General features: G+C 35.7%; 3 protein-coding genes and 2 long non-coding RNA genes across 8 annotated transcripts in view; 2 read left to right on the forward strand and 3 right to left on the reverse strand.

Moving 5' to 3' along the window:
- Positions 1 to 8,043: 8,043 nt before the first annotated feature.
- On the reverse strand, positions 8,044 to 9,577 carry LOC108359700 (uncharacterized). Its single transcript, XR_001846975.1, has 2 exons — positions 9,507 to 9,577; positions 8,044 to 9,473 (listed from the first exon to the last, which is right to left on the reverse strand). It is a non-coding gene; the product is annotated as an uncharacterized LOC108359700 (long non-coding RNA).
- On the forward strand, positions 9,576 to 42,789 carry LOC108359697 (uncharacterized). 2 transcript variants are annotated; one of them, XR_001846973.1, is made up of 2 exons: positions 9,576 to 9,777; positions 42,382 to 42,789. XR_001846973.1 is itself a non-coding variant. In XM_017611673.1 (2 exons), the coding sequence occupies exons 1-2, from the start codon at positions 30,267 to 30,269 to the stop codon at positions 42,708 to 42,710; spliced, it is 390 nt and encodes a 129-aa protein (XP_017467162.1). In that variant the 5' UTR covers positions 30,253 to 30,266; the 3' UTR covers positions 42,711 to 42,789. The 2 variants fall into 2 exon arrangements, 1 of the variants encoding a protein (XP_017467162.1); XM_017611673.1 differs by lacking the exon at positions 9,576 to 9,777 and adding an exon at positions 30,253 to 30,327.
- On the reverse strand, positions 30,472 to 42,864 carry LOC108359698 (uncharacterized). The gene is made up of 3 exons (XR_001846974.1): positions 42,781 to 42,864; positions 34,078 to 34,080; positions 30,472 to 30,483 (listed from the first exon to the last, which is right to left on the reverse strand). It is a non-coding gene; the product is annotated as an uncharacterized LOC108359698 (long non-coding RNA).
- A 5,523-nt stretch (positions 42,865 to 48,387) lies between these two features.
- Rab5 (RAS oncogene family member Rab5) lies at positions 48,388 to 61,010 on the forward strand. 3 transcript variants are annotated; one of them, XM_017611669.1, is made up of 6 exons: positions 48,388 to 48,576; positions 56,406 to 57,024; positions 57,098 to 57,218; positions 59,542 to 59,710; positions 60,254 to 60,373; positions 60,460 to 61,010. In XM_017611669.1, exons 2-5 carry the CDS (start codon positions 56,756 to 56,758, stop codon positions 60,358 to 60,360), a joined length of 666 nt encoding a protein of 221 aa, XP_017467158.1. In that variant the 5' UTR covers positions 48,388 to 48,576; positions 56,406 to 56,755; the 3' UTR covers positions 60,361 to 60,373; positions 60,460 to 61,010. The 3 variants fall into 3 exon arrangements, with proteins under 3 accessions (XP_017467158.1, XP_017467160.1, XP_017467161.1); XM_017611671.1 differs by lacking the exon at positions 48,388 to 48,576 and adding an exon at positions 48,944 to 49,077; XM_017611672.1 differs by lacking the exon at positions 48,388 to 48,576 and adding an exon at positions 50,258 to 50,275.
- A 29,137-nt stretch (positions 61,011 to 90,147) lies between these two features.
- eys (eyes shut) overlaps positions 90,148 to 103,042 on the reverse strand; it is a 159,331-nt gene continuing 146,436 nt past the window's right edge. The window contains exon 6 of the mRNA XM_017611674.1: positions 90,148 to 90,242. Coding sequence (XP_017467163.1) covers positions 90,225 to 90,242 — 18 coding nt within the window. The 3' untranslated portion in view covers positions 90,148 to 90,224. The remainder of the gene's footprint in view (positions 90,243 to 103,042) is intronic.

Raw genomic sequence — 103,042 nt, forward strand, 5'->3', positions numbered from 1 at the left:
ACTGTAACTGCATACCCAGCGCAATGACTATACCCCATTGCACTCCCAAGGTCTTTCTTAAAACTGGATAATATCAGAATTATCTGCCTCCTGGTTGCTTGGTAGAAGCGTCGCCTGAGCACATGCCCAGGACCCAATTAGTGCTGATAGGACTATTTTATTACGTTTTCGTTGGGATCCTTGATTTTTTTCTGCTTTCATTATTCGTAGGTTTCGTCAAACCATTTGGATTTTTCGATGAATTTCTTTAGGCTAGTATTTAATGGTGCAATTTGAAAAACTCTCGAGTGTGTCATGCCCTATGCGTGGCAATCCAGGACACTCGCAAAGATAGCGCAGGATCGTTTCCTTACTTCACTCAAGATTACAACTACGGCACTGAGGGTTGTACGGAAGTCCCATTCCAACTGCATGTTCGTCAATGAGGCAATGTCCCGTTGTTATGGCAGTTAATCTAACTATATATTTTCTCAACCTCTTTAGAAGTTCCTCTGCCTTTAGTTTGCCATACTGAGGCCATATATTTCTCGCAGTTTTGCATGTTTTAAGGATTTTCCAACGTATATTAGCTATACGTGAGAATTGCAAATGCAGATCCCTGTTGATAAGTCCGAGTGGGCGATTTATTTTCTCTGCATCGGATTCATCACGAGATGCTCCGACCTAAGCCAACTCGTCAGCCCTGTCATTTTCATTTAAGTACCTATGTATGCCCGGTGTCCAGATGATGGAGATGTCTACTGACTCGGCCGTAGAGCTTAATGCGCATTTTTTTAATCTCTTACTGTCCTAGACTTTGTTACCGATGAGGCAAGTGCAAGAAGTGCCGTTTGGCTATCGGAGAAATAGCCCAGAATAGGGAGTTGCAGATTTTTGAGCCAAAATAGACCGGCTCTGTAGACAATGTTCAGCTCATCCGCCTGGTAGTTTTCTGCGATATCAATATGGCTTGGCACCCATATGTATATATCTTAGAAATGCTCGGACAGAAAAGAAGTCAGGCTTTCAGCGGCCATTGCTCCTTAATTGCAGCTACTAACATACATAAGTATCTCCTCTCTGGCTGCCCCGCCTTGCCCTCTGTTCTAAGAGAATGAAAAGACATAAACCCAATAGGGTTTTCTGGCGGTTCTGGACTCCAGTGAGTGGGTCTGAGTTAGTAAAATGTTCCCTAAATTCATTCCTTTATGTATTTTCATTACCTATTTTCAGGTTTAACTGTGTGTTGTATTTTTAAAACGGCTATATACTGAAGATTACAAAATATTCTCTACACTCTAAAAATATTTTTAAATTTTTTTGATAAATTTACACGATGAATATGTATTGTTCTCGTTTACACATTATCGTGTGTAAAAATCCTTTTTGTTAGCGGTTTTACACAATTCTACGGGTGAAATCAAACAGCAGATGTGTATTTTGTAGCTTGTACACCTTTTCGTAGTAAATTTACGCACANTAACTGTGTGTTGTATTTTTAAAACGGCTATATACTGAAGATTACAAAATATTCTCTACACTCTAAAAATATTTTTAAATTTTTTTGATAAATTTACACGATGAATATGTATTGTTCTCGTTTACACATTATCGTGTGTAAAAATCCTTTTTGTTAGCGGTTTTACACAATTCTACGGGTGAAATCAAACAGCAGATGTGTATTTTGTAGCTTGTACACCTTTTCGTAGTAAATTTACGCACACCCACAGCAGCTATATTACACTCTAAAAAGTCCGAAATTTAAACAAACTATTCGTTGAATAATCGAGCATGTAATTTCGCGAATAATATAAGGTAGGAAATCGGTAACCTACCTTTTAGCTAGGAAATCTACACAATTTTTTTTAGAGTGTACTACGATAGTTTGAAGAAATTTGAACACACCATTTTTTACTCAAACTAGGGCAACTCTGAATTTTTTTTGATCCTTTCATACATATACATACATACATACGTATATGGCGTATGTTACGCCAAGGTACTTTTGCTATGAAGTAAAAATCTCAATCAAGACACAAAAGTTGCATAAAATGGAAGCAAAGAAAAATAGCAGAAGAAGCACCCAAACGATTTCCAAATGCATTTTAATAAATGCAAATGGTCAAGTCATACACAGGGCCGCTGTGGTCAGATGCATGGACAATGTATGTATGTACATTGTATGTGCATAGAGCTGCATTTATGTAGGTACAGCAAATTGTGTGCTGTTCGAAGAATTGTCGCTACTTTCATGAGTAAATGTGTTAGAGTAATTGTAAAAATTTATTTATACACAAAAAGTGCTTACCAAAATTTTTATAGTTTCATTAAGATTGTCATAAAATGCATGCAGTTCCAGTGCCGCACAAACATACATATGTACTATATGAATATATTGAGGCACTGGCGCCATAGTTTTGTTTTAAGAGAAATGCAAATGAAAAAAATTTCTGCTTTCATCGATTAAATTTTGTATTCCACTAAAAAAAAGTCTAGTTTTGAAAATTTATTTGTAGCGTGCATTTAAATATTTTTGGAAGTAAAAAATTTTAAATTGACCAATTTCGGCACTGTTCATAATTTGCAGTTAGTAAAATGGTCAGCAATGGCCGTGTAACATGGTGGAAAGTGTCATAATTCAAACGCTAAATTTGCCACTTTTGTGGTAAGTGTTGCAGTGTTGAACATGTTCAAAATGTTAGTGTTAATTTTACAACAATTATTATGCTTTAAATGCTGTCGATGTTGTTATTGTTTTGCTTTTTGGTTGCATTAGAAACTAATGAAGCGTACGAAGTGAAAGGTAAAGGGTGTTACTTTGTGGAATTGTTGTGCAGTTAAGCTTGTCGTGTACACTCGCAACTTATCAAGTTATAGAAGTAAAAGAGGTCAGGCATTGAACTTAGTAAAAAAAAAAAATTGGAGAAAAAATTTTAATACACAAATCGGTAATTCTTTCGTTGTTGTATCGAATTTAACAAATGAATATTACTACCGAAATATTTGTCGATATGTTTTGATCGATATGTGCATATCGATAAATTTATCTGCTTCTTATCTATGTTGTGATATCAGTAACAATATCGTTGCTTTTTTGATAACGATACAGAAAAATCGATAACTATACCGAACAACTTTAAAAGATAATTTTTTGATACTAAGCACTTTATGAAAACTTCGATATAATTTTAATATCATTGATATCCTTGTTATTTGTAGTCTGATTTTTATTGATATATGTAAAAAATATTTATCATTATAGTTATATTATACAATAACGATACTTCAAAAATTAATAAAAGGGTTTTCGTTTCTGAGCGATAACCATTATAGAAATAATTTGGCTATGTTTTTCGATATATTTATCGAGATTGTTTAATTTATATAACTGGTGAATTTTAATGTGTACTGACATTATTACAATTCGTTACGGTTTTTTGTTGTTAGGAGATGTGTTTTTAATATTTTGTATGTATAGTTATTTACCGAACAAGCATAAGTTTATTTGTCAATGTATTGGTTGACACTTTTTGCGATATAAATATTTAATCGCGGAATCTTGTATACATATTTGTCGACCAAGTGGTTATCGATTTTAATATCGATGTTGTTTGCATTCGGTTTTTAAAAAATATTAATATAGAATATTTATCGATATAAATTTATCAATATGTAAACGGAAATTTTTATACATATTTATCTGCACTCTGAAAAAATATATTATAACAGCATTTTTACGATAAATATTTAATTTATCATATTGGAGACAATATACATATCAACGTAGTGATATCGATAAAAGTTTCGATACTTGTATAACAAAGATAACGAAACAACGGCTACAAAAATTGTACAGGTTACCAGATTATGGTTACAATATAGGTGTAGTCTATACTTGTTTTTGAGAAAAGTCGAAGTAGTTATATCGATAAGGATTTCGATAATTTTTTGTTAAAGATTATGAAAATTTATTAAGCGTTATTTAATCATAGAAAAATTTATAAATATGCTTACCAATAATTTGTCGATGAAAATAAATATCGATGATATCGATATGTTTTTTCTATCTATTTATCGAAATTTTCGCTACAATTAATTACTGTGTTACTTGTATCCTGATTCTAAATCGTATCCGGTGTGAACTTGCTTTCTTCCTAAATAAACATTTGTGTAAGAAATTTCTTGCTTTTTACATTTTATGTTCTCCTAATCCTTTCAGGCCACCCTTTTTTCCTTCCAACGAAATTACGTTTGTGTGTATTTATGTTTCACAAATCGCCAGTCAACACAAAGACCACGTGTGCCCACAAACTAAACAAACAAAAAAGTCAAACAAGTAAACAAGCGTGTAGCACGTGCTTCCTTCAACACATCCTGTAAACATGCGCGCTTCAACGCTAAATGCTCTCGCCAATTACCCGCACTCACACACATCCTTTGTGCATCCACTTGCTCCCACAATCATTTTACTACTCACTAGGAACATACATATGCATGTAGAAACTCATACATTCACCTAACCTCCCGCCAGCATGCGGTATTTTTGCTCCTCTGCATTTTCATTCCGACAAAATTCAATTTTTATTTATTACCTACCCAACCGACCGGGCCAAAGGACGACCGAACGACCGACTGCTGGCTGAGCAGGACTGGTGCAGCAGGTTGAGCGCCCGAATCAGTTGTAGTGCGGTGTTGTTGGCTAGCAATGACAGCGTCCAAGTCCACTTGGCGAAAAAATGTGTAGCACTCGACTAGGAGGACAATGTGATTAGAGTCGTTGGAGTAAAATTTCAATTGGATCGAGTGAGTATAAATAAGAAACAAGTGTATGTAAGATGCGGCATTTGCTAGCCGGCGAAAGATAAACACCAAGTTGCGAAACATCCGCAAGATGCCAAGAATAATAAGAAATGTAACATAACGGTGGGGTAATGCATAATACTTAGTAAGGAGTCCATTGATGAAAGTATGAGCGCTGACTGATGTCTGAGTATGGCAAAAAGTTGGGGAGACTTTGTCAATGCGTAGGCATCAGCGATATGAGTAAATAGTAAATACAGCAATACATACATACATACATACATACAGACGTATATTTGTTGTCATTGTTGTTCATTGTTTTATAAAATAAATGCATTAGATAAGGCAGCTTTGGCAAGCGGATCACGTAGATCTGTTTAGGTGAGTTGTGGGCAGGTAGGCCGATAGTGTGGTTCAAAAAAAGGTATTAGAAAATAAAAAAACTAAAAAATCGTATTAATTTAATAGTGGCCATTGGGAAGACAAATGAAGAAGCAGGGAATAGGGATATGTCTATTTCTTTTTATTCATCGCTGTAACGACAATAATACTTAAGTATGTTTGTATTATTAGGGCGGTTCAATTTGTTGTAAGATTTTTCCCACTATGCGCGTAAGGTATAGGACATTCTAAGAGAATTTTCAGAAGAAACCACGGATTTAAAATTAATTTCGAGCTTGCCAAATTGCGAAAGTAAGTTTTTTCCCTTAGTAACGTTTTATTTTATCGGGTTTCTTCGGAAAATTTGTTTAGAATTTTACGTAAAATACTCCTATCCACATAATCAAACTAAATTTGCCCACCCTAATGTACACACCTACGTAAGTACGTAGCCCAAAATTATAAACTTATCGCCGCTGGCGTTATTGATTTTAAATCTAAAATATATCGCTCAAATAATTCTGTCAGTGTGGGATTTGCTTTTTACAACTCAATTTGTAATACTGAAGCGAATACACTGTAAAAAATGTATGCATGTATGTTGGTTTTTGTACTTATGACTATAAATTCTTGGAAGCATTTAAGCTACTTTTCAATGGCAAATTGTTATAAAAATTTTATTTTACATAACCAGAAAAATTACATGAATTAATGCGGAAACCAGATTACAAAAGATTAAGATGCCTCGATTTACTATTTCAAATAACTAAGTTAATTTTGACTTTTAAAACAGATAGCAACCATCTTCCAAAGTATTTTGTAGAAAAGTCATTCCTTAACATCTTTCAATTAACCTTCACTAAATTAAACTGGAACTTTGAAACTGGTGGCAACCTTGTTCTAAAACGGTTTTATAAACAATGTTTACTTAAATCTCTCTCTTCGAAAGTACTTTAAAAAATTATTTTTAAACCTCCAGCAATTGATATCCATGTTTAAATATTTGACTTAACTTGTTAATTACACTTATTAACAATTTTGAAACAAGTGGCAACTCTCTTCAAAATTATTTAAAAAAAAAATAATCTTAAACCTCTAGCATTTTATATCCATATTAAAATATTTAATTTAAATTGTTAAATAAGGGGCATCCTGCCTCAAAAATATTTTCGAAATAAAACTTTTTAAACCTCTATCGTTTGATACCCTCATTTAAATATGTAAATTGAAATTATCAATGAAATTGATTTTAAATTCGTGAAGAGGTGGCAACTCATTCAAAGTATTTTCTAAATAAAACCGTTTAAACTTTTATCGTATATACATAACCATATAAAAACATTTCACTTAACCTGTTAACTAAAATTATCCAAAATTTCTAAACAGGTGGCATCCTTTTTTGAAAATATTTTCTAATCTAAGCTTTTTAAAACTCTAGCGTTTGATACCCATATTAAAATATTAAACTTAACTTGTTAAATGAAATGATTCAAAAGCTCTTTACTGGTGTCATCCCTGTTCAAAAATACTTTCGAAATAAAGCTTTTTATACCCCCTATCGTTCTGATACCTATACTAAAATATTTCACTAATTATGTAAATTGATGATAAGTTTGTAAACAGGTGACAACTCTCTGAAAATTTTCAAAATAAAACTTTTTTGATTTAAATTTTCTCGACAAAAAATAACGGTTAATTTTGGATTTTTATTTCTCTATAATTTTTACCGTTATTTTTTATCTCTATTTTTTCGATCATATTATCTATAACTGTTATTTGCAGATTAAATATTTAGATCATAGCCAATTTAAAGCAGTCAAAGAAATTTTGTTATCAGTTTTCTTGATTGGGAATATGAAAATAAAAAAATACCGATTTTATATTTCATATTGTATAAATCTGGGTATTAAATGGTTATTTTTGTTACCTAAATTTAACTCTTTAATTTAATTGATTTTGAATTACGAGACTGGTGGCAACCCTTTTGAAAAATATTTTCGAAATAAAGATTTCTTAAACTTCTCTCGAATGTAACTTTATACCACTCTCATATTCGGATGTTCGTGGTTCCGACAGGATAGGAGTGTGATGTAATGTGGAACGATTTGCCGTCATCCCTTGTCAAATTTGGTTTGGAGACAAACCGGTTTCGGCGTTGTGCCATCTTCAGTGTCATTTTTCGTTCTCTTGAATAGCAAACAATTTTCGCAAGTGATTTTACCGTGTACTTATTTCAAATATTCTTGTCGGGGAAACTTGAAGTGAGTGTCGCCCACAAAAAGAGAGAGAGAGCCACTAAATTGCATGCACAATATGAAAATTTCGCGGAGAATGAGACGTGAGAAAGAGATGCGTTGGGTTAACTACAAACCAATTTGCGTCTATTTTTTGGCCACATCCGACGATGCACCAACCGAACAACAAACACAACTAGTATAACAACAACCACAGTGTTGGCGCTGGTACGATGGCGCTGCGCGATGATGACGCGCCAACAACGACTATGGCAACGATTTGAACGACTTGGCCGACTACGAAAGGCTATTGCGACTGCGACATAGAGACAGCGACCGCTTTGCTGTTTGTCGTTTGGCAGGCCAAACCGAAACAAACCGAGCCATGGCACGGCAGTCGTCAGTCAGTTGGCCAACAAAGTAGCAGCAGCCAACAACGTGTGGTGTGCTAGCTGGCACCAAAAGTGGCGGTGTGCCCTTCGGGCGATTTTCTTGGATCGCAATGCATCCAAGAAAATCGCCAACACGGCAGCCAGAAAAATACGGGCAGCAAAATCAGCAGCAGCCAAAACGACAGCAGCAAATCAACACAGGAAAAAGCCAAGAAAAAAATACATAAATATATTTCGTCTTCATTGTTGGCGATCCGTTTTTTTGTTTTTTTTCCAACACACAAACGCTGGCCAAGAGCAACTAAAGTGATGTGATGTTTGTAGTAAATGGGTAGTCCAAGAATTAAGACAAACACACAAAACAAAGATTGGCTGGATGAAGTGCGGAAGGTGTGCGTGTGTTTGTGTTATTGGCGCTGACGATTGCCAACAACTCAAAAAGTCATCAACAATTGTCATGAAATGGTAAAGAATATGATGCCAATAGCCAACATACAGGCACGCCCCTGAAACGTGCAGACGATTAGCCAACGCGAGTGATGGCCAAGTGAACAATGGCCAAGAAAGAACATCAACTGACAGACTGGAGTTGAACACAGCAACAAGAATAACAGCGGGCTGTGAAGCGGGATTTGCAAAGTGCCAACCGGAAATAACCGGAAATCAGATTGACCGGCATTGATAGTTGCCCAATCAGCGGTGGCTGAGCTGGTGCCTACGTACAACCAACTACCAACAACAACTGGGTAAAGCAGTAATTAAGCAAAAAATAAAAAATACGTCCGTCTCAATCATGCAGCTGCCAACAGCGAGCGTCGCGCACCAACAGACGCACGCGTTGGTCGAACGCACGCACCAGACGAAATCACCGAAGATGTGGTCGATTGTCAACAATGCAACGCTTCAAACTAACTACAAATAGTGCGGGAGTTAACTCCAAGCTTCAGAGCACTTGTAGCCAAAGTCAACAAGAATCAGCTGCAAGCCTGACCCACCAAAAAAAAAAGTGGAAATAACACCGTTAGGCAGGAGGAGCAGCATGGCAAGCTGGCTGTTGCCCAAGAAAGCCATTGTTTTAAATCTTTTTGGCAACAGGCAACGCCAAAAATGATGAAGTCGCCCGGCCGTGCTTACAACAAACAAATGTCAACACCGTGTCAAGCAAGCCAAAACGTGTGTGCGGCTCCAACATACTTCAGCCAAGCATGGCCAATTGGCCAGAAAGTGAAGCAAGCTGGCTGGGCCGTTGGTAGCGCACGCATAACGCAGATGAACGCGCTAAAGGATGCACACGCGCGGCCGAGTAGTGAAACTAAAGTGCGACTAAACGCAAAAAAAAAAATACTTAATCGCAGTTATATATAAAAATACATACATACTATATTCATAATAAATATTAAATAATAAACCTAAAATATAAGACAGTTTCACGCGTAAACCATCGTTGAGCTAAAGCTTAAAAAAAAAAATGCAATAGCATCCAGCAAGGTGCTCAATCATCCGCGTGCTTAATTCATAACCAACAACAAATATAAGCAAAAGTAATAATGAATCAACTTAAAAAGACAAGTAATCGGTTTGTGTAGTGACACTAGAGCAAACACATACATATTTATTCATAAATATGCAAATATGTAACCGTAAACAAACTAAGCTAAATTCGTGCAATAATAGTTTCAAGTAGAAACTACATTCTAACTAAATATATAAATATGGCAACCTACTATTGCGGAAGTTCATTCAGCAAACCACATGAAAATCCATAAATACGTAAAGGAACATAATCAGTAGTAAGATACGTACTTATATATAAATATACTTACTTAATCGCAACGAACATAATGCAAAATCGGTGAATTACCACACGAAATCAGTTGTCAACGATTTTATTCGGGTTATCGGAATAAAGCTGTCGATTTACATCTGTTCCAAATTCACCTACAAGGAAGAGGATGAAATTTTCTTGAAGTGATTTAAATATTGAAAATCTGGTGAGTTCATAAATATATCGAACTTTTAATAATATAGAGCATTCATTCGAAATTTACGTTTTTGGAGATTTCATCAGCTGACACCTAAGGCAATATATGTATATTAGAGGGCTGCATGAATTCATTCAAAACGGCTTATGAATTATTCAATATACAAAACGAATGAATGAATTTGGCTTCAAATTTTTTTGAATTTCAGTGAATACCTCTTCTGATATATGTATGTGTCGACATTACAATATTCAAACAAAGTGAAAATAAATTGAATTGAAATAAATGAAAATTTTTTGCATGATACAAAAAAAAACTTAGTTTCAATAAGCAACTTTTGACGGATAATAAAATTTTTTGAAGTTTCATAAATTGTGAGTATTATCAACAGCCTTGCCACTTTGATAATATAAAGACAATAAATCGGAGAATTTTCTTTCGCATATTTATACCAATGTAATAATATTTCAAATCAAAAACCATTATCAGTGCTTGGTATTTTTTTACCTACATACGTAGCTCGCACTATTTTTGTTAAAGCTATATAAAATATAAACTATTAAAGAAGACTTCATTGTAATTGTTTTTTTTTTTATTTTATAATAAAAACCACGCGCGCATTATTTTGTTATTTTTTCGTTTTCTTATTTTGAATGCAATCTTGCGATTTAAAAATCGAGTTCTAAAGAATGTTCTTCCCAAATAAAACCTTTTTATATTTTGGCTCAAATTTAATTTTAAGTTTCTCATCAGATTTTGAAAAAATTAGGCTTTGTGGTTACCGTATCGCCATTGACTTTCACAAATTTTTAAATTAAAATGCAAAACCGCGTATGTGAAGTTGCATAAATTATTTTCTAGAGAGTAGAAACGCTCGTATTTAAAAATGGTTATTTTTTTACAAAGAAATCGCATTCCAGGACGAATGAATAAGGCTTGAGCCAAAAGCTTGTGTGCGCAAATCCAATTTTTGGCAAAAAATGTCAGTTACGCGGTTTTGCACAACGACGATACGCGGTTTTGTACTTTAAACGACAATACGTAAGGAATTTTATTAAAAGTCAAATGGTTAACAACAACAACGAATGTCATCAAATGAAACTAGCTTCTTTTTTGTATCATGATTTTTTGTATGAATATCCAAAAATATTTTTTCTTTGTACATATGTACAAATGTGTATGTATGTATGTATTGCTGCGCCCCGCAAACATATTCTGAGCGTTCAGAATATGTGAGTCCGAAAGGAATCCTAGGAAGTTAAGAAATATGACTTTCAAAAACAAAAAATTTTTTACTCTTATATGAATCTTTTAGGATTCATATGTGATCCAAGTGGCCCAAAATAAGTAAAGTCGGAATTTTAATAATTAATCGGAATTGTTCTATACCGAAAAAATGTACCCCTGCTTTTTATTTTGAAATCAAAAAATATTTAGAGGTCGCTCAAAGCGCTCAAAGTTTTCAAAGCATTTTATATGGGAAAAATCAATTTTTCGTATAAATGGTATAGAATTCTTGAAAATCAATATTTTTCGATCTCTTCAGGAGACTTTAATTTTTGAATATTAACTATTTTTATGGGTCCCCTAATGGCCCATAAAAAATAGCTAGTATTAAAAAATGGTAAAACAAACAATTGGGTAGATATTAGTTCTTGAAGTTTCCTAAAGAGAAACAGAGTTTTCCGATCGAAAAATATTTATTTTTAAGACTTCTATACCATTTCGAAAAGTTGTTTTTTTCCCATATAAAATACGTGCAAAACTTTGAGCGCTTTGAGCGACATCTAAATATTTTTAGATTTCGAAATAAAAAACAGGGGTATATTTATTCAATTTAGAACAATCCTAGGGGGTGAGTATTAAAATTCCGAAGGGTATCTGGCAAGATGTGAAATTGTTTTCTAATGCTGGCAGCACACGTGGCTGTCCGTTAAAGCAACCAAGTTATGTTGCATTGACTGTTTCTTCGTGTGTAGTCTAGTTTCTCAANTTTTAAAAAAAAAAAAAAAAAAAAAAAAAATCGTGTTGCCGCAACCGTCGCTTGATATCTTTTGTTGGTTGCCAAAGCGTTTGCCTCATGAGTAGTCAGGACAATGTTCAGATTGAGTCAAATTTCTTTCAATCGTTCAAACTAATTAGATTTCGAATACTAATTTTGTTTAAAAATCTGAAATCTCTGAAAATATTTCGTTACTTATCTCTTACAGCCGCGTTCAGAAACATTCATTAAATCAGCTCTAATGAGCACTTTATTAATGATCGTTAAATCTTTTAATTAAAGCTAAAAGGTTTTTTGTGGCACCAGTCACTTTTTTTTATTTTAAATTGGAAACATATATTAACATACGTATGTATATAATTCTATGCGCGCTGCCTCAATAAACGCAATGCTGAGTGAGAAGAGTACTGACGTTCCATTCGAGAGAGGCAGCGGTTTCAATTAAATTATTTATCTAGTTTTTTCTTTTTCCAATTTAAATGTCTTTTAATGTGTAAAAATAAAACATTTTTATAATTTCATTTAATTTTTAGAAACTTATCTAATTTTTTCTTTTTTAATTAAAGTTTCTATTTTCTATTTTTTTTTTTAATTTAATTTAATTTTTAGAAACTTATTGCTAAAAGACACTAAACGTCGCTAACTCACCACAGTCTTTCGAAAGATAAAAGTCATTTATGGCAACTATCTTAAAAACTCTTTTCTGTCTTTTGAAAGACTAAATAAAAGATCTGCTAACGAGGTGGTCTTTTAGCAATAAGTTCTCACAAATTTAACGAAATTAAAACAAGTAAAAAAGTCTAAGTTCGGGCGGAGCCGAACATTAAATATCCGGCGCAAGCATTCAAAATAGTTTTTTCACCTTTCTTTACGTGGTAAGTAGGGGTGGTTTTACGTCTATTTCAAACATATTCGATAGAAGGTTCAGTTAGATATAATGAGGTAAACTTATATGGATATATGAGGGCGGCAACACGCCCATTTTCCGAAATTCCATAATAATGTTACTTCCTTTCAAGGGATTGCTGTTAGTATCAATTTTGGTTAAAATTAGCGTCATTAAATTTCGAAATATCGAAGTTTCAAACATCTCTGAAATTTACCGTTATAGAGAAGTTGGCGTAATTTTAGTCAGTTTTCAATAATTTTCAACATTTTGCCTTTATGTGGCAAATACAGTAATCATACCGAGTTTGGTACAAAATAAATCGAACGGTTGCCGAAATACACATGACACACATGTGGTCATAAGTGGGCGGGGTCACGCCCATTTTCCAAAATTTTATTATAAGCGTATTTTTTTGTTAAAGAATTAATGCAAGCATAAATTTTTTTCATTCTGATCTCAAATCGTTTTGCCTATTAAAAACGACCGTTATGTGAACAAAGGTACACAAGTGCGCTCGAGTATAAAAAATTATTCAAATTAATTTCATTGGAAAACTCTAATATCGAAATTGATCAGCGTTGTGCGATTAAACGCTTGATTAAAATGGCTATGGATGATTTGCCTTCTGACGACCACAAAACCATAATCGGAGCAGATACATAAATGTGCCAATGGAAGTCGTTAAATGAAAAGTTGGTGAAAATGTTGTAGCAAAATGTTCCAAAATAAAAACTAATTTTTGGCGAGACTGAGGTCGCCTTGTACGCTAGTCATCTTCTTTATTAAAAACCAAATGTTACTTATGGTTGTTTATCCATATACAAATATTTATAGTTGCACGTACTGAGTTTACCTACATACTATACGTACATACATATATACATACACTTGTTTGGATATGTATGTATATAAATATTTGTGTATGCATGCACATCTAAGCCTAAAAGAGCGACAATTCGGCGCCATATAAATATTTACTTCGCCATATGACGCCTTGGCAATACGCAATGCATTTGCAACTGTAATAAATTTATTTGATGCCATAAAGAGGAGAAAGGAAATTTTCAACTTAAGATTTGAAATTTTAAGCGAACAACAATGTCTGTTATTAAAGAGAAATTTAAAGTCTAGATGACGAAAATTAAAAAAAAAAAAATGAGGAGCATTGCGGGTTTAACGGACAAAAATGGAACATATTTGGTATGGAAGTGGTGATTTGTTTTTTTTTTTTTGTTTTTGATTTCGGCAAACAGTTAGCTATATGCCTATTTGGTTTCCCAACAACTGTTGCTGTGCTCAACTCGCATGAAAACAAAAAAATTTCACAAAATAAATTAAAACAACTTACTCTTATGTACATACATATGCCTACACTTTCTCGGCGTAAATCCAAATTATGCGGAGGAGTGCATGTGTGTGCTCGTATTTTTACTACTATATGTACATATTTATGTAAGCACCAGCAAGAGAAAGCGAAAAAGTGACATTAAATGAAAATTTATTATTACAACTTATATTGTGTTGTTTTACCACTAAAATATTTTATGTGCGCATTAAACGGGGCGTATGAGTGATATGAAATGAGAAATGTTACTCATACGCCAACGTAGCCTTTGCAGTGAGTCTTTGGATGTGTCTGTATGTAGGCAATAATCGTTCGTCACGCTTAAATATACTTACATAAATATGCAAGAAGACAAAATTTATTTAACTAACGAGATGTTTATATGGCTTAGAGAGTTTTATTTGAGACTAGCAAATACCCGGCGTGTTTCACTGCGTCTTGAAAGTATTTTTGTGCTGCTTGATACCCGTATTGTAATATTTCAATTATTTTACCAAATTAATTTAATAAAAAATCCTCAAAAATATTTTCGGCAGTAATCATTCATTAACCTCTTCAGTTTGATATCCATATTGCAATATTAATTTTTTCTTATCAGTTCAATTAAACTCAAATTTTCAAACAGGTGGCCACTCTCAACAAAAATATTTTCGGCTGTAAGCTTTCTTAGATTTCTTTCTTTTGACAGCCATATTGCAATATTTACTTTTTCTTATAAATTTACTTAAACTGCAATTTTTAAACAGATGAAACAGAGAAATTAAAAATTTTTAAACTCATTTCTGTTGACACCCATATTTTAATGATTAATTTCACTTATTAAATAATTTTAATATAACGTTTCCAACAAATGGCAACTCTGTTTTCGAACACCTTAAAACATCTCTAGATTTTCAAACAGAATATTTGTTAATACTCTTTCGTTTGTCAACCATATTTAACTTATGAATAAGGTAATAAATTGGACTTTTGAAATGGGTGGCAACCCCTGTAAAAAATATTTTCAAGCTAAAATCTTCTTAAACCACTTTCGTCTCCTTATTGTGATACATATTTCAATTAAGTGATGAATTAAGTTGAACTAATGTTTTTTTGAATGCGTGGCAACCCTCCTAATATACCTAGGACCTCACAGGGAAACATTTTGATTGTGTAGAGGAACGTAGGGGTTTTCTAAAGCTGCGATAGAGGATTTTGTATACATGTTGTGCCAGCGGTTGTTTTATTTTGTTGCATTTTTTTAATTATTTTATATTTACATATTTAATTGTATATTGCATTTTGTTGAATTTTTCTCTTTCAATTTATTATATTTTTTTTATTATTATTTTTTCACTTTTATTTTTTTGTTGCACATTTTCTATTTTTGGCTTTCATAAGCTCCTTGTTTTTACTGGTATTGCATTCAAATCAAATTTATAATTACTTCAGTCACCTATTTGTTATTTAATGCAGCGTAACTGGCATTTTACATGTAAAATTTTGTTGGCAACGAAAATTTATATGCCATTAAAACAATTAACATTTCAAAGAAATTCCCAACAGCACAGTGAGCAGAACCACTTCAATTACAGTACTCGCGTAGCTCTGTCACCCTAACTATGCAAAAAAAAAAAAAAATGCATGCCATTTACTATTTGCCCTCCCCTCAACTTACAGAACTTAACGGGAAAATATTGCTCAAGTTAATTAGCATCCTTCATCCAGCATCGAGCGCCTCCTGCCTGTGCACCAGCACAACGAGCGGCGAAGACAAATTCACATTTAAGTAAATTAAGTGAATTCATTGGCGTAGCAAGTTTAATTGCTGAGGAATTTGAGAAATGCAGCGCGAGAAATAATTTTTTATTTTTTTGCTTCCTTTTTTGGCAAATGTTTTACGTAGTCTATGCAAAGGATGTGTCGATGTACGTATGCATTTGTGTGTGTGTGTGTGAATACATGAATTATTGGTGACATCGAAGAAAGAGCAAAAACAAAAAAAATAAAAAATAACGAAAACGGCTAGGCAGGCGGCTTGAAGAATTCCTTGAAATAAAAAATAATAATTGATTGTGTGGAAAAAAGGACATTGGTTGTGTGCCGCTGATAGCCAGCGAAGCCATAACAAAGAAAACGCCAATGCTTTAGTTTTCGTGCTTTTTTTTTTAGTTTTTGGTGAGGACAAACAAATTCTTAGTTGTAAAATATATTTTTTTTTTTAGCATTCCATGCTTTGTTGGCAGATTTTTCATGCCAAAATTTTGCATTTTACGCGCACTGGTGACACAAACAATGTGTCGGACATCCTGGCAATATAATTCTTTAGCAGCTTTACACATTTTTCTACAATTGTTGTTTCCCCTCCACCTCTATTTTTCTGAATCGTTTTTAATTCCTTGCATTTTTTTATTTGCTATTTTTTTACATTTTTATTTTATTTAATTTTTTTATTTTTTTTCTCCGCTTGCCTGTTTCCGGAAATTGGCAACTTTGTCTTGTTTTCCTGTTCACTGCCCATTCTTGTCCTGTTACATATGTTTGACTTCAGCAAGCGTTCGTTTTTTCTCACTTCCTCACATTGCATTGAAACGCCGGAAAATGCTGGTCAGCTCAGCGTAGAGCTGAGCAAATGTCGTCGCCACCAAGTAGTACAGTTGCACATTTTTTCTTTATCATTTCCGCCTCATTTTGTACGACGCATTTCGACAGTCTAGCGTGCAGTTGAATAGATCTGCGGGCCATTCTCAGATTTATTGCCTGCAATTGGTGTCAGTTTTATTGATAGACCAAATGTTTTTATATCGCTTACAGTTGAATGAGTTGCAACGCGGATTTTATTTTTTATTTAGCAGATGCTGATTTTCAAAGGAATTTGTTTGTTGTTTGCAGTGCTTGAAATTTCTTGTGAAAAATGAAAATAAGAAACTTTGTACTCCAGATCCCTGGAAAGTTAGGCGCAGGAGTTATTCAGCTTAGGATAAACAGGAGCACACAGCAGAATGATGTTCTTCCACCCCTCCTTTGAACTTCGGTCGAAAGCGACCTGCTAGTGGAGTTGGTGAGTAGAGGCTGTCGGCTGATTGTCTATGCGGCCGGTTTTTGGGATACCCTCTATGATTTGAACCAAGGATAGTTGTGCCTGGGGGCTAAGAGGCCTGCATACGAACATACAGAACTTGTTTTACTCGATGTGTCCGGTCACTCGAGAGTACCGGCTAATGAGACAGCTGACCATAGGGAAATGGCTAAGGGCTCAGATCAGGCATTTATTGGTTCGCAAGGATGTAGGATCATCAGGAACTGGGTGAAAATTTCGCAACTTCTGCTAAAGCTGGGTGGCCACTTCTCATGGCATAAAACTGACTGTGATCGGTATACATGACAGCCGCTGACCCTTGTTGCCTTAAAGACGATGAGACGGCGGAACAAACTTTTTTCAAGGATTAGATATGAGGCTTTTAGCAGCAATGTATTGAAAGACTGACGAACACCTGAGCTATTTAACATTCAGCAATTTGCTTCGATTTACTCGTGTTGATTAACCATCATAAGATACCCCATCGGACTCTGCACTCAATAGGGGGTATTTCTTAACTTTTTCTAAGAGACTCAAGTACTTGGGCTTGTTATCTGTTAACACGGATCACTATTAGGTCTCAGTGTGAGTATTTCCTTGTCAAACATACGACAGACTATGGAGATATTGCAGACACCTGCAGGATAGTCACCCAGGAGTCAGTCTCATAAAGGAAACAAGGACTGGAAGAACCTTATTCTACATATAGATTACTCTTCAACATATAAGCTTAATGTCAGCGATTACTTCGCGAGATTCATGTCATGTGAGACTTAGTATCAAAATAGATTCTCATGGTTTAGTGGTTTGGGGGCAACCACCTTAACCCTAACCTAATCAATTTCTTATTCGTATTAATTTCCGTTCTTTTATTTATTTCTTTTTATAATTTATTAGTCTACAGAAAAAGATTTTCTTACGGGCAAATTTCGTTTCAATAGATTTTACTTCATTCCGTTTTATTTCATTTCAATTAATTTCGTTTCATCATTTCAGTCAGTTTTCTCTTTTTTTTCATTAAATTTGATTTCGATACTTCAATTAATTTTGATGCATTTCATCTCACGATTTTATATTCCATTTCATTTCCACTCAATTAATTTTTCATTTCGTTTAGTTACATTTAATTTCATTTATTGATTGAATTTTTATATTTTTTTTTCATTATGTCCCATTTCATTTTATTAAATTTCACCTCATTTCAATTATTTTAATTTTATTTCTTTTCATTCCATTTCAAAACAGTTCACTTGATTCCGTTTTCCTTAATTTCAATTCATTTCATTTCGTATTTTAATTATTTAGCGTTTCATTTAATTCCTCCTCACTTAATTTCGTTTCATTTCTATTCACTTCATTTCCCTTTGTTCCACATCTTTTCATTTAATTTTTCCTCAATCCATTCCAGTTTGTTCCATTTCATTTAAATTTCTTTTGTCTTATTTAATTTAATTTGATTTAATTTAATTTTATTTTATTAACTTCTATTAATATTTTTTTTGTTTACAGAATTTTCTCAATATTATTTTATTTTTTCCATAATTGCATTACGTCTTCTCCTAATTTCCTTTTGTTTTCTAGACACACCATAACGAGAGCAAAGCAAGCAATTGTCATTAAAATGAAAAATTTTCTCAAATTACAAATCAAATTCATGCTTTGATTTTCACTGCAGTTGTGTCTGTCCTCACATCTGTTTGTGTCGCAATTTATTACCATCGCAAAGCCATTGCGCTCTGCTACAAAGCGCAATTGCAGACAAATTTCCCACACTCAAGGCCCTCAGCAAAGACCCATATTTATGTAATGCCAAATTTTTGTGTAGGCGAAGAGGCTGAGTTATTATTTTTGATAATTTCATTGCTTTGTGGACACTGCTTGGCGCTCGACTTAATCGTCCTTCGGCCATCGACTGACGCCTAAAAAGTTTGCACTCACCCTGCACTGCACTCACTTCGCCCACTAATTTGCTCAGCCATCCTCCACCTTTGGCCTTTAAGTGATTTGCATATTTTTGCACTTTTGCATAACTCTTCGCCACAGCAGCAGCGGCAGCGGCAGCACTAAAACATAAAATTCACAAACGATTTTTCATTTTCTTAAAAATTATTAGTGAATGCAAATGGCTTAACTGCAGTGTGGTTGGCGGTTGGTGGTTGCCTGTGTTGCTGTTGTTTGTGTGTATTAAAAAAAAATGAAGAAGGAAGGAAATGAAAATTATGCCTTTGTTTGTGATTCTACATTCGATAAACACTTGGTTTTTTAGAACGCCAACATTTTTTTTTTTGTTGTTGTGGTGTGGGGTATAGTTTGACCACACAAACAGTGTTCAAAAATAATTTTTTTCAAATAGTAGTATAATAACCAAAATGTTTTGAAATGTAAAATGAAAAAAAAAAAAAACTTCGATAAGTGAGATTTTAGCTTGAAAATATTTTGAAGAAGGCTAAGAAAAAAACTGAAAATCGCTTATCCTTCTAGCCGAGTCAAAGTATGTTGAGCTTTATTGAAATAAATCAAACTTTGCTTAAAACTCAGCGAAAGATACACAAAGTTTAGGTATATGGTTCATATGTACTAGTTTTCATGGTTTTTCCATACCGGTTTTAACCGTTTTTTAAATTTTTTTTGGGTTTTTTTTGAAATTCCGATTATTTGAATTCCGAAAACGTTGCCTCCGGAGAAAATATCGTATATGTGTACATATTTCATATTTCGTTCATATTTACTATTTTCATATTTTACGGGGCGTATGAGTAGCTTTCTCAATTTTTATTGATTTTATGTAGTTACATATACATATGTATATGTGCTGCCTGCTAAGGACTTAAAAGATATATTTGGAATTTATCTGGAATAAAAAATATGCGCATATGTGCCTATACGAGTGTTCGATATATGTGTTCAAACGTAGTACTCGTATGTATGTAGTATTATAATTACGGTGACCATCCGTACTTTTTTTTTCAAAGGACAAACCTTTTTCTCAAGGTGTTGTCCTTTGACTTTATTCTTGTAAATATCTATTCTGCCCTTCATTTCAGAACTTGATCGAGGTTTTATTACAAGAGAGTTCCTGGAGTAGCATTCAGGCTTCTTTATATCTATTAAGAAGACACCAGGCAAATGCGTATACATAAGTACATATGTATGGAGTTATTCTGAATGAATGTTGCTGCCGATTTTATGATTTAGTTTAGCGCGCTCGCTGAAGATAAAAATTGAACAAGAGAATGAAGCTTGTTGCACTTTACTAGTTATTCGCTCCTAACGGGTATTCTTGTCAAAAACTTATTACCAAAACAGAGCCGAGGATTAATATAATCTGGCTAGATATGGTATATAGTATTTTTGTGTCAAAGTTTCAAATTCGTTCGCCACCCGATTACCCTTCGAAGTACGTAATTAGCCATATAAAATTTTGAGAGCGAATTGCCCCATTTTCAGGTAATTCAGATCGAATTACCATACGAATGACGAACGAATTGGCGCCTTCCCTAATATTTATCGGAAGTATATCGAAATTTGGCAGCCAAAATCAAATAATTAAAAACAAAAGCGAATTATTACCGTGGAAAGACGCGAATTATTAATGATTAAAATGGAAGCAAAAACAGAAATTGTGCAAAAAGTTATCATGACGAGGAGGCATCTTTTGAAAGAACACTTAGTTGTTGGGAAAAAGCATTTTCTCTCCCCATAGCACTTTCATCGGCCTGATACTACTTGCTGGCACTTTTTCTTAATTGCTGGAAAAGTATTTAATTAATAAAATGTGGTTTATAAATTAAAATCTTTGTTAATAGGGAGATACATAAAAGATCGTTAGTACAAAGAAATGGTTAAATAAACAATTGGGTATTGTTATTGGAAGTCTCCTAAAGAGAATCAGAGTTTTCCGATCGAAAAATATTGATTTTCAAGAATTATATACCTTTTCCCGTATAAAATACATAGAAAACTTTGAGCGTTTGAGCGACCTTTAAATATTTTTTGATTTCAAAATAAAAAAGTAATTTATTTTTACTTATTTTGGACCACTACCCTAGCCTCCACACTGTGAGCCCAATGAAAGCAATGCGCCTTACGCCAGCTATTTAGAACTGAAGCGTTATAAGGCCCCTTTTCTTAATATTGCGGTTTATTTAAAGCTTCCTTGTACTGTAAGAAGATATGGCCACCTTAAGTAAAATGGATAATCACTGCAGTGATGCGTCGTTGAAAGTCTGCAATTTGCAGCGCCTACTAGTCTACTGCAGCATTTTTCTTGGCTGACAAGTCACAACAACAACAACAATAACAACAACACCATCAAGCAAGCAGCAAGCAAACAACGCACAAGTGTGCCGCAGCTACCAACAACAAAATTCCACGACATTCTTCATAACTGCCATTACAAAGCAAAGCTGCCAAGAAAGCCTGCGGTATTGGCGGGCGAATGACTGCGCTTTCACGACGAAATGCGACNAAAAAAAAAAAAAAAAAAAAAAAAAAAAAAAAAAAAAAAAAAAAAAAAAAAAAAAAAAAAAAAAAAAAAAAAAAAAAAAAAATCGGCATGATTTGCAGGCCGTAAATAAAAACCAAAGAACTTTAGAGAGCCTTAGCAACTAAAACAAAAGTCTTGGCGAACAAAAATTTCGCAATTTCTGCTTTTCTTTTACGCTCCTTTTCCCCCCCCCCTTTTGGTTTTTGGCCAGTAAAATGTAAACATTCTACGCCAAGAAATGTCAGAGTGCATCTTCAAGATTTATGTGCACACGCTTGCTCAGCGGCTGTGAAAAATACTCATGCGTTGCTTTTTGGCAACTGGAGGCAGTCGCTGGCAGCAGCAAGCAACCAGCAGTCAGCAGTCAGCAGTCAGCAGTTGGCGCTGGGAAAACAATAAAACCACTACTGGCAAAAGGAAATGTGCAAGAAGATGTGTAGTCTCTGTCGTTCGGGAATGGTGAACAACGCACGCAAGCTCAAGCGCGGCGGCAGGGCGGGGCGGGGGTAATATTTACGTTTGCGCTGCTTAATCACAAATACAAAAAATTCTTGGCTCCTTCCACCATTGACTTGGGGCCAAATGGCGCTCCCCCAATCCACACACAGCTCACTGCCAACAGGCTACAGCTACTACTACACCATTTCTTCTCGCCTCATCTTTTTTGGCAAGCGATAAGTGCTCGAGCTGCTGCAGAACTGCGTATGCCGCTCATAATAAGCATTCATTCATTCAACGCCTGTGGCAGGCATTTAGCCAATGATGACAGCATCTTCAGCCAGCTTGCCGCTGGTTGCTTGCTGGTTGTTTGCTGCTTGCCTGGTTACTGTTGGCTACGGTTCGTTGGCTTGTTTCAAACATTTTTCTTGGCAAGTCCTGTTGGCAGCCGATAGACGCGCGCGGTAGTAATGCCGCGCCGCCTTCATAATCCGCTACTGCGCCGGCGTTTCGTGGAATCCGGCGTGTACGCGTGCCACCACCACCACTACCGTTAATGGGAATGGCGGTGGCGAGATTTTTAGTGCTTTTTGATTTGCACTTCAAGTCATTTTTAATTGTTGACGCACATTTTTGACGACTTGCCCAGTTGTGCACGCGCCTCATACATTGATGCTGCGGCGGCTGGCGGCTGGCTGATTGTTTATTGGCAACACTCAGTTTTTGTTGGCCAGCATCATCGACATAGTAGAGGGTATTTCCCACTTGGCCAACGACTAATTTTCCCACAGTTTTGGCCACATGTGCAGCGAAAGTCGCTGCTCAAGGCGCAGACTTATTCCTGGCATTTGTTCGTTGCTCGGTGTTGGTGCTGGTGCTGGTGTTAGTGGCAAACAGGTGGCACAAAATCATTAATATTGTTATTGCACTATTTGAGATGTTTGATTGGTGCATTTAGCCTCAATTCAGGCGCGTCACAGTCATAGAGATGCGAAGGGTGGGTGGGGGGTCGCGCAGGCACAAGGCCGTAGCAGTTCATTCACTCTTCTACCTATTTATGCTTGTTGGCAGCTTTATCTACTCGTAGTTGGCCACCAGTTGACCAATAGAATAATAATAGTTTTGGCCGACCGCATTCAAGTGGGCTTGCGAATTTATTGGCTATCATACAAATATTTCTTCGGTTTTGATTTGCGCCATGAATTGTGGTATTGTTTTTTTTTATTTTGTTGCTCTGGCTGTTGATTTTATTTCATTTGATTTGATTTTCATTTGGCAGCCATATGACCAATAAAGTGATGACGCCGTCTTGGCAGCCAGTTAATATTTAATGTTTGCCAATTTTCGTTGTTGTTGGATTTATTGGTGAAATCACTTGTTTGATTGGCACACAATTGCGTTGCGTTGCGTTGGCGTTTGGCATTAAGGCCGCTGATAAACGTAGTGAAAGTTTTCTCAAATGGTTGTTACGAATTGTTTTGATCTATCAAAGCAAATGTGGGATTTTGGGGAAGGAGTTGAAAATTAATAAATACACTTAAGTGCCTAATACCGTTATCTATACTAAATGATGCTCATTGGGTTGTCCAAAGTGAAAATCATCCTTTAATTAGGTCGAATTTAGAATCACTGTATGACTTTTTGACATTTCTTTTGGCATTCTACAATTTTATTGAGCTTAGAAACATTTATGGAAAAACAAAAATTGTAGCAGTTACAGCTCTTATTTCGGAAATCACCAGTTCTCCTCATTAAATTTCTTCATCGAGTTCACTGAGATTCGGACCAGCTCTTATTGACACCTTAATCGCTCTTCAAAATACAAACTCAAAAAAATTTGCATTTTGTATTTAAATAGGTTTTTACAAGAGTATTTTCTATTTGGATTTTAAAATATTTTTTTCGAGCAGTATTTGTATTTTGTATTTTAAAATACTTTTTCTTTTCTCCATTAGTCGTCAAATGGAGCCTAAAGCTCTACACAGAATTACAGCGTACGACGGTAAAGCAGTCGGCGGTAAGTGAAAAGCTGTATAGTTGCCGCAGTGAAATCCGTCAGAACAAACACAATTTCGGCGCACGACGGCTCCCCCCGTCAGTTGTAATTTTTTACAAATTTTAATTTTCGGTACAGAAATGTATTTTTATTGAACTTGGCCCCGTTTTATATGAAAAATTATTGTGGAAAAAAACAAAAGTACTTTTATAAATGATAAAAGTTGTAGCTGCTATTTCGGAGATCAGCATATCTCCTCAGCAGACTTCTTCTCCGCGGTCACTGGGATATGAACCAGCGAATCTAGCTTACAAAGCCAGCGGTCAACCTACTGCGCTAAGTTCGCCCTATAAATTGTTGTCGCTTTTTCCACTTTTTCATGCCTATGTCAACCCAATTAAAATCAAGGACAGCTATTCTGCTGCTATATAGACTTGATCGTGTGGTTATTGTGGTTGTTGTTTTTGTTTTATTTTTCTTATAAAACGACCTCAAGCTCAGTAAAAATTGTATTTTTAAAAATTTTGAAAAGCGGTTAGAAAAGTTAATAATTCGAAAAAGTTAATACCCTTGGGACATTTTTCGAGATTCTACAGTACTTACAAACATCGGACCAAAGTTACAATACCATTTCATGCTAATGAAAGGTGCAATTTATTATAACAAAATTTGTTTACTTTTGAATACGATTTCAGCGAGTGCGCTATAACGACACAGGTATGTAGTAAAATGGGTTTTTTATTAATGCGATTCTTGCGTACGTATAAACAATGTATGTATACGTTTATCTTATCTTTTCATGTAAGTTTCTTTTACAACATTATATGTACATTATTCTATAGGAGGGTGGTATGGTAGTGGGCGGTTCTGTCAATTTTTTTGCATAAGTTTGCCTTTGTTTTTGAAGTTATTATTTTTGTCGTCCCACATTCAGAAATCATACACTGTTCAACGTGGAAATTCCCTGGGAGGTTCCCTGACATGTCTATCGATATTGTATCTACCACAGAGCGGGTATTCTCTCAAGAACGCGTCTGAATCTGGTTTTCAACATTTTATCAAAATAAAAACACCTTGTAAATAGGAATTGAAAAAATTAAAAATATCTGGCTACGACCATAATGCAAATCCTTCGTGATTACTAAATTACATGCCTATGATTTCTTATTATTCTCGAAACGCTTGGCTACATTCTACTTTTTTTTTTACGAATTCACAGAAAAACATGAGAGAGTTTATTTATTATGGAAAATTTATTTCATTTTACTTGCCCCATTTTCTGCCTGTCAAAAAGAGTGAACGTGAATGACGAACTGTCATCAGTCAGTAACTTGATGATGATGTCTAAATTGTTTTCTTGCAGTGGAAAAAAATGTGCTGGCGGGCAGAGAATACACTGTACAAAAAACAAAAAGGTTAATAAGGTTTCGACAACCTATTCAATCTGACATCTGCAAATGACTCCAGATTAATTTCCCATATCTCTAGAGGCGGAATTAAAACCGTTTTTCTATTTTTCGTCCGATTGATAAATTGCTCTACCAGGAAAATGTACTACAAGTCATAATAATGTTGCTGCTTGGTAAAAAACTATTTTTTTTTTTTGGAAACCCATGATTAATAGTCTGATTTATTTACAAAAATGTGTGATTTTTCTAACTGGTGCCGTAATATTTATAATAATATTTAACCAAAATCGTACAGTAATATATTTTTTTCATATTTTGAAATTATTTTGTTTTATTTAGGTTTTTATTAATTTTTAATAAAAATAAAGTTCACACTACAACAAAAACCGTAGAACTGAAAGTTACTAACTTTGTAAAAATAAAAAAAATAGAATGCGCAACACCCTCGACAAAAAAAAATTCTCAAAAATCAACGAAACGATATTTTGTAGCGACTTTAAACTTGCTCTTTACTAAAACTGAATGGGATATAAAACTACATACCCAAAAAAAAAATTATAAAAATTTTGAATAAAAAATGTGAAATTTGCATGAAAATTTGACGTTTTTTTATTTGTTACAATGTTAAAAACCTTAAGTTTTTTGGATTTAGTTGTTGTGTGAACTATGTTTTTATTCAAAATTAATAAAATTTAATTAAAATAAAGTACTTTCAAAATATGGAAAATTTTACTGTACGATTTTGACTGACACTCACTGTATGCATTTAGTTCTTATGGACCAACGTCAGCTCTGAAGCAAGAGCATTCTATATTTTTTAGGGCCAAGGAAGTATTCAAATGCTAAAATTTAAATTTAGATTACGAGTACATGGTAGCCTACATATTGGCTACGTAAGGGGTTTTGATGAAATTTAAATAGTTTCTTATTTTGGTAAAACTGATAGAAACAAATAGAGAAATTCTCTTCGTATATTCATCAACGACGGTAGAGATTTATTGGCTGATAAAAACTACTATGCAGAAACAATTTTTTTTCTTTTTGTGCCTATTTGTATCATAGTTCGCCCTTGTGATAGAACGCGCTGAATTAAGTATTCTTCAATCAAATTTAAAATTATGTAATCTGTTCTATTGGCGGTTAATGAATTTTCTAAAAAAAGAAGCATTAGCCTAATTACTCAATTATAAGTCATCTGTTTGTTTTTGTAAATTTTTGATTTTTTGAAGAGGCATATGGTTTTAGGAAACGTACGTATATTTTATTTGGATACAAATGCGTGCTTTGTACACGAACAACAAACCTCCATACATATGTATATACATTAGGGTGTCCGTTATTTCCCGTGTTGTTTTTTTTTGCTGCCGCTCACTGCATTTTTCGATTTTGTCCTAAAACTCAATATCCAAACCGAAAAAGCTCTTGATTTTCAAATTGATCCGAGCCGAATATGGGATTTTTTGATTTTTTGCATTGAATTTTATTTCTCGGAAATAAATAAACAACAACCAATGTATATCCTTATCCTTATTAATATTATAAATCCAAAAGCGAGTTTGTTTACATATTTGTTGCGCTTTCACGCTTTAACTATTCAATCGATCATCATAAAATTTCGACACTGGTTTCATTTAGCCCAACTTAAAATATAGGCGTGGCACCTCCCATACAAATGGAATTTTTCGTACTGAATATCTCAGGAAATATTTGTGATAGAGTACTGGAACTTGGTATAGAGATATATGTATATACATATTAGGCTGTGTCATTTTTGAGCAACTTTTTTTTTCAACTAAAAAACAGGCTAAAAACTTTCAAAAAGGTGAAAAAAAGAGCCTCTAAAAATTTGAGCTCTTAATATTATCATTAAGTGGTTCCTGTTCCTAACTTTCCATTTCACATATAAATAACATGGGAAAAAAATGTTTCGTTTTTCTTATTTTTGTAGCTTGACATATAAGCATTGTAAAAATGAACTGAAAAATTATTTTGGTAGGAAATTGAACGCTCTACAAAAAAGTTCTAATTAATTTTTTTTACAGAGTGAGGCGTTCTGAAGATATTCAAACTTAAAGTTGCAAATGTATGAAATTATGATTTTTATTTTATCAAACTGATACTGATGACTTTTTTATGTCTTAAAAACTATTTTTAATCAGAAAACTGGTTTTTGTGCTCTTTATTTATTTTATAATTTGATTAACTCTTAAGCAAAAGTAATTATGAACTAGGTTCAGTAAAATTATTATTTTATAGATTACAAAAAAAAACTTTTCAACAACTAGAATACATAAACAATAGATCAATAAGACTTAAAAAAAGTCATCAGTATTAATTTGATAAAATAAAAATCATAATTTCATACATTTGCACCTTAAATTTGAATATCTTCAGAACGGCTCACTCTGTAAAAAAAATTAATTAGAACTTTTTTGTAGAGCGTTCAATTTCCTACCAAAATAATTTTTCAGTTCATTTTTACAATGCTTATATGTCAAGCAACAAAAATAAGAAAAACGAAACATTTTTTTCCCATGTTATTTATATGTGAAATGGAAAGTTAGGAACAGGAACCACTTAATGATAATATTAAGAGCTCAAATTTTTAGATGCTCTTTTTTTCACCTTTTTGAAAGTGAAAGGGCCTGTTTAAAAAATCAAACTGAACATGAATTAAAGAATAATTTTTTTTTGAAAATTATATCAACAGATAGATGTCAAGAGGCTTAAAAAAGTTGTAGCTTGAAAATATTTGTAAAATTGTTGCCATTCCTTTGGAAAGTCAATCAATTATTCGCACGCTATCTAAAAAATTAAAATAATGGTGAAAAACGAGAAATGTTAAGAAGCTTCAGATTGAACATTTAAAATATTATTGATGTGTTTTACAAGGGTTGCCACCAGTTTTAAAATTTAATTCAATTAATTTAAATGAATTACTACAATAGGGGGTTTTGAAAAGGATTTTAGTTCGAGACAACATTTAGGAGGGTTGCCACTTGTTCGAAAAATCAAATGCTTCTTGAATTAAAGGATTGAAGTAACTGTAATATGTATCACAATACGGGGGTCAGACGAAAGGGGTTTAATAAAGTTTTAGTTGGAAAATATTTTGAATAGGGTTGCCACCTGTTTTAAAAGTCGAATTTAAATTAATTATACTCAAGGTAAAGTGTCACACGTAAGAGTGTTTAGAAATGTTTAGCTTAAACATATATAATTTCCTGAGGGATTCGGAGAGGGTTGCCACCTGTTTTGAAGCACATACGGTTCACCCGCGTAAGGGCTACTCCTTCTGAACGTTATCGATTCTGTCGTGCTTCCTGATTCGATGTGTGTTTTTAGCATTGATAAAATTCCCAGATAGGTTCAAATTGATAAAATTTATAATGCAATTTTTAGCAAATTTTTAATAATTTTTTCTAACGATTTTTATTAATCGTATTTTGAGCACAGTTCGGGTAGTTGAATTGAGTTCCGCAGTTGATCAAACTTTATCATTTCATTGGGAAAATTTTCCTTTATATTTTCCTCAGTCTATGTAATGATAGATAGAAATTTTGTTAAAAACATAAGGGAGTTCACAAGGTGTTGTATACTGTCGTATAGTTGAATGTTGTAAGCTTTTAACGGCTAAAAATATATTTATAAAGGGGATTCAGAAGTTACCATAAAATTCGTATTATGACTTTTCACAGATATTTTTTGTTGTTTAAAGTCCTCTAAACATGTATTTAAACTTTTAAAATTTACGACGTACGACGGTATAAAAAAAACATATTACCACAAATTTTAGCTACTCATTTTTGTACAACCTATTTTTACTCCAAATTGCCTTAAGTGGGCGGAGAAAATTGAATTATTTAGTTATAGACTAAATTTTATGAGTAAATGCGCGTGCACTGCAACAACAATAGCAACAATAACAAAAAGCAGCGATCTCTAGCGAAAGCGCAACACATCGCTGCGCCAACCAACCAACCCACCATCCATTGAACGCCGGGCGAGCGAATGTCTGCTACCTTTGCCAAACTTGCATTAATGCGATGATATCTGTCTGGTTGTTTCAATAGATGCTAGTATAGTTAGTTTTTCTAGCCATTCGTATTCGGTTTTTTTTTTGATTTTCTAATTTAATTTTGCTGCTGCACTCGTTTTTGTTTTCATTAGACTGTCGCAGCGTGCAATCAACACAAACAAATGCAAGATCAACCAAATTAAAGCGTGGAAACTACGAGAAAAATGCGCGCTAATGTATAGAAGGAAAACGCCAACAAGGAGGTGGAGAGGTAGGGGAGGGTAGAGTGGAGAGGGTGGCGACGGCGCTGCGGCGCATGTTTGAGGTCTTTAATGGGTTCTGTCAGTTTGCTTTTTTCGCTCATTATATTTTGTGCTTTTCTTGGTGATTTTTATTTTTGTGTAGCTTTTTTCTTGTTTTGCTCGGTCGCGGCGTTCAGTGTCGCACACACACACACCCATACGGAACAAAGTAAGCATTTTCTTTTGCAATGGTATGTGTGTGTGTGTGTGTGTGTGTGGCTCGTGTGCTTGCATTGATCACCTCTAGCAAAGCTGATTTTATTTATTGTATCTGCCTGCTACACACAGTAGTACTAAATATATTTGTTTTATTTTCATGGCTATTTTTGTACGTCTGCCCATTTTCTCTGGGTGATCCGCGCAGATTTCGAAAAAAACGTCAAAGCGAAAATGCGCAGAAATGTCACTTTCAAATGCTGAAATAGTGAAATGCCGAAAGAGCTAGAACGCGATGGTTGGGACGAATGGTGGCGCGGTTGAATGGGAAGAGCAAACGGTCGGACAAACTTATCGACAGACGTTGGGTTGAGCTGTTGAAAAGTATCTATAGACGAGATGTGCTACTCGACGTTCGCACCTAAGGATTTAAAGCAAAGGAGATTATGTAGTCGCATATGTGCATATAAAAATACATATATTTAAAAGTATTTATTTTCGCACACATATGTACATCAATATAGTAGATATATACATAAAGTACACTAGTTTAAGTAAAGCGATTTTCAAAATGTATCGTTTCTTACATTCTCTGTCATTGTCTGAGTCGATGACGCTCGCAGCTGAAAAGTGAAGAGTGAGATGTGAAAGAAAGGCCTTGAGGGTGACCAAAACAGGTAGCTGAAAAAGAATTACGACATCGAGCGGCTTAAGTACACAGATTATACATATTACTGTATTTCTTTGTTTTTTTTCAAATTTTGAAATGAAATCAGCAAATTATATAAAACTATAGAAATGTACTACAGATTTTCGGCATCATATAGGAGGAAGTTTAGAGGTCCTTCTCTGTACTTTTTCGGAGTATTTTGAGCGTAATCGGTAACTAAGTGGCTTTTCAGGATTTTTATGAGATATCACCTGAAATTTTGGGAACTTTTTGAAGTCTATTGACACTTTTCGGAATTATTCGTTACTTCTAGGAATTTTATAATGCCAATTGAAAATTTTCGGTTTTTTTTTCAGATTAAAAAATTTGCGGATTTTTCGAAAATTTTTAAAATTCCATAAATTGTTTTGGTTTCTTGTCGAATCTTTTAGAATTACATTTAAAAAGCTCAATAGAAATAAAAAAAATATTAAAAATAAAATAAAATAAAATAAAAAAAAGTAAAATAAGCCACAATAACATTGACAGAATTCGTAAAATTTAATTTATTTATATTATGAAAGTTTTATAAGTCTTTCGAAACTTTTAGGAATACATACATACATGTATATGTGTGCGTCTACCACTCCGTGGGGCCTGGATTCGATCCTTGGTCGGGCAATATCTAAATTAGAAAAAAAATGGTAGGGGTCTGGAATTCGATTTGTAAAAGTTTTTAAGCTTGTCTAAAAAAGTTCGTAAGGAATATTTTCGTAATAAGACTTTTTTAAACCTCTCAGGTTTGACACCCATATTAGAATAAATATTTCGCTTAACTTGCTAATTAAACTGATTTTGAATTTACAAACATATGGAAACCCTTTCAGAACGATTTGGGAAACGAAGCTTTTTAATCTTCTATCGTTTGATTTATATCTATATTAAAATATTTAAAATAATTTTATAATTGCAATAATTCTGAATTTCTATATAGATGGCAACCCTCTTAAAAATATTTTCGAAGTAAAACTTTTTAAACCTCTCTCGTTTAATACCCATACTAAAATATTCAGCTTGTAAGTTAAAATGATTATGAATTTATAAACAGGTGGCAACCCTCTTAAAATATATATTTCTTTAAAACGTCTTTGGTTTAGACGTTTTAGCGTAAAAGAGCAAGAAACATACTTACTATTTTGTTTAAACCTGATTTTTAACCCTTTGATACCATTTTCGAAACTGGCCATCCGAAAAAAGCAAAAATCCATTTTTCACGATAATTTTTCTATATAACAGAAAGTTAGATAAAATTGTCTGAATGTGGTCTACGGCTATAATACTCGTATTACATAGTACGATAAACACACATACATATATGCATGTATGCACACGAATCTACCTCATTTATGTATGAGCTTTTTTCCCCATGTACAATTACATACATATGTACATATGCACACATATCTTCCTCCTCATTTGCCTCATTTAGTATTTACCTATTCGCCGTCACTGCTGATTTGTCACCTTCGCATTGGTCAATTTGCTGAAAACAATCACAAATATTTTTAGCTAATTATTTTTCTATTTTTGTTTATTTTACATTTCTAAAAATCTTTCTTTTCACATTTGCCACCAACCATGCGCTCATGCCCATCAAAATCTGCACGAAAAGCAAATCATTTAAAGTCAGTTTCGCTATTTTCCATTTATTTCACAAGCATTGGTATTTTTAAAATTTTAATTGAAACACATGAGATAGTTAAACCTTCATTGTTACAAGCAATTAAATGAAAAAAAAAAAAAATAGGAAACATCTAAAAATAAATTTAAATATTCTGAGAAGCAACCCACTAGGATGGGCGTAAGATATTAGTATTATATGCATATATTACATTGTTTTTGAGAATAATCATTAAGCTTTTATTAAGCGGAGCTACACACCATTAGTAACTCTGAAGATTATATCTTACCTAATTAAAAACCGTAATGAGAGCAGGGCATTCTACTCCTTAGCGACCATCAGGCGGCACTCAGTGCTCTCGTATTCTTTGAGCTTAAAGCTTCCTTAGCCTCCGATGGCATTAAGAAACTAAACTTCTTTGCTGAACACAATGACATCCGACTACTTTGAGTACCAGGTCTCATGATAATAGAGGGGAAAGAGATAGCAGACGGCTTATCCAGAGTAGCAACGGTTTAAGGCTAAGACTCTAAGAAACACGACCAGAAAAGACCTCAGGAAGGAGATAACATGGATGAGAGAACGAACTGACGAAGTAGAGATTGAGGCTTTTATTGAAGCTTTGGATTCAAAAATCAACTGCATAAGTTCGAAATCTAGTAAAATAATCTCTGTTACTTTTGCAACCGAGCCAAATTTAAGCCACTGCATCTTTTCCTTGATTTTGAGGGCATTTCAAGAAGACGAGAGAAGAGTCTGCTATCAAAGTAGCTAAAGGGTGAGTATTGGGGCTCGGGTGGCTACGATATGCGGGATAAATTCTTCTATTCGAAAAATGGTAAAGGCTTGCGTTCTGGGTTGGTGGCACATAATACATTTAATTGGCATCAGGTATATTGATTAATCAGGCCAAAATTAGGATATTTGAAAATGTCATCTCAAAAGAAAAACTTGAATAAAAATTTTTCTCACAGGGCAATTTGTAAAAAAATTTACAGAATAAATGCTAATTTCTACTTTTAATAAGAAATTAATTAAGTTTATCAAAAAGTTATTATTCCTTCTGCCATCACTAAGCACCTATAGAGAATAACTTAACCTAACCTAGGCTAGTAAGAACAACAAGGACGACCTAGTGACCGCCTATGATCGATCGTTGATGAAAGCATGCCCAACGACTAGAACTTAAGCGTTCACTGCCAAATCCACAATTGCACATCTATGTAATTTTTGATAGGGCGAGACTTTTGAAAATGGGTAATTTTAATGTTACGCGGGTATTGTTAAATTGATGTGGTTGATAAGTGATAACCAGTATCTTAGCCTAATGGAATAGTGCTCTGCTAGTAGTTCTGAACTAGTTTGGTTTTGCGGAAGGGTAAGCAAAACACACGCTATTCGGTCACTTTGAACTACCTAAATATCTTCCTTGACTTGTGTATTTGTTTAATGTTGTTTTGTCTTAGCTATTATCGCGCTTGTGTCTAATTGAACGTACTGAACGTCGATTTTACATATATATTTATATACATATGTATGCATCTAAATCAGTGAATCAGTGTTACCGCATAAACAAATCTACCAAAATTCTATCAAAAGCTAAAGACCACTCCAACCGTTTCGAACAAAGCCGATTTTCAAAGAAAAATCACCACATTTTGTTTCTTATCTGTCAGAATGAGCCATTCATGAAGGGTTCCCTAAATCGCAATGAAAATTGGAATCGATTCGCCCGAAAAGCTCTAGTCCAAGAAAGAGGAAGCTTTATAATCCAATTAAAATCATTTGAATCTGTTTTTATCCCAGAAGTCAGCGAAGTTTTCGGAGGGAGGCATTATGATTGAATGCTACAAATTTTTCTTAATGCGAATTTTTTAAACGCTCTCTTTATCTGAATTCTACTCACTGGTGGTCCCAATAGTCCAAATGAAAGTTCAAATTTCAGTTTTGCCCTAACTTATACCTCTTTACTTATTTTTATATCGCTTTGAAATTGTAAAAAAAATCTCCAAAAGTAATATTTTTTTTATGAGTTAAAAAAAATTACAAATAAAGGATGCCATTTTATGGCGTATTAATTTTAGTACAATAATGTGGAAATTATTTTCAACACCAAAAAGAATCAGAACTGCTATTCCACTCCACTTTTCTAGCTCTTCTATCACCGCGATTATTTTTTAGAAAAAAATATTTTTAAAAACATCTTTTGTGATTTCTACTGCGCTTCAAAGTATGCTGTTACGACAAATATGCCGCTAAAAAAAAATTTTAATTTGTGTACATTTCCATAGCACTTAAAATCTAATTTTTGTGGCATATTTTCGACCGCAGTAGGAATCACAATAGTGAGGCGCTGAATTTTGTGACTTTGTAAGAACAGGGAGGTAAATATAATTTCGAAATATTTTGGCGGAAGTCTTAAAATATATTAAATTGTATATATCCGATGGAAAAAATAGTATCGATTATTATTTATTTTTTGTAAGGAGAGTGATTAGCCCTAATGCACATATGTATGTGGAAGATAATGCTTAGCACATCAACGAAATAAATTAAATGTCAACGTGAATTCTTTTCCACTTGAAGTTTGCACTTTATTTTACTAAAATTTAATGGGGTATACAACGGCACAAATTTATCTAGAAATTACTAAAAAATATTTTTAATTTTGCAGCACTTTTTTTGGATCTACAATTTTAAATTTATAAAAAAATTACCAGTCTGTTGGTACTTTTTCATCATTTGACCACCTTAAACGAATGCGGTTGGTCCGATTCCAATCACCGCCCACTTCTTGAAATTTGTTGCACTGTGTTATTTGTATGACAACATAAATCTGTTTGCATAAGTATTCATTTAAAATTTGTTAGTCTTGAATAAATAAAATAAAATTTGACTTATACTGGTCGCATTTGCCAAAATTAAAACTTAGAAAAATATACTACCAAATTTAATATAATTCAACCAAAATGGCAACACTGATCTAAATATGCTTTGCTTTTAATTAAGGTTAAAATACCAAAACAGCCGTGACGACTTGCGGAAAATAGTGCGCATATGTATGTATGTAGATATGTATTTACGTTAATACATTGTATATACCCTGCAGGAAAAGCTACTAGTTGTGAACTAGAATTCTGCCGGTTTTGCCCAACTAGTTAACGTTTTTTCCTTTTTCAATGTTTGCGACTGGTATTTTTAACATTGCGATTTCCTACGAGATATCAATTGTCAGGCTATACATATATAGAAATATACATATAGAAATACTAGTACCAGTTGATGAGATAGCCTGGCAATCCATCCACCGACAGAGCAAAGTACTCGCGTGGTATGCCTAAGGTTCCAGGTTCAAGTTCTGGCGGAGGGATAATTATGAAATTAAATTTTATTTATTTATTTTTTTAATAATTTTTTTTTTATTTAGGGTTTTTATTGTAATTTTTAAATTAAAAAAGATATATTTTTAGTTACTTTATTTTATGGCACAAACATTTCTTCCCATATTTATGTTTTTTTCTGCTATGTAATTAGATTTTCAAATTTGTTATTTACATTTAAATTGAAATAATTATATTAACTTACATTGATTTAACTTTAAAGATCGTAACCACCTCCAAGCGGCCTCGAACCTGCGATCTCAGAACCAGAACTAGTAGTCTTCATGTGACGCGACAGCCAACATTTGTAAGAAAAGCAATTATTTGCGTTTTATTTTTGGTTTTGGCAATTTAAAGGCAGATATCGCTGCACGCTTAAGTTCTTCGAAATTGTCGAACTGGTAAGCATATACTAGTTAATGAACTAGTATTTTTTCTATTTGCTTTGGCTTTTCACTGCAGGGTACGTGTGTATAAAAATAGTGCATTTGTATGTATGTATGTAGGTATATGTGAGTGAAAAAACGCAAGCATTTGTTTGCGTACAAAATTTAAGTGAATTAGCATCTTTAGATATTTATAAGAACAAATTTTAATTGCATAACAGCAAGGAAATATTCTGCGAAAAAGCGGCGTTGAAAGATACATACCGTTACCTCAATATAGAAAGGGCCTATCTCATATCATCGCTGAAATATAAAAATCGTAACTAATTAAAAATCCAAAATCCACTTATAAGTCTCCACTTTGTTCTATGCAATAAAAAACTTTAGTTAGTTACGACATTTTTGCATTTCACCGACGATGGGAGATATGGCCTTTCTAAATTAAGGTAGCAATACATATTTCTGCAAAAGAAAAACCTAAAAATCTGAAAAGTTATAACGAAAAATTTCACACAAAATGACGTTCAAGAAGTGGAAAAGAAATTTTATTGAGTCAAGGCGGATTCATCGTTTTAGTTCACTTTACTTTTCTTCCATGTGGTTGTTGTTGCGTTTCTCTCACAGAGATAGAAATATATAACAACAATCACACGGAAGAAAATGTTCCGAACTAGAACGATGAAGCCGCCTTCAGTTTACACCTCGCAACAAAATTTACAACAAAAGTAAAGCACTTTTGCAAGCAAAATATTTGTGAATTAAAATATTTTAAATTAAAGTAAAAACTGCAAAATTATGTCAACTTACTAATTTACGTCTAATTAATTTTGATCTACTGTTCCGCTTAGTTAATGTCAAAAATTTTCTGAAAAACTATAAGATGCCCATTTTCATTTTGCACAAATTGTCGTGCGTTTGAATGGTATTCCCCGTTACCTGGCCTCCGCATAAACGCACTCATTCATACAAACACACAGGTGATGCGTTTGCATCATAAATTTAAATCCATGGAGTTTTGCCAATAATTTTTCTGGACATCTTCCCATTTAGGCACACGCCCCAGCCTGTCTGCCAGTGGTTGCTAGAGAAGCGCCAGCACTATTGCCGCTTGCCAAGAACTTAGCCGACTTTGGCTTGTAGCCGAAACCCCATAATCAGTCGCTATCCGCCCCCTTTGCACCCCTTTCCACTACGCTATTCTCAACAATTCATTTCATTTGCATTTATTACGAATTTTACGCATACGGAATTTTTTCATAGATAGATTGGCGTTTGCAAGAAGCAAATTTAGGTTATGTTTTGTGGGTGTATATTGTCGTAGGTCGTGTGGTTGGCTCCCCCTGTGTTTGTGTTATGAAATTAAGCTGCTTTCTTCTTTTGCTTCGATTATGTAATCGAGCTACACGGTGTGCCATAAGTCATCTACTAACTGCTTGTAAATTTACTACAAAAGCTTTCGGCAAGGACTTGAGTTGAGCAGTAAAATGCAGAACGGTTAAATGCACTTGTACGCTACGAGGCGTTTAGGTTGCATGTTGCGGTTAAATTTATTGCAAACGGATGTGAATAATTGTTTATTAGGTTATGGATAGGCGATGTTCTTTGGCATCGCTTTATGTGTGCGAAATGTCTTCGGTAATGAGTAGTACGATTAAGGCTTGCTCTATTCTTCCATACCCTGCGTGAAATTAATTCGTTCACATTAGGCTAGATTGTAAGTGGTAAGTAAGCCCCTTCCCGTGACAATGTCGAGGCGCAGAGAATACGACCTATTTTTATACAATTCCGAATTAAACCTTACTGCGGCAATTATAGAAAACGACTCACAATAAGCTTCCGGGTGCTCTTAGAATGGAACGTTGGCTCATCGCGTTGATCGCGATCTTTAGCCTATGTCCACAATGTGACATCAATTTTTCGTTTTTAAAAGAAAAATAAATAAATTTGGATAACACAGTTAAATCTATAAAAAAAAGGAGCGGAAAATCTAAACAACTGCATCAGAAACAAAGAATCGAAACACTGATTTTACATACATATATTTATTTGCCTCCTAGGCTGCTGGGCAGTGATGGACAAAATTGTATTTATTTAAACTACGTATTAAAGTATTGCGGTTGTTATCTTCTAGTAAATACCAAAGTAGTATTTACTTAAGTATGCATATTGGATGTTACTAAATACCGAGTATGATGATAGTTTGTAGTTCTACCAAAGTTGCCAGATTTTCAGGACTATTTTGGGATTTGAGAAATTAATGCAGGATTTTCAGGACTCTCGGGGCTATTTCGGAATTTTCGGGACTATATCGGGAGTTTTGGGACTACCTTGGAATTTCCAAAACAATTTGGGGTCCTTGGGACCACTTATCGATTTTCGCGATTGTATTGGAATTTTCTGGACTATTTCGGGAGTTTCAGGAATGAAATTTATCTGTGATTTGGTTGGCTGAGCTAAGGCTGTGCGATTCGCCAAACTCATTTAAGTCGAAATTAACTTTAATTTAAATTTTTATTTAATTCTCAATTTAATTTTCTTTAGTGTCAATAAGCTCCTTATTTAAGTGAGTGAAAATATGGCAGCACCGTGCTAAATGTGGTGGTAAAACCAGAGATGGTATATATAAAAGTAAACAGCTGATACAGAATATTGTGGTGTGTGTAGATTGATCAGCTGATTAAACTTGCAAGAGATCTGAGTGTGGTTATTCTGATTTAATTTTTATTTCAGTGAACAGCGTGGGTGACTTAAATCAAAATTAAAAACAAATTAATATTGATTGGTGAAACTAAAAATTTAAAAATTAAAGCAATTTTCACTTAAATGAATCTGGTGAAACGCAGCCTAAGATAAGGTTAGGTTAGGTGAGCTGATGTGAGGTGGGTTAAAGTGAGTTGAGTTAGGGTGAGTTAAGGTAAGATGAGAAGAGTAAAGGTGAATTGAGATGAGCTGGGGTGAGATGAACTGTGTTGAAGTAAAGTAATTTGAGGTGAGTGTAAGGTAAGGTGTTAATTGCTTTAGTTTTTTCCTAAATCATAAGGTATTTAGTTTTTAAGTATGTATGTATTAGCAAATATACTAACTACAGAAAAGTACATCAATAAAAAAAAAATAAAAAAATAAACTGAAATCACGCTTTTCAAGCACGTGCACACGCATCTCTATATCTCACGCATGCACTCATGTCTACACTCGTACGTTCATTCATTCACTCCGGCATTTTTTATTTATATTTCACTTGCCAATTTCCAATTGTTTACGCACTTCACAAATTCAATGCCAAAATTAATTCTATTCGAGCGTTGGCCAACTGCTGCGCCCGCACCAATCCAACACTCACTCGCTTCATGAAAAAATTGGCAAGCGTCACTTTTTTGGGGAAGCACCCCAAGGGAAACATTGCCAAGGAATTTATTCGAACGCATACATAGCTCCAAAGTCAGCACACAACAACAAGCAATGAAAAATGTTGTGCCACATTTTGTTCCCCTTTCTGGTGAATTGTTTCAAACCGATGAACCCCTCTAGAATCGTTTACATGATTTTGTGCGACGGTTTTGGCAAGCGTTGAATTGTGTCAAATGCGTGAACCATTTATTTATTGAATCCTTTATTTGAGTAAATAGTGTGTACTACATTAATACATTACAAACTTTGCTGATGGATTATTGTTTACGTGTAGATAGTAGAGTGCGTAATGAACTTGCGTGTGAACATAACACGGTACAAAATAAAAAAAAATTTGCATGAACTTGTTAGGTGTCGTAGCACAGGTCGAACAGCTGAGCTAAACAATTTTTAGCTCGGTTATTTTTTAACCGATTTTAAGATTTTATAGGGACTTAAAAAGAAGAATATTTGTCCGTTTTAAAGAAATAATAAGTTGTTTAAGCGCATTGTAAATATGTGGAAAATTTTTGGAATAAATCTGAAATTTACTGCAATTTTTATTATTTTTCCCACTTTTACAAAATTTTTGCCAAATATTTAAGAAAAAATAGTCTCTTTTAGTCATTACTTCTAATAGAATGTTTAATTCCGAGTAAAATTAGGTAAATTTTTTAAAGAAACATTTTCAAATTTTCCTGTACGTGCTTGTGAAACTTTAAAACGAATCCAATCTAACCGATTAAATTTTTCTGTGGAACTACATTGAAGTGATTTTGGAAAAAACCTAGAAAAATTCATAATTTCCGAAATTGCCTATTTTAATTTTTATAAATTGTACCTAGTTTTACTCGGAATTGAATATTCTTTCTGATGTAATGACCGAAAGAGACTATTTTGTTTTGAAATTTTGGAAAAGAATGTTGTCGGAGTGGAGAAAATAATAAAAACTGTTGTAAATTTCAGATTGATTGTAAAAATTTTTCCGCTCATATACACACATAGCGCAATTCAAGTCAAATGTCGCAAGCGCGCTGAGCGGTGCAAAATAAGTGATTTTTCGACTAGATGCAAAGCAGACAGCAAATTTCAAAAAATAATTCGAAAACTATGATTTCTATAGATTTTTGTACGGAATATCCGATGGTGCTATGCATTTTCCAAAATTTTCTCATTTCCATGGTGAAAATTCTAAACGAAAATCCACTTGTAATTTTTCTCAATTATGATCATTTTTAATCTTGTTTTTAGTAGTTTCAAATAAAGAATAAGTTATTAAAATTAGGAAAACCTTCGACTTCGCAATTTCGTTTGTCTGCAATATATTTACCATTTTTAGTTACTTTAACTATGCATGTAATCGTTAAAATAGTACAAATAGTCAAAAAATAAAACTTTTATATACATGTACGTATGTATAGTCGCATACATAATTTATAGAGCGGTCCGCACAAATGGACGTCGAAACATAAAACGAAAACAATTTCTCTTTTCAAATTGAAAAAGCTTGAATGAGTCAGACGGCGTCACTTTGTAACTTTTTAATTAAAATTAAGGTCTTAGAATAACCTGAAATTAATACAAAAAAAAAATAAATAAATAATTAAAATAAATAAAATAGAATAAAATAACGTCAAGAGAGCAACAAGGACATTGTTGACAAAGTATGGCATGCATCACCCAAAATCGGCAGTAGAACGTCTCTACTTGCCACGTCGACAGGGAGGTCGAGGGATGGTAGACATTAAGCAATTACACACTCCAGACGCTGTAATTGAAGACAGAATGAGCAAGCTATATTGGGACCGATCACTTTTGATGGACCATCCAATGCAGATACACAACAGACCGGATATAAGAGTGGTCGAAAAAGAAGTGAATCAAGCGTTCCTCATAGATATAGGCGTACTAAATAATCACAACCTTCAAAATTGTTATATGGAGAAATACAAAAAATACCACAGCTTAGCATACGAGATCAAGGATTTGTGGAAATTAGAAGAAGTAGAGGTGATTCCAGTTATAATTTCGACAACAGGAGTTATTCCGAAATCATTGAACACCAGCCTGGAAAAACTCAACATGGTAGAAAAGCGAAGGGCCATACAAAAATCTGTGATATCTGTGATACAACGTCGATAGTTCGTAAATTTCTGAATATAAATTAGCATTAAGAAACAGAAAAACTTGCAACTGTGTAGTATTGCCAATATCCGTTTGTAACCAATCTGTAGACTATATTTCTCTTATACTTTATAATCAATAGTGTTAAGTATTTTGTTGTATACCAACAAATACTTGATGTGAACCCGTAAAGGAGAAACAATAAAAAAAAAAAAATAAAAAAAAAAAAATAAAATAAAATAAAAACAAAAATAAAATTAAATAAATTAAGATATAATATGATAAAAAACACATGATATAATAAAAGAAAATATAATAAAGTTATATAAAATTTAATAAAATTTATAATAAAACTGGGTTTTAAGAATCGCTCGGATCGGGGCTCGAACATGGGTGCTACTGAGTTGTAGTACACAGTTAAACCATTTTCCTCGAAGATTTTTGAAGTCGTTAATTACGAATCTGAAGTCAGGTTAGAAAAATTCTAAATAGCGTACCCAATCGAGCGAGAGTTCTTAAGGTCGCGGATTACGAATCGGAAATCAGATTTCAAAAATTCAAAATGGCGGATCTATATCGAACGTACTCGCACATGGCGTATGAGTAACATTTGTCATCTCGCCTGCGTGGCTCAGTTGCAGATATTTCACTCCGACTATCTTTAAATGAAATTTGTCAAATGAAAATTCGTTTTTATTCGAAGCGAAAAATTATTTTCTGTGAAATCATTTATAGTTTTTTCTGCACAATTTGATAGCATTAGGTTACCACGAGGGTGGTGCCGCGGGAAAAGGCTAGTAGTATTATATTTACAGATACAAAAATGCATATTTAAGCTATACAAAACTTATACATATAATCGTATAAACTTATATAACTTTCATTTTCTTTTATTATCTCATTGCAGTCGCAGCAACGCCTCCTCAGTTAAACAACAACAAAACTGGGCAACCTGTAGATGAAAGCCTCACTCAAAACACCACAACTCAACCTACATCCAACAATAAAATCTCACCAATTGGCAATTACCATGCTGCTGCCAAAAGCAAACATTCGTCAACGTCACTGGCCAGTGACCTACCAATGGCGTGCGACAGTGTCGCTTGGTGCCGCACCCAACACACACTCTCATCCTCCCGAATCGCACACCACCGGAAATGCATTTCACTCGGCAAAAGATACGAAATACTTAAAAAGTTCCTTGGCTATGCCTTGCACTCACGTGACTTGTGTTGATGAGTGGCGTAGAAGAGTAGATGAGAGAAGAAGAGAAAGAGTGTAAGTAAGTAGCGTAATATTTAGTAACTATATATGTAAGTAAGCCATGTCACTCATACGCCTGGGTGTCGGGCATAGCTGTGGCGCTATTGCCTTTTGAAATGTGTATTCCTTGCGCGTGCTGTGTGAATTGGCGACGGCAGGAGAGTAGTGTTGGCTGTGTGTGATAGCCACTCGCTGAGATTAGCCCGTGTTTACGAGAGTGTGAGTGCGCCAGAGAGCGTACCGAAGGGTGTGAGAGCGTAGGCTCTTAACAACGAAACGACAATTGGCACTTCGCTCATTGGCTGCAAGCAACACAAAGGATGCGGAAGTGACGTCAAAATCGTCGGCGACTAAGCTGGCCAATCAGAAAGGCTACGAGTATGCTAGCGAGCTGTTCATTCGTTCAGTATCCTTAGCTGCTTGCGGTGAACAAAAAGGCGAATAGCCAACTAGATACTTAATACACTAAGAAAAACAAAAAGAAATTAAGCGTAAAAAAGGAGGTGCATTCTTTGTAAATCCTTGGCGTGCAGATGGCAAAGGCCAATTGCCAAAAAAAACAAACAATAGTTTTTGGCGCTGACTCTGTTGTCTGCTGCAAATGCTTAGGCAAAAAAGGAATTAAATATAAAATCTTATAAAAAGCTGCAGAACGATATTTAAATTAAAGTGTATTATATTTGTTGCGATTCGCTTCAAATTAAAATTAAAAAATTTATAATCACACGCGTAGTCTTGTAAATAGCTTTAGTGACAGTCTAATTGTAATCGAAATTAATAATAAATTACACCAATTAGGTTAGTAACGGTTCTCTCACCCTTAAAGGGTCACTTGTCTTCTATCTGTAGTCATCTGGCAGCGGCAACGGTGTGGCATGGCAAACAACAACTCGTCCAGTGCATCGTCCGCATTTTAATTTTAGTTTTAATTTTAGTTTCAATATCGTATAAAATCATACGAAATTCATGCTTATAATTAAAAATAATAATTAATCGCATATTTAAGTAAATTATTACACTCGTACATAATTACTTAAATATTTATTCATAAATTGTAGAAAATAGTTGTAGTTTTTTGAAATTAGAAACATCAGAATGTTCAGAAATATGTGAAAAATTATGAATTTAAATAAAGTTTGAAAAACCGTGAAGCTCTCAACAGCGGAACACAAAAAAAAAACAAGATGGCGTGTTTTTCTTGTTTAAATTCCTTTAAGTTAGTCAGTGGTAAGTGATCGGATGGTTTTTATTCAAGCGGCTGGTGAGTTTCAGAGCTGCGTTAATTTGCATTAATTTCTGGTAATGGTAATAGCAGTGGTAATGAGAACGGTAATAACAATGGTAACGGTAATACTGAAAGTAATAATATTTGCAACGGTAATGGTAATGGTAATCGTAATGGTTAACGGCAATAGTAATGGTTAGTGGCAATAACAATGGTAATGGTAAGAGCAATGGCAATGGTAATGGTATCGGTAATAGTATTGGTTATGGTAATGCGAATGGTAAAAGTATTAGTTAAGGTAATGACAAAGACAATGTTAATGGTAATAGTAATGGTAATTGTGATCGTAATTTCGATAGTATGGACTGGCTAGGTACGTAGATAGATACATAGATAGTTGAATAAAGCATTGCGACCAGTAGGTCTGTGTATTGCGCCCCCGGAATGGCTATGTATGATGGTGACAGGAATATTCTTCTGAGCCGCTTAAAGCAAACCGATCGTCCTATACTGGCGGTCAAAACAGGATGAGTGTTGTTTTTTATTTTAATATTTGCAATGTTTTCAAGCTAATTTTTTATTTTATTCTCTTATAAAAATATCCATGCCTCGACCAAAACTAAATATTAAAAAAAATATCGCACTTTTGGTTAATGCATGAACGATATTGTAATAAAACAAATAATTAAAAAAAAATTTAGTTTGTGGTTGTTTATACCTGTTGAGTGTAGAGATATTCATGTAACGTGATAAACTGCCGATAAACGTGATAAAATTATTTACTCTATACACATTTATAATTTGATCACGTTTATCGGCAGTTTGCGACCTCAGATGAACACCCGTAGTATATAATAATAACTTTAAAGCAGATACACTTGTAATAATTAAAAAAAAAAATACCATTCATCCAGTTTTAACCGTATTAACTTATTAATCATTATAACGTTTTGTTTTCTATATCTTAATGCTTTGGAGTGATTGAAAAATATATTTCTACTGAAGACTCATTGGTCGGTTTCACACTGGAAAATTTCTGTTAGCCGAACAACTCTGTTTGTAGGCAAGATAGGCAGTGCGGTGAGGTAAAGTTTCTCAAAAAAGTTGTTCCAGCTTCTACCCCGCATTAAAGTGGCCCTTCTGCTGCATTACAAGTAAAAAAGAATTAGATGATTCTATGTGCTACAGGGTTACACTTAATATGTATGAAAAATATGAAAAAAATTTTAAGCAGACTCTGACAAAATCAGCATGAAAAGTTCTATTAACAGGTCTATTCTGCGCTGGTAGCATAAATTTTTTAATCGGTAATTAAAGTGTATGTCAATTTTTAAACCTTTTTTGCATTCTGTACTCTCTTGTAACCGGTAAATTTGGTTACCATCTCATAAGCTAGTATCAAAATATTGCCCCGTGAAATATGCAATACAGGAATTTCCACAAATCTTTATAGCCGAATTGCTGAATATTTTCACTGCATTACCAATGTACCTAGAATCGCGGTGACAAGAAGTGGTAACATTTTTTGGTAATAAAATTTTCCGGTCACAAAATCTTCGGTAATTCATTTAATTCAATGCATATTTTGTCAATTTTTAAGTTTTTTTTTTAATATCTTTAGTCTTTTTCTATATCACTTTAAACACCCTGTCAAACATTTTGACAGGATGTTTCTATATATTTTCCAGGCGGTTTCCAGGCAGAAGGAGAAAATTTGTCACTTTTGAGGCATCGATGCGGGATGCATTCCATTCGTTGCTGGGTACGCAAATTCCATGCGAAAAAGTTACAAACACATTCAAACGTCCTATACGTATACACATTTTGTTCTGCTTTAAAACGCCCAAATTTGAATTTCACGAACTTATAAAATATTCCAGATGTTAGACAGAGCTATAAGAGATCCGTGTGCCATATTTTATCAAAATCGTGAAACCGTTTCTCAGTGAAGAGCAGTCTGGCACAGTGCATGCTTTTGTTTTCATCGAATTTCAAATCACTATTCCGATGAAAAAAGTTCTTAATTAAAAAAATAAAACTTTATTATATTGAACATTCAAACAGGCGGCAGCCCTCTCCAAAAATTTGTTCAGCTTAATCGTTGTTAACCCTCCTTCGCCGGACACTGCGGTACATATTTTAATTCACTGATGAATTAAGTGAAATTTTAATTTTCAAATACGTGGCAACCCCGCTAAATACAGTTCAGAAAAAAAATTTCAAACTCCCTTCTATTGTATCCATATTTTAATAATTCATTTAACTAATAAAATAAGTTGAATTTAACTTTTTTAAATAGGTAGCAACCCTCTTCCAATACCTCATAAATATTCTTAGCGCTCAAACTAAAGAATTTTTAACACTCTTTTGCTTAACATCCATATTTTGATATTTCGTATAACTTGTGTATAAGTAAACTAAATTCAACATTTCAAGCAGGTGGCAACCCTCTTCAAAATATTTCCAAAATACTACTTTCTGAAACCCCTTTAGTTTGGCACCCATATGCTGATACATATTTCTCTTACCTAATATGAGTTTTTAAACAGGTGGCAACCCTCCCATAGTTCAGCTAGGAAACAAAGTTTTTCAAAACCATTTCGATTGATGCCATATTTGTAATAATTGATTTATTTTTTTAAATAATTTAAATATAATTTTTTAAAAGGTGGCAACTCTTTTCAAAAAAGTAAAACCTTATTGCACATCTACAGTCCAAGGCTTTTATATTATATAATTTGAACTTAATTTTTCAACAGGTTGCACCTCTTTTCGAAAAACTAAAAGCAGTTTGCACATCTACAAACCAAGCGCTTTAATTTGAAACAGTAACAGTAACAGAAATGCACAAATTAGCGTTTTAAGGACGTCGTTTTGTCAGTATCGTTTGAACGACAATCGTTTCAAAGTTACGTGATTCATGCCCTGAACAAAAAATCCCCTCGCGTATTATATATATAGATATATATAGATTCTGACTGTGGTTGGGTGTATATACTAACATCTTCTGCTCTGCATTTTCCATTGATATGAGTATTGCACTAATCAGTAAAGCCTCTTCCCATCCCCATCCCCCTCCTATACCCAGAGGCAAAAACCATAGAAGCGCTTCTCCTGCCTAGCCTTACTAAGCATCTCACATTAGCCAAACGCCAGCGTGGATTTCCGTAAACGCACAGCAATGAAGGTCAAAACCATCCATCACTGGCTATCTCTTTGATCTTTTAGACTTCTTCACTGCCAGAAACCTTGACATCTCTGCCGCAAAATCAACCGCCACACTTTTCACCACGTGGAACAAGGTTATTAAGTTGGAATTCGACATTGGTGGAGCAAATCTACCTAGAAATCGCGTTCGATCCCCTATTTTCTCAGCACATCCTTCCCCGCTTGTAATAAATTACGTGTGAGGAACAAAGTCGTCGAGCCGACAAAGAACCTCTAATTACAGAAACATACTGCCACCATGCCATCCGATCTTGCACCTCCATGACGAAAGCCAGAAGCTGTCGGGGGGAAAAAGACAACATCCGACACCTCATCACATGCGGCATACACCCTTACATAGGAAGCTCTATGGACGATGCCTGCATCCATGTCCTTAGGTTTGCCAAGGCAGAGAATAAAGAGCGCACCATCTGACAAATCCATTTGGGGATTGAGTTCTGCTGCTACAACAACAACAACTTTCTACCGACCATGATAAAAATATTATTTTTATTAGAAGTCCTCATCTAAATTGATGAAGGGGTAAATTGCTTAAATTTATCAGTTTATCCCGCAAATAATTGTTTATTACTTAACTTATATGGCTAGTTATGTTTCATTCTTACCTCTTACATTGTGCGCCTGTCAAGGTGGAATTTAGTTGAAATTTATGCATTTATCCACCAAAATCGTTTGATAAAGTCATAAACTTTGGTTAAATTGATTTCCATGCAATGTTCGACAGTTCATTTAACAAGTTTATCAGCAGTTTATCACTTTTTATGAGGACCACTATTATTTATTATGCTAACAGCCCGCCTTTTACACTTCCGGGTGAATTTTAGCAATGCTGCCAAATTAAATGTCAAGAGTTTTTTAAGTAGCGTCACCAACCACGATTTCCTGTCGGTATTTGCGCCAAACCTGTAGCAAAAGTTCGAGTTCGACCATTGTGCGTGTAGGTGTCGCTGTTGCGAAATTTACCGCTCTTTATAACCGCCAGACGTCGCAAGCGCGCTAGTGATAATAGAAAAATAATCGCAGTTAATAATGAATGGTACAGCAAGTTTACGCCACTTAAGAAATAGAATTCATAATTTTGCATCAAATAGTTTAAACGTTTGTCGTGTGTTCAATAGTTGCCAATTGCAATTTAGCATATTCAACCGCTACCAAACCCACTACTTGATAAGTGAGTTTCTGACAGTAATCGTTATCGCTCGATGAACTGCCAATTGCCATCACAATATAACACGTATTGTGCGATTTTTAATTTGTGCGAGAAAGTGCCGTTTTCATAAAAAATATCACTAAATAAAAGTGCGGTCCGAGCGAAAATTACTGAAAAGAACTTGGCTTTGAAAGCCCATTGTTGAACAATATAAGTTTAGGATTATTTTTGTAAAGGTGAATGCAATTTCAATAAAGTGTTTAGAGCCAAACAATTAGCAAAGAAAAAGATTAGCTCTTGGAGAAGCGTAAATTTTGGATTTTTCCATAAAGTCTCGGGGTGAACGTTGTACGAGTCATCACAATGATGGTGGTGTTTATGGATGTTAGAAGAGGAAAAGGCATTAGCGGGGTAATCAGTACATTTAGCACCGTGAAAAATTTGCTACACTGACAGCACACGCACACTAATGCAAGTGTGGGAGTGAGTAAAATATTGTTTTGCATATGACGAAAACAATGTGGGTGCAAGCGGCGCTGGCATGTGTTAGAGCAAGATGGCTGGTCGTATTGGGTGGGTGACATTTGTTTTGCGCTGCTCAAACAGTGCTGCCAAGTGTCAGTGTGTATTAAGAAAGTGCATTTTCTCAAATTGATGTTCGCAAAATCTGTAAAAAACGTAAAATCGCAGTTAATGCTAAATAATTGTAGTTTTTCCTGAAATTTTTGGACGAAAAAGTGAGTGTAAATCGAAGTGAATGTGCACGCGATCGAATAAGTGGATAAATTTGTGCTTTACTGTCGATTTTGGCCTATTTTAAGCGCTTGTGCCGAGGTCGAGATTAACGCGACGTCGTCAGTGCGACTGCTGTGTTTGCTTGGCTTTTGTTTAATTAAATTTACGACTTTGTAGTACTGGAACTGGTACTAACGTCGCAATTTGTTGCAATTTAAATTGCAAGTGCTTTGCGAACAAAGAGAATATCAATTCAACGAATTATATAGGTTTGAAGTTGCATTCATCTTGCGTCAGGATTAGAGGAGATCTTATGGCCTGTTTTTGCTTATGTTATCCTTCGCCACAGTTGCGTGTGTAACTTTTTGTGTTACTGATTTTCTTTTTTGCCAGTGAATGTTAGATATTTACGTACCTATGTATGTAAATGTGCTTGAATTAGGGCTATGTTAATCCGCCCCACAGCTAAATGAACGCTGATGTGGTCACTGATAGGCGGGGCGAGGGGGCACTCAGCAACAGAGTGCGAAAAACACTGGAAGATTTAACAAATATGTAAACGTTTTCCTACGCAGTGACATTGAATAGGTTTCTATATTGCTGCTTTTTGGATATCTTGAAAAAAAATTGCATACTTGAATTATGTAGGTTTTTACTTTGATAAACGGCAATTGAGTATTCTCTGAAATTCTCAGTTCAAGAGAAGTTAGCGTTGAATTGTTAACGCCCACAATTATATCAGCAAAATATTTACGCATTTTGTCCTATTATATTACTTCGTCACGCATTATATCTAGGAAGTTTGATTCCGACAAATTTCTCTACTATTTTTATTGCAAATGACTAGCTTAATTATTCTCTAGTGTTTTTCCAGCTCCCCTTTTAGCATATGTACATACTTACATACATATATGCATCATGTTTATCACCAGAGGTAAAATAAACTTATCAAAAGGACGTGGAAAACTAGGGGAAAATTGTCAAATCCTGCACTTGTTGACGTTTCACGATGTTCTTCGTCAGTTTGCTTTCTCTCGTGCTTCTCTATATCAAATTTTGTTTGGTGACACATCGTACATCGTTCGCCGTCAGCTGTTTTACTTTAATAAATTTCAGATGTGTTGTGTGTTATTGAATTTTTCATTTTCTTGCGTTAATACTTTTCCGGCTGTGTAGTGCATTTACTAAAAAGTACTAAGCGTAAGTTTGGTGGTTGATATTCCACTCGTTTTAAACGATATGAGTTCAATGTGTTTATTTACATACAAACTCGCCTATCTTTTTACGATTACTGGTAGTATTGCAATGTAATTTTCCCCTCTATAAATTTTACCTTTTTGAATTTCTTATCAGTGAGAAAAATCTATTTTGGCTAGGTACAACATCGCACTTCCAGTTCCTGCATTGGTTTGGTTTCAGTAGCTCCCAGAAATTTGGTACTCATTCTATGATGACGTGTTTGGTTTCATAATTCCAGTTTCTATCTTCATTTTACACATTTAAACTAACTGGCTTTTTGTTTATTCTTCAAGGTGCTTGACATGATTTTATCGCTCTGTGTATACAACTCTATCCGGTGTTGTTTGTGCGCATCACATGATCTTCCAAGTAACAATAGCGTTCGATAGCGCTTATATTTTTGCTGCGAAACATGCAAATATATACATATGTATGTATGTATTGTTTTTCTTTGAGAAATTGGTATTGCATTTGCTCTTGAGTGGAGTATTGATTATCTACTGAGAAATGTTGTTGTTGTTAGGCTATTAATTCAAAGATGTTTCTATAATTATCTAACAAGGCGAGCCCATTTAAAAGGATTTGCATTGATAGTTTCTGAAATAACGTTTAACTTTAAAGCTAACTTTGTATTTAAAGGTTGATTCACAAATAAAGATGCGTCGTTTAAAGTACAAAACCGTTTATCAGCAAACTGCTAAACCGCGTATCAAGATAATTAATACACAACCGCGCATGTGAGTTTGCTTAAATTATTTTCTAGAGAGTAAAAACACTCATATTTCAAAATGGTTCTTTTTTTTTATAAAGCAATCGCATTTTTGTCTAGTATATTTCAGGACGAATGGATAAAGATTGAGTCAAGAGCTTGTGTGAGCAAATCCAATTTTCGGCAGCAAATGCCAGTTTCGCGGTTTTGCAGAATGACGATACGCTGTTCTGTACTTTAACCGACGTATGTCCAAAGTTAAGCATTTCTATTATCGGCTTTTGACGTATGTATGTTTCTTCGTTGTAAACAAATTTAGAACCGATAATAAAATGCTTTACTTTAGACACAATCATAAATTTTAATACAACCTTTAAATATAAAGTGAGCTTTAAAGTTACAGGTTACTTGAGAAAACGGACCTTAGCATGACTTTTTGGAGATTATATCTCGTTCAACCATCTGCGGCACTCTGAAGGCACTTTACGATGTTAATATATGAGTATAATGCTTTAGAGGCTGCCTAAAAGTCAGAGAAGTTGAAGACATGATTCTTGTTCGTTCCCGCGACAGTCGGGTCTACGTAACCGGAACGACCCAGATTTATATTTGGCCAAGGACTGTCACTCCAGCAACACTCCCCAAAAACTCTTTGGGGAGCTTGTATTCTGCTACAACAACAACAACATGATTCTTGTTTTCATGAGAGTCAGGCCTATGCATCTGGCCAAGGACTGTCACTTGATTGCTGTTACTAGGCGCTTGAGTAATGCTGGGCGACCAACACTACCGCTAGATAAACAATGCGCTGCTCGTTGTATCGGAAACTGTCTCAAGCCTCAGTTCGGCTGAGAAAACTGCTCTTCCGACTTCCCCTCAAATTATTATTTTTTTTTTTAATCTAAGTCGTATACAATCTTGCTAAATGGCCCAATAATATTTATCATTTTCTTTTTTATTACACTTATTTCGCTACTTGTAGGCTTGTGCAACTGTATAATAACTCATTTAAAAATTAAAAAAAAAAATGATAAGGCTCATAAAATGTATTTTTTCGCAATCATTTGTCACTCAAATTTTACTGCGGACAATTATTCTAATGCATGGGTTTTTAAATTAAAATAATCTTGACATACATGCATATACATACATATCGCTAGCTTAGAGTGAACAGTTTTTAAATCAACTTTTTATGAAAACTCATATTTTGATACAGCAGGCTGGAGAAACTGGCTGGAGCTTTGCTTCGTTTTAAACACGCAAAATGTTGTATTCAAAGTAAAATAAATACTTGAAAAAATGGCTTTATGAAGTTTTTTTCCTCCTGTAAAATTTTTAAAATGAGACTTAGCAACTTTCACTCAAGCGATATGTACTTAATAAGTACTACTTATATTTTTTACACTCCAAGGTGCCCGATTAGGCACTCAACACATACACTCATTGTTATGGAGTATTTTAAATAATAAAATAGGTACACTATTACCTTTGTTCCCTTCAATGCCAAGGCATTTGTTTATTATAACTTCTAAGTTTACATATTTAACGCCCGCATTTCTTGACGTACATTGTTCCTATAAACATGTACATACATATGCATATAAATTATACTACATTTTACGATTCATTAGCGTTTGCGAATATGTTCATTTATTCATAATCATTTGTTGATCGACAAACTTGATTTGTTCTCCATTGTTTTTTAAATAAATTAGAACACCTCTACTGTGGCTTGCTTTTTTGTTTTGCAATACATATTCGCTACCATTAATTTTTCATTGCTTTGATGGTTTGTTTTCTACATACATATGTTTCTTAGCGTCTTCATTGTTTTTCCTTTGGTTTCTATTGAGTTATTGTTTAATTAAGTTTGCGGCAAAAGCAATGTTTTCGTAGCGGTGCTGGTTTGTGGACAAATTGTCGCCACTCTCGCTCAAACTTATGCACTGGTGATGTATTTCTAGTCGGTAGTAGCACTCTCAGTCGGCTTGAGACGTGCACTTGGACTCGTTTATTACTACGTTTATACGCATGCATAAGTCGCTTTAATTGATTTCGCCGCGATTCAAAACATATGTATAAACTGAATTTCAATTCGCTTTGAAAGAGCGAAGTGTTTTGGCTCACAATCCATTTCAAATCGGTAGTTTATTTCTCCAGACAGTTAGAAAGAGTGTATAAACACCGCTCTCACTCAAAGCGAAGTGGAGGTCAGCTGTTCCGCTCAAATTCCAAATAATCGCATCAGTATTTAATGGCTGATTAATAATAATCGTTCTTTTTCTTTGCCACGATTTTATAATGCCGAATAAAATTAGATTTTTATCACTTTCCATTATGTAAGTTAACATGTCAAATTAAAACAGCTTATTTTGTTTGCTTTTGAAGATGGTTACTTTGATGCCGATATAAAGCCGTAGGTATAAACACTAGAGCGAAATGTGTACGGTGTCAATGCGCTTTCAATTAAGTCGACTATTCTGTCCGTATAAACGTACTATATATTTCTTTATTACTTTTCTTTCCATATTTCCCACTCACCACAACGGTTTAATTGTTATTGTGTTTATGTGAATATATCATCATATCCATGCGGTGTCGCTATTTGCACTTAATTGCAGCTATGAATTCCAGCTGGCGGCGAGACGTGACGTTGTTAAATAACGCCAAAATGTGAGATTATCTAAATAAGCGGATTACACAATAATAGCGCGTTTTTCATTTTCGAAATTACTATAGCTTCAACGACTTGTTTTAGCCGTTGGGTAAAACATTCTTCCGACAGTTTAAAATTCCTGAGTGAAATTCATTCAAGTTTAAACGAGCCAAGAATTTCATTCGACAGCTTGTTGCTTATTATAAATCATCGAGGGGAAGAATACAACTGGAGTTAGCGTGGCTCGTTTAGCACCATCTTGGGCCAAACTGGGAATGGTGCCAAAAAGTTATTGTTGTTGTAACAACATAAACATTTCCAAAGAAATTGGGGAAAGTTCTAGAATAACAGTCCTTGGCCAGAAATATATGTGGGTCGTTCCGGTTTTGGAGACCGCTCTGCCATATGAACGTAAATAAAAGTCATCTAGCCCTAGGAAATACTCTCTGGTCAGGATCTGACCAAAGTTAGAGGGATTTTAGATGAGTGAGTTTAAGTCGGCTTATTAAGTAAAGTTTGTGTCGGGAGTCTTTTTTCCACATGCAGGACATACATATACTCTGGATATATAGCCCCCCACTGTGCTATCACAGTATACAGAACGAAGCTGAGGAGGTACTGGTCGGGTTTCCTTCGCAGATTTAGCTATTTTGAAATAGATGATCATTAAATTCCTATGTCCGCAATCATTGGGGAGAGCTAATTAGGGTATGGACAGATTACGTAGAAAATCATTTATTGCCTGTTGGCAGCCAGTCGGATACATCGGATATAAGGTATAACGCGGCAAGAAGTACCCCAAAGAGCAAACGTAAACTACTTAGATTGATTCCTACGTTATTAATTTTCTGTACAGACTTTAACTAACTGCCTCTTTTTCCATTCATGATTTCCTATCGTCGAAATCGTCAATAACGCCTCGTCACCATATTCGATGCATTCGCTTGTTCTGGCATTTGTCAATGTCAGCAGTGGCCTCTGTGATTATTATTATCGCAATCATCGAGAGGAAAATAAGTAAAATAAGTAATTGAAAAGAGGCAAGGGAGTATCCATGTCTAGTAAGAGTAAGCGACAGTCATAAGAACATAGTTCAATCAACGAGCGCCGCAGCGTCGCAGTCATTATCGACGACAGCTTGTGGAAGCCGTACTAATAACGCGCGAGCAACAAGGGGCTGGTAAAATTGAGTGAAGGTAGACCGACTAGACGTCAGTTGGGGAAATGCAAGTGAAGAAAAGAAATTTCAACAGAAATACAAATACAAAATACTTGTCGCTAGACAGCTACTGACGCTTGCGCTTCTGCTTATGTACATAGTTATACAAACGGATGCAGCGTGCCGCAAAAGTAATTCATTTGGGCAAAGTGGGACGCAATGTTGTGATTAACCGGCTATTGACGAGCGCCAACTGTTGAACTCCACTAAAATCGGGCGACCCACTACTGCCTCGCATTATTAAATGTGAATGGTAATACATATGTATACATACATACATACATGTATGTATTTATGTTTGTATGTTTATGACTATATCTGATTGCCGCATTGTTGTGCATAAGCATGAGTGCTGGCGGAAGTGAAGTGTCGCTGTTAATTTTACTCGTTTTTTTTTTTTTAACAAGAAAGATGATTGCGTACCAAGAAGCGTTTTGTTTCAGTTGTGTCTGCTTTTCTCTTTTGCTTGACTTGCTCGCCTGCAGCGTTCTCTCAATTTCAGTTAAATATGCATTTGTATAATTTTTTAAGCTTGTTTTTTTTTTTTTTAGTTATTTTATACTTGTTGCTGCTACTCACTATGACCAAATAGCGTAGCAATTCCTATTTCCCATTTTCCAATTTTTTAGTTGCTCTTTTTCTTTTGTGTTAGCTTTTTTGCTGCCTGGTCGGAATTATGCATTTATAGGCGTATATGCGTTGTTTTACTTTTGATATCTTATCAGCACCAAGGAAAATTAACCAATTCTTTTGTTTACGCACAAAATTTGAAATATTTACAAAATGCTTAAATATTTGCTTTTGATAGCCACTGACAACTTATTAATATTAATTTAATATTCAGTTACATTCTCATGATTCACTGGCTAATTTAAATGGTGACGCAAGCTTTTTGTGCGCGTTTAATTCTAAAGTATGGTACAGTAACATTTATATGTATGAAATACAAAAAAAAAAAAAACGGCGGGTTCAAAGGCTTAAGCAATATTTAAAGATAAAATATTATAAGTATTACCATTTCAACACTTACATATCTACTACATCTAAAGATACTTTGAATTCTTATAGGGTTATAGGTAAATCTGGATTGTTCTAACTTTGTAAATTGTTTTTGGCTCTCTAACTAAACTCAGAATCCGATACAAGATCCCCTATTGGCTTGCTAGCAGTATTTTAGAAAACATTGAGGTACTCCGCTCGCTCTATATGTGAAGCAATCGGCAGGTCTGTCAATGCCACATGGCGCCGGAGCAACCCGTTAAGTCCTCAAAATCAACGGGCCAGTTCTCGTCCTCGATGCTCCGGGTAACCTCTAAGAACTACCATGGTCGCCAACAGACAATACCTATCCTCGTCAGCTCACGCAAAAAAATTATAAACAATTTCTTCCTAGTTTTAGTAAAAGTTTAGGAAAAAGCTGATATTTGGCTCCGAATTTAATTAAAAACTAGTTAATAAATAATACAATACACTCACATCAACATTCTCCTTTTTTATTTCTTTTCAGTAAGAAAATCAGACCACATCTGACAACATCGGCCGTCCCCTTTTGCGTGAAGGTTTGAACGCGCACTGCAGCTGTAAATTTAGCTCCACAAAAACAAAATTCGACCAACATTCGCAACAATCGAACAAACTAATAGTTATTAAAAAAATACATGCATACATATTTCATAACACCGAACAACAACATCACCAACAAAACTTTTTAGGCGCAAGTTATAAAGTTAAACACCGATCATTTGTAACTGCAGCAGCGTGGGAAGGTAGCGCAGAACAGAATAGAAATCCGTTTTCAAGCAAACGAGAAAAAAATCATTCAAATACCACCACTACAAAAACAACACCAACACCAAGATGGCAACAACTGCTCGTAGCGGGGGCAATGCCAGCGGCAGTACAGCTCAGCGTCCCAACGGTACACAGCAAAATAAGAATTGCCAATTCAAATTGGTGCTATTGGGCGAATCAGCGGTGGGCAAGTCGTCGCTTGTGCTACGTTTCGTCAAGGGACAATTCCATGAATACCAAGAGAGTACGATAGGCGCTGCTTTTCTAACACAAACCATCTGCATAGAGGATACGGTGGTCAAATTTGAAATATGGGATACAGCCGGACAAGAACGGTGAGACGCAAGTGTGCTGTAATGCATTTGTCGCTTTTTAATATGTATGTGTATGATTTGTCCAATTTTATAGATACCACAGCTTAGCTCCTATGTACTACCGTGGTGCACAGGCTGCCATTGTAGTGTACGATATACAAAATCAAGACAGTTTTCAGCGTGCAAAGACCTGGGTCAAGGAACTGCATAAACAGGTGAATAAATTGAATAAACCTTCAACCAAATACGAGTAATTGTTTGTTGGCGTTATTGTGTATGTAGATATATTGATGTATATATATATATTTATATTACATCGTGTGCAAAATATGATATAAAATAATTGCGGCTTTTTTATTTTTAAAATTGCATGCACATATTCATATAATTAGGTACATTGACAGCGGTTATTGACCGCAAATTCGAGCGCTTCTTTGAATGGATTGCACAAAAACAAATGACACTCTTGTAATCATTGTTGTTGTTCGAACATTGTACTGCTAACGATTTGATCTGGCAGTCAAAGTGTGGATTACTTCTTCATGGTTTGCTTTGTAGAACAAAATTAATATCCAATTAAATTAATTGATTAAAAGCTAGGAATATTACAGTTTGGGTCATATGAATAGTCTTTGCGGATAAAAAAGTGAAAACGGTCCAAAAACATGCCGACAAATGTGTCAAGTGTCTGGTGAGAATGCTGTGAGGGAACTCCAGAATCACGAGTGGTTTGCCCGATTCCATTGCGAAAATTTTGATGTCAAAGATGCACCTCGCTCTGGTCGACCAGTCACTGGAAAAGTCGATGAAATAAAGCTGCATGACGAATGCACTAAATATCAACCATAAGACCATTTTTAAAATGAAAAAAAAAACATTATTGCCGAATTACCAACAGTGAAACCGAACGAAGCCGAACAATTTTTGAAGCAAATCATTACCTACAGGCGATGAAAAAATGGATTGAATACGAGAATAAGAAACACAATCCACATGGTCAAAGATACACAAACAACTTAAAAGCTTGGTTTTTTTCGAGTCTTTGGTGGAATTGGACGGTAATTGTCCATTATGAACTGCTACAACGTCGCGAAACAATCAATTCGGTTCTCTACTGTGCAAAGTTTGAATGAAGCAATCAAGAAAGAGCGAACAGAATTGGCCAACATAAAAGGATTTGTGTTCTATTATGGCAATGCCGAGCCACATGCCTGGCTCGGAATAAATTAACGGAATTTGCTTGGAGAGGTTTAATGCATCCATCGTTATAGCTCGTACTTTGGACCACTTGATTTCCATTTGTTTCGTTCTCCGCAAAACTCTTATTGAAAAAAACTGTGCGACCGAAGAACCGCAGAAAATCATTTGGCCAAGTTTTTCGCCGATAAACCACAGCATTTCCAGACCGATGGAATTATGAAGCTACTCGAAAAATGGCAAAAGGTCATAGATAATAATGGCGTGCTTGGTTAAAAATGATTTCCAATAAAGTAAATGTGTTTCTTAAATGTACCCATAACTCAGCGGAGACTTCATATGACTCAATAGAATGTTTACGCTGATGGAATACTTAGGTTAACAAAAAAAAATATGTATGTATGTATATTCTCGCAAGTAGTCTCATCTGGAAGTGAAGTTAAATCCTTTTCTACTTGATATTTCCAATACAAAGGGTACTTGTTCCTCCTTTTCTACCACTGGCGGATACATAATTTTATGTTATAGAGACTTACCACCCCGAAATTCTGACAAACGTAGCAACAACGTTATGGGGAATTTCATGGGCCTAAGTGTTTAACAGCCGAAAATTACCTAAAGAGTTTCTAGGGAAAACTGCTGAATTGAAAGTCCTTGGACAGATATACATATGGAGCTAGCCAAGCTTCCTCTGTCGCCACACGAAGAAATCAATTTAGTGACTTGACTACCAATGTGCGGAGATAACTCACTTTTCCCTAATTTCGGTTAGCAAGTTAGTTGATTTTCAGAGGGCAGGATAACAACTTGGAATGACTATTTTGGAGGGACACACACAGGCAAGCACTATGTAGCGGTACAGAGATTCCTCATTAACCTACTTAATGAAAATCTGAGGATTGTCACGGGCATTGCAGATTAGGATGAGATCTGCACAAGTTAGGCATCTGGTCATAACCTCTGTCACTTATGCGATTCGGCTAAGGGGACACCGTTGTACCTATTTCTTGAGTGTATGGCAGTGGCGAGAAGACGGGGAAAAAGTCGGAATTCAATGTGGCCAGAGGATAAGCGCATACTCTCCCTGCCCCCGAAAGTTCTTCTAGACTTTCTGGAGATTGTAAGACTGAATGAGGTGTTGTGATGAGTGGAACGCAAAATAGAGACCATAAGGTTGCTGTGGACACCTCTCTTTTTCAAAGGGATCATTTCAGCAATATATGTACACGAATAGTCGAATAAATTTCTTTTACTCCCTAAGGAATCCAAATATAAAGACAAAGTTCCCAAAAATTCTTATTTAAAATTCACTAAATAATCTCTTTCTACTTTCATTTTTAGGCATCGCCGAATATCGTTATTGCCCTGGCTGGCAATAAAGCGGATTTATCAAATATTCGTGTTGTAGAATACGAAGAAGCAAAGCAATATGCCGAAGAGAACGGATTACTCTTCATGGAAACATCGGCAAAAACGGGAATGAATGTTAATGATATCTTTTTAGCAATTGGTAAGTTATAGTCAAGAGGGTTGATAACAATAGGGATTGAAGTGGATTACATAGTGAAAGGATTCCCTTAAAGTCGACAAACTGGAAAACTTGAAACACGTACCAATTTTTCGCAGAATTAATTTTCTTGTCCGACAACTTTTTCACTTAAATTTGGAGGTGAACTTTCTAAAAGCGGTGAATAATAATTTTTGAGTTTTGACTAAGTCTTCCAAATATTGGGAAGTTGAACAAATTAAAATTTAAGGGTCTCATTATATTCAGTGGGCAGTTATTTATTAAAAATTGTATTTATTTATTTATTAATGAATGATTATTTGGTGCAATAAAATGACCCGATATTCTTTAGTCCGGAGAGCGATACTACGCTATTCGTATAGATTTTAGGTCCGAAGCTATTGCTAAGAATTTGAAACTTCGTTTTTTTTTTTTTGTTTCTATCGTCCAATGTTACATTTTTTGTGGGTGATATAATTAGTATTTTATTTTAGTGCTTGTAAACTTGCACTATAAATTATTCTTTTTTTCCATACCCGCTAACAGCTAAGAAATTACCTAAAAACGACGGAGCAAATAATCAAGGCGCTCCCGCTGGTAGAAGGCTGAATGATAATGAAAATACCCGACAAACAAACAATTGCTGCAAGTGATGTCCTTTTGTAGGTGAGTGCATATTAACTTTTATATTTTTCCCCCACATTTTCGTATTTTGCATCACATTAAACAATTTCCTATTACCTCATTTACAGAAAATGAAATTTCCAACGAGAGATTTGAAAAAATTATGCTGATAATTATAAATAAAAAAATAAATATTTAAATTACAATTTAAAAACCAGAAATAGAAAGCAGAAACAAAAATACGGATGATAATGATGATGATGATGATGATGTTGAGTGGGAAAGCAACCAATAATAATATAAAATATAAAATTTAAATTATGAAAAATTATGATAATGATGGTAATGCTATGAAAATAGATTAAAATAAAGTCACATTAAAAATCGAGAACAGAAAGAAAGTAAAAACAAACAAACGCTCCCTTTTCAGCTCCCTCGTCACCAAAATCAACAGCAATACTCGAGCAGCAATGTACTACTACTTTCTAATACAGCTGCCTAAATATATATTCTGTTAACACGCCCAGATTTCACTTTGCTCCCGCATCCACATCAACATTTTACGTTTGCGTTTGTTCACTCCTCGAAAAAGAGAACACAAAAAAGTAAAATCCGCAAATTCAGTAAACAAATTAATAATCTATACTAAATGAAAGTTCAAACGTAAACTTTTTCAAAAATAAAATAGTAAACAATAAAATACAAAAATACACATTTAAAATATGCATTGCATTGTGTAGTTTAATGAGTAATGACAATTACAAAGGTTGTTGGAATTTTGCGCTGAGATCGCATTCGCCACAACAATAGAAATTCCAAGCATACATATAATATTAATTTGCGATGTGACCGTCTGAAATTGCAGTGATTGTTTCTATGGGCTCAACTGTTCACCATAAACATGTACATACATACAAACATGCTTGTTGCAGGCATTTAGTTGGTTGTTTGGCTCGTCTCGTCGCTGCGTCGCTCGGTCGGTGTAAATTTTTGTTTTTCGTTAGTTTTTTGGCTAAGTCAATTTATCAATGTGTCAAGCAAATCTCTTATTAGCAATTCCAAATTGAAATTCACTTTCGGTTAGTGTGTATATTCACAAGAACATTTACTATTAGAACGCAACGTTTATAAGGTGTGATGATGATCATAATGATGACGATGATGATGATGATGTTGATGAGGACGAAAGTATGCTGTTTATAATAAATAAAGTAATTGAGTTATAAATTTCTCATTTCACACTTATTAATAAACTACTATAATTATTATTATTTTAAATATGTATGTATATGTATGCATATAAAATTTATTAAAAAAAAAAAAATTATTTTTTAATCGAAAATATAATTACGAATAAAATATTTTCCAATTATACATAAATAAATTTACTATTATTATGTTGTATGTATGAAACAAGAATACATAATAAAGAAAGAAAAATTCCGAGGAAATGAATATTAAATGAATCATAAGGTGTATATGAAAATTCATAAACATATGTATTATAATAATAATAATAATTATAAACAAAAACGTGTTTAAATATTTAGCAAAAAGTCGTATAATAAAAGCGAAGATGAAAATGGTATGGCGATGGTGTAGTTGCTAATATCTATGTAGCTAAAATGGCGCCAACATTATCTCGTGTTAATTGTAGATGGCGGACTGTTTCGATTACATATAGATACATATATGAATAGCAACTTTAATTAAAGTTAATCATAATAGAACTTTGAAGTACCAGCAACAATGACTTCAGTTTAAATGAGCTGCAGAAACAGTTGGAAAAAAGAAATAAATATTCTAAAAGAAAATTTACCTGAACGCGTTTGTTATTCGTTCAACTTCATCAGCCAAAGGTGAACAGTCATTACTGCTGCAGTATTGACGCTTTTATAAGGAGCCTTGAACAAGCCCAACCTTTTCATTTTTGTTCGACATCGTCCATGTTTCTACGCCATATAAAATGACGGATATGATGAGTGATTTGTAGAGCATAATTTTTGTTCGTCGAGTAAGGGCTCTGATTTTCAATTGCTTACCGAGGTTAAAGGTTAAAACACTGTTGGTGGCGTTAGGTGCTGGATCCTAGTTAGGCAAAGTCCTTCACTACTTCAAAGTTATAACTGCCGACAGTGACGTGGGTGCCAATACGCTAAGACTTTTTATGTGTTGCCATGAGGTAAATTGTCTTGTCTTCGTTCCCCACTGGAAAATGCTGCACTATTGCCCGGTTTCTCAGGCCGACGATGTCGATATCATCTCTCTCTCTCCAAGCGCTCATAGAACTGCTCTGCTTCTAGTCTCGTTCCTCCCTTGATGTGGATCCTGGTATTTCCTGGGTTGCAGGGATGGATAGAAGTATCTTTCCTTTAGAGGGTCCTGACATTCCAGGGACATATCCGTAAATCGTGGTCCTTATTTCGTAGTTTACTTTCAAATTTAACGGCTCTAGGAGTAGGTAGGCGGTTCACTCTTGTACTTATTTGTCTACCTCATCACTGTATCGTTTTTTTAGGCAGAGTTAAATGCGATGAAGAGCGCCAATTTGGTCCATTATATTAGCTTCTGCAGAGCGACCTACTTATTACGATGTATTCCAAGAGACATGCGGTATTCTAAAAGACATGGGTATTTCCGACGAAAAATGATTGTGTACCCAGTAGCACGAAATTTGCACAAAAAGGACCTCGATGGAATCTCAAATATTGGGCTTAAATGACCATAGGAGAAAGTACGTACATACATATGTATGTTCGTGACTTAGTGTAAGAATAGACCATAAACAAGCGGAGTCGTTGTAGTTTCTGCAAATATGTAGCTGCACTATCCATCGCGCAGCATTTCAAAAGCTGGACCTTGAATCGTACGAACGTCTAAAATACTAAAAACGTGTCTTCCGTCTATCGCAACATGATCGGTTTGGCTTCCCGTTTTTCGACCAGGAGACAGTCACGTAGAAGGCTAAAGGCGTTCAGCTTCAGTCCGTTATTAGACGTTTCATCGTGGAGGCTGAATTTTCAGATGGTGGAACCAAAGATCCCCTTCCTACTCAGCCTGGCACTGCAATCGTCGAAGAAGATCGTGATATCGTGACGTAGGTAGCATTCGTAGAACGCCTCGTATTTATCTTCACCCGGGGTGTGGGTGAAAATGAACAAGATGTTAAAGAACATCGCTCTGATGCGGATTGCTGTAAACGCTCATCCCCTGGAGTCAACGACAGTACTCGGCGGCGAAGTCTCTATCCTATGAGGAATCCAAAACCGAAGTTGCGTTCCGTTACGTCAAGGGGACGAATGCTTTATCCATTTTGTCGTGCCCATAGAATTTCTTCGATGACGGTGATATCCGCATTACCCTACCCGAGTACATCAACCAGACAGAAGCATCTAATCCTTGAAGGATACGAACATACCAAGTGTTTATCCTTAAACCATAGTTTATAAACATTCGCCACGGCCGTCGTGAAAATGGGATTAATCAAAAGAAGTTTGTATTGCCCAAGGCAATATTGACCTCCTTAATGATACTGTGTTTTACCGAGCTGGTTCCAAACGTGGCGCGTAACCACAACTTGGGTTACTTTTGTTGAGAATACGTTTAAAACAAAACGAGCCGCACGATAGACAGCGGCCCCAGTGAAGCTTCGTCTCTTTCTTTCATCAACTAGTTCCAACCCGGGTTGGTTAATGCATCTCGCACATGGGTAGCTCACGTTGTCCAGGCGCCGTGGACGCAAGAGAAGGAAATGAGCATAGCTGAGCAACTGTAGCTGTATGCCCAGAAGCGTCCCTATATTTATGTTATTGCACCTATGGGTGCAAATATATTTGCCTGAATTACTCGTATAGGGTTTATGCATGGGTGATGCAGATCTTTCACCGCACTTATTTGTGATGTTTATGTTAATTTTTAATTTTTATCTTTGCTTTTGTTAAAATTTAAAGCAAACTACAAAAAAACGTTCGAAAATGCATCATCAAAAATATCTTTTGAATAACGGAATGAGAAAATCATCGTGTGCACCCTGCAAATTTTTCACCCTGTGCATGGGTCTTTTCGTTGCATAGTTTTAGGTATATGCACTACGGTAGTGCATTGATGGAAAGCAAGGCGGAAATTAAAAAAAAAAATACTGAAACTTTTCGCTTGGTACCCCTTGCTTCGGAGTAGACAAAATTTGCGTAAACCATCCGTCATAAACCAAGACTCGGGGGGGTTGGTTGGGATTAGTTCCGGATCATTTCGGTACTAGTTGTGGACCTCTTTTTATCTAGTGTGCTACTTTTTCGAGTCTAGTTTGGAATTTTTTCGGCATGATTTCGGGACTAATTGGAGAATAGTTCGGGACTTTTTCGGGTCAGTTTAGTGCACTTTCGGGATGAATTTGGAGCACATATGCATTCACATCAAATGTCATCATTAACTGGTACTGACGCTATTTTCAGATAATTGGTACTACCGACTTTAGAAAACTTAGTCATGAAGCGATACTCAGTTGAACAACGCGTACACATAATCGGTCAACTGAGTCAGCAAAATTTGACAACATCCTGTCATTGTGGGGTGTGATGGTTTGTAAATGAAGCCGATAACGCAGTAACGGTGAGTGGTGGAAGTTATCGTGACATGACAACGAACTTTTTATGGACTGAATCAGATGGCATCGACTTGGACAATATGCGGTTTCAATAGGACGGCAGCACCTGCCACACAGCTCATGAAACAAAGACTATATTGCGAGCGAACAAAATTAAATAAAATAAATTAAATGAAATTACAAACAAAAAGATATAAAAAATAATCAAAAGAAGAAAAAAAAATGTTTCTAAAAAATAAAATAAAAAAATTGTTTTTACAATACAATCTAAAAATCAAATTTAAAAATTTCCTTTGTAGAAATAAAAATAAGAAAATAAAATGTCTAAAATAAAAAAAAATAAGTTTAAAACAAGAAAAAATTAAATGTGCTAAATTTTAAATGACATTACATTTTTTTTTCTCTTTAGAACAAAACAACCTAAACTTTGAATTAAAATTAAATAAAAAAATAAAAAATTTAATGAAACAGAGGAAAAAATTGCTCTAAAAATAAAATGAAATTAAAAATATTTTTCTCTTTCAAATAAAAAAAATGTTTCTTTTTAAAACATTACAATCTAAAATTTAAATGAAAATTAAATGAAAAAGAAAAAATGTTTCTAAAAATAAAATGAAACAAAGAAAAAATAGTTTTTAAATCAAAAAAATTAAAAAATTAAATTAATTTTTTTTTTAAATAAAAATAAGAAAATAAAATGTTTCCAAGGAATAAAAAAATAGTTTTAAAGAGGAATACAAACTTAGTGGCTAAATTTTAAAGGAAATAACAAAACAAAAATTGTTTATTTTTAAAACAATACAATCTAAAATTTTAAAGAAAAATAAATAAAGAAAAAATTTAATTAAGAAAAGAAGAAATAAATTTTCTGAAAATCAAATGAAATATAGAAAATATATTTTTCTTTTTAAAACAATAAAATATAAAAACTAAATGCAAATGAAAATAAAAAAAAACGAAAAAAATAATTATACGAAAGGAGAAAATCCAATCTCCGTGGACTACGTGGAATACGGACCTCTCGTACAGCACGGCAGTGCCTTGCTCACTCGGCAATTGCGACAGTTGGAGCAGCGCCTTGCTTTCTGTCAAAAGATCTTTTCATCATGAAAGTGGTCAAGAGAGCTTTTTGTTTATAGAACTTGCGAGAATAAAGAAAAACTTTCCAACTATCGTTCCTACTGTCTTTCAATTGTCTTGCAATAGACTATCCTAGTCAGAATTGCCTTGTAAACATGACGAAAGAAAAAAACATTTCAACAAAGTTTGTTGTGTTAAGGAACAATTCAAGCGAAGTTCATTAACCAGGTAGCACTATACATACTTACCAGTTCTCTAGCAACTACATCGAAATTCGATGCTAAAAGAAAAAAGCATTTAATGATTTTTGGAAATTTTTTATTAACCGTTTTATTTAAATAATAATTCTATGAAATTTCCTTTCGAAATAAACACTTGTGATTACACAGTTTTTTTTGTTTGTTTTTTTAATTGAATAGTTGTTGATCAGTTAATTTCATATTTTGTTTCCTCAACAGAATTAACATGCTGTTTTTTCTTTTTCGTAATCAAACATTTGTTTACAATTGCAACGCATACTGTTTATCGTTTTCATATAATTATTATTAGATATTATTTTTTCTTTAATTTACATATTACTAATAATTCAATTCGAGTTCATTTTCCATTTTAAATTTGTATAATTTTGTAATATGTCTTGTATGTATAGTATAAGTATGTAAACTTACATACACATGTTTGTATGTATGTATGAATTTATGTACTGTTATCAATCTTCTGCATTACACAAAAACACAATTTTCGCTTTCAAAAAAACTGTTTTTTTTTTGAACTATGCAATTTATTCAACTTTGCTACTTATTTGCATGGTTTTTAATAATTTTGCCGGAGTTTTTTTTTTTTTTTTTTTTAATTTATTGTTTTAAATTTTTTTTCTTGATTTCTGTGTTTCTTTTTTTTCGTCTGGGTACCCATCTTTACGGTTGCATATGTTTGTATGTATGTATGTATAATAGTTAATAAGTAAATCTTCTGCGGAATAGAACAGGCTAATTAAATTGGAATTTAGCAGCTTAAGTGCGCATCGCGCGCTTGCAAATCTATGCTAAATATTTAAAATTTACTTTTTTTTTTTTGGTTTTAAACTTTTAGTTGATTAAATTTAATAAAAACTACTACAAGGCAACAAAATGGCTTTATATGTATGTATGTATTAAATATTCCGGATGCAAGAGTAGCGTGTAAGTAATTTTAGTTTTAGCTAAAAATGTACAGCCTAAAAAGGGGGCGGCAGCAAAACGAAAACGGATTTGTAAGAATTTATACTATAGATAAGTAGATAGATGGATAGCATTGTGAAACAATTTTAGGATTTTTATTTTTGGCATTGTACCTAACAAATAATGCCCAAACGATGGTAGAACTCCGCCTCATCAAAATTTTTATCACAGTGGGTTAAAGGTTTTTACTTTTTGGTCACAAATCAAATTACATATATTACATGAAATTTTAAGTAGAAATTGTCATCAAACAGATTTCATGTCTTCGGAGACACATAGTAAAAATTGTTGGGAAGTTTTTCGTCGAAAATTTTAACCCCTTAACTCCAACCGCAATGGGCCTTTTTGATCCTTATTTTCCAAAAGTTCCATGAACTCACATTAATAATGGCTAATAGAGAGTTAAATTGTTCTACAAAAATGTTAGGCAGAAAATTTTACTAGGTGCCACCCAAAATGAAAGAATCATCATATAAGTATCATTATAAACTTATGGGAGCGTAAATTAAGAAATAATAAGCGAATCGTGCTCTTGCCCTCCGATACTATAGTAAAATATTGCCAGGCCTTTTTGTAAACTAAAAGTGGCTGTTAGAGGGTTGAAATGTTCTACAGACATGTTGAGCGGTAAAATTTACTGAGGATTCCAGAAGGAGAACAAATTCGATGATCAAAAATAGGTGCCATAATCTAAAATTTTGGATAGTTTCATTTTAAATGAATATAGAAATTTATTATCTTGGCCGATCTTTACAAAAACACTTAAATTTACACTTCTTTAGAAAATTTTAACCATCTTATCGCCACTTTAATTTTTATTTTATTTATTTTTCAATAGAGGCCAGAAGACCCATAACGAACGGAGCTAAACGGTTAATATTTATACGAAAAAAATTGCTCGCTTAATTTGATATGGAATCTCTGAAGAAGATCGATATTTGCAAACTTTTTTAATCTACACCGTCTTACATTAAAATCGTGCCAGTAAAATTAAGAGGAAGCCTAGGTTTAAAATGTTCTACGAAGAAATTGGTCTTAAAATTTTGCTATAGATCTCTTAAGATAAAAAAATCCTTTGCGCCATTATTAAATTTGTGACCAAAAAGTATAAGTTCAACCCACAGTAAAAAAAAAAAATATTATCAGTTGGCGCAAAATCCTTTTAAGATTTGACAATCACGCACAGATACTAACGTTTGGATATTATTTCGTTGACGCCCTAAAATGACTGTTGCACAGTGTAATTACATAGATAGCTCGATAGATAGCCTAAGAAAGTTAAAAAGAAATGCATAGTAGAGAAGAATTTAGCAGTAATAACACTTATAAATTCAATGGCAGAAAAGGAGGGCAGTTATTTGGTTTACTAGTGGTGAGCGTTTCGAAATCGATTGTAGTAATAATATAAAATTAGAAAAAAGATCAACAAAAATTACAAACATAACTAACAAGTTTAAAGTATTTAGTAATAATAGACAAAAAATTTAACAACAAAAAAATTTAATAGTTTTTAAACAATTCGTTTGGTGAAAAAATGCGCTAACTAATTAACCAATAAGTGATAATTTTATTGTTTATTTAAATATAATAATTATTTTTATTAAATTTTCTCTTCAGTTTTTTTTTCAAAATAATTCTACTAGTCCTTAGTGTCCTTCGTTCTTTGACCGGTTGGCTCAACAACGAACTGACTGTTGATTTAACCACGCGTTTGTATGTATGTATGTATGCATGTATGCATGTAAATATGTTTGTATATCACTTAATATTATGTATATGAGAGAGGAAAGTCCATAGCAACTCGTTTTGTAAAATTCTTTCACTGTTTCACTAATTCTTTGTTTTTTTTTGTTTTGTCCTTTTTACTCCTATATTTTATGTATGTTTATATGTATTGTATTATGCTGCCTCGTCTACTAAATTTAATTTCCAAAAATGTCTGTTTCTTTTTTTTTATTATTTTTGATTTCATTACAATCTAAAAAGTTTAAAATTTCTTTTCAATTACTTCGCGTTCCTTATTAGGTTTCTTGGTTTGCTTTTGTTTTTTATAAAATTTACAAAATTATTCTTTTAATATTCTTATTTTAAAATTTTAGTTTTATATTTTATATAATTTTTTTTTTAACTCACTTTTATTTTTATTATTATTTTTTATTGTTTATAATCTTTCGTCTTTTTTGTTCTATTTAGTTCAACTTTATCAGATTGCTCAGTTTTTTTTTTAATTTCTTTGCTCTGATAAAAAAAATCCCGAACATACATAAATGGCCTCGTCACTAGCTTTGAATCTTGTTTTTTTTCTGTTGTTTTCCGCCATTTTGCTTTACTATAACCGCCATTAGCGCTCTTCGTTTTGTTCAATTATCGCTGTTGCTCTCCATACTCTTACCGCTCCTATACAACCATCGGTTCATCTCCATGCAGATCACAAGAACCAATATTCTCTCCTTTATATGAGGAAAAGTCGCTGATGACTGCATTTGATTCGGCTCCAAATTGTATATCCTGCAAACAGCCTTTGAATGGTTCGTTGAAGCGTCCAAGTGTGCGCGCACTAACGAGCTCTTGATTGGGGAAGCCACCTGAGGGGGGAGACGGGAAGGAAAATAAGAAGTGATTAATAAAAGATGACATTTTTAGTTAGTTAGTCTATTTCTAATTCTCTCGATGAGTTCGCCAACCGTATCTACAAGTCCAAAATTATCCTTGGACATGCACGGCTTTTCTCCGCATTTCGCGGGTGCAATCAGCTGTGGTGCTACGTTAACGGCTAAGCATCTGGTCACTAGATTCTAGTGCGATGAAATTAGAGAAAACCGTGCATGCCCGTGACTTGCATTGTTCTTGTTCTCAACAATGAAGGACTGATTTTAGACTTGTAGGATTGTCGAACTCACCGATTCAATTGTAAGTTTAAAAAAGTAAGTCCGCCTGGGCTAAATCGATAAAAATATCGATAACAAAATCGATAACTAAACCAATAAAAATATCGATAGCAAAATCAATTAATAATCGATAAAAAAATCGATAACAACATCGATTATTATATCGATAAGTTCGGAAAATATCGAAAGCAAAATCGATAACAATGTCGACAAAAATTTCTATAACAAAATCGATAAAAAATTCGATAAAAATATCGATAACAAAACTGATAAAAATATCGATCATTTACTCCCAACTAACCAACCGCCGCTAACGAAGTTTCACTTCAAAAATACAATGAAATCACAATATAACAAACTATATAAGATCAAATAAAAGTCTCAATATGAAGCGAAATATTTACTGAGGATCTAACGAGTAACATTGAATAGCATGTCAACGCTTCCAATACGATTCAATGAATTGTAAAGCCGTTTCGAATCAGCTGATCTACCACCTATTCTGCCAAACTCCTTTGCTGAACGTCTGTTTGCGCAGCTTCCAAAACTAACAAAGAATTTGATGATGATGTCGTTAACTTCATCTAACCTAACCATGACCGTTTTCAACGTAGCGCCGGCATTCGGACTCTGTCGTCAGAACAAATCGGCGTTTATTAAAAGGTGGTCGGTTACGATCGGCTAAATATCCGGAGATAACTCTGATATCTAGAAAGGATTGTGATTCTTATTATAAACGGCATAACCGTAACGCTTCCTATTTTATTCACTTTGTTTGGTCCAGTATATTTTTTTCGATAACCACTCCGGGAATAGGCCAGAACTGTTTCAAAATCAGTTCGTGCCTAGTTTTGAGCTAGGCCCAATATAGTTCAGATAGGGTTATGAAAAAGTCGTGAACCTGTTGCGAAATGATCTTGAACAAGTCTGAAAACGGTCCTGGAAGGTTCTTAGTAGTCCCAAAATGATCACGAACTGCTGAAATGCACTTGAACTAGGCCTGATATTGTCGTAAACTATCCCAAAAGGGTTTTAAGAAAGTTTTGAAACAATCCCAAAACGACGCACGGAATGAACCCGAACTAGACCTGGTGCTGAGATGGTCCTGAAATAGTTGTGAACTAAACCAGAAATGAACCAATCAGAAATTGTCCAGAACAGATTCCGAAATGGTCGAAAAAGTCGTGAATTTGTCCCGAAATTATCTCGATCAAGTTTTAAAACGGTTCCGAAATGGTCCCTTACTAGTCCTAAATGTTTCGAAGCTAGTTCCTAAATGCTCCTGGCCTAGTGCAAATACTTTTGCAAACAAGCCCCAAAGTGTTCCTGAATTAGTGCTGAACTAGTTTCACCATGACCTTGAAATAGTCGTGAACCACTCCCGAAATAGTCACAAACTAGTCTCCAATGGCCCTGAACTAGCCCCGAAATGGACCTGAAATAGTCGTGATATACCTCCCAGATAATCCTGAAAAAAAAATCCGAAATAGTCCTGAAATAGTTTGTAATAATTCAAAAATAAAAATCTGGAAGAAAACTCGATTATGAAAGGCTGCAATCGCAAAAAACAGCTACCCGCTGGTGGTGGTGACAGAAGAAAAGAACGGCCTTCACTGCGTAATAGAAAGTTAGCTTCACTAGGTGTTTCTTATTAGCGCCAGCTGACTAGAAGAAGGATCGATTGGCGACTACGTTAAAGACCAAATCGTCTGTGTTTAAAGCGCATATTAGAGTTTTACGTTACTTGTTGTATTACGTACGTATTTTACGTGCAACGTATTCGAGACACAAACCTATTTGTGTAAAAGAACTAATACATAGTAAGTTTACGATAACGTTCAACAAGGTACGAGTTTAAGCTGCTGTTGAATTGTTGATTATTACCTGTTTGAACAACTGATCGCCGCACAGCTGTTTGCACTTAGCCAACGCTCACTGTCCGGTAGAGCGAAACGGCGAGAGCGGGGTGGATACATAAGTATGTACATAAGTACAGTATGTACATACTTATACATACGAGTACACACACGTATCTATAGCCCTATACGAATGCGCGTTTATTTATTCTCAGAATGTTTTTGTAGGCTTATAATTACCCAGCCAGCAGAGAAACGTAAATTTTGCCGACAGTGCGGTCTAGTAAAATTTTTCGTATGCGGTAGCGAATAGAAAACGACTACAATTTTCGTTCATTTACGTGTCCAAGAACGTCGACAAAGAAACCTGAGTTTTCGTATCCGGAAAACGACCGAAAAAGTAGTTGGCTTACGCTATTTGTTAGCTTCCAGAAGGTGACGGGTTCGAATTACGTCTGACGCTTCTTTATTTAAATAGTTTTTTTTTTTTTTTAACCATGAAAAAGTATCTGTGAAGTGCAGAAGGAAAGCTTATTCAATTTCAATCACTCAAATTTCAGAAAACAGCCAAAAAGGTTTCCGTTCCACAACAATTTTCTGTACTTGTCATTACATACGTTTCTGGCGCACACTTTAGTGGGTAAACGGATCGTTAAAGTATCCGAAAATGGAATCGGTAAACGGAGAAAAATCCGCATTTCATCCACTTTTTTTCTTTTTTCGGTTCGATTTTCGGATTTTTTGTTGGCTGGGTATACATCCATATAGTTATATTTACGGTGACCATCCGTCCTGTATTATACGAGACAGTCCTCTTTATGACCCACTGTCCTGGTAATTTATTTATTTTCTGCGGGCGCCAAATGTTCTTATTATTTTCTACTCTGAATGTTTGTGATTCGAATCGAATTAGGACTAGACATTTTAGTAAGTGTTGGCTATTTTTCCTTAGTTTATTTAATATTCATTATTTATGAAAGTAAAGCTCTTTTCCTAACAAAAGCCATATAATATCAAATTTCCAACTTTCTGCAAAAAACTATAAAAATTAATTCTGCAATGTTTCACCGAAATTCCAAACTTTTTAATTAGAATATTTAGAAAAAAATTTGGTTTGCAGTTTTGTAAATCAATAAAATTGAGTATAATAAAGTGTGAGTTGAAAGTGCTGCTCATTTGCTTCTCTTTCAAAAAAAAAAAGGTCGAACATACTTACTTTGTATGAAAAAAATGCGTAACGCCGTCAACAAAAAAAAATACCAAAAGCTAATGGTAAGCCTTAGCACTTCATTATACTAAAATTTAACGAATTTTTTAAACAAACTTTACGGGTTCTAGGTTCATTGAAGGAGGCTTTAAGATCTGTAAGCTGTTGTGGAAAGAATTTGCAAAAATATTTGTTGGTCCCGTATTAGGCTCTCATACATATGGTCACCGTAGTTATACTATACGTTTATAAAAACACCAGATGATCGTTGTTGAATGTATGAATGTGCCTGCGTGTGTGTGTGTGACTCTTGTAAGCCACTCACCTTTTGCCACAAATTCTGTGTCATGCCAAGTGTTGAAGAGCATAAAAATTAAATGGCAAAGAAATAAACTTTGGGATTTACATGTCAATGAAAGAAAGGTGAGATGACTTGTCTACCACAGAGCACAGGACTGCCGCGGAGCGTTAAGCCAGACGACAGCTTGAAAATTGGCAGAGACAAAGTGACACAGACTAACTTCATAAATTTTAGAGCATTGCTTGGAGGTCGTGGACGACACAGAGCCTCAGCTGGAAGTGTGTGTGTGTGTTTCTAATTGTAATTAAAAGTAGTTAAAATTATATGTATGTATGAGTAACCAGAAGATACATTCGTTATGCCGATTAAAAAAGACAGCCAACAAAATAACGATAAACCAAACGCTTCAGTAGACGACTAAGCCCCCAACACCGATAAACAACCCAAGCCACAGCGAAGCAGAGAGCGTGAGTTGTGAGCGCGGCAGGTGATCGTGAGCGGCTTACGATGAAGGTATCTATATGTATATGATTGCTCATAGTGGCATACATACATATGTACATAAATACAAACAAATGTGCTAATAAAGAAAACATGAAAACGTAGAATATGAAAAGTTCAAGAAACAGTGCAGATCGCAAAGTTGGCCAAAGTTGGTTGGGTTAGTACGTTAGTGCGGTCGGTCGGTGACGTGCGTTCGGTTTGGTGGCTAGTAGTTGTTAGTTGATCGCTGGAAGCTTACTATTAAGCCGCGTTGCAAACGAATGAACTTTGTGTAGAGGCAAGTACAAAAAAAAACCAAAAATTAATAAAGTGAAGTGGTAATAATTAAAACAAAAAACAAAAAGCCTTTCAAAAAGTCTGCAAATTTAGTGTGAAATTAAAATACAACAGATAATAAAAAGCAAGTGGCCCTAATTAAAACCTGACTTAGTGAAATGCGATACTTACTTATCACAAAAACAACAACAACAACAAGAAGGCAAAGTTACTAAAAAAGTGGTTTATGAGAATTACCAAAGTGATTGCGGCAACAGCGGCTCTGCCAAGTCACTCGCATGTAGTGAAGGGAAGAAGAAAAAGTGCAACGCGCAAGTGAATGTGCGAATTCGCCGGCCAGACAGCCAACTCGGTAGGCAGCCAGCCAGCCCGCCAGCAACTTACATACCTACGAGTACATACATAGGCTACCTTGTGGGCCTATGTGAGCGGCTTACTATCTGGTAGTTAGTATATGCGAATTTCGCCAGCAGCTGTTGATTGTTTTAAAAAGTTAGTAAGAAGAAGTCGTTGATCGATCGAACGATCGCCGATCATCGACGTTTTTTTTTCTGTTTTTTTTTTGGCTTGTGACAAACAAGTAAACAATGCCAATAAATTCGTAAGACGCATACAAAAAAAAATTGCATTGAAAGGCTTTTAAACAACATCGTTGCTGCTGTGAGTTTGCGTGAATGACACTTAAAGTGCTTAACGTTATACGCCTGAACGAGCGAGCGAACAAACAAACAAAGAAGATTTTTGAATATTTATGGCAACTTTCTAACTTTTCGAACTTTTGTTGGCTCGTAAAGTTAAAAATTGCAGTGCGCGTGTTGGAATTTTTGTCATCGGCGCGCGCTAGCAGAAGAGAGAGAGAGAGAAAGGTAAGAGGTGGTGGTCCCATGTGAAGTAGCAGCAAAGATGAATTTTTATGGTTTATGATCATTTACATGTACATACATACAGCATTGGTATTTAAGATCAGCGGATTAGCATTTTTGATAGATTTGTTTTTATGCATTTTTTTTTGTGGCGTGAAAGGATTGCCGGTTGACAGAAGCTTCAGAACATTCGAGAAATACAGGTATGTAGGAGGTAAGTACTTACACCAGAAACGCTCTTGCTAGTAGTCCTCAAACTCAGGCGAGGTAGGAATTCGGACCACGGGTAGAGGGAACTCATGCAAGCTTCTCATTCCAGCACTATTTTGGACAGGAGACTGACTTGGAAGAGCAATGTGGAAGAGTGGATCAGATTGACCGTTATCGCCCTTTACGTCTGCAATCTGGATGTTGTGCGCCCAGTCTTAAAGTATAAACAGACGGCAGCGTTGATCCGGATAAACTCGGGAATTAACTGCGGTAGATCCGGATTAAGTCCGAGTTAATCCGGATCAATGCTGCCGTCTGTTTAAGCTTTTATTCTACGGCGTCAGAGTCTGGTGGACCTCACTGGATACGAGTGGGTAACTAAGGTTCAGCAGCGTACGCGCTACCACTGGTCCTTTACCCACCACGTCTACCAAAGCCCTTAACTTACTTAACTTACGGCCAGTAAACCTTTTTGCTTTACCCTAGATTTGGACACATCAACATTCTAAACACTTAGAATCCCGCACTTAGGTCCCCAGACCTCCTATGTGAGAGTGGTTCGAGTATGAGAGCAGGTGTAGGTGTCTATGATCCGCATCAAACTCGAAATTACTACGAGCAGATGGCCTACAGTGTTCCAGGCTGAGGTTTCCGCAATTCTAACCTGCGCCAAATTAAACCTTGAAAAGGGTTTGAAGCCAAGTAGCCGTACGGGCCCCCTTTCAAACAGGATGATGAAATCCAAAAGACGGATCTAACACGCTTCCAACTTTAGCAGCTAGAAATACAGTAACTTTTTCCTATGTGCCGGGCCACTGTGGGATAGAAGGTAACGAGGTCGCTGACAAGTTGGCGCGAGAAGCATCGTTAATTGCCTTCTTGGGACCGGAACCACTCTGTGGGCTTAGTTGGTTGTCGTCGAGAACCATAATTACCGAGTGAGTACGCAGTAAGTATTGAGAGCCGATGGGATGGGATGTTATTCAACTAAATAGAAATGACATCTCCACGTACCTAACGGGCCACAACCAACTGCGATTTCATATGCACTGAATGGGTGTGCTCGGAGAGTCAGAATGTCGGCTCTGCCTTGAGAACGAGGAAACCTCCAAACACATTCTTTGTGATTGTCCAAACTTGACTAGACAAAAATTGATTTATTTCATAGCTCCGTTGGTCAACCCTTTAGAACTGAGAAACTGGTCTGCCAGGGCGCTTTTAGTAGAAGTCGAGAGTATCTTAGGTAAACTGCGTTATGAACAATCTTTAGAGATGCAAAAGACCTTTTAGGTCGTGGTCTCTCTTGTTTCTGCCATATCCTTGATTTTATCTTATCTCATGTCCGAGAGCTAGAAAACAGTGATGTAGACGTGGCCAAAGAGTTCTATTATACGCGATTTTAATGGATAATTATCGCCTTCACTCCTTCAACGAAGGTATTGACCTCACTGTCTTTTGTACTCAGATAGATGGTGCCGACTTTGATCGCAACTACGGCGGATTCAATAACACGGTAGTCAAGATTATTAGAGCACTTCCTACAGGCAGGAAAATTTCGTACCCTCCAAACGGATTTAAAATTACTCACGCCTTTCCTTAGTGGAATCTTGATTGTTGCTTGACATTTTTTGACAGGCTAAAGTAACTGGCTCTGATCCCAAACACAAATCAGACGTGGAAACCCAATATTATGGACGAGTTAAATGTTATTAGAAGACAGGATATGCCCAAGGGATGATCTTGCGATTTTTATTATTTGGAATATAGTCAATATTTAAACAACATTTCACCATCAGACTAATTTTATTCCCTTCATTGTTTTACTCTATTCATAAAATTCATTTAAACTTACCCAAATAGAAAACATCCTCATAGGTAATTGACGGCTCCTTACCACGTCGCGTCGCAAACGAACGACGCGTCGTCAAGAAGCTGCGCTGTGTTGTTGCTAATGCTGAACCCGGCGACGCCGCTGCATCCAATACTTTTTCGGAGAATATCACTTCACCATCCAATTGCAACTCCAAACGATTGCGATCCATTATGACCTTTGCCAAATGCCAGCTGCCGTCCGCAATGAAACCAGTCGATGGCATCTCAACAGTATCATTATTTGAATCCAGCAAATTGCTAGCCATTTTCAGATGACCATTTTGCAAGCCTAAACCGAAGAACTTATTGCGATCATGTTCGCTCCACAACAGCAGGCCATCCGGTTCGATTGTGGAGAAATTCAATGAAACTTGCATGGCTTCGCGTGGTCGAATGTACATGGATGGGCCGCGGCGTTTGTCCTTCATTGGTATGCGGGGTGGCGGCAAGATCAGGTAACTATTTCCACGGAAGCTAGGCGTTGTGGGTTTACTCATGGCTTAGAAATGGCGATTAAAGTCACACGTAGCAGGAAGGCGAGAGAGAGAGAGAAAAAGAAAATAATTTGTAACGATTATAATTGCATTTGGAAAGCGAATTTTTTTTCTTTATCTTAGTTAATAATAAGTAATTTGTGTGCATTACGTTGTCATATTTGGATTTGTATGCAAATTTGTTTGAGAAAAGTGGCGACAGCAGCATTGATTAAAATCTGAATTACTTTCTTATTTCCATAAACTTTTTCATAATGTCGTTGGCTTACTTATGTACACACACATCAAGAAAAAGTAGCGATTTTTACAACGGAACTATAAAATTTATTATATTTAAAGACTGCCGCCTTAATATTTCGGAAAAATATTCAGATCTACGTGAGCTGGGCTGATTTGAAAAAAAAAACTCTAAAAATTGTATTTTTTTAAAATAAATAAAAATAATTTAGTTAGATAGAAGAGTTAAAGCTTCAAAGATCTGCATAAAAATATTTGAACATTTTATCAACAGAATCAAAATAATGAGATTTTCGAGGCAATTTCTGGACTGTTCAGGTTTCTCACGTAAATTTTAATATTTTTCTTACATATGACTAATCAAATTTATAATTCCGATAGTAAAACAGAAAAAAAAAAATTTCTGTTTGCTTTTATGCCGAATTTCCACTAGGCATTGAAATGACAAAAACTGTATGCCATTTAAAAGAATGCCATGTGGAAATGAATTTAAGGACTCTTTTTTTTAATGTTATGACACGTTTTTTTTTTTTAATGCCCGACTTTGTCATTTGTCATTTTTGCCATTTAATGCCCAGTGGAAACCCAGCATTAGTACTGTAGGTTTTTTAACTCCTTATTTTGACTAAATTTTCCTCCAGATTACGCACTCTTTATCTAAAGGTATGCAGATTCTAGTATAGAGGAAAACATCCTAATAAAAAAATTAGTATATTTTTTATGTAAAGTGTCTTAGCATTCTTACAGGGTATATGAATGCATACTCCATTGTATGTGTGTATAGGTATCCATACATATGTGTACATACGATTTTTATCTACTTGCGCATAGGGCCTTGATCTCATTTCGTCGCGCAAACGTAAGCTTTATCTTCTTTAAATCGACACTTTGCTGTCGCGTCAAAGACTTTGATTCACAGCTGCGCTTAGCTTCTTCATTTTCTATTCTTTACTTTTTCTTCTTTGAATTTAATTGCAGCGGTGATTGCTCAACAAAGCGCCAGCAGACAAAGTTCTATTGTTTTAAAATAAGATTTAATTTTTTTCTAACGCTTCCCTTACCTCTGCTACTAAGCATTTCCAGTTATTGTGATTGTATACGCGTGCATTTTTTATTGTTTTTTACTTGAGTGCCGTTTGTTTTGTAGAGTTCTTTCGAAAGTTACGGAAAGGTTTGTTTGGAGTTTAATTAGCTGCCGCCGCATAAAGTTACCCAAGAACTGGGTTAAAAGTAGTAGTGAATTACTGCTAGGCAAAAACAAAAAAGTATTGGCAACAGTTAGTCACTAAAAAACTGATATTTCATAAGTGACTGCAGTGGCGGTCACTGCTGTGCGACGCACAGTGGGGCAAATGTAGGTGGTTGTGGACAAATTTGTCTAGAGGCCTCAATTTTAATCGGATTTTTTTTTTTTAATTAATGCGTACGAAATTCTTCATCAATCGGTTTGAGTCGATTTTTGAAAAAATTATTTTTTAAGGAACTGATTTTTTTTCTAGTTATAAATAAAAGTTGAAAAATATTTTTTAAGGAATCGTTCTTTGAAAAATACATTAATGTATAAAAACGTATTTCAAGTAGTAATTCATAATGTCAGGTAGTATAAAGTATTTTATATACGTCACATTAGAGGTGACTTTATAAAACATATTCGATTTTTAAAATTTGACGAAAAATATTCAATCTAATAGTCTACACAGCATGGTCAATTCATTGTTCAAGTTTAACAAAATAAAAACCGTTTAAATTTTTTTATTTTATTCTAGCACAAAATTTTTACAAAAAAAAGCTGCCTTGCCAACTTTAATGGGGAAAAGCGAAATTTTTGTCGTATTTTTTAATCGCATTATTTTACCTATTTAATTTTCTAGATTTTACTGTTAAAAAGAAAAATTCTTATTTTTTAATTTCGTTACATTTTTGGGAACTTATTTTATTTCTCTATTTTTTAAATTTAATAATGTTGTAAATTTTAGTTTTTATTGTTTTAGGAACTTATTTGATTTTTTTATTTAATTTTAAACTGTGTTTAAAACTGTTTTTTAAATTTCACTTAATTTTTTGGAATTAATATTTTTTTGCTTTGTTCTTTGAAAGGAAAATATGTATATTTTCATTTTTATTTAATTTTTAAAAACTAATTTTATTATATTTTTTTTTAATTTAATCTTTTTTTCCATTATTAGAATTTATTGTTTAAAAAGATAAATATCTTTTTATTTCATCTGAATTTAAGGAACTTATTTTTTCTTTGTTCGTAAAATAATTTTTAAAATTTTCATCTTTTCTAGCAACCGACCAACATCAGTTTCATTTATCCCACTGTGCGGCAGCTTGAAGTGCCTGCTGCTGTAAAGATTGTTTTTGTTATTTTTGTTGTTTTTCGGTTATCCGTAAATTAGTTGCGGCTTTCGCTTCGCTTCATTTTCGGTTATAATTCATTTTTTTATTGTTTGTTTTTTATTCTAGCGCTTATGTGTAATTTTATTCGAAATTAAAACCCGTTCTAATTTTTTTTTTTCTTACTTTATACTATATTAATGACTATTACAGAAATAAATGTCTACTCTTTTGACGAATGTACGCCGTTATTTTGGTTTCGCTTGCTGGGCACATTCAATGTATATGAAAATTAATAATTTACACTTTCAGCAAAAATCATAAAAAATTAGCATAAAATTTAAAATAGCTTCCCCACATGGCTTTAGTTTTGTAGCACGCTTCAAATTTTGCTTCAGTCATGCTAATTAACTTGGTAAAAAAACAATCCAAAAAAGGGCCATAACAATTATACAGATGTAGTTACCTATATTTAAAGCTTTAATCATTTCCTCATAAAAATAATTACTTACATACATAGTATGTAATTATACATACATACATATGTGAATGCATATCATGTATGTTAATTTTTTCTAAAAAAATCGTTTTTTTTTTTTTGTTATTTAATGGCTCACATGCAGCGCTGATTCATCGATATCTATCTCATTTGTGTAGTTTGTGAACTTATAGGCCATGTAGTTTTCACGCTCAATGTCAAATGATTGGCGGCGGCCTCTCAATTGTTTTCACGCCACCTTAATTGCAGTCATAAAAGATCCACGTTTTCAATTTTAGCGATATTTTTGTTTTTAATTTTTTATATTGTCGCGCTAAAATCAATCAGTCTTATAAAATCTTTATTACCACCAATTAGTCAGTCGGTAGCTCATTAGTTTTTGAGAAAGCGTGAATAGTTGTCAAGTATTTATTTAGTTACGGTTAAAATCGATCGAGGAAATAGAAGGCGATTTTGACGGTTAAATTATGATTTTTTTTATAAAGTTCATAGCCGGTACGGTCGCAATCAACCCTTATAAATATGACAGGTAAAAGAAAATCCCATTGACGGTAAGCGCTGCCAACTTTTGCCATGTCTGACGGTTAGCAGTATTCCAAAATACATTGTATCGATCCACCGTAAGATCAGGAAACAAAATAACTCTCCAAAACGACTGCAGAGTTCAAAGAAAAGATATTTCGTTCGCTGATATCGCTTATGGACAGTTAGGAGCTTCTTTGATCGCCTGCAGCCTAAAGCTGTCTAAATTTATTGGTCTAAACCATAATAGACATAATAGTAAAGCGAGGCCCCATACCTTCTTTCCTCCCATTCGCTGCAATATCAAAGTGGCATTATACCCAAGTGACCATAACAACTCAGCGTCTAGATGGGTCCGAAAGCAAAGACGTTCATTTCAAGAAAAATATCGAGCTCGCGTTTGATGATGAGGCTAGTGCGATGATCGCACAGCGGCGAATCAGAAAAAATTGTCATCCCCATTTTCTCGCGTTACCTTGATATACAAAAAATGTCTATACAGCTTCCAAATTCAAAAATTGTTTTCCAGTCTAAAGTGTTTGCTTTCGGCGAGGCATGCCCAAGATCAAACATAGTATTTTTCGGACCGCCAGGCGGCTACTAAATAAGGCACTGTAATGCTAGATGTTAGGAAAATGGTAGTAGAGCACTTAGGTCCTCTCTCTGGGTATAACTGAAAGTGCCTTCGTGAAATTTAAACTATGAGTCTGCACTCAAAACGCATTTTTTTGATAATAACCAGCAGATCTCGAAGTTTTACAATCCATTCCTTCAATAATATCTATTTAAATGTTCTCTCAATCTACTCACCTATTTCGCAGTAGAATCCACCCCAGCCATTCGGACACGAACAACGTCCGCTACGCAAACAACGACCATTATTCTTGCAAGGTATCAGTTTACAGCTTTCCGAGTACTCGCAACGATCACCCTTTGCATATTCGGGACAAATGCAATGCGGTTGCAACTTCTCATCGAGCCAACAATGGCCGCCCGCCTCGCAGGAATCACCACCACAAGCAGTGCCATCACAGTCGCGAATGTTGCGTGAATCTGAAAATGAAGGGATCACTAGTAGTAAAGCTAACTCTAAACACAAAGCGTCTTCGTTGGCTCTACTAACCAATAATATTTGTTTCGTTGAGCACAATACGCGTACCGCTCACCACCAGACCGCGTACACAGCCACGGAATGGTATGGGGAAGCCAGAAATGGCATTGTGTGGCAGTTTGGACAAATCTTTCAGACCGCCAATGTAGAGCAGTGAATCGGGTTCCACGAGCACCTCGGCTGAGGGCGCCAGCGCAGACGATGCGCTACCCTCCACCCATAGAGTTAACCAACGGCCACGTTGCGCCATTTTAATTTTATGCCATTCGCCGATTGCGAGCATGCGCACACTACGCACCACCGTTACGTGGCTACTGGGTCCAGATATACGGAATTCGACTACGCCACCTTGTAAGGAGAGCGAAACAAAACCGACTTTCTTGTCTAGATTATTATTCAGCGTGCCGAAGTAGAGTAGAAGACCGCGTTCGGAGAGTGGACGCAATTGAAATTCGATAAAGAAGAATTGTACGCGATGATGCTCCTCGAAAGTCTTTGAACCCATGAGCGGTACAGGTGAAAAGTTGCGTTGCTTCTCAACTTCGTTGAGTAGCTTCATGACGAAATGTTGATTGGAGGAAGCGATAGGTTTCGGTGGCATTAGTTTTTTAGTGAAATTGCGATAGCTGATAATTTGCGAACGCTTCGAGCCGATCTTATCAGAGCTGTCATAGAGATAGGGCCAGCGTACGGACAAATAAGAACGGCGCCCGGTTAGTGAGACATCGCTTAGCGAACGAATATCTGTGGAAGATAAAGGGTGTTGTGTAAGATAGAGTTATCTACACTTCCAGATTTCTTACATACCTTCATCACAATTTTTGCCAGTTCTGCCCACAGGACAGTCGCATTCGTAACCATTGACGAGCGGCACACAGGTCGAACCCTCCGCGCATTTGTTATTGAACGAGTCACATGGGTTAATGGGCTGAGCACAAAGCGGCCCATACCAACCCTCCTGGCAGATGCAACTAAAAAGAGGAAGCGTCTGTTCACATACACTTTTGTGTTGTAACCCCTGCAAATACTCACGTGAATGTTGCGCCATGTTGCAGGCAAGCGCCATCGTGTTGACACGCATGCCGGTGGCATTCTCTGGTACCGCATTGTCCCACACCGCGTCCGCGCACACCACGCGTCTCCTGCAGCGGCACCGTCACCTGGCCGGCCTTCAAGTTCACATCGTAAATGCACCCCTGGAAGCCTGAGTGTAACGGCAAATCGTGCGGCAGCGTGTTGAAATTTGCCATTTCATGTCCGCCCAAGTAAAGTATCGGCATAACATCCATGCGGCTGACACTGCCCGGCGAACGACCTGTGATATTAAATTTACCATCCACAGAGAGCCAAGCCTGTCGGCCAATGCGGCCGACTTTGATTTCGTAGGGTACGCGTGGCGCATCCAACCGGAAATCGATCGGTTTCTGTGTGAATATGCGGCGCGGACCGCCGCCCAAATTCCAAGTGAGCATAATGTAACCCTGTATGAAGCTGACCGCCAGATGATCGCTCTTTTCGTCATGATACCCCGTCTGGCCCAAGAAGGCGAGCAGTGAAATTTGTGACATCGTTTGCGGTAGTATTTTGAAGCTTAACTCGATTGAGTATTCCAGTGGTATGGGCACAGTGTAGGCGACAAACGATGAGAGGCCATTAACGCTGCCCGAGAATGAGGGCAAGGCAACCTCGAGATCTGTAAGATTTTTAATTGTAGCAGGGGAAACCGTACGGGGAGGAAAATCTTGTGTTCGGATATGGGATTTGATTAAGGAAAAGGTTGCACAGGTATTGGGATAGATCAATTTTGATTAGTCCACTGCATTCCAAGATGTACCTTTCAAATGTACCTACGAGTACGAGTACGAGTACATATGGGCGAGAGTACAACATTACCAGATGGTGGTATGCACGAACACTGATACGCCGAACACTTGCAAAAGTGTAACGGGTTACATGGATGAGGATGTTTACTCGAGTAACAAAGTTGTACATACATCTACGTGCGATAGTGTGAATTTCTTTTGGTTGTCTACTTACTGTGTTCGCAGTAGTGTCCATGTTTACCCAACGGGCATAGACATAGGTAGCCGCTGCCTGGGAATTGTACACAAGTGCCGCCATACTGACATGGATTATCTTCGCAGACAGATATCTCACAGGTTGGGCCCATATAGCCGGTGGGACATTTACACTTCCACTTCTCTGCCTTTTCGCCATTTTCGTCCACCTCGTTGGTTTCGATTTTAATACATGCGGCGCCGTTGCGACACGGACTCGATAGGCAGGCCAACGAGCCGCATTCAGTGATGCCAAAGCCATCCAAAGCGTCACTAAGGCAGAAAGATAAAATTACTATTATTATTGCAGCTTATGGTTTTTAAGTACGCTAGATTAGATTTTTTTATAACAGCTAGATGAAATGTAATTGATACGTAGCCCGCAGCCCCACAAAACCGTTTAAGTATATTTGTATCATGGGAATAGATGTGCTACCTCGCTTCTCAATACACGCACATAAATGAAAGTAATATGGTGGTCCAATAAGTTGTCTCGTTGGTTAGTGATGCTCTCTTTCCAATGAGGTGACGCTAGTAAGATAAGGGGCTACGTAATCACGAATGGATCTTAAAAGTTCTTAGATCACATGCGTAAAGCGCGTGAGCTCATTTATCCTCTGGGAAAAATCCGGATTTGTCTGAATTGAAGGCGCTGGACTCCCAAAACTTACTTAGACCATCTGTTGGATTCAGGGACGTACCCGGAAAACGACAGGTGTCCTGAGTGCCTTTTATGTCAAGAATTTCGAACTGGATACCAGTCGCTGGAATGTCAAAACCCACAGGAGGGGTGGGAATTTAGTGCCGGATATTGGTCCTAAATCCTGTGCACAGAAAGTTGAGTTACTCAGAAAGTGTGACAGATTAGACAGCGAACAGTGGTTTGTACGATCGGAACCAGATCTTGAATATTCCAGAACCTTTGCCTTAGGTTCTGATTCAGAGGTTGGCTACTGGATTGGGATTTTACAACAAACTAAGAAACGAGTCATCTTACGAACTTGCTAAGAGAATAAACGCCTAGATTCTCCAAAATCCTACAGGCCAATTAGCATTTCATCCTTCATGCAAAAAATATTGGAAAAACTACTAGATCAGCACCTAAGCGAGGAGATACTCTCTAGCTCTCCACTACATAAGCACCAATACGCTTATAAAAAAGGAAAACCAACAATTACAGCACTTCACTCTTTTGCAGGTGTAATAGAAAAAGCTTTTGCATCGAAGGGTATTGCCCTCTGATCATTCATGGACATAGAGGGTGCCTTTGACAATGCTAGGTTCAAATCCACACGAGTGGCACTATCCCAAAATAGTAATTGGATCGGCAATATGCTTACCCAGACGACAATCAAGGCGAACATAGGACCGGGAGAACTCAGCTTCATTGCAGTAAAAGGCTGCCCAAAGGGGGGAGTGTTATCTCCACTGTTATGGTCTATACTGGCGGATGAACTAGTTCAAGTCCTCAATGTGAAAGGATATCAAACCATACGCTACGCTGACGATATATCAATTATCATAAGCGGCAAGCATGAAAGCACCATTAGGGACTTGATGCTGGACGCTTTAAACACAACATATCATTAGTGTAGGAAATAGGGATTGTCCTTAAATTCCAATAAAACTACAAAAATCTCTTTCACTAGAAAAAGAAAAATAGGGTCTCCATAACCTGGGTGCCTGCTCATGAGGGCTATGATGGCAATGAAAAAACTGGTTTTAAACTGAAAATGAGCCAGACACACCCTTTGTTGGGCCCAGCCCTCGGACCTATCGGAAAAGAGGGCGGGGTTCTTCCCACACCAGTGCAAAATGCGGGTAGAACCCGCGAGTATGAGAGAGGGAGACTCTGGGGTCATTCAACTACATTAGTGTTTTATTTTGTACTAAATTTATTCATAAAAAAATAAAGTTTTAAAGTGTTTCCAATGCAAAAGAGTGAAAAGTCGCTGTATGTGCTTCAAGTACTCGTAGTTCACCCGTATTTTTATTCACGTTTCTCGTTTTGAATAGATCTGAAATTATGCACCTCTTTGTGACTCCCCTTACAATGACGCGCTCCCACCTTATTCGGTTATACAGCACAGGTACATACTTAAGTAGAGCACAATCTCTTTCAACGGTTTTCGGTGACAACAGCATCGACGGCGGCGACAACGACAGCCCAACGGCTATGCGAATTCAGTATTCAAGTATTTGAACAATGGGCTAAACGACTCAGTTCTGGTCGCTTTGAATGCAAGTACTTGGAATAAAATATGCAACCATTTTACAACAAAAGCAACAACAACAAGTCCAGCAATATTGAAAGAATACACTTTACAGAGCGGCGTTGGAGAGGTCGTCGTCGGGTCGCTCGACCCAACAGGCGGGGACTCGTAAATGTGTGCTGTGTGGATGACAATTTCACATCAAACGGAAGCGAAACGGAAATGGAAACGATTCTTTAGCGTAAAGTGCGCGGAAACTAAAAAGATGAAAATAGAGTGGATGGGGAGATAAAGGGGGTGGGATAGTAGGTAGGGTATGGCGAGAGGCGTGGTGGTGGCGGCAGTGACGGAGATGATGTTTTATTATGCAGCGCTTTTCGGCCAGCGCATAAGCTGAGGCCATTGTAATTGCACGAATTGACGCGCGCGCCACGAAGCGTACGCAGTGCAGTCGTCCTGAATGGCCGTCAGCGAGTTAGTTAATGGGTCGTCGCTTGGTCGTTGGGTCAGCTATGTACATACATACGTACAGCGTCAGTGAATGAGAAGCGCACGTGACTGTGCAATATGGAGGCAGGATGGCAGGAAGGGTAGAGGTATGCTATTGAAATATTAATGCACTTGCATTGCCGTTAATATTGACATTTAAATTAGTGCACTTGAAGGCGCAGGCACGCACACGCACACCCCAAGCGCCACTGAGCCAGTTTGCTTCATTGTGCCTGAAAGGGCATCACTATTGTACATCTACTTTTCGCAGCTTCTCTTTTTCCTTCCTCCTCCTCCTCTCACACCGAGGTCAAGTGGCACACAATTGACATTTTTGAAAAGTTAAATTAATTTCTGAGTGCAGCAGCAGCGACGAGTCTACCAATGAGTTTAGTTATCGAAAACTTTTGCCACTCAACTTTACAAATTAATTACGAGATATGCTTAACTAAGTAAGTGAACTCGCTTTTTTGTTGTTGTAGTTGTTGTTGGTTTTTTTTTGCGTTCGCATTACCGGCGCTACTGGCGCACCCAGGCACGTGAATAATATTAAACGCTGCACTTTTGTGCGCTTTGTCGCTGGAAAAGTTATCGACGAAATTTTTTTGTGCTATTCATTGATGCTTAAAAATGCCAGCTTTTACTTGTAGAGCTGATTTTTGTGAGAAATATTCGAAGGAAAAAGTTGCTTACAAAGGCACGGAAATTATGAGATCAGCGTGCTTGAAAGGTCTCGAGTATCAGCTGGGAATTTAATTTTTTTTTGAAGTTTGACGGAAATTAATGCTTTGTCGTTAATGCACTTCATTTTGAACGCGGAAGTTAGTGCAAGAGCGCCACATCACTCTTAGGCAAGACAAAGGGTGCTTTTGTAAATATTAATTATGGGTTTAGTAATACTCTGTAATCTCTGGATTGCGTAAAAATTGTTACCGCAGTACGCCATTGTGCTAAGATCTGAGCGTTCTCTTTATTGTCAGACAGAAAGACACACATAGTATTGAATAGCTTTGCACTGAGCGGAGCTACCAGACTCATTTCTAACGAATTTGACTCAGAGCAGATTTTTTTTTTAGCCTTGAAGGACTGTGGTGGGCTTTGGCGAAAACGAGTCCGAGGACCAGGGGCTGGCTGTACAACACATTTGAAGGCTGTTTAAGGCTGACCTATGTTCCAACGGCTCGGACGACTGTGAGGATAGTCTTCCTGCTAAAGTGGGCAGAAGTGGTCACGTATACCCAAGGACTATAAGCTGATTTCCTCTAACTCTTCCGCCAAGTTGCAACCTACTCAGTTATCCGTTGAAAGTGCGTAGAGAAAAAAAAGAAAGAACTGTTTGGAACAATTTTACCCATGTAATCAGGGATGAAATCGAAGCTTTCAAGAATTTTAGAGTGCCCTAGCGTTGACCTTGCTAGACCTTTGTAGCTCTCTCTAGTGAATTTCACCTGTCCATACTAATAGAGACAATACATCTCTCGCGGTTAGCATTCCTAACTCATTCCATGATATTAGGTTCCCAAGACCGCTTTTAAGATCATACCAAAGTACTTGATCCTGTCGAAAAGATGTAGTTGAGCACCCCAATCGAGGAAAGTGTTGCGTTTGGATCATGCATTGTGAAGGCCAATCAGCATCTCAGCATCTTCATCAGCAACGCAGGCAGACTATTTGCCTTATCGCAAAACAATGAGAGCTCTTCCCGGCGATTCTAGATAAACATCGCCCAAATATCATACAAGCACAGGGGATATATCCACTTCTCACTAAGTTTGAAGGGTTTGAAGGAGTTTATTGCCAATGTCAGGCAACTCTTATGCAACAGCTCGCAAAGGTCAGTGCAATTTTCCTCCCTTTCCCCGGAAAATGTTTTATCAGGGAAATATGCTCTTAGTCTGGATTAATTTCTTGTGTTTCAGGTAGCCCAAGGAAAGAGAAATTAAGAAGTTCCGTCCCCTACGGCTTTCTTGTAAGAAAACAATTCTTTGGTAATCTTCTGGCGTCTAAACTTTAATATTTTGTGTTTAGTTTCCCAGTTTCATATCCGTTTACCGCACCGCAAGCCGTTCGCTACTTTGGAAAATTGGCAAAGAAGAAGGGTCTTAGTATTAGAATTCTGAATTAGAAGAGGTTCGACTTTATGCGCTATCCACTATTAAAGCACTCTGGAAGTCTCGTGGAAGAGCGCATACATATGCCTCTCGCTAGCTCATCGGTGACTTCGTTGCCATCAAGCTCTGAGTGGCTGCCAACATAGTGTTACAGTGTTTTTGGCTACCACGATTGGAAAATTGATAGTTCTGCCAGAGTGTATCTGAATGTTATTTATCATAGATAATTGTAAATTATTCTAAAGCTCTAATCACGGTTTATTTTTGACCAGCTCGAGGCTACAAACTCTTAGGCAAAAACACGGTCTTATATATGAATAAATATCTGCCCATTAAAACTGAAAAATTCTACCTTCTAGGTAAGGAAGTTTTACAAATGCTATCACGCGGACATTAGCCATGAGCGGATCGATGATCGGGCGATAAAGCCACTCTATTAACTTGAATGTGTAAACCACCTTCGAAAAAAATTCGTCTTTGGTTCCAAACCACCTGAGTAGTTTTTTTAAGTCTTTATCTACATGAAAGTTCCATTAGTGCGCTTATCAAAGGCAATTCCAAGTTATTTGATCTTGACAGAATGTTAAAGGGTAAAGGTAAAGCTTTTTACCCTCACTGTTACACAAGTTTGACACCAAACGAAGAGCTGATAAAAATAAAAAAAGTTAATTCAATTATTACTTACCCAAATATCTCGCGCGTTTGCTCATTTATCCGCAACGAATGTAAACAGCCAGTAAAACCAGTGCCACTCTGAGCCGGTGGAAGTTCGATTATGAGACCAATCGGTGCCTGTGGGGCGCCACCCAAATGCAGCCATGTATTGAGAATCACCTCCGGTGTTTGCATGCGCGGCGGTAACAATTTCAACCAGGTCGGCTGATCACCGGACATGGCGAGCGTGTCATTGACCAGCAGGGATGCATTGCAATGTGTGTAATTACGACTGAAATCCAATCTGCAAATAACCAAGAGCGAGAAAGAAAAACAAGGAAATTAGAAAAAAAAAATAAACAACAATAAACAGCAAGAAAATTAATAAATAAATAAATAGTAGAAAATTACATTTGTAAGTTTGCATGTGTGTCCATATACTATAGTAGATGGGTATACCGTATCTAATTAAGTGTGAAATTTAGAAGCTCTTAGCGAAAAATGTGTGAGAAAATAAATTTAGTAAAATAAAGTCGCAATTTACTGAAAATTGTGAAATTTGTGAAAATTGCTCGACGACAAATAGCCAACACTTTCGCCAGCTGTGACTGGCTACTGCATGCGGCAGCAATTACGTTAACCAGCCAGGTGACGGCAAGCGATTTTCTTCAGGCACTTTACTTATTTATGCGTTAGTTATTTGTGCTGCAAAATTTTTACAAGTTTATTTACGAGCTTGTAAAAAGTTTCTCAACCGAATGCAGCGAAATTGCCAAGCGGCAACCAGCCAGTCGGCACCAACCGGGGCGCTGCAACAAGTCAGAGGTCAGTCCGAAGGTGCGAAGGTGCGCTGGCGTTTGTTGAACTTGGCAAGCAAATTGTCGTCAACGTAATCACATAGACGTACATACATTAGGGTGCATCACCAACTCTAAAATCTATTATATTTTAAAACTTCTGCCAAAATATTTCGGAAAATTTTCGAAAAAGATTTACGTGGTGTAAACCGATTTTAAAATACCTCCTTAATATCCTTGGAAATTTTGCAAATTGTTTTAAGAAAATGATTGTTTGAGGACTGATATACGCAAGCCCTCGTCATCGGATTTCGTCCTGCAAACTTTATTAACTTAAAAAGATAAAATTTATTAAAAACGCATTTTCAGTACCTATTCGTGCTTGTAAACCAAAGAACTTTATTGTTTTTAAATTCTACAGTAGTTTATCACTCACTTGGTACCCGTGCTGCTATTCCACATTGCACAGATTTTTCTGAAATAATTTTTTGAATCAATCATATCATTAAAATTTCAAAGTCCTTTGAAAACAAAAATCCTGCGTCAGAGTGAAAAACTAAAAACGAAATTTTACTATATGTGGCCCATAGTTTCGTGAATATATCGATTCTTTCGTGTGTTTTGAATTATTATTTTTTTTTTGTTTTTGTCGCACGGTGTAATCTGAAGTGATTTTTAAAAAAAAAAACTTTTTTTAAAAACTTATTTTATTTATAAATTACTAAATTTTTAAAGGTATTTTCAAATGGGTCCAGCAAACGTAGATTTTCAAATTTGTTAAAAATATTTTGGCGGAATTATTAGAGTGTAACAAATTTTATAATTCCGATGGAAAATAGTATCGATTTTGTTTTGTATGGAGAGTGATGCATAAGATTCGAATAACCGATTAAAAAACCCCGAATCTCCGGAGATTAACCGGATATCCGGATACGAACGAATAATATCCGGATATCCGAATAAGCGGCTAGTACCAGCTCTAATATTTACCTCTAAGCTTTAAAGCGTTTACTTACGTATACGTATGTATATATGTTTGCATGAAATTTGTGTGTGACATGACCAGCAAAAATGCCTCTATATAAAATATAATTTTTATTTTATTTCCATGTTTCGTTTACATTTCCCTTTGCTGGGTCGCTGCTTGTACAACAACCTGCATACATACATACATAGTTAGTATACGAATACCTTCCCACATGTACTATTATCAGTTTTTGTTGCTTTTGTTATAGTCATGGTGGTTACACGTGCTTGTGCTGCTGTAGCTTTAAAAGCGTCCTTGAACAAAAATTTATTGGTGCCCATCGAAGGTGTACTACATACATACATACGTTTATGCATTGCTGTAGGGTATGAAAAAGCGGGGAAAAAAGTGGGTGTAACATGGTTGGCAGGAAATTGGCTTTCTGTAGGTATGCTCGTAGCATGGCAAGTATCAGTAGTGGTGAAAATTCCATATGTTATAAATAAACTTTGTGCCAGAATATGCAAACTTATTTTGCTGCTTTGGTTTGTGTGCCCTTTTTGAGAATTGTATGTAACTAAAGCAAATAAAATAGTTGAAATACTTTGCATCAAAGTTTGTACAAACATGTGAATCTACCGACATACATATGTCGGTATCTGTGTACATTAGTGTGCATCACTCCAAATACCAAAAAAAAAAAAAATTGGTTTACCATCGGAATAATAAAATGCTTTAAATTTTAAGACTTCCACCAAAACATATCGCTGAACTAAAATTGTTCCAAAAATCGAGCTTTTTATAAATAAAGTTATTTGTAAATTTTTTGGAGTTAGCAATCAAAATAATGAGTTTATTGGAGGTAGAAATTTTCATATTGTTTTAGCCCACAGAAATCTTAATAGTTTTCGAAATATTTTGGCGGAATTCTTTATAATTTCGGTGGAAAAACCTCATATTTTTTGGTGCTTCGCCCTAATGTACATTTGTATATTCTGAGCTCTCGTTTGATAAGCGGCAATTGAATATTGACATGTTGCATATTAAAAGGCGTACAGAAGTATTTATAAAGTTAATAAAAATATACGAATTTCAGCTTGGGAACCGATGTAGATGATTCCGAGTTGATTTTAGGACGGCTGTGCCGATGGTCGGAGTTGCTTTTTCGACCATAGCAAGTTGTACAAAAATGGAGCTTGCTAAGCCACTGCCGAAAATCTCCGTGGAATTGGAATACCCAGAGTGTATCTCAGAAGGAGTCTATCTCAGAAGGAGTAAAATGCTCACAAGTTTAGCCTAAAGAAACCCAACATGCTCTCACATGTCTTTTGGCTCTTGGATTGATCCCGAATTTTCTCTGAATTTTGTTATAAACGCACTCTTCCCGGGAGCAACGAACATTAAGCCGGCGGAGCCACATGTCAATGTCAGTGACTGAAGTCTTTTTCATTAGGGTGGTCTGGTCTATATGGACATTCAAGTCTTAGAAATCACTATGTCCCGATGACGTCGATTGCATTAAATGGATACTGAAAACAATACCACGAATTTAAGAATGGTTACGTGCTTTAATGGGTAGTATGCCGGTCTCCTTCAGGGTGCGATCCAGGTCATTGCCTAAGGAGATTTTTTGTAATGGATGGGGTCTCTGCAACAAGTGTCAAGCCATCGTCCAAAAATGGGGTAAATCTCCGAAGGTAATACACTGGCTATATACCGTCGTGGTTAGACCCATATAGCTCTACAGAGTAACAAATTACAAAAAGTGCACAAGGCAGCTCTACGAATGCCTAATTTCTTTGGACAGCAGCCACTGAAACAACGAAAACGATTCTAAACATCCTACCCACAGGCATTATGATATACCATAGATGGTATAGCACAGCTGCGTATATACTTAGGAGTGCCCAAGAGTAGTGGGATTATTTCTAAAACATTTGTCTACTCTATTCCTTCAGTTCTGGCCGGAGTTCGATCTAAGGCCAAGATTCCAGGAATTTAGATTCAAATTTATGTCCTGACGTAGTTTATACCAATTATCCTTTTTTTCTGGCATCGATGGATAGTTTAGGATCCTTCCTAGCAGCTTGGTATTTTTCTGCTTCTTCGTTGCAAGCCCTGGTGTAAGCGCGAAGAGCCACATGCGCATAAGTTCGTTGAAGTTTTCTCTCCAATAATGTGCGATTCTTTTAAGTTGGTCGCTACCAAATTTAGGTACCGAGAGTTTCTTTACTTTCTGAAATAATTTTCAGTTGATCTACCTATGTGGCGTCTATTTTAGTTACACGCCCTTCGTGGTATGGTTTGCCGATGTCAAATTGCGAAATTATTTTGTGTCTGTTCTGCTTGTGCAATCCTCCAATAGTTGGAATGGATTATTTATCATGCCTGTTATTCCCTCTGATGCGGGAGTGCGATGTGGCTTAGTCTCCTTACATCGTGGCATTCGGAAATTAGTTGCTCCTGAAGTGTTGAGCACCGAGTACGACGCGTAAACTCTGGAGCCTGTATTTGGCATTGCCTACTCCGTAGCAATGCAGATTACGTCTCCGGAATTTACCAGAAGCCCTTCCAGGTTTAAAGCTGTATCTTCGGTGTTTTCAAGTTTATCCTCATAGATTTTTATGCTGTGGCTGGTCGCATCTGGTCCAGACGAACACATTTCTGGTTCCAAATTTAAATATGGGTACGTTGCTTCCTTGAAAACCCTCTTCTGTCGGGATCTTAAAAGCTCCAGGTTAAGCGGGCAAGATCGAAACATCTTTTTGCAGTTCTAGTTGAGTTGATTAAAACGATTTTAATCCGGAAAATGCTCTTTACCATCTCACAGAATTTCGGAAACGCTCAAATTTTCGTACATTTTCCGGCACCGATACATGATTTATTAAAACTGGACAGAGCGTAGGGGACTCGGAAAAAAGCCTAAAATTAATATCTTCTCGGATAGCCAGACGGCCAGCAAATTAATGAACGAAATAATGCTAAGATCAGAGGTTTCACACGAATGCCTGGCAGCTCTAAATGCTACTAGCACCGTCTTCAAGGTCAGCCTCATATGGATCACGGAACACAGAGACATTGAAGGAAATTGCAGGACTTATGAGCTATCTAGGGAACGTACTTATCCTCGACTGTGTGAAAATAGAGGTACTGTTAGGATAGCCATATCAAGAGGGCAATAGCTTATGGCCAGATGAGAGTAGTCGTACAACAACTAGGCTACTACGGTCGGAAATCGGTAAGAATAAAACGGAAGAACTGCCCAGCTTCTAAAGAGAGGCAATTTCGATGGCCACATCTTGTGTAACCGGTCATTCGCTATTAGGTTGGCACTTTTCGAGATTAGGAATATTGCAAAGATGAGGAAGAAACAGCCAAGTACTTCTTCTCCAGCTTTAGCTAAGATTGGCCTGCAAGGTCTAAGTGGGCCGGTAATTTCAACTGACTGCCACAATGACCTAGCTTAACGCAGCCATGGTGACACCTTTTAGCTTTTCAGTTTTCTTAATTTCTTTCGAAACTTTCTTCTTTAGATTTGACCATGCCTGCCCACTTTTCTTCTTCAGTGATCGGTTTCTTCGTTCCTGGCTTCTTTTGCATAAATAGTTCCCACTGACTGTCATTTCTTTGCACGTGCGTTGAGCTACTTGTAGTTTCGTTAGGTTTGTCAGGCGCTTCTTTTATTCCTTATTTTCTTTATTTTTCACAGTGTGAAATATTTCTTTTCGGAATACCTTTAGAACAAAATATTTGCGCACCTCATACTTATAATCACCACAAAATGACTCAGCCATATTCCAGCATCCAACTATTTAGGAATCCCAAAAATTGAATTGCCGATAGGAATAAAAAAATGGTTAAACATGTTTCACATGCCATAATTTGCAGTTATTGTGTTGCTAACTCAAAAAAAAAAACAAAATTGGCATACATATCTACTCTATTCTGTATGTGCCACTCCGGCATAATAATTCGCCTTTTAAGTAAGCGCGTGGTGCAACACCATTGCTTTCGCCGCTTCTTAGTTACTTTTATTTTGCTTTCTTATTTTTCACTTTGATAGCCATTTTATTGTGCCCAGTCGTACATATTTTGTACATCGAACCCGTGCGGACCGTGCGCGGCCGCCTCGTACGTGAATGTTTTGCGATATTGGCTGCACAAGTGAATTTTATTGGCAACGCAGCGCATGACCAACAAAGGTACATACATATGTATATGTATGTATGTGTGCTTGTAGGTACAACAGCAAACGCATTGTAGAGTTGTAGCGGCGAACATCAGCCGAAATTTGCAACAAAATTGCCCCAATAGAATTCACTTCACACGCAAGTGAGGCAGCTTAGGTGTAGGTGCGCGTACGTTTATAAATAAATAAAAATCTCCTTCACTTTCAATAATTTTTTTTTTCACCTTCACGTGTGGTTCCTTTTTACGGACTTTTATTTTTTTTTTAAGTTAAGTTCTTTGCTTTACTCGGTATTTATTGCTGTTATTTTGCGTGTTTTATTTGTTCTGCTTTGCCGCTTTGTAAGTCATTTGTTTTTTTTTTTTTATTGTTACTACCTATGTTTGGACATTTTTATGTGACATTAAAGTTTGGCGCTTAGAATAGGTGCTCCAGCAGTGATTGTGGAATATTTAATGTTTATTCCCTTTTTCATCCATTTATTGTTATTTATGTGAAATCGTTTTCCGAGCAAGTCAAGTTCGAATATTTTAATGTTTCTTCTTCTTGATTGCAGTTTGCAAAAAAAAAGAAAATTAAGTGTATCAACACAAAGAAGGAAGGACGACGCTGTCTTCGGTTATGCCGTAAGCTTCCTTACCTTTGATGAAAATAAAGCAAATTTAACTTTAACCTGTTATTAATCAGTTGTTTTGGTAACTGTACGAGGGTTGTTCTACGAGACGATGATAAATCCAAGATATAGCATCGGTATAAGCTAACTGATATTTTAGAAGTGAAACTGTTTAATCTACTTCCGAAATGTTATCGCAAATAGTATTTTATGCCACGGTGACGGTGGTATGGGCGGATGCGTAAACAGAAGATAGAAGGCCTGCGTTGAAAGACACTGGGAGCGGGGAGTGATAAAGGCAACGACAAGGATATAGGCAAAGCCAAATATAAGTAAAAGGATAATGGCAGGAGAATATGAAGTAGCAGATGAAGGAGATGATTAATAGGAAGATGAGGATGAATATGAAGATGAAGCCAAATATGAAAAGCTATATATATGGAGATGATGAAAATAAGGTGAAGGTGATGAAGATGAAGAAGATGAAGATGAAGATGAAGATGAAGATGAAGATGAAGATGAAGATGAAGATGAAGATGAAGATGAAGATGAAGATGAAGATGAAGATGAAGATGTGGATGAAAACGAAGATGTAGTTGAAGATATGTACATGAAGGTGAAAGCGAAAATGAAGGCTATGACGAAAATAAAGATGCAGATAATGAAGGAAAAGATGAAGCTGAAAATGATGATCTAGATGAAGATGAAGAAGACATACAATCGTGACAGATCGCGCCCGGTAAGATATTTAGTCGAACTGCGTGAACCCCGATAGGACAGTTTCTAGTCAGTACACCAACCAGAATCGAGAGATCTGGCTTCGTGAGCTTAAGAAGATTCCTAGACCGTTCCCGGTCCAACTCGGCTAGAATGCCCTCGCAGTAGCGCAAGCTCTGGTTTCCCCCCGCGTTCGCTGAGTTGACCCAAGGCCAATCTTTCCAAGGAAGGTCGGTGAAGGGGGCTCCACGCTCTCTTTTTTTGGGCAATATTGATAAGTGTAACAAAGTAATAATACGACGCAATCGAAAGCGAGTTAAGGCATTTCCTAACAAGCTTCGAGCGAACTGTAAGTGAGAGAGTGCATGGAGAAAGGGCTAGCTGATGTCAGGCCAGAAATGCAATGCCCCTAAGCCTGACAGGTGCTATGTAAAGCGGGACGATCACGGCTCGAGTGGCACTGGTCCTAAGGGCTTCACTGATTCGTTTCACTCGCTCCAGCCTACTGACTAACATAGCCTTTCCAGGAAAGAAGCCTTCGGAGGAAGGCTCCATCCCTTTTCTCTTAAATTAATTAGTAATCTAAGCAATCAGTCGTATAAGAGTAATAGGTTAAGGTGACCTGATGGTGGTAGTGAACCTCCAATGGTGGTAGTCCGATTTTGACAGTTCCGACGAGTGTTTCACACATTATGAAAAGACAGTAAAAAAGTGGTCAAAATTTCAGTCGGCTATCTCGCAAAATGAGGAACAAGATTGCGTGAAAGCCGACAAACAGACAGAGGTACGGGGCTAAATCGACGCAGCTTCTTGTTCTGAGCATTCTGATGTACAACTTTTTTTATGGGCCTATCTCTACTTCTTCTGTCAATAACAGTCATTGGACCAAAGTAATAAAATGTACAATTACATATTCATGAAGGGTATAAAAAAGGTGAAATAACCACATTAGTGCTTCACATGGAAAATGTTAGCCTTATTGTCATCTGCTACTTTTCTACCTTAGAATTCTTCTATTTTCCTATGCAATTGATTTATAAAATTTGTTTCTTTTCTATTCTTTTCTATTTCTTAGTTGCCTGGAATTGCAGTAACAAATTGGGTCACCGATTGTTGTACGAGTATTGGTTTCGCCTTATTCAAGACTCAGGTGAGTTGTAGCCAAAATCATTGGAAAACTTCTCAATTCCCAATTCTCATGTACTTACATACAAATGTACATACATATATTCGCATATCTACAAATAAATAAGCCGCTGTGTTTGCTGCTGAATTTTAATGCGAGTACAAACTTTGTTGCTTCGATATGTACATAAGTATTTGTATGTATGTATTTCTATGCCATGTTCCTAGCTCTTTATGTTTCTCGCATTCAATTGTTCAATGAGTTGGAAAAGCGAGCAATACTGACCAAAACTTTTTATTGATGCATTTCTCCATAGCCATTGACATTTGGCTAAGTTTGGTTTAGGGAATTCGTAAGTTTAATGTATTATTTTTTTCAATCCATTAGTTTGTATTGAATTTTCACATTAAGAAAATTAGTTTGAAAAGTCAGTTGGAGTGAAAACAGAATGCATGACTTTGTCAAACTAATTTTCAATTTCATTGGCGTAATGTAAGCAAATTTCGATTGGGAATTCATAAAATGAATCGGTTAAGTACCGAAGGGAATAAGTCAGCATTTTTACGATACGACAATTTTGATGCAGTTCGATTCGTCTAAAGGAGCTTGGCTGAACTGCATCAAATTTGCCATTTCGAAAAGATGCTGACTTATTTCCTTTATTCCCTTTGGCAATTAACCCATTCTAATACCCATTATGTGATAAATAGAAGAAGTTTGGTGATGGACAGTGTAAATGTTTTATGCCTCATTTTGTTGGGCTTTTCAGATCGTAGGTTAGAAAAAGAGCACAAGGACGTAGAGCAATCCCTTTGAACAGCCGGCATGCCAAAATTAAAGAGAGAACACTTTTGTCTCTGATAAATGGCAGTGAAACCAGTAGAGAAGATGAACCCGATCGGGTTCTAGGAATCAGGGTGTTGATCAGAAAAGTATAGGCTACATGAAAACAAGCAAAGTAAAGGAGTTATGGAGCTCAAAAGCATCGGAATTTGATATGGGAATTCGATAAAACCTAATTCGGGTCCATTGGAGATGGCCGGTAAAGAAAGGGTTAATAGACTCAATGAAATTTGGCACAGAAATAGGCTATAAGCTGAATTAAAATGCAGGATATCATTTGAACAGAGCTGCCAACTTTTTCAAATGTTAAAATCAATGAATTAAAGAGTTAACGAAAATGTTACAACAATGTGGATTTCAAGCGAAAAAGACACCAGAATTATTTATTTTGAAAATATTTTACGGTGGTTAACTCAATTAATAAACAAGTTAAATGAAGTAGTACAACGAATGGGACTGAAGAAAGTTTTACTTTGAAAACATTTTGAAAAGGTTTAAAAGTCAAATGCCATTTTTTTAAGTTTTCGTAAAATGAAATCGAAGCTTTATTCCGAAAATGTTTTTAAGAAAGGCTGTCAAGTCTTATTAAATTTAATCAAAAAAAAATGTTGAAAAAGGCTTTATTTTGAAAATAGTTTGAAGAGCGCTGCCACCCATTTAAATGTTTCAAATTCAATTAAACTGTTGGTAATATATGTCTTTATTCAGTCACATTTTTTAAATAATTTCCAACTCTAAAAGTAGTCTAAAAAAATGTATTAGTATTCTGGACTATTTATTAAATGTAAGTTTCTTTTATACACAGAAATGATAAATGTAGTTGAAATTCGAAACATTGGCCATGTTCTGGAACCTCTAGACAACAATCAGCTTTTTTGAATAAAATTTGTTTATTTTCGGTGATAAAGCTTATTTTTCGGGCAATATACATAAATCGGAAAAATTTGAAAATTTACGTGTGAATGACCGATTTGAAATTACCTTCAATAATCTCATGATTTGGATTCCGTTTTAAACATTTTCTATGCAGACCTGTTAAGCATAGAACCTTTTATCGTCTGAGGTGATAAAAAAAAAACAAATTTCATTTAAAAAAAACTAGATTTTTGAAGGTATTTTCAAATAGGTCCAGATCACGTAAATCATAATATTTTCGAACAATATATTTGTGGGGTAGCCTAAGTATAATAAATTTTATATTTTCGATGGAAAAACTGCCCCTAGTTTTTTTTTTTTTTTTGTATAAAGAGTCATGCACCCTAATATACATATGTAAAATTACTTTTGTTGACATATCAATGGAATGTGAGTAGTAATAAAGTAATTTTTTCTAATAAAATTCCATAGCTTCAGGGCGAAAACATATGTCAAGCTATGTGACATATTTCCGTGAGTATGTAAGTACATTTATACAAAGATATGTGGAAAATGTTTTTCCTCGTTCAAATTATGCTATAACAAAGTAAGTGCCGCCCTTTAATTGCTTGCACAAGACACATACATATTTTCTCAGCTACTCCAAGGCCATTTTAACGCATTTTCCCTTTCGTGCGAGTATTTTATGGGAATTACATGAAAGTGCTTATGTGGCTATGCGTATTTATGTGTGCACGTTTTTATGATTTTATTGATTCAATCACACACACACACAAATATATATACATACGCATGCATACGCACACACGCAGTCACTTTCACTTCTGACCAGCAGCGCCAAGTGGTGGTCAAGTGCAATCAGTCAGCCAGCCAGCCAGCCAGCCGCATTGGATGTTAGCCCTGACCAAAGGGATTGACCAAAGCAAGGATACGAAAATGGCATACGTACATATTTCGGTAGGAGAAAGTGAATGTAGAAAAAGGCTAGTAAAATAGGCGAAATTAGGCGAAAAGTGAAGATTTAAGGGCGTACAAGTGCGTATAAGTGCGTAAAAAATAGTGTGCGCTGCAGTAGTAGATTAGTAGATTTATGAGCTATAAATTTTGTGAATTGAAGTGGTCTTTGTATATACATATACATGTGTATACTACTATTTACTTATACATATTAATTTTTCGTATACGTGCATTTGGTAATATCACTTTCGTGCTCAATGTGTTGACTGGCATTTAGTTTGAGTAGAGAAAATGGCTACTTGACTCACTTTGGCGTTTGTATTTGCACAAAATGTGTGCGCTTAGAAGCATATTTAATCGGCCTTCGTGTCGATAGCCAAAAGCAAATATAATCTCATTTGCCATGAATTGCTCATGCACACTTACATACATACACACATAAGCGTATTTCGGTATAAGCACTCACTCATAAAGGCGCATTCCATAAACAGCCGTCGAGCAGTCGAGTCTTGAAGAAGTACACATAGGCCACAGATAATTTGGATTTTTACAACACTGCTTGGTTTTAGATTCCCTACTCCTCATTACACTAGCTCGTCAAGTTAACGAATCTGAGCACCTGAGATATGCTCAACTTTCATTTAAAGATCTTAAATTCAAACATTTTTATTTTCTCCCGTATAATGCAGAGATCCGACACGTTAAGGCTCTTTTTTGTCAAGTTCTTATTCTGCTTTTGATTTCAGTGACTTTTATTAAGTCACTTGGACCGGATGGCATACCTCCGAAGGGACTTAATTGTGGAGTAGACAAACTTTTGAAGTCTCTAAGTGGACTCCTTAAAACCCAAATGCCTATCGATCATTTTCCCCCTCTTTGGGACTCCCGAAACACCTGGAGCCTAGTTTTCAACAAACATTTTTGTATACAGCTCATTAGTACTGATAAAAATGCATATAAAAGTGAAAAAATCTGTAACTATGCGACCTCGTAACAAAAGATCGAAATGAGGCTGGAAGCAGAGGAGTAGACAATGAGGGAGCTTCTGGTAGCGCTATCTTTGATTATATGCGTTTAGAAGCCATATGGTATGGACGGTGTGGAGTGGATGAAACAACTTAAGAAGTATATAATCCATGCTGTGTAGAAGATTGTTGACTGTGGAGGAGGAAGGCGGCCTTTGGGTTAAGGCAGAGGTTGGGAAAGGTTTCCCTCTAGGAAGGTCTACTCTCGCTTCTCTTACGCTGTTTGGGACAGAACTGCTTATTAACGGTACTGTAAGATAACATTATATTTTATGCAACAGCGCACAGTGGCTCAAAACTGAAGTTTACTGTTCGTAATTCACTGGAGACTTTACTTTTCAACCAAGTTAATTATTAATAAAAGCTTATAAAATTAGCAGGAGACCAGTTGAGCCTGATTTTGGAATTTTTACTTGTTTATAATAAATTTTTTAGTACAAAGTGCAGAAAACATAGCGATTTTGAAGGAAATCGGTATGGTATGTGGTATATAATAAAAACTAGTTGAAAATAATTGTATTGATCCCCAAAACGAAAAAAAAAAATCACAAGAAAAATCTGAATTGGTCTAAAAAAATTCTTAAAATATCTTGGGTATGCAATTTTATAAATCATTAATTTTTAGTACATATAACAAAGTGCAAGTTTCAAGTGGCTAACAGTTCGCTTTGATTTTTAGTAATTTTTTTCGTTGAAATTTCGAGCACATTTGCATACTAAATGGGAAATATATTATTAACAAGTAAGAAAGTCTAAGTTCGGGCTGAGCCGAACATTAAATACCCGGCGCAAGTATTAAATATATGTTTTTTCACCCTTCCGAAACCTTCCGCTAGATGGTAAGCCGAGGTGTATCAATTCTGAGTAAATTAGCGTCCTTCAATTTCGAAATGTTGAAGTTTCAAGCATTTCTGAAATTTACCGTTATATGAGAAGCGGCCGTTATTTTAGTCCGATTTCAATAATTTTCAACGTTTTGCTTACACGTGGCAAG

Source organism: Rhagoletis zephyria, unplaced genomic scaffold (genome assembly GCF_001687245.7).
Source record: "Rhagoletis zephyria isolate East Lansing unplaced genomic scaffold, Rhagoletis_zephyria_1.1 Rzeph_scaffold_00438, whole genome shotgun sequence".
In the NCBI taxonomy this organism is placed as follows: Eukaryota; Metazoa; Arthropoda; class Insecta; order Diptera; family Tephritidae; genus Rhagoletis; species Rhagoletis zephyria.

Excerpts from the sequence above, each read along its gene's own strand:
- LOC108359697 (XM_017611673.1), top strand. The coding sequence starts at position 30,267 with ATGTGCTACTCGACGTTCGCACCTAAGGATTTAAAGCAAAGGAGATTA. Across the intron at positions 30,328-42,381 it reads GAGATTATGTAGTCGCATAT|TCGCAGCAACGCCTCCTCAG; the intron begins GTGCATATAAAA and ends ATCTCATTGCAG.
- Rab5 (XM_017611669.1), top strand. The coding sequence starts at position 56,756 with ATGGCAACAACTGCTCGTAGCGGGGGCAATGCCAGCGGCAGTACAGCT. Across the intron at positions 57,025-57,097 it reads GATACAGCCGGACAAGAACG|ATACCACAGCTTAGCTCCTA; the intron begins GTGAGACGCAAG and ends CCAATTTTATAG. Across the intron at positions 59,711-60,253 it reads TGATATCTTTTTAGCAATTG|CTAAGAAATTACCTAAAAAC; the intron begins GTAAGTTATAGT and ends ACCCGCTAACAG.